At 42.0% G+C, this 130,214-nt stretch overlaps 6 protein-coding genes across 12 annotated transcripts; 3 read left to right on the forward strand and 3 right to left on the reverse strand.

Moving 5' to 3' along the window:
• Window positions 1–5,420: 5,420 nt before the first annotated feature.
• On the reverse strand, window positions 5,421–69,782 carry LOC118772586 (guanine nucleotide exchange factor VAV3). Of its 3 annotated transcripts, none has more exons than XM_036521050.1 (28): window positions 69,294–69,782; window positions 55,600–55,716; window positions 39,330–39,388; window positions 38,975–39,040; window positions 36,397–36,505; window positions 35,861–35,953; window positions 34,687–34,755; window positions 33,843–33,946; window positions 33,633–33,732; window positions 33,016–33,111; window positions 31,002–31,070; window positions 28,385–28,471; window positions 27,946–28,031; window positions 27,684–27,816; window positions 26,416–26,525; window positions 24,822–24,923; window positions 23,902–23,999; window positions 22,461–22,483; window positions 21,654–21,687; window positions 18,613–18,743; window positions 16,347–16,412; window positions 15,590–15,624; window positions 15,064–15,180; window positions 13,639–13,726; window positions 12,690–12,819; window positions 8,576–8,656; window positions 7,185–7,336; window positions 5,421–6,129 (listed from the first exon to the last, which is right to left on the reverse strand). In XM_036521050.1, exons 1-28 carry the CDS (start codon window positions 69,495–69,497, stop codon window positions 6,085–6,087), a joined length of 2,604 nt encoding a protein of 867 aa, XP_036376943.1. In that variant the 5' UTR covers window positions 69,498–69,782; the 3' UTR covers window positions 5,421–6,084. The 3 variants fall into 3 exon arrangements, with proteins under 3 accessions (XP_036376943.1, XP_036376942.1, XP_036376944.1); XM_036521049.1 differs by having other exon boundaries at window positions 8,570–8,656; XM_036521051.1 differs by lacking the exon at window positions 8,576–8,656.
• Window positions 69,783–75,018: 5,236 nt separating this feature from the next.
• Window positions 75,019–80,507, forward strand: LOC118773331 (crystallin J1A-like). 2 transcript variants are annotated; one of them, XM_036522216.1, is made up of 10 exons: window positions 75,019–75,041; window positions 75,676–75,742; window positions 76,271–76,450; window positions 76,748–76,846; window positions 77,303–77,395; window positions 77,852–78,008; window positions 78,511–78,626; window positions 79,038–79,115; window positions 79,600–79,739; window positions 80,080–80,507. In XM_036522216.1, the coding sequence occupies exons 2-10, from the start codon at window positions 75,676–75,678 to the stop codon at window positions 80,179–80,181; spliced, it is 1,032 nt and encodes a 343-aa protein (XP_036378109.1). In that variant the 5' UTR covers window positions 75,019–75,041; the 3' UTR covers window positions 80,182–80,507. The 2 variants fall into 2 exon arrangements, with proteins under 2 accessions (XP_036378109.1, XP_036378110.1); XM_036522217.1 differs by lacking the exons at window positions 79,600–79,739; window positions 80,080–80,507 and having other exon boundaries at window positions 78,511–78,622; window positions 79,038–79,095.
• Window positions 80,508–88,869: 8,362 nt separating this feature from the next.
• Window positions 88,870–102,739, forward strand: sh3glb1a (SH3-domain GRB2-like endophilin B1a). Its single transcript, XM_036521015.1, has 9 exons — window positions 88,870–89,206; window positions 90,298–90,439; window positions 93,825–93,953; window positions 94,396–94,529; window positions 96,149–96,241; window positions 98,679–98,768; window positions 98,912–99,012; window positions 100,428–100,653; window positions 101,354–102,739. The coding sequence occupies exons 1-9, from the start codon at window positions 89,144–89,146 to the stop codon at window positions 101,459–101,461; spliced, it is 1,086 nt and encodes a 361-aa protein (XP_036376908.1). The 5' UTR covers window positions 88,870–89,143; the 3' UTR covers window positions 101,462–102,739.
• A 3,809-nt stretch (window positions 102,740–106,548) lies between these two features.
• nrros (negative regulator of reactive oxygen species) lies at window positions 106,549–116,401 on the reverse strand. The gene is made up of 3 exons (XM_036522351.1): window positions 116,139–116,401; window positions 109,933–110,053; window positions 106,549–108,519 (listed from the first exon to the last, which is right to left on the reverse strand). The coding sequence occupies exons 2-3, from the start codon at window positions 110,038–110,040 to the stop codon at window positions 106,567–106,569; spliced, it is 2,061 nt and encodes a 686-aa protein (XP_036378244.1). The 5' UTR covers window positions 110,041–110,053; window positions 116,139–116,401; the 3' UTR covers window positions 106,549–106,566.
• Window positions 116,402–119,871: 3,470 nt separating this feature from the next.
• Window positions 119,872–122,860, reverse strand: fbxo45 (F-box protein 45). The gene is made up of 3 exons (XM_036522039.1): window positions 122,338–122,860; window positions 121,229–121,585; window positions 119,872–120,957 (listed from the first exon to the last, which is right to left on the reverse strand). The coding sequence occupies exons 1-3, from the start codon at window positions 122,653–122,655 to the stop codon at window positions 120,772–120,774; spliced, it is 861 nt and encodes a 286-aa protein (XP_036377932.1). The 5' UTR covers window positions 122,656–122,860; the 3' UTR covers window positions 119,872–120,771.
• Window positions 122,861–123,094: 234 nt separating this feature from the next.
• fam168b (family with sequence similarity 168 member B) lies at window positions 123,095–129,796 on the forward strand. Of its 4 annotated transcripts, none has more exons than XM_036522408.1 (7): window positions 123,095–123,234; window positions 126,647–126,735; window positions 126,962–127,045; window positions 128,121–128,263; window positions 128,740–128,920; window positions 129,019–129,143; window positions 129,663–129,796. In XM_036522408.1, exons 2-6 carry the CDS (start codon window positions 126,666–126,668, stop codon window positions 129,129–129,131), a joined length of 591 nt encoding a protein of 196 aa, XP_036378301.1. In that variant the 5' UTR covers window positions 123,095–123,234; window positions 126,647–126,665; the 3' UTR covers window positions 129,132–129,143; window positions 129,663–129,796. The 4 variants fall into 4 exon arrangements, with proteins under 4 accessions (XP_036378301.1, XP_036378304.1, XP_036378300.1 ...); XM_036522411.1 differs by lacking the exon at window positions 123,095–123,234 and adding an exon at window positions 123,980–124,269 and having other exon boundaries at window positions 126,965–127,045; XM_036522407.1 differs by lacking the exon at window positions 123,095–123,234 and adding an exon at window positions 124,112–124,269.
• Window positions 129,797–130,214: the final 418 nt, after the last annotated feature.

Consider the following 130,214-nt stretch of genomic DNA (forward strand, 5'->3'; position numbering starts at 1 on the left):
GGCAGCTGTAAGCTCACCCACACTGCTCTTCACAGTGCGTAGTGGTAGCCAGCTCAGCGATGCCACGCAGCACTGAAAGCCAGGAGAAGCGCCTCCATCACATTTCTCCTAGCTGTCCTTTTTTTTCAGACAGCAATCAAAGCCTTAGACATCCGGCAGAAGATGGCATCCTACAGTCCCATCATAATGACATTTTTTTTTTTTACATTTCATTGTGACAGTGCTGTTCTCAAGAACCTCCTGTTCCCCGTCCTTTAGAGTAAACTTTTACTGAGAGATAAATTGGACCACAGTCCAAGTGTTCCTTGCCCCTGCTGAGCATCATCTTCGCCAACAGTAAAAAGTACTAAAGTACCGGTAAAGTGAATCAACATCCTGTCATTGTTATCTGTTGTCTGTCTGAGTTTGCTGCTACTGGGAGTACAGCAGTGTGTGTGTGGCAGGCGGTCTCTGCCAAGGCCATGGACAGAGAGCCAGGCTTTCGTTCCCTTCCTCGTGTAATAGCGGGTCTCCCTGCCTCAGCGGCCGGCCCCGTCATCCTTACATAACCGGTGGCAGATGGCTGAAGCTTCTTGCCACCACACACAAGCATGCTCTCTGACTGGAACGTGCATGCAAACGTCTCCGCCTCCCCCCCCCAGGAAGCATGTAATACGCGAGCGCCAGGAACCTGGGACCAACGCTCAGTTTCCATCTGAACTTTCAGCTGGAGCCGCGGCGCCAGGCAAGAACAGACAGGCCAAGCAGCAAGGGAAATGTGGAAATGTGGCTAAGGAGGAGATGTGGCCTGAGAGTGGCTCGGGTGTTTGGGGTCAGAGCCGCCAGCACAATGGCAAAAACAAAAACGAAGACTGAACCAAGCACAGGCACCAATATGGCTGACTACTAAAGCACTACTCTGTATGAACAACTATGCCCACCTTCCAACAATGTTGGCCCATAAATACCCAACCACAGATGCACTGAAAATCACTGCTTTACCATAACAACATAATATATATATGTAAGCCATCTATAGCCATTGAGTGTTTGTGACAAGTCTATAATGTTTATAAGTACCGTATATAAATAATATATTTTGACATGCTACATACGTTGTATGTATTACAACATATATATAAAATTTAAATTGTTGTATAATAATTTATAATTTACAGTATAATCTGTAATAAATGTATAAAAAAATGCACAAAATAACATAAACAAACAAGTCTCACATTTTATATTTGTATGACATATATTTGACATCCTGTAGCTATATACTGAGGATAGATTCCATATTGTTACCAAAAAATGACATGCTGCATATGTATGCTTAACACCCAGACATAGCAGTCAGACCTTTAGTTTCTACTATGTACCCATTCTCATTTCTACCACAAGCATGGCTGGACACCTGTCTTAATTTACTGTATTCTCATGCATGCCAATCAGCAAATTATCCCTCTAAAACAAAGAAGTCTAGCAACTGCAATTAAAGGATTTAACCAAATAAGCATGCTTAAAACCACAGGAACTGAAAAGGTGGTGCATATGCATTTGCTTATTAAATTCAAATCGATTCATTGTTAATTTGTGAATGAAAAACAAGAACCCAACATGAACTCTGTTACAAAAAAGCAATATACATTTTATTATGTGATATATACATATTTACAGTACAGTATGATACAGCACTGTGGTAATAGACTCAGACTGAACAGCTACATGTTAGGCCACTCTGGCAGGTTTCCATGGTGTTTGAGCTCTCCGTCAAGTAAACACATATCTTTGGCTTCGGAGCAGAATACATACTTTTGATGATGCAATGGTCAGTACATCTGAAAAGTTACAACACGGCTGGTCTTTGTTTATGCAGGGCTAATACATAATTAAGGACTGAATGTGGTTGTACCACTTTACAGAAGGTTTTCAGTTGCTTGTTAATGCCGACAAAGTAATCATTTCTTCATGCCAGAATTTTTTTTTTCATATAAGAAATGTTTTACCACTTGTCTAAGAACTGAACAAAATATCGCATACTGCGTCACCCCCACACCCCCAAAGCAACGTCTGTCTTTCTGCAAAAGCTGCAAGGTGGTAACCTCGGGTGCCCGACTCCGCCGCGCCAGAGTGCGCGGAGAGAGCAGGCGTTCAGTGGGGGTAAGAGATCACACGATGATTAAAGCAGCAGCGCTCGGCAGTGGGGATGTTCCTCATATATATAGAGGCTGTCAAATCCCTGTTGTCGGAGTTCATCTCCCCGGGAAGAGGAGAGTTGAGCAGATTACCGGAGTGAAAGCTTAGAAAACCAATTCTTGTGCCTCTCATCTGAGAGAGTGAGAGAGAGCGGCAGTGCGGCAGGCATCAGTGATAATCTCCGGTCCGAACGACCGCCCTCCACATCTGAGCGAACGGCCGCAACTGCACATGGTTTGCGTGTGGCGGACTAACTAAAAAACCATATCTTGTAATTGGTGGCTAGAAAGGAACTAGATTTACCTGATTGTGGGACAATTATTGGAAAACCGTGTTTTTCAAAGACCCCTCTGATCTGAGGTGTGAACAAGGGTTAAGTGCTATGTCTGACACCTGCCCGGTGAACAGACAGTCCGTCTCCAAAGCTTTTTAGAGAAGTAAAAGGCAACTTGTATTTTATGAAGCTGCATAGTAATACAGTGTAATACATTTATAGCTGTTTAAGGTATTTAAAAATCACCAGCCCAAATATTTCTCAGATAAGACCATGGAAACAACCCTATTCCATACAGGCTAAGGTGGATGGGCGTAACGCTTCTGGTCAGCTTCCACGCATTCAATAAAGCAAACAAACAGAATTGTTTTCAATGCTGACATCTAGTGGCCATTGTGTTGCATTGCAGGTAAGGACAAAATCTGAGGGGAAGCCTCACAAGACAGCCTGTAATAATACTTCATTAACATGAACAGATTAACATTGTTTTAACCCACTTGAAAAAATAATACATGTCCAGTCAACTCCACATCAACTGTACAAAACAGAAAAAAATGTACAAAATAACAGCTCATATACAAACTGAACACAGTTCACAATATGGTATATCAAGTAAAAAACGGTTCCTTCAATGTACTTCTTGCAACATTTCAATAAATGAATTTCCCTGAACACGTATGGCAAACAACAACATCAGACACCATGTTCAGAATATTTTAGTAAGTGCATATATATAGTATTGTTCAGCTTTAGCTATGCAGAAGACCACTTTGTGGGAGACAAGGCTGTTACTTACACATAACACTTTGTTCACATTAGCAAGGACACTGGTTTATATAAAAAAGGGAAAGCAACCTGACCAATTATTTCAATTCAATGCTTTATAGAGAATATTTTTTTCATAAAGTTCTAGTTTAACTAAATTAGCCAACTTTGACAATTGTACACTTTAGTCCTCGTTTAACCCTTTCTATTCAATTTCTGTATAGGGGTCAAATAGTACCAAAATGGAAACATGACTGTTTTGCCATGAGTAGGAGCGAGAAAGCAGAGGACATCTGGATGGCGTGTCCACCGCTGATGTACAAATGGTGAGACTCATCCATGCATGTGTAGGTACCGCGTAATGCACTCTCGCCTGACTCACAGTCATTACTGCGAGATGCCTACAGTAAAGAGACCTCTCTGCCGCTGCTAGGATGAGCCCACAGTCTCATCGCAGACGGGGGAATGAAGTACTGTTTCACGGGCACTCCAACAGCTCTCTCTAGTGTCAATCGTGGCATGTTGGCCGTGGAGGTTTCGTCTGCCAGTTCAGAGCCCAAGCACACTAGCATACGCACATCGTTAATACCTTATACATGTTGTCTTCCACATGTGGTTTTAAATATCAATACCGATCACTGCAGCACGCTGATCATTAGCGCAATAAAGCGCCGTTTGATCAGGGAGAGAGTCATCGTGGCCCTTTATTTGAACCTCCAAGGCCCCATATGGCATATACGCACACCTTCCGCAGCAACAGTACTGAATGGTACATAATCTACTCAATCAGGAGGTTATACATCATATGAAGGCCTTCGGTATCCGTTGTCTCGGGGGTTATTAAACGCGGCTCCTCATGGGAACATGACCTTCTCGAGAACTGAGGGACGCAGAAAAATTCCCGCTGAAGTGTGGGACAGCTGGATATCTATTTGCATCAGCCCATGGAAAAATCACAGTGATTAACAATTTTTATGGTTTTTAAGCAGATCTGCAACGGGGTTTTGTTTCACAGAGGGTTTTGTGTAGCTTCATCATACTATTTTCCAGTGAGTACATGTGTGTGTATACATATAAATATATGGCTCTGGTTGGAGGCACTTCCACAGGTGACAGGTGACAGCTAGTGCTCTCATCCTGAATGTGGCTTGAGGATCTGTGGACGCAACGGGCATGCTAATTCTCTGGGGTGACCACAAATGGTTGCGTTGTAAGTCTTCCCCCATATTTTGGAATCTGTGTCTCCTCTATCTTTCAAATTCCCCATTGTATTTAATCAAAGGCCAAAACCGAAAATTAATTTTAAGACGAAAATCTATGGATCATCTCACATAAGACGGTTTGATGACTGTGAGACGTACCTGTTAACGTATAAGTAATTTCAAACTGTGTTTGGAGGCTCACTGGTGCATATGTGCACATTTGTCCAATGTAGGTTTCAAGTTTTTATACCTATTTTTAATAGCCGCAGTAAACACAGGAAGGCCTAATGCAACACTACTCCTTGGCGCCACCTATAATGACTGTTAACATGTCAAACTCTGCTTCCCCAAGTTCACATACTTGTCAATCACAGACAGCAGCGAAACAGACAGGATCTCATCGAACAACTTTGTGGCTGAATGCTACATTTAACTCCAGTAAATCACTGGTGTTTTTTTTTTTTTTTTAATCCACCCGTTAATTACTACATTTTATCATTCTGATGACAGCATTTTGTAACCGTTCAGTTTAAAGTAATTATTCTGTCAAAATGTGTGCAAATCCTACTCATTATTGGATTAGGAAGGTGCTGGCTGTAATATCTAATGAGATCCTTTCTGAGTGGGAAGCCACAATCTTCTCAGAGCTGCAGGCACTGCATAAAATTGTTTACAAGGCTGTCGGAGTGATCTCCTTTGTTTCCTGTCAACAGCATGCTCGGTGTCATAGCGATATCGCCCGTTCCCTGACATTACAGTAATCTGACGAAATCAGATAAACACAACGCGACAGCTAACAATGTGTCTTTTAAGATAAGCAAAGAAACGAAGGCAAGGAGCGCTTTCCTTTGAGCTGAAGAAAATGGGTAGCAGAGAAAAAAAAAAAAACAACAAAATAAAACAACAGCAATCAATTACTCAGGTGATGGCGGCGAGTCTCCTGGTCGCTTTAGGTGTGTCTCTGCACGGCGTTTCCAGACGGCCGAATCGGGAGGGGGGGGGGGGGTAGTGATTGCGACATGTGCTGCGAGGGGCTTAGGTGATGGAGAGCCCGCGGCCTCATGGCCTCCGCTCAGAGAGCAGGAGGGGGAGGGAGGGAGGGAGGGAGGGAAGGAGGGATGAAGTCATCAATAATAGCACAGGTAAGAGGGACATGGGCAAGGTCAGCACAGGAGGAACTATCTGGCTGAGCTCAAATGAAACAGTTCAGGGCTTTTTTTTTTTTTTTTTATTCCAGCTCATCACGGAAGACTCTTAGCCAGGGATGGAGATGTATTTAAATATTTACCAGCAACAGGACCGCCACCGCGAGCGGACGCAGGGAGTGACAGGGGGCTAAAGCTGTCTGGATGCGTGAGTCTCTTCCTGGGAGGGCGGGGGGGTGGTTGTGGGGGGGAGGTTCCAGCTCCGAGCGGGTCCGCACTGACAGCCCGACTGGCAGCCTCTCGCCGCCGAAGCCCGAGAGCCAGCCATTAAGGTGTCAGCGCAGGCTTGCGGAGAATCCCCGGCTCCAGCGAGCTACGTGGAGGCAGCGGAGGCGGCGGTGTGATTCCAGTTCTGCGCCGTTCCGTTTTTTTGGTTTTCCTGTGCTCCCGCCCTCCTTTCCCAGCGAAGACGGAAGCAGAGGTGGATGGAGATGTTCCCCGGGCCTGCCTCCGGTCCCCGTCACTCCTCGCCTTCCTCGACGTACGTGGAGGGGAACCAGCCCACCTGCGATTCAGACAGGAGATGATCAGGAAACTACAGCGAGCTGGAGGGGGAGAGAACGTGTTACGGCGGCTTGCATCACGCCGGCGAGCATCTATCAATAACCTTGAGGAGAGGAGGGAACCGGAGGCTGTGGCAGTGGGGGGTGGGGGGCCAATGGGACATGCTTCACAGTACATTAGGCAGAACAGTTACCGTGTTGGGTTACTGGCACTGAGGGCTGCAGCTGGGCTGGGATAATATAATCCAGCAGCAGTCCATCACGGGGTCTACTTGGTGCGCTCCCCCCCATTATCCGATTCACTGGCAGAGTCTGATTCCTGTCCGTGCGCTCAAAATGGGCGCAATGTCAGTTATCGCCTAAAGACACCACCCCCCCCACTCTCCTCCCTCTCTCCAACCCCCCTCGGCCCCCATTCCCATCTATTTTACCTCTAACCAGCGAGCTCGAGTTCCAGCAGAGACCCGGGGGTCTGGCCACAGACCTTTCGGTGACCACGGGGCTGGCGACTCCACAGGGGCTCAATCTGCGGCTGCTGTGAAAACCACTCAACCCCCTCCGCTCTCAGCTCCCTCCCGCCCACTGTCACAGCAGGCTATAAAGCCAGCGCTGCCCACTGATCCACAAAACTATTAATGACACCCATAAAAGAAAAACAAGCACCTCGACATTTTGAGTAAAAAAAAAAACGCCAGCCCCCGTGTCTCCGACGGCACGACAAGTTCGAGTCAAGCCAGAGAGCGGCGGAAATGCGGCATGACACTCCGCACGACCCCGTGCCCGACTGCGCATTTTCTGTTATGCGCTGACAAAAAAAGATGACATTTGGTTCTATTTTTTTCCCCCATCCCAGCGGGGTGAAAATAAGCCTAAATCCGCATCTCTCCATGCACTTTTTAATGCTCTGATTCATTTCCTTCACGAACTCATCGGGACTGCACTCGGAATCAGTGTGATGACGGGACGCAGCGTGGCCATGGGAACAGTAACTAATGCATCACCGTGGAGGTGACGCTGTCTGCGTGTCCCCTGGTGCAGGGGTCACTCCCTCACTCACCCTGCCGTTGACCTCGCCTCTCCACCACCCGTTGGCGCCCGTCTTGGTGAAGATCTTCACCACGTCTCCCTCCTGCAGAGGCAGCTCGCGGGTGTCTCTGGGGCTGAAGTCGTACCGCGCGATGGCCACGCCCATCACTTTGGGAGTGAACACTGGAAGACAGAAGGCAAAGTATAAGCTTGACTGCACTGTGTATGTGTGTGTGTGTGTGTGTGTGTGTGTGTGTGTGTGTGCGCGTGCGTGTGTGCGTGCGTACGTGCGTGCGTGTGTGTGCCCGTGTGTGCGTATTTTTGTGGTTTGGGGGAGGTGGGTGGAGAGGGAGGAGGAGGACACAAAACTTTCCAAAAGAGTAGAGAACAATGAGTGTTCTCCCCACGTTTTATACAAGTGACTCACAGTGGAATTCCTTGATCCAGCACAAACACTTTAATTCGCTCCACTTGTTTGCCTGTCTCAGCAAATCCAATTAAAAAATAAATGATTTTTTTCTTGGAATCAGGGCAGATCCAATCAAATTGAAGTGGCTTGTCTGATTTTGTCTTGAGATGTGTCAACAGTGTAATCCACACTCATTTTGTTCTTTAAAACCACCCATGGCTTGTTCATAGCATCCAGGGGCAAAGAAAAAAAACAAGGAGAATGATAAAACGAAATTCTACAACGTTCGGTGTTGACTTGGACATGCTTGACAAACACAATGGTATACTTCCTTAAATGATTATATTTTGTTTGCATGCGTGTCAGATAAAGCAATCTTTTCTTTCTCTTTCACAGAGAGCTCTGAATCCCAGCCAAATAAGCTGTGCCGAAGGGTATGTGTTGACACGTGCTTGTTGAATGCCAGAAATGAACATGTTTTTCTGTCTCGGACTGGCTGGTGCAGACAGACAACAAGGAGGCGGTGAGCTGCATACACACAGCTAGGTGAAGTCAGAGTCTGAGTTTGGAGAGCTGAGGAGGAAGAGCAATTTGAGTCTGCCAGCTTCCTTTAACCTGACCCGTTCGGCTATGCCAATGACAGGGAGGCCCGTTTGGTTTGGTTGGCTCTGAGAGACGTTTGATTGGCAGGGCAAGGCGGGTGGGACAGCCCGAGGATGGACGATGAGCCAGGAGCCAGAGCCAAGCCCGGCTCCATTAATGGCTGCATCCTTGCCCCATACCATCGCTCTGAGGAAGACTACATCGCACACCCGCACAGTCACACATACATACAAACGCTCACGTGAACACAGACAGATGGGAAGCCTCGGATGATGTAAAGGGAATGATAAGGCCGATCTATGCGAGGCGAGGCGAGGCGAGGAGAGAGAGACGAGGCAGGGCGAGGTGAGGCAAGCCTGCGCAGACTGCAAAGAAGCCAAATGAAGAGGAATAGAAAGCAGTACCTGTACCTGACCAGAAAGGAGCGGAGGAGGGAGGAACAAAGCTGTAGCCGGCAGCCGTTACAAAAGAAAGCCCACAGAGCAATGGGGCTGGGGGGGGGGGGGGGGGGGGGGGGGGGGGGAGGAGGGGGGGGGGCGGAGAGAGGAGAGAAGCAAAGAAAAAATATGTTTAATATCAACTAAAAGCTGAAAGGCAAACAAAGGCTGGTAACAGCAGTCGAGGAAAAATAAATAGCAGCAACAGACAGTCACAAGAAAAAAGCCAAACTCCAGCTTCGAGTTAGTATTTGCCAGTGTGGATTTGCCTTGTGCAATGGACATGCTGGTGATTCCTGTGCGACGCCTTGACTGGGTTTACCTGAGAAGGGCATTAGGGGGGACTCTGGAGGGCTCTGAAAAACTCCTGCTCGGATACAATCGGTTCCCCATTCCGCTTGCTGAACATAACCAGCACATAGCTTTCCCTCACAAGCACATTATTATCCAGCAGTAAGACCCCCTTCTTCTACCATCTGATGCCCCATCTGACTAGCTAAGCCAATATGTTCAAAACCAGCTAGTGTCAACCCTGCAATATGTTTACTGGCCTCCTCTTCCTTGCAGACGCTAGGGCAATATGGTGCCCAACATGGCCAAAATGCCTGATGTTACGTGAACAGCAAGCAAAAAGAGGGGCGTTTTTAGTCAGCTGTGCTACCTCCACCTCCATGGAGTCACTTTGCTCACCACATAAAAGATGGACCACGCCATGTATCGGCCATTCTGCTCACTTTCTCCATGTACAGAGCAAGTTTTTTTGTTCCACCCTTATCAAGTGAGGCCCAGCTGGCTTTGTGGGAACGGGGTATTGGGGAGAGAGTGGAGTGACGGAAATCTTCCCGCAGCTGCCATGGAGACAAGGACAAGTAGCAGACCCGGCTACAAAGCCTCCACGGCCACGCAGATCTGTGTGCGTGGGCCCTTGTGTAGGCTGAAGTGGACAGTGGACACAGAAGGCCACCGCAGCCCCATATACCCAGATCCACCCCCAGCGAGTGTCAGGCAGGAGCAAACATCTCGCACACACGGGGCCTTCGTGTGCAGCACTGAGGGAGATCCGCACGTCATCAGGATGTGAAGACCACATCCAAGATTAAGGATTTACCGTTTTTGTACTTTGAGTCATTGCATTCTCTGTGTCCGCTGTTTCGTGCTCAATGAAATTCAGTTTTGTCATGCATTTATTTTCAGCCACTGCAGTGAATTAATGTTCCGGTTTCATGTGTGTATAAATCCTTTTTACGGACAATGTATATGATATAGGGTAAGTACCCTATACAGTACGTATAATATACAAACATATATGTGCCAGAATATATCTGGATTGTGATCATATCATGAAGATTTGGTAACATGTCGGCTATTTTTAGTATTTTGTAAGTCTCTTTTTATCATATGCAATTTAAAATAAACTCGAGGTGGTGCCAGGCGATTGTTCTGAGCACAAGCTGAGCCCTGTGACCCAGATTCACAATTAGCCATGTCAAATGCCAAATGACTGCGATCCCTCTACAGCAGAATACATTGGTTTGGATAGGGATGGATAATTCGGCCAGGGCTTCCTTGTCTCACCACTCACAGGTACCCTGTGGTTTGTCTGGCACCTGCAGGTTGCTCAGATGAAGCACCTCAGTAGCACCTATCCTCCAATGGGTGCTCACTGCACTGTAGGGAGCTGTGTGATTATAATGCAAAAAATGGCCACTGGCTGCATGCAAATGTATTGAAGGATGGTGGTTCAGCCCTCATGCATGAACAAAAGTTTAAAATAAAAAAAGGAAATCCGATTTGGTATCTGGAGCACATTTTGCAGAATTCACAAGTAAAATGCATCTGCCTAGAATCCTCATCATGGCTGGTGGTAAGGGTTAAATAACCATAGTTTGCCTGAATGGTTGTGATTCCTGCAGTCTTTTTTTTTTTCAGAACATCTGTTCATATATTTAGAGAGCGATACCTGCCTGAGCCTGGATAGCGGGATATATTTATGCATGAATGCACGGCGCTTTCCAGAAAGGTCTACTCTCACTGTTCTTTCCACTCTGCCCGTCTGTGATATCAAACTGTCTGAGGGGCATCAAACAGACATTTCTGATTCCGTCCACATCACTTCCACAAAACGAAGAATTCAAACACCCAGCGCCAATGCCTTCCATTTTTTCCCCCTCAAAATGTTGTTATTCAAAATACAGCCATTGAAGGTTACAGTTTGACCAGCCGCAGCTGGAGAGTACATCACCTTCACTGTAAAATATGCCGAACACTGAATACATCACAAAACAAGACACCGCAGGCACTTCCACTGGACTCTTGAAGCTAAAATCCATGCTTGGGGAGGGGGATTTTTATTTTTGAAAATCTGTATCCGAAAACTCACTGTACAGTCTAATTGGAGTAGTCTGCTAGCATGTCTAATGAGATGTGAAAACGGTGCTTAACCAAACATGGATTGACATTTCAATCAGGAGAAGAGATGGTGGAAAGGGGCTGCAAGACATCTGTAATATTTGCAGATATTTGCATGTCTGATTACATTTTCTCCAACGGTTATGCTGCATAGCTGATTGGCTGGATTCTGCTCGACAAAGGTGGTGTCAGTTTGTCAATGGGATACAGTTGTGAACTGGATTTATTTGCTGGTGTTGCGGCCTGCATAGATTGCATAGAGTGATTATATATGTATCACATGCAAAAAAGGGCAGCTTTCTTAAAAATGAACGCCATTGGGTCACGATTAAGAAAACAAACATTTGCATTCATTGCTGTTGCGCAGGAAAAACAACCGGGCAAATAATAATCTGAAAACGCCATAGTATCATGAGAGCAGACCTTCGAGAGAACGAGCATTCAGTCAGGAAAAACATTCCTGCCTGAATTCGCTTTCTTCAGTCGGGGGGCTCTTGTGGTTCTTTCCCCCTTTGTTTGTTTGTTTAAAGAGTGAAAAAAACTTGACTGACGAGCTCTTCAAAATGAGAGCACAGCTTTGCAATCTGCTGATATTTCCCACATGCAACACGACCTTCAGCAATCCTGGGACTTTCTTTCTCGCTTTTTGCACGGTGACATATGGCGCTACAATGAAATCTCATCTAAGCACTGATTGCAGTGCGTCATAAACTCTCGATCAACCCAGAGCGCAGCTCTAGCCAGGGGTGTGCTGCCGGCGAAAGCAATGATTTTAACCCTTTCATCTCCTCAGAGGACTAAACGCAAGCTGTCTCTCCATGCCACTATGCATCTCCAGCTCCTCTCAGACCTATGGCTGCAAGAATACAGATCCAAAGCTATTGTGTTGCACACATATAAGGCTCATTACAGCAGTTAGAAACTTTGTTTTATTCACACAGTCACACAGTAGTCAGTACACATAACGAGAGAAAGCACACCCAAGTCATTACTTCCATTAAAGAAAACCATCTATGCTCCTTATTCCTCTCTACAATACATATAACCTTGGTGCTGCAGTGCTGTCTGTTGCATAAACAAATTGCTCTTGTATAAGTGCTGTCTATTGAGTCTATTGAACTGACACTATTTTCCCATGCAAACTCTCTAACGTGAAAACACACTAGTCATTGAACCTCCAGCAATGGCTGCTAACAAAGATGTTGTTATGAACAAAGCAACCACAATGTCTGTGGAAATCGATGGACCTTGGTTAGGGTATGCTAAATTTGCTACAGATGATGGCTTTCCTTCAGCTGAACTGTTACAATAGGGATAGTTTGGCTCTAGAGTGAAACAAGTGAAAAATAGTAATAATAGAACAATGGGCCCTAAACAAGCATTTACCCCGCAATCATTTCAGGAGTCAATAGTCCAGCTGTTACATCTGCACAGAACACAAGATCTAAAGAATATATGCAAATAAACCTAAAAGAAAAACATTTTTTGGCTTTTTAATTGTGTATGTGGGTGCATACATCTGTATATGATACAGAAATCTGTGTGTGTGTGTGTGTGTGTGTGTGTGTGTGTGTGTGTATGTGTACCTATTAATTGTTCTTCCCAACCTATGCGCACAAAGTTTTACAAAAGACCAACAAAAAAGTAAAAACCTCCGGCTGAGCCTTTTTGTACTCACTGTTTCCACCTAGCCTGTTGGTTCGCTGCATGGCTGCATTCTCTGTCTCCTTATAGGGAAACTGCAGCGTGGTGTCCAGGCTCCGGAAGCCCTCTTTCAGGGAGTGATGCTTGTAGTACTCTATGAGCTCCTGTTCGTTACGGATAAAGCAAACGTCACCACACCTTGCTCGTTCGGGCCTAGCACTCAAGACTCAAGCCCAAAAACTATGAGCAAAACCACTGGACCCGAAACCTTGTGTTCTGTACTGCTGCTTCTATACACTGTTGCCATAAACAAAACTTCTTTCTGTGCCTTGGCCTTTCTGTGTTTCTGGTTGTAAAGCTCATGCAATCCTACCATGATCCAATTTACTGCCTTGCACTTATAAGAAATCCTGGACTTGAAATGACATGAAAACCTTCATGTCAAGGTGCCATAGAGTAGTTATTTGGCAGTGAGACAGTTCTCTAACTTTTTTTTGTCTCTGCCAAGACAGCCTCACATGTCAAGGTGCTCATGATGATGGTCGTCAAGATAACAGGCAGCTCCAAAAAGATATGTGTTGCTACAGTAGCTAGACTGCTAAACAATATAGATATGTATGTTTATTATACAGTAAGGTGTGTTTCTGGAGTCATCTGACAAGCCAGATATTGTTACAAGGTCTGTGGTTCATCAGCAAATGAAAATAAGTAACAGCAAAACACCAAAAGAGTACATTACCTTACATTACCAGATCAAATTCAAAATGGAGAGAACAAATCAGAAATGTGATATGAATTGGAATGTTCTACTCTTTAGTACACCTTAGGTTTTCAGACTGATAAATGTTCCTAAACTCTATTCAGTTTTTATGGGCCTGAAATAAGATTCATTTCTTTATACTTAATTAGACAAAGAAAGGCATGCACTGTTATTAATTCAGGAAATACAGTAGTTTGTAAAGAAAAAAAGTCTGACAACTTACTAAAATACTTCTGAACTTCTTATTCTCGGCAATGTAGAAACAGCCCTCCTTGGTTAAGATCTTGATGTGCTTCACATCGTTGTTATACCTGTGGGCAATGAATAAGTTATGAGTGTAATTTTCTGGTGATCACTGCGGTCGATACTGACCCCAAGGGTGAACTGCCATGATAATGCATGGGGCAAAGCTCCTGACACAAAATGTACAGAGACGTCAATAGAGGGGCCTGGCTTCTCATTACCAAACTGTATTTACGGGATAGAGGTGCTGATGTGAATCTATGAGCTCTTTTCGGCGCTGGATCAGTCTTCGCGCTCCTGACTGCGTCCGCATGTGCTACGCTGGCAAAACAGCACGGCAATCACATTAGCCTTTGTGTCTGAGTGTGCAGGCCCTCTCTCCCCCTCTCTCTCTCCCTCTCTGATCTTCATTACTTTCCAGAATGAGCTTCTTATCGCCTGACTGCCGAGTAAGCCTCCTAATAATATGCCTAATCCATATTGTATGCAAAAAAAAAAAATCCAATGACGTGCCTATTATAAATTGAAATGCCAAAGCTTAATTTAGAATTCCGGGGCTTCTTATTTCGACTGGCTCCGCCTATGGAAGGATGCATAGTGCTCTTCAGAGAGGGCGAGAGAAGGTATTGTCTGTTTCAAGCAGTTCGTGCTGTTTCCGCAAACATGTCGAACCCTCTGTCTTTTTTCCATTAGGCTAAATAACCTTGGGCTGTCATCAAATGGCCTTTATGTACTCAAACATGCTGCAAACTAGGCAATTAAGATGTCCGCTCTCGTCCGATTATAAGCTGTGCGAATGCTCCTTCTCCCTACGAAAGCTTGGTTTATTAACCAACACCGGAGAAACCATGAAGAACATTTTAAGCTTTAGAGCCCCCACACACACACACAGACACACACACACACAGACAAACAAACAATTTCACCCCCTGCCTGCTCTGCATGGCATGGCTGTAGCAAGGTGAGGTGACTAGCTATTGAAAAGAAAACCCACACATTCTACAGAGCAAATAAGCACCATGGACTCCACTATACTGCTTCTAATATTGTTGACTCCCTATATGGATTTTTGCTTGTGTTGTACTCTACCTCACTTGTAAGTTGCTTTCGATAAAAGCATCCGCCAAATGAATAAATGTAAATGTAAATGTAAATAACACCATGAGAACACCACCTTTTAGGGAAGTCTTCCTCTGTATGACGAAAACCAGCTAAATGCAAAAAATAAAGGCTCCCTAAATATGGTGCAACTGCACATCCAGTGTGAGTACGACGCTGTGGCAGCACTCCACTGCAGACAATAGCTTGTGACATGTTTATGAGGAAGAGATGGGGGCCATAATCGCAATGGGCTCTAGTGAGTCTGTATTATAGAGGGTGTTAAAAAAAGACTCCCCTGACTTACTTTATACTGATGGCGTACTCGGTGCACTCCTTACTCCTGTGTCTCACCAGGTAGGTGCTGTTGCCGCGGTTTATGAGCTCTGCTTCGGCCTGGAGCCTCTCCATTGGCCCGGCAAACCTGTAATTGGGCCAATCAGAAGGGAAAGAGCTCTTCACAGCGCTAATAATTCCTGTTGCAGTTGCATTGACATGAAAGATTCAAGATTTGCAATACCAGCGCTGCTAGCACATACCATTCTCATATTTTCTCTTTGATGTAACAGGCTGACACTGCTCCAAGATTACAGCAATACACTATGCAACATCTGTAATACCTCATACATGTCACACAAGGAGTTACTGAGTTACATAAGTGTTCCCCAAGCACACGTTACACATGACCTATACATGGAAATTACACTCAAAGACAACATTGTTCAACATACAACATGTATGATTTGTTTGTGCTTAATGGACATTACAGTGCCTCATAGTCACAATTGATACAGAATGTTTATGTGTGTGTAGCATAATATTTAGACACATACCAGGGTTGTGCTGAGTAATCCACTGGTTTTGGAACCTGTGGGAGAGAAGTGTACACACATTGGCTTTTATTCTGCAAGTCTCCCCAAAGATGAATCAAAATTTTAACACTGGGTTAGACTTCATGGCTGAAAGCAGCATATCTGAAGGACGCTCCGTGGCACCTGGTAGCTACCTGACTCTTGCTGCACAATATTTAACATGTGTTTGGTAACAACAGGTGGGTTTATCTTGACTCCTGATAACCCTACCTAACGTCTTGCTTATCTCTCCAATTACACATCGTAACAAGGGTTGATCATTAACCACATTTAACAGCAGACCTCAGACAGTCAGGTGACTAAGTCAAGATACAGAAATGGATTTCATATTGCACACATTTTATGTTTAGAAATATGTTGTGCTAAAGTTCTGATGAAACAGTGACACATGGTAAAGATATATTATAAGACCTCTACTTTGCTGACAGTCTGGAAATCTGGAAATGCTGACAAATAGAAATCATAGGGACCATTTCTCCATTTGCAGTTGAGAAACCAGTAAATTGAGAAACCGGTGAATCAATCGCTTTTAGTTTAAAATGGGTCTAAATTAAGAGATTCAACATGTATAGAGGCAAGATGATCAAACATTAGCAACCGGTAAGGGCTGCTGGCAAACATAAAACTGTTGAGTCACCCTAAAAAACGTGCTCATTTCCGTATTTGAGCAAAAGCTATTATTGCAGCTCATGTAAAAGAATTAAGAGTTTATGCTTACACATGGGCAAGGCTTCACAGCATCGCTTGGAAAGTAGCCAGTTTCTCTCGTCGTCAGGATCCTGCCCTGAAACCATTGCGGATAATTGCATTACATTCGGCTGGGAGACTCCCCCTCAATAATTCATGAACAATTAGCACGGTGCTACAAATTTATAGCTGGAGTTAATTATTGTTCTGATTCCGCTTATGGATAGATTTGAACAGCATTGTGATGAGGGCCCTGGTTCCGAAACGATAATGACTCCTTCGTATAGCTGTGAATACCAGAGCAAGGCAATGGCTGATTTGTCATGGAAAACAATCACCAAAAATAAACCACTGTTTGCATCTGTCATTTAAAACAAAGGTTGACTCCAGAATAAATCTGCTGTGAATTTTCACCTCACAAAATCAAGAGCTTTTGTCGTTCTTCACAGAGGCGTAATTTGCTCTCAAAGAAGGGAGCTGTGACTCAGTGGAATGTCAAGTGTGCTGCCTAGGTTTGTGCATTCACACAACATAACTGCATGTCAGACAACCAAGGAAAAATGCATATCTGTTTTAAAATAATGAACTGACACAATCCGGCAAGTGCGTGTTCACAGATACTGTCACCCCTCTCATTAAAAAGCAGTCAGTCCCCCTAGTGAACACGTTTTCTAGCTATTTCTATTGGCTTTGAAGTAATTGGTATCAATGCATACATCTTCCAATACAATCTAATCAATGCTTTTGTATGTTACATTTCTATTTGATGTCACTAGAATAAATTGCCACAAAGGTAGCAGACTATCTATCCTTTCCTTCATATTGTCTTTTGATTACAGCGCAAAGTGCATCTCAGCTAATCCACCCCCCCCCCACCCCCCACCCCCACACAAATCAGATTTGAAACCCAATCCTAAAACGTCCATGATACATTTAGCGTAATAACATTTTATCAGTGCTCTTAAAAACCTCTTCTATTTGTTATGGCACAGATAAGCGCATGATAAAGATTAAACTTATAACCCTGTTAGAGTAAACAGATGGCAGCCAAAGGGTAAAATGAAATTACAGTGATTGATTGTATTTGTCTGGCACCAGTACAGGAATAATTGTCTCTGGGTTATGCAGAAGACGAATGCTCAGCGTTCTGTAATTCCGCCCAGTGTCGCCACAGGGCTGTGAAGATTAAGTAGCCTCATGAAGTGTGAAGTGTAATTTTGCATGAAATAAAATAAATAAATAATCTACATTTTTGTCTTGCAGCTGAGCTTTTTCCCGCCGTCCCCCACCCTTGCCGACAATTGACCCCCCCCCACCCCTCACCCCCGACCACGCATGCCTCCTTCCCTAAATAATAATTAAAAAAATATCTGCAAGAATATAGCAAGCACACACATCCTTAAGCAGGCTGCCAGCCTGAGCCAGTGTCTGAAGCTTCGCCCATTTACTGGGTCTCTGGGTGTTCATTTCTGCTTTCCTGTGTGCCATCAAAAAATGACAGCGCACAAAGTCCAAGAAATCACACGAAATGCCTTTTCCCACCCCGCTCGTTTGCAGAGCGGCAATCTGGATGGAGCCCAGCAAGGGGGAGGGGGGGATAGGGGGGGTTGGAGATGTTATTTTAGTGCCACAATAAGGCCTGGGCCCTCTTTAAAAATAGCAACGATGATTCGAGCTGAAAAACAAATAAACATTGGGCGCCAAAGTGCCCACATGGAGGTGTGGTGTCATTTTACCGTCCACACCTGTTTACTCAGAAAGCTCTTTCACAATAAGGAAAGCCATTCACCCACGTGACTGGCGTGTGACTTCTTTATTGTTTTTGGAGAAACTTCCAGAACCTGACTCTGTGCTATGTGTACGCACTGAACATTTTCTATTTTCTCTGCAACATGGCCACAGCGTAAAAAATAAGAAAACAATTCGATATTCAAGGTTATGTCCAAACTAGCAGTTGTGTCCTGCGTGCTCTTGTGTCTCGTAACGTGTCTCCACACTTTTCGGGGCGCACGAATGTGCATGTAGACGTTCGCGCTGAAACTTGCCGCTTGTGTCAACAGTTTTCACGGTTGATAAGACAGCGGACACAGTGGAACGTCATGAGCAATCTGCCGTGAGATAGCATGACAAAGCTGGAAGGTAAAAAAAAAAAAAACTTGCCAGGGACACACGAGCAGGTGTTCTGCTGTATGAAGGTCTTTAAAGGCTTCAAAAACAATGGAGTCAAAGCAGACACTTAACCGTCCTGTTTTCAGTTGCTGCGGGGTGGAGTGTCCAGTGACTGCGAAGCCTCTCACCTGCCACCAAGAGCTGTGCAGATCTGCGCATATCAGCTCTATGATGTCACCGGCTTGGATGTTCAGCGGAGGCCCACACATAGGGCTGGGGACCCCGTAATAGTTTCGGATCACCAGCATCTTAGGCAGACCTGTGAAAAAGCATTCCAAAACACAGTGTTGATGACTTAGTGGCTGTTCAAAGAATCACTGTTGTAATGAACACATGTTGTTATCGTGAGCACATTGCCATTCATTACAGTGTATGAAAATGTTGCCCATCACTGCTGCAAGTTACGTGGTTGTGCCACAATAAGCACTACGTTAAGTCTACTTAAAACTTGGAACAGAAGTCTGAACATCAACAGCAGCAGAATTCCACATTATCCACATCACCCCAACTCCTGGAATGTGTATGGCGTTCTGTCATCTCCAATCTCTCTTTCCAAGCTGATTTCATCATAATTAAAATGGGCACTGTTCTTAATGAGCTGGTTACACGGCATACAACGCCAGTAATTTTCATTCAGTGTGATTCCGATCCATGAACATGTATTTATTTTTTGGTTTATTTATTTATTTATTTTACAGAGACGGTCCCAAAGCAGATAAACGCTGAATCGCAGCTATGGCAGATTGTATTTGTTTTCATTATTCGCCCTGGTTTCCGTGGGCAGGGTTTGGCTGTGATCTTCTTATAGATTGGAGTGATGATTTTTTTCTAATTAGCATAACTGTTCTGAAAAGGGCTCCCCCTGCTGGCTGAACTCTGCAGAACACACCTGTATTCTGAGTGTCACAATGTTTACCAGAAATTGGTTCTGAACAGTAACTGGGAATCAACATGGAAGCAAAGGGGTAAAATCATATCTTATAGACTGACTGCAGTGCATTATTTCTGGAATCTATGTTGTTTCATTCATGATGAGCAATATAATGAGCTGTAATTAAACTTGCTGCTTGACCCTCTTGGAAAGCTTAGAAAAATCTGTAAAACTGGTAGTGAAGTAGCACATACTGGATGGATGGAATCCGTTTTTTACAGTCCAGGTTAAGACTTGGAAAGTCAACCAACCTGGCAGCCTCACAGAGAGGACAGTTGCACACAAGCCCAGTGCTTCCTGGAGAAAATGGACAAGGCCTTCTTCTCTTCAGTTAATTTACAAAGATACATTCCACAAGAATAATTTACTCTGAGGGCAAGCAGACTTGTCTCTTTGATAAACCAGTAATACTAACATTTTGCAGTGAAGGAGCATGGAACCATGCTATCATGAATTACATGCACAAGATGCTGTGGAAAAAAAGGCATTCTCTGACAGAGTGGTTTAACAAATCCCTGATGCCGATTTATCTCCTACCACCATTCCTACACTTTCCATACGACAACGAATGGGGGGGGGGGGGGGGGGGGGGGTCTCAAGAGTTTTAAAAAACATGTTTGCATTTGAGCGCTTTCTCCATTTGCTTGAAATATTCATGATCCCATTAGAGCGGGCACCGTGGGCGTCTCTCCCGCCACTGCTGCCACGGATATGATTCTCCTCGTTGGCTTTTCATCGGCGTCCAACTGCGGCTTTGGCGCTCGGGAGGAACAATTTCCGTGGCTGGGTTCTCCAAACTTCACATGCACTGATCCCGCCCACCCTTCTCGCCTAAAAAAAAAGCCTCCTTGTTTCTCGTGGGCCAGGGAGAGCATGGTTCATTAACACATGCACAGGAGCTCATTATGGCTCCATAACATTTTGAAGAGGTGCTGCCCTGAAAAAAAAAAAAAAACGGTTCTACGCTGTATGTCAATGTTCAACAGCGCTAACACCCCTCTTTTTCAGCGGAGTTCACTGTCCCACAACTCCCACATCCTGTGAATTTCTCAAGGATTGTGAGTTAAAAAGTCAGGTGGGAACACTGACGCTGTGCTCTTGAGCAAGCTGCTTTGCCTCAACTATGGTACTGACAAGCTAACACTACTAAGAGACTTGGGACTAAGACTGCGCAACATTGTTAATGGTTCTAAACCACTGCAAATGAGGCCTAACCAAATAAATAATATGATTAAAATAACAGGGAACTATCAGATAAATAACTGGAAACTGTCTGGAAACAACTGGAACACAGCTCTCAGCTTTGTTGACCCCAGCAAGCCTGTGCCTGCGTGGCGCTGCACCGCCTGGGCGTGCTCCTTCTCAGATCCCAACACCAATGCAAGGCATCGTATTTCAGGTGTGAAACAGTTAATGCAATGATTTTTCACGAAAGTGGAAAAAAAAGTCACATTACAGTAACAGCTTGGGACAAGTCGGTACGCGTTCGAGAAGATTATCAGACCATCTGACACCTGGATTTGTCAGAATTCCCTCTCACTATTTGGCATGGCCCACAGCGATTGCACTAAGTATATGAGGCAATAGACACTTGAGCCGTGCAGTCCAAAGCACTGCTAAAACCCGATACCCTACCACTTAGTTACCATGGGAAGGGTTGCTCTAAACAGACCACTGCATGATAGATACGATACATTGACATTGACTTCACAACCCCCAAGACTGTGAAGTTTTTTTTTTTTTCTGGATTACTAATTGCAGACAGTTATCTAATTACAGACAGATAAGTGCAGGGAACATGCAATAGGCTGCCCGGTTAGGCAAGAGCAACAGTCAGTTATTATACAGGTGCTCCAGGGCTCAGAGCGTGAAATACACTGCATCAAGACTAAAAAGGCTGCGACCCAACATTTTTATTTACTCCCCAACTATGCGAACATGCTGAATTAAAAAACAATCACCACCAAAGCAATCTAATGCATATCGATTTCGGCACGCCGTGGACGGGGGCAGATTTTCTGCACCCTAAACAGAAAAGGCATAAACAAAAGCCAGTTCCACGTCTGCGGGAAAATTCAGAGAAGAAACCCGCCAGAGCTGTGCGTTCTGTCAAGCAAGAGCTCAAAGCATTTCATGCCATGTTAAATGAGTGGGAGGGGACAGGCGGGGGGGTGACGGAACGGACACCAAGCTCTACAAGGGCCCCTGACTAATCCGACACATTCAAAGCGTACCAACCTGGATCGGGTCTTCGTCCGTGATCTGCTCTCTTCTGTTGGGGGGGGGGGAGAAAAACAAACGTGATCTGCCCCGTTGTGTAAACACCATTCTCAACATGCAAACAGAGAACTGGCCAGAATGCAAAGTTTAATGGAAAAATAAACATGGGCAACCGTTTCTGCAACTTAAACACATAGCAAATGTAATTTGTGCAATTGTCCATCAGATCTGCCCCAAGCATTCAGTAAACAGGTAGTAATGAGAAAGAGATCCTGAGTCTGATGCAAGCCTAACTTTATTGCGCATATTACATCAAATGCCATGTATTCATGACATTTTCCAAATGTACATTATTGCATCTTATGGAAATGTAATCATATCTTTCCTGCTCAGTACACACCGAGCACAATGTCATGAATTTATTATTGTAGTGAGGCAAGCATGGAATGGCTTGTCAACAATGCTAAGAACATGTGCACTGGAAGAAGTAATAGGCATTTTAATCATATCTCGGTACTCAAACTTACTGAAGTGAGCCTGATATATTTACGAATATGCATTTTTATTTGCCCGACTCATTTATAACGTCCTAATCAAACACAAAAACAAGCTTAAAATATGGCACGTTTCTCTACGTCATTTGTTTGTGAGCCGCTGCAAAATAACAAAAAAAAACAAAAAAAAAAAAACACGTTGCAAATGAATTATGAAACATTCACTACACATATTTTAATAGAGAAAAAAGAATCAGCAGCTTCTCGGCAAAGATGATATTAAGAGTAGAAGTTCTTCTGAGCAGCAATCTCAAAGTCGTGCATGTCTTACCTGCGGTCTCAGCGTTCCCGAATCTGAAATCAATTTGAAAACAGGCATGGTGAGTGCATGTCAAGGAACAGGCAGCCTGGCTGCGGCGTTTGTTAGCGCAGGTTCTGTCTGTTTTGTTTTGCTCTGTTGCAGTTACCTGACAGGAGCCTAGCGTATATGGCTAAGGGCAGGACTACGGACTGTTTTGTTAGCAGAGTTAGTCTCATTGGCTCCCTCGGGGAACGACTGCCTCCTCGCAGGCTCTGTGTACCACCCTGAACTTTGGCCCAGCGCGCACAAGGCTCCAGATAACGCCGAGGAAGACGGAGGCAGTAAACTTGAGGGAATGCGCGTCTGACGCAAACGTCAAACCCTCCGGCCAAACTCAGAAAAGCCAGACACGGCTCTAAAACTTTATCGAGTGCTGTCATGTTCTCACTTGCACAATGTGACTTATGAGATAATGATTTGCCCATGATTTTTGTGGTCTTTCTGTTGTTTGTTTGTGCGTGTGTGTGTGTGTATGTCTGCATGTGTGCATGTGTGTGTGTGTGTGTGTGTGTGTGTGTATGTCTGCATGTGTGCATGTGTGTGTGTGTGTGTGTGTGCATGTGTGTGTGTGTGTGTGTGCGTGTGTGTGTGTGTGTGTGTGTGTGCATTTGTTGTTTTCTGCATAGGGTGTTCTTTGTTACTTTTAATTATCATTACTCACTGCCACAGAGTTCTGTATCAGGCAGGCATATACCAATGAATCATGTACTATGCACTGAGAAAAGGACTGTAAACATGTGCACTAATCTGCACTTGTTTCCTCATTGCTAAAGCTACTACATTGGAGGTGTGCATCATCTATTTACCACAGGCAGTTCAAACAAAATCTCTGACAAATATAATTTTGCAAAAACATTTCTGGTTCTGGCACTTCTCCAGCTTCTTTCTGGGTGGCACTAATCACATTAGGGCAGAAGGTGCCCAGGTGTGGCTGGCAGCGAGCTTATTGTGCCGGTGCCATGATTTCAAATAAGCCGTGCCAAGACCAACACGATCAGGCAATGCAAAGTCACCACAGTCAAAACGCTGGCTGGGTTCATTATACGAGAAACACGCCAACACGTCCTGCTGTTTTTCCTCAAAGATATTTGTCACAATTATCTGATTTGTTAAGAGTTATACATAGCGTCAAGTAACGCATTCATTTCGTTTTTCTCCTGTGGTGCTACATGTAACAACAAGCTTAACAGCTCAGATTTTTGTTGTTTTTTTCTTCTCGAAAGACACATAACCTGTGATGCACATATATGAATTCATTTTTCAACGTGGCATACTTGCAATGGAGGCAGTCTGGCATCGGTGGTGCCTCTGGTGTTGACGCCATGACGGCATTGCTATCCTATTCTCAGTCATGTCAGCAAGAGTCACATGACACAGAGAGAGCATGCTGGGGCAGGGGAATGATTCTTACCTGGGCTTATTTTCCCACAGTTACCCAGCCTCCCGAGACACTCCTTGTGCGCGCCCACTCCACATTTGGAGCAGAGGTAACCCTGATTGAAGATCCCCCTGCCAGGCATAGAGATTTGACATTCTTACAAATTGAATCCAGTGTTCATCTGCTCCTGGTGGGTGCCTGATTAGACGCAGAGTTTGGATTCTAAGAGAGCTGAAGGTTTGAGGTCAGAAGTGTCACTCGCTGCTGCCTCTCACCGGTAAAAAATAAAAGTAGCCTGAGGTGATTTTTTTTTTTTTTTTACTTTGGAGGAACTGCTAAAAAGGCAGTCATTTAATTAATGTAAAAACTCTGCCCCGGCTGGCCTCTTCTCCTTCTCTCCCGTGCTTTGAGGACGTGCCGCGAAAGAGCCGTCTGGTTCCTGACCTTGAGCGCCAGTCATGTTTAATATGTCAGAACCGACCTGATTCACTCTAGCCCCAGCTACCTCTCACACACACCACAGGGTAATCATAACAATGATCAGCCTCGGCCACAGATTCCTCTATTGACCTCAACCACAGGAGAGGAAAAATAAAACACGCTCCAGGCCGGGCCTCTGCCCTATCACTACCACACAACCCTGTAGAACATTGTCCAGCAGACAGTATGCTTGACAAAACAGTTAATTGGATGTATGCATCTTGTATAGACTGGTGCAGATTGCTCACTTTTAATTGGTTCAACCTCTTGTAAAACCAGTAACTCGGACTTAAGCTACAACATGTCGAATGTTGGGGGATAATGATGTTTAACATGGCTGCTGGAGCAGATCCATCGGCCCATCGAATGAAGTCATGAGGGATGACGGAGCGTGTGATTGGTCCGTATGTGGCCAGAGTCAGAGGCTTTCCGAGGAGCCAGGTCAAAGGCCTGAATGCTCGCGTCAGCCTCACCTCAGCAGCATGTTGCAGGCCCCGCAGGAAGTGATGCGATCGAAGGTGTGCATCTTGAACTCGTGGAAGTTGCTGCGGGCGTTCTCGGGCCGGAGGTTGGATCTACACGGTGAGTGAGATAATGAAGGGACAGACGTAAGAGGGCGTGTCTTGGGTCACCCCTCTCTTCAGGTGTTACCATCATTCATAGCATTACAGCACTCCCTCATTATAACACTAGCTTTTCAATGCAAAAAACACTGTGGTAAAGGGAACTTCAAAGGTTTATGACAGAGTAATAGGACCCGCAAGTTAACAAGCTTATTACATCATCCTGTTACAAACAGCTGGGTTATAAACATTTTTTTGGACTATAAAACCACCAGCATTATTGTCCTTCTTGCGTAGGTTTTAAGGGTCTTAAAAAATAGAATGCAAAGCTATTTACGGAACATTTTTCCATGATTGATTCTCAGGTCGAGAACCCCTGTGCCATTTGTAGTCTAAATGCATTTCACCACAGCGTTCCAGTCAACCCACGTAGGCAGGTAACATGCAATAGAGCAAATGAGAAAACATCATTACTGGCTCTCACCAGGGAGTCCAATGACTCACTAATTGTGTTTCAAAATGAATGAACGCTCCTCTTTAACGTGGGTCCAATCTCATTCATTTCCAAATTAATCATCTGGCTTTTATCGCATCGTTTTCGCATTTAGCCGTTGTTGTTGTGCTCCTTTTTCAATTCCAGAGCTCCCGGATGCCGGGCCGGTGTCGGCGAAACACCGCTCAAAGCGCGCTGCCCCCTCGAATCTTTCTCAGAAAAACAAATCAGCGAAATTAATTTGGCTTTTCTACGGCACACGCTGCACCCCCTGCTGAGAACCAACTGTAGCTGTTTTCATTTATTATCAACAAACCATTTTTAAAAATCGCAGATCCCTCCAAATCCTCTCACGAAAACAAACAAAGCATAACGTGTGAGCCAACAAATATTTCCTTGTGTGGATTTGTTTATATGCCATGGTTCTGTGTGCCGTGCCATCACTCTTATCAGAGGCGTGTGTTTGATCAGACAAACTGACCGTGCCAGTTTTAACGAGTGGGAGAATGAACACACTCCCCTTCAGAAGCACAGCTGTTTTTGAGCCACTCCTGACTAGAGTACACCAGGGCTACTGCGTTAACTCCCGAGGACTTTGAGGGTTGAGATGCAGTTCCTTAAATTGCAACTGGCCAAATTTCCCCCAAAACATACATTCTTATTTCCATCCACGATACCATTTTTTCTCACGGATTTTCTTGTAGGAAAATTATTTTCTCAGCTTAGCAAGATTTATTTCTTCATTTCCAGAATTATTACCTGCATGAAGATATGCTTAGATAAAAGTATTTTTTCTGTATCTTCTTACGGTAAAGAAACCCTTATGTATTATTTTTACCGCAAGGTAAAAACCCATGCAATGAAAGTATTTTCCTTCTACTTTTATCCCGTAAAAAAAAATCTGAGCACCAAAGCGGTGCTCACAAATCAAGTGACTTAAAACCTGAAAAACTGGTGGGGCCAGCATATAGCTCCGCCCACACCACAGTCCCCAGCCCCCCCGTCGCTCACATCGCCATGCCAAACTGCTCCAGCCACTTCTTCTTCATCTCCTTGGTTTTGAAGAAGAACTCGAACCCACTCTGGCCCTGGTTATGGGTGAGGTAGAATCCATACGACCACTGTAGGGGAAGGAACGAGAGAGACGCACACGCGATGAACACCAAAGTTCTCGCAGACCACATAACCGCTGCATTCAGCCAGTTACATACATCAGCGGCAACAGGCAACCAGATTGTCCCCTGCAAAGGCGTTTCTGTGCTATCCTTCAAGAGAGGGCTGCAAGGGTGCTGCATGCATCCAGCATTGTACAGTACACTATCAGGGTGATAAACAGCCATTAGCAACCTTAAGCAACATGCACATTTATCATGTGCTGGAACTACCAGCAGCGGAACATCTGCAGCGGTGAACAGACCGGGTACGGCTGGCCAGGAGAGGCCTGAGGGAAGGCCGTCGGGTCGCGATGACCGTGCCGGCTAATTGTTCAGAGAGTGAGGCGGGCAGGTGGGGGCTGGGGGGGGAGGGAGGGGGAGGCTCCTGAGTCAGGCCGCTTTGCTCCTGGAGCTGCCTCGCGCAGACATCTCTCTTCGGAGGCCGCAGACAGGAGAGTAATCTCCTCGCCATTATGAGGCGACCGGGTGGAACCAGCTCGTTGGGAAAGAGACAAGCCGAGCAGCTGGACAATTCATCAGCGCTCCTGTGTTGGTGGCACGTTAAAAGAGCAGAGAGCCTTGTGCAGGGCTGAGTGAGCCGAGCGAAGGACACGTTTCCCGTCTGAAAAGGAGGCTCGTGCGCAGTTATAGCCCAAACAATGCTGATGCTCTCGCAACGTTTCACGTCAGCACAGTGCTGCACAGGAAGTGTATTTGCAGTGTGTCAGAGGGCACAAATAGGCGTGAGAGCATGAGGTCTTGAGACAGGTGGTTCAGTGGGCAAACTTGCCGAATTATACATCATCACTTTTTAGCACACTAGTATTTCCTGGTAGCAACATTATGTCAGTAAGCAGTGAGCCATAAGCCTGTGTCAATAAGCAGCAGGGGGTGTTTAAAAATAATAATAATGACACATTCGGGAAATCACAAACTGTTTTGCTGGTGACAAAAAGCCTGCATCGTTTGTCTGTGTCATTCAGTGATGTACTGTCGCTATACTTGCTGTATGCACTTTTGTAAGTCGCTTTGGATAAAAGCGTCTGCTAAATAAATAAATGTAAATGTAAAATGTAAATGATGTTGATTTGCACACACGGGACGGGCTTTTGCAGACAAACAGACCTTTTTGTTCTCTTTATCAGTCGTCGGGTTGTTGGTGATTTTAAAGTGGTGGAGGTCGATCACCTCCTTCATTTCGTAGTTGTCCCCTCGTCTCTTGCAGACGATGACAGCCACATCGAACAGAAAGATATGCCTGCATCATCAGGGAACAGGACACATGTGAGCGGCTCCTCCCAGATCCTGAATCTAAAAAAAGACTTGTGTTTGTCCTCCGTACAGTACATGGTGAGGGGGGGGGGGGGACTCCACGCAACAATCTCACCTATCTTGTTTTGCACGTTTATCGACCGTAGCTACTCGAACCTCGCCGTCGCCTTTTGGTCTCCCGTAGTTTCGCAGGGACTGATTCTGCAGAAAAAGAATATGTGCTCACAATGAACAGCTCACACGCGATGTCCTCAGAATGTTTCAGTATATAACAGATGTCGAGCAACGTCCTCATAGCCTTTAAGTGACAATAAAACAACTTCATCAGGATCATGCACCACCACAGCAGCTTTGTAAAAACGCTACAGCATCAGTAACATTAAACTTGAAAAAGGGTTCTGTTCCTCTCTTCCTTCTGTTGCTACTGTTTTTAAACTTATATAGCAATGCATTCAATGCTTTGCGCATTACGTCGTACAGTAAGTACAATAACATAATTGAAACATTTTTTGCAATAACAGTAACAATGTTATTCCTTCACTTTGATGACTGACCAGGTTTTCAATGGATTTCTGATACTGGTCAATCTCCCTCAGGGTCTCGTTGTCTCTCTTCACTTCATTGACATACTGAGCAAGGTCCTGCAAAACAGAGAATGCAGCGTTTTGCACGCTTATTGTGTCACATGCGGAGGATCCCTAAGGTACACTCCAAAATCGGGCTTATTACCAGTTTCTGCTGATGCGGTGGCAAGAAGAATCAGGGAGACGAGTTTCTTTGGCTTTCATACTGGTTTGTCATATTAATGGGGATGGCTCCAACAGAGATGAAGCGATAAGAGATAATGATACGAGCTAATGTTCCTGAATGGGGGATAATGCCTTTTGATATGCCAAACCGGTTTGCTAACCTACAGGCCAACTCTGGTGGAGCCTTGGCTCTAGGCCAGATCACCTGAGGCAACAAGACTTTTTTTTTTTTTTGCATTCACACTTGAACCTTGGACCTTGACCCAGACCAAGGCCTATCAGACTAGCATTAATTTGTCAGTGTGATAGACACCTCATTTTACATTCTTGACATCTTGACATCTTACTCTGGCCAACAATGCAGAATACTCATCCAGGCAAAACGCCACAAAAATATAAAAATACAAAAAAAATCCCCCGAAAATATCAAAAATAATAATCTGGGTTTTCTGACTTGAGCTGCTTGAAGGACCTGATTCAAACAGAAATCCCTTGTGATTTTGGAACGTATCCTCTCCATTTTTTCCTGATCACTGCATGTTTAAATGCCTAAGAAAGGGTAATAAATCTCAGTCAGGAACGTGGTTCCTGGTTCAATGAGGGCGGCTTAAGCAGCATCCATCATTAGCTGTGAAACAATCAACACTAAGAAGCCCGGAAAAAATATCCTTATTGCTCAGCTGCAAAGACCCCATGTGGTGGCAGACAGCAAAACACTTCTGGAGTTAACTGCATTAGCCTGATACCCCCCAATCAATGTTAAGTGGATAATTTAACCAAATGAAACCATCAAAGCCTTCTGCACAATTTGCAATTTCGTCTCCAAGTGATTTTCCCCAATTAAAGAAACGCAACCTGTGAAACTATATTGCCTGCTGTCTTAATCATGAGCCAAACTCTTTCAATCAGAGATGCAGGTGATTTAGGTTTTAAAAACAGGGATTTCAGAAGAAATAGCTGCATAAAAAATCCACCTTGTAAAATTCTTAAGAAGTTTTGCAGATATGATATAAATACAGTAGAGTCATTCTGATGGTGTCATGGAGGTTCAACCATACAGACAACATTTTATTCTTAACCAACTGAACAAAATTAATGAATTATTATGGAATAAAATTTTTAAAATTAAAAAGAGACTCATAAATATACCATTCCATAGCAATGAGATGCAGCAGAAGATATTTTCTTATAAAAAGGAATACAATACATGCTAACATATCAAATTCTCATTGCTAGGCCTTAACACAGAAACAGTTTGTGTACAAAAAGAAACAATAGCAAGATAACTTAAATGTTAGGGGACACATAATGTTCAATGGCAAAGACCCCAAATAAAAGGAGGACTCACACAGTCTGATTTCTCAGACTCACTCTCCTTCTGATTATTCAGAATCTCACTAATTATGATAAATCAAACTCACACCCAATCTGATTAATCAGACTCTTACTTCTTCTAATTAATCAGACTCAAGTTTAATCCGATTCATCCGACTCAGAATCAATCTGATTAATCAGACTCAGACTCAATCTGATTAACTCACATTGACTGATGAATCAGTCTCTTTCTGATTAACTGACACACAAGTCGCTCTTATGAATTAAGGACAAGCATACAAAGGAATATGTATTTCCAGCAAGGACACTTGCTTATCTTAGCTTTTATTACTATGTTGAGCAATGCAGTCAGGTGCTTTATAATGATATCTAGCAACAAATTGCTGAAGTGAAATTGTTTGGATATTTTTCCTCTGCACTGCATCTTTTTCTTGTGTTCTGTATTGCCTGCAAAACCAACTGCCATTACAAGTTGTGCACAGCCTTTCTCCAGAGTCAGGCTGTGCATCTGAAGGGATGCAGACAAGCCACGGCCTGTATGTAGTCATTTCGTGGTGTTTAACATATGTGATGTATGAGTGGTGACATCAGAATGTGTGCGCCATAGGACAATCTGACAATTCCTAAGGTCCCTCTGGCAACACCAAATGAGAAAAACATGGCGGCACTGATTTCCAGGAACATTACAGCAACAGAAGTTTAAGTACGAGAAAAGAAAGTTTATCCCAGGTAAGCTCCTCTTTTTACCATAGTGCATCTACTACAGCATTGAGCCTGGCCTTACAAACTTGAATCCTGGTTAGCTACTACATGCTTAATAAACCCCTTTCAGAAAATACTTCCTTAAGTTGGTGCAAAATACCTTTAGCTACTTTTCAGCAATGCCATTTTGTTCTGCACACAGAACTCTTTGTGAATTATTATGGAATGATTATAGAAGCTTGTGTTAGCCCATTGGTAGGTTAACTGGGAAGGCAGGGAAGGAGTCTTTTTGTGAGGAGAGAAGTGGTACATTCGGTCAAAAAAGTCCAACTACACAAACAAATGGAAGTCTGTGTTTACACCTCTACATGAAAGGCCCGCTTACCTTCATGGCATCGAGCGCCGTTCGTAAATTACTCTTGTCGGTTGCATCGTGAGTGTGTTTGACTAATTCCTGTTGGGATCAAAACAAAGCAAAAAAGAATGAGAAATGAACTGACAGAGCAAGTGGCTGCCTTGCCTGTGGCTTTCATTCCCGCTCTCAACAGCTAATTAGTGCTGAACAAAGTAGGACCTTGTCAAAACAGGGAAACAAAAATGCCACGTTCAAACTGGGGCATCACTCTGTCTGTTCAGCCACTTAACACCCAGTTCAATACAATGCAAACTGGTTACTATAGCTGTCAAATGCAAAATCTCTGTTATTATGCCGGCCCCCCTTTTTGTAACAATCAAAAAAATATGTCAACAAAGCAAATGTAAAAATACTATAAACATGCCAAGCACAAACACACAAATACAATACAAAATTCAGTGCAGTGCCTGAGAATTGCAAATGCTAGCGTTCTTAAAATAATGATTGGCTCAGGTAAAAATTTAAGTCTTTTGTGGAATTTTTACCTGTTTTATTTATTTCTCTCACTTACTTCTTGATCTGTTTATTTTGTTTTTGGTTGTTGTTTATTGCAAAGCTGTTTTATTGCTCTCAGACAATTTGAAATGGACAAGGAAGGTTAGTAGGCAGGTTCTTCACAAAAGCTCTGATAACTCTGTCCCCTGCCCTTCCTGCCTGCCCTGTGTCCTGCGAGGTGCATGCACATGAAATGAAGCTGAAATCCCCTGTGCCAGTCAAGCTGAACCTGCACATCATTATCACGGGCAGGGGACAGCATGGCTCTATTCCTCGACCCCACGCTATGCCCACGCAGCCAAGAGAGAGGGAGAGAAAGCGAGAGAGACAGGGTGCTCTGGATGGTGTCAGCTCACAGATGGATGCCAGCTTAAGTGAGTCTGGGCCTGCAGAAATCAGCTTAGCATAATGGGGAGAAAGGAGAGTCCAAACTGTCCACTGCTGGTGGAGGTCTGTACCCTGGTGGCAGAGCAGATACCACCCCCAGTTCCACCACCCTCACCACCCCCTTCCTTCTCACTCCCCGGACCATGACGTTTTCTCCAAATCAGCCATCCTTACTGTGTAATGTAGTTGGGAGCTTCCCCATAGATTTTTTGTCATCAGTTCTGCTGTGCCCACCCCCTTTTCCACTGATCCCCCAAGCCCTCCCTCTTCCCCCCTCCAAGAAGACCCCCCGGGCCCCCCTCTGGCACGTGTTTACTTCAGCAGAACAAAGTGAGCGGCTGTCACAGAGCGGCCCGGTCTCCAGGGCGACGAGGGGGTCCGCCTGCCGCTTCGGCGGTGCCACCTCCTGCCTGTCCGTGTGGAATGAACCGACAGGTGAGCAGATGGGCAGCCGGGAGGGCGTGCCTCTGCCCGGCCCCGCGGTCACGCACGGTCGCCCGCCAGGGCCGCCTCACGGGACCCGCGTGCCAAACCATGGGGCTACCCGCAGCAGTGGCATTCAGCTCTGTGTGTGTGTGTGTGTGTGTGTGTGTGTGAGGGAGGGCGGGGGCATCACAACATATTTTGCCTTTCTTTCATTGGCCACTAAGGGAGTGGAGGTACCAGAGATTCTGTTAAATATTTACAGCAGTATGTATCTTTAAGGAGGATGACAAGTCAACCAACAAAATGAAAATGTTCACCATATATTTCCTTGTGGATGAAAGGGTTAAAACCACACAGCAAGCGAAAACACAGACATGTGCGCCCCTAGTGGTGAGCATGAGAATGGCACCTGTTTCTCTTAATGGAAGGACATATAATACTAACCCTGCGTGCTAAATTTTGCCCTCGGTTTATGCATAAAGATGCACCCTTATTCAAGGCAAGTAATCTGAAACCATCTGCTTAGGACCAAAAATCAAGTCTGACTTTGTAATTAATCTACTGGGAAAAGAAATATTTAGGAGCACACATACATTAAGCATCTGTTTCAAATAATCAGATAAAAACATATCCTTTTTGGCACACTGCTGTATGCCCACATTTGCAAATAGCTTACCTGAAGGAGCAAATGGTACTTTAATACTCTCTGCATTGGGACAACCAGGAGATCTCTTAAGGTAAATTTCCCATTGTTTGCTCTCTTTGAACATTCCTGTAAACATAAAGACAGCCAAACGAAGATGTAAAATAGCCTTAACTTAAAATACCAACTCAAAACATTTTAAACACATTGGAAGAAGTGACACAGCCTTTGTACATTATTTTGTGCAATGAGCCACAGCATTACTTTTGAGAAAATATATTAACTGCAATTCTTGCTTTTGGCCAGTAGAGGTGAGTGTCTGACCATGTGTCTAAAACCAACATTTCTAAAACCAGAGGTGTCAGAACCGCTTGAAAGTCTTTACCTTTTAATTGATTTGCATATATATATCTACATATCTGTATCTATTTAAATGTAAGGAATAGAAAAAAATCATGACAACCCCACCCCCTTACTCACACTCAAGGAAAATGACTGTTAAACACAAAGGGATAGCATTTCCCCTTAGCATGTTAGTTCCATGTCATCAGTTTTGCTTATTTTGCATAACAACCTATTTTGTGCCTTCTTGGTGCGGAAAGGGGGAGGGGGATATTTTCAGAATGGTAATGCATGTCACAGACTTTTACCTCCAGCTTCAATCGCACATCCTCCTTCTCTTTGCAGATATCATCCAAAATCGCGATGGCAGTTTCAACTTGACTGCAGTACTTTCCATAAATAAGTAGCCTACATTAGAGCACAGTATCAAAAACATAGATGAGTGGAAACACGCAGAAAGAAAGTGAAATGAAGAGATGAATCTCTGAGATTAGAGAACTGAGATTCAGAAAATGTACCTTTCTTTGTAGTTGATGAAAATTTGGTACAGGTTATGGGCGTTCTTGTTGAGGATGGAGTCTTGAACCTCAAGCATTAGGCTTCGGTGGACTTTGACTAGGTCCTACAACATAAAAGGTATCAAAGGCATTGGCAATGGTATCAGACTTTGGGGCCAAGTGAAAAATTCCCTCATTTCTCACCACCCTTCCCATTTATCCTACATATCCTACAACTGTATGTATTCTATTAATGAACAGACATTTCATCTTATAGATTCTCCTTCCACAGGTGTTGTGGCATTTCCTTATGGCCTGATGCAATCACTGGATAACTATCATTACTATTATAACATTACTATTAGAGAAACTGCAGTCAACCTAAACCATACAGTACATGTGTGATGAAGCAATGATGCGCATTGATTCCTACAGCTCAGAGTTAATGGCTAAATGATCATTGAATGAATAGAAATATGAATATTTAATGTGGACCATCGTTCGGGTTTCTAGACACATTTCTCCTCAGCAATATGGTCTTCAGTCACCCCTCCTGTGAGTCTCTCTCTCTCTCTCTCTCTCTCTCTCTCTCTCTCTCTCTCTCTCTCTCAAGCATTCCACACCTTCAACCCCCAATCACCACACCGCATTCAACTGCACACTCTCACGCACCAAAAACACAGCCTCTGCAGAGCAGTGTGCACAGCAAGACAGAGCAGAATGGAACCTGGCTCTGATTGCTGGCTTCCATGACAGGCGTGATCAACGCAGCTCCATTTCAGGTGACTCTAGAACCCTCAAACAAACCCCTCACGGGGACAGCTCTGTGGCTGTGGAGAGGGATAGGCCTTATGTGTTTCCTTACCGGTATGTTAACAAACACTTTCTCTACTTCCACTGAAGACAAGAATTTCCTAAGGGGGACCATGAAGAACTGCAAAGAGAAGAAAGAAAAAAAGCCATGTTCCACAAAGCTATGGCGAAGCACTTACAGTCATAAGAGTTTCCATGAAATGGTTTTACACTTACAATAAATCTAAAGCACTAAAAATAGATTTTAGATAGATTTCTTTTGCAGACGTGCACTAGATTTCTAAAATTATCTTTGTGATGATGACTTACAATATTATTCATAAACCTTGCTACCAATAATTGAGTGACTTTGTCCCATTTTAATATTTCCATTTACCTGAAATTGGTTTATTGTTGTAAATATTGCAAATACTCTTGAGTCAACAGCTTTTGTAATTCGAACTATGTCCATTCAATGAAGTGAAATCAGGATGATACAAAAACACTTAATTACTGCATATGAAAAGGGGTTTTTTAACAGGCAGTGTTGTAACTGGAATTTGGCGTAATGATCACATAACTTATCATGTGACACACAGGACATGATCTGATAGGACAGGAGTGTTAAAAAGTGTTTTGGTTGGCTGGGTGATTAATGATTTGTAATTCCACCCAGGGGTGTACATGTTTAAAATGTGTCCAATCAGTCAGCTGTGTGTGCAAACAATAACAGCATTGCAGCTGCAGCTTATGTGGTGCATCTGGGCCTGCTAGAGGAGGAGCAAATCTCATTAGAAGGCCCTGCAATTTCTAACTTCTGCAATAAATGACTATCGCCAGTGGATCATATATAGTCAACAGTGCAATTTTTGCAGTTTGTATTAGTTGCCCTGAAGTAGTAGTTATTTTTCATATTGATCAGTAATTGAGCCTTCATCATTTTGACGGCATATGAGAGGTTAATGGCTGCATATATGAATACCCAAGACAGAGTTCTACAGGTGACATCAATCCAAAGAACAGAGACAATCATACAGCATATGGGCATATACAGCAATCATTCAGAATATGGGCATATACAGCAATCATTCAGAATATGGGCAGTAGCTAGATGAGGAAACTGAGGGGACTGCCAGGGAGATGGCAGGTGTTCCAGGGCGATGAGGGAGAGTCTTACGTTGTGCTCATGTTATTATATAAGAAGCACATAAAATCACGTTTTACAACAACCATACAACAGCCCTCACTTTCTCTATGGAATCCAGGGTTTCTGTGTATTTCTCCTCCGTCTGCTTGATCTCGGCGAGGCAGCAGCTGCGGATGTCCATCTCGGCCTGTTTCTGCAACGACAGGAGAACGTCAACTCCGACTACGGCCGCGTACAATAACACGCTGCACACCGTCACCTCTCTGGCAAAGACCTTGTGCAGAACAAGAATCACGCAATGCCTGAGCAGCAGGCTAAATGGCTGTTTGTTGGTAGATGTAAATGCTGAAGTGCACATCTGGAGTGAGAGGTTATTTTGTTCCAGGAGCTCTGTTTGTGCAGACCTTTTTTTTTTAGATCTCCGAGCAGAAGAAGTGAATCGTTATTCCTGTCTAAGTAGAAATGCAGATCAACAAGGATCCTCAAATGGACTGCTACCTAAAATAAATTTAAAGTGCATTTTGGGTTTGTTAGTAATCAGTGCATGTGGGTGGACGGTTTGGCTTGCTTGGGAATATCCTGCGCTCTCTCTTCTCTACGGTGGAAAGGAAATGGGACGAGATCAGAGAAACGTACCGGCGGAGGCACCGCTTCCGGCCTCATCAGGTCTTCGTAGACTTCTCCCCCTTCATCGTCGTCGTACACGCAGTCATAAAGGTCCTCCTCGTCTTCCACTCCATTCTCACTGCCACACAGAAGACGTTACTTTAACATTGCAACAACGTCAGCCCAACCTGTACTGGAGGCACGTGGAGGTATACGGACTGAATTGCATCAGAATTACAAGGTGAGTCCTCCTTGATATTGTCTTTTCCTGTCTGTGTAGGTTGCCGAGGATACTCCTTACAAAAGGAAAGATACACTAACACAGAAACGCAGTGAATCTAGGAATGAGGGATTGGTTCAGATGCCCTTTGGCATGTCTGCGGAAAACGCCGCTCAGATTACACAGGCACAAATCTGAGCTTGCCACGCTGTGGGCGATCGATGTGACAAGGTGAGACGGTGAGTGAGACCTGGGAGTGTGATTCAGCCCGTAGCCGTGCGCTGTGGGCCACTTTTGATTTGATAACAGCGACGTGTCAGACTCTGCAAGACTGGGCATGGGAAAAGACAGAGGACTGGAGCAGCTGCGAACTCCTCGGCTGTCCGGGAGGAGAGCAGGGATGACAATACTCCACAGGGGACCGGGGGGGGGGGGGATGCAGTGAGGACTGGTGTGCGAGATCATCTCCGTGCTTATGCATGTGCCCGTTTTGGCCCGGGCCTGCTTCCTGCTTGGTGGAGACCACACGCTTGGCAGTGCAGAAAGGGACTAAGTTAAACCGCATGCCATCCATGACAGCTCACGTCACCATCGATTAGCTTAGCAGATGCGCAATTTGCATCAGGTAAAAAAAGACTGAACGAGACCACTGCGTTACCCTCACAGCGGAAACCAGGCAAGTGCTGAAATCTGACTGAGAAATTAAAGCGAAACTCGCCCCGTCAGACTAAAAACTGATAAAAAAAAATCAAGGTCTATATTCAGTACATTAAAAATAGAGGTAGTTTTTGATATTCAATATTTTATCTGTGCGTGTGGGTGTGTGTGTGTGTGGGTGGAAGTGTATATGAATTCATGTCAATGAATCCTATCAACACACACATTCACATTTGTTAACATGCGCATGTTTGTCAGTATGCAATCACTGTGCACTGTGTGTGTGTGTGTGTGTGTGTGTGTGTGTGTGTGTGTGTGTGCGCGCGATCTTGTGTCTGTGTGTCGTGAATGTACGTGCCTAAGCGTGTGTGTGACTATGTGCGTTTGTGTGTTTGTGTGTGTGTGTGTGTGTGTGTGTGTGTGTGTGTGTGTGTGTGCGTGTGTGTGTGCGTGTGTGTGTGTGTGTGTGAGACTATGTGCGTTTGTGTGTGTGTGTGTGTGTGTGTGCGTGTGTGTGAGACTATGTGCGTGTGTGTGTGTGTGTGTGTGCGTGTGTGTGTGCACGCGCGCGTGTGTGTGTGTGCGCGCGTGTGTGTGTGTGTGTGTGTGTGTGTGTAGTATGCGTGTGGTGAATACGCCTGCCTGAGCGTGTGCGCTCTGTGTCCTTTTTTGCAGCTTATCTCTGCAGCATGCTGTAATCCACTGGGCCCCGCACAGACGTGATGGGAATGATAGCGCAGTAAGACTCCAGGCAGGGTGAGCCTGCTTGTCAGCAGCACAGACAGCAATGGGCACCTGGCTGCTATCACAGTGGATCTGAAACCTGTTTCCTGTAACAGTCGGAGAGAAAAAAAAAAAAAAAAAACCCTTGCTTCCTGTCTGAGTGGATCTGAACCATGCTTCCTGTCTGACTGGGTCAGAACCCTGTTTCCTGTCACTGGGGATCAGACCATGGCAGGGTGGTGTAGAGATGAAGAAGTCGAGCCTGTAATACAAAGGCTGAGGGTTTGACTGCCAGGTGCAGCGCTGCCGTCATGCCTTTGAACAAAATAGCTCATCTGAATTACGTCAGTAAATGCCCGGCTGTAGAAATGGATCCTGTAAAAAATTTGTTGTGTGAGGTGCCCTGTATAAGTGAGTAACTAAACAGCCTAATCCTGCCCCCTGTAACACCAGATCATAACTCTATTTCCTGTCACAGGAGTTAACGGCCCCGTTTCCTCTGACAGCAGAACCAGACTGTTACATCGGACCAGAACCTGGCTTCCTGTCTCAGATGATAAGAGCCCTGTCTTTTCAAACAGCAGGCCTGAAATATGTTTCCTGCCACGGCCGTTTACAACCCTGTTTCCAGTCCCAGTGGATCAGAACCCAGCCTTCTCACAGGGGACCAGAGCAATGTGCCACGTCACCTTAGATTCAGGAAAGAGCTGATGAGCCCTAACTACTCTCAGGAGACCAGAACTGGTTCTTCTCAGTGTGGTTCATGACCCCTACTCTATCTCCTTTCTCACCAACAGACATTGGAGGTAGTCAGCATGTTTTCACTAAGTGTGCCCCCACATGGATCCGTCACCGCTATTCATCTTTACTACTATGTTCAAACACAGATCAAAACCTAGAACAGCATAACTTGTTAACGTCTCATCTTTTCCAGTCTGAAGGTTTCCATGAGCACATCCAGATGGCCACTATAAGATGACGTCCGATTGAGATAAACGGTATACTTACTCTATTAAGTCCTCTAGATGATTATAGATGTCCTCATCTTCCACACTCTCTTCTGTTGGAAATGGCCTGGTGAGAAAAATTAGAAAGGGTTAAAATTCACAATTTCTCCACCAGACTCTGTGAAATCATGACATTTTTTTCAAAATCCCTCAGTCTGCAAGTTGGGTGTTTTAGTATGCTTTGATTTTGATTATCGGTATCCTGTCAATATATTCACATTTGTTTGATAACATATAATAGTATGGTTTGACAAGGAACATGTAACAGGCCCAAAAATCTGTTTAAATGTTTCCTTTGGTATTTTATAATCTTCAAATGGTATTCTTTTTGAAACTATCAAAATCTAAACGTTTACCTTATTCCAGTTTGCTGCGCAATCAATGTATGTGAGAGCTTGGATAGTGTGTCAATGACCTAGAAACAAACAAAAAAAAATAAATAATTCATGCCTAAAATTGGATATATCAACATCAGTCTAAACATTTTTATTTCTTACATTCATTCAGTCAAACTACTGAAATAGACTCTTTTCAGACATCCTCAATACAATGTCAGCATAACTTACCACCCTGGTCCCTTATTTGTGTATTACTACTGCGGGGTGCATTGTAATCTTACTGTAGGTTATGTTATACTGAGCATATGTATCAAACACACTTATGCATGTATAGAGTATTTATCACAACACTGTAAGAGGCTGACACTTGTTTAAACATAATCAGTTGTGACCTGTATGTGCCATTTTTATACTGTGTTTCAAAGCACTTTATTCTCTTTCTTTGTAAATTGATTCTTGCTAAACTGATAAACAAAAATGTTACATAACGTAATGGTAAATATAACAGTACCTATACTGAGATAGGCTTAGAGAGAGAAATGAATCAAAAGGAATGATACCTACATACCATCTGCTCCCTAGATGATTTTAGCAATGCACATTAAAAGATAGTATTTTCATCCAAGAAGGGAATTCCAGTGTATATTGAAATATTGTCCTTTATTCTACTTTAAAACTTAAAACTACTGCAGTACACCTAATATGAAATGTAAATATTTTAAATCTGTGATGCATCAACTGGAACTGATACAACAGAAGGACAAATAACTCCAGATAATAATTAAATTATAAAGATTCACTGCCACACTGCATTAGTCTAATTCACAAGCACACTAACTGTGCTGTCAGAGGCTTTTCCTAAGCGTGAGAAGATATCTAGGGTAAAAGCTAAAAACGGTGAGAAGTCTCGTGTCCTCTCTTCAAATGTGGCTGGTTACGACTTTATCTGATGTTGAGGTTTGATCTACTATCAAAGGTGAGCCAAAGCATGGCACCGAGCTTGTTGTGCTGTGCGTCTCTGGAGGAAGGCCGTTCTGGTATTCCTGAGCCCAGCATACTGCCACAGGAAGCGGTGCTTGAGTGGCAGAGGGTGCCAGAGAAGATGGAGGTGATAGATAGATAGATCAGAACCTGGTAGCGGTTTAAAGGCCTTGCTCTTGAGAGAGCTTGCCTGCATATGCATCCTGTGCGTGTTCATCGACAGATTATACACGAACACTGCAACAGGTACCAGCACCAACCGACTTTCATTTCATTTCAACCTACTTTCAGACTATAGACACTGTCAAAATTACTGTCAGTTGCTGAAATGACTGTTTGAGGGAGTAACCTGTCCAACAGAAAAAAATGCTGTATATATCGGAGTAGTCGTGTATGATTCTGTTGAAGACACACCGGATAATAAATGTGAGACATGTATTTGTGTTGCATTTTTTTCTGAGTTTTGGAAAAGTGCAAGAGTATTAGACTTCAGAATATCGTTTGGTGTCAGCAGGGGGCAGAGTTTTTCACAGTGAAATGTCTCTTACAGAATTGGTTTATTGTACCGCAGTTTAAAACTTTGGATAAAAAAAGTCTAGATTCTCTTCATGACATAAATTATTAAAAAGTTTTTACAGTAAGTTTCAGAGTTGCCGTGTATACTGTGCTGAACAATCCACTATGGTGTAACACAGTAACAAATTTAAGACAGCATTCAATTTTTAGATTCTTGCATGTCATAAATAGCTTGCGTATCACAAAATTAATCAAAACTATTGTGAATGAAGTTGTTTTCCCTTAGCATATGATTTAAATAAATAGTCTTATATCTAACAACTACTGACAATAAAACATAAAGGTGGTATTTGGGTAAAAGTACAAATACAAAATACAAATAAATACAAATTACAAATAAATAATCAGATGTGTGCACTAACAAAACAAATTCCATTAATTTGCTAAACTAGCTACCACTGTATCATGACTTTTCAGTTATGCTCCAATGGTTTACAAACCTTCACACATATGCACACACAAACACGCACACACATACACACTCACACACACACACACACCCCACATGCCTGAGGCCATTGTTTCTCCAGATCGATACTGATCATGCCTGTATATTTAACCTTCACCAGCGAATTTGCTCCATAGATTAAAAAACACAAGGTCACAACAGCTGCAATCAGTCTTTGCTCTCCTGCCTGCCTTTAGTATAGATTTCTGCAGATGAGGAAGTGATCATTTCTATCCGAGGCAACGCAATGCCCACATCAGTGTCTACAGAAAGCGTCAGCGTAAGATGACAGCGTGACACCCCACTGCAGGCATACAGAGAGAATAAATACTGTCATAGATGTTTATTTTTATGCCCCAGATCGCGAAACTGTGCAGCTACCCCCTTTTTGAATAGAGAGGCACGAAAAGGAAGTGAGAGACCTGCTTCGGAAGCCTCTTGAGTTTAGCTGCTGCAGATCGCTGCACCTCCTACTGCATGTCTGTGGTTCACGTGCATGTGACACAGTGGTGTGGCACCGCAGGGCTTGTAACCCAAAGGCTGCTGGTTCGTAGCATGTAAACATTGTGCGCTGGGTGAGTTGCTCAGGGTAAAAGCATGTCTTTGGCAGTTGTAACGTAAATGTAAAATGAGCCTCCTGTGTCTCCGTGTTGCCTTCATTACATTACATTACATTCACTTAGCAGACGCTCTTATCCAGAGCAACTTCCAGTACAATAGAACATAAGGGTATCCATTCAAGTTGAATGAGCAACAGTGTCAGACCAGGCTAACAACACTCCAAGACCAGTGATTGTGAGCATAAAACAATTCAAGCTCTACCACAAGTTAACTTGTGCAACCTGACTAGACAAGGGAAACCAAGTATACTACCATACATCACTCACGAGATCACAGAATCCAAAACACATCGCAATACTACACATAAAATAAACAGCATAAGCACAAAAAGCCTTCATATGCCTGCACTATGATGAGGACACTCCTTTTTGCCCCTCTGGACAGGGGTTTGTTTCACATATTCAGTCAATTACAGAAGAGCATTGTCACCCCCTTGAGTCCCTGCTTATTCTTTCAGAGACAGCTGGGGCTTGTGAGCTCAAAATTCCTTATCAGAGAAGGCGTACTCCAGGTCCACATTTGGCTGGGTCAGGGTACACACTACACCAACTGCACTGACTCCAACCTTAAAAGAAGCTCTACAAAACCTTCTACCCTCCTATGGGTAGCTCTGTAAATGTGCTGGGTCCTGAAGCACAGTAATGAGTGACCATCAAGTGGCTTGTGCCATGTAAGAGAGGCTGCTTGTTGTTGAGTTCTGCTTCACTTTGCATCCTAACCTACAGCATGCCACCAGACAGAGACATCACTGGTTGAGCAGGTTATTGCAGGTACAGGATGTAGCAGGAAGACTTTCTCTAATGCAAATCTATGACTTATCTCATTGAATTTAAACTAATTTGACTCCCACGTAATGGATTACAATAATGTGGGCGATGTGAAATGAGATACCGGTATGGAAAGGCCATTCTTCAGTGCAGCATAGTGTTCGGCTAGGTCCCTAATGGGAGTGACTGCAGGCTGCAACAATGACTTCAACTATTTGTCATGATGCTGTTTATTTCTTTTCTGTCCTTTGCCCTTGTTCAGTTCGTCCTGGGTTGACTGTGTGTCAGTCACAGAGGTTTAACTCTGAGTATATAAATCAAGACAGACACAGTAAGACATAAAACAGGGATTACCATGGGAGTACATACAAAAAGCTAAAACAAGAGACGGCTACTTTTAAATAGATTAAACAATATTAAGATGTTCCTGGAACAGAAGATTAATTAGTATCCATAACTCAGCATTCACTGAGAAATTTGAATGTTTTCCCCCCATAAAAAATAGGTTTTATATGGAAAACACGTCTTCTTTATTTTATAGTTAACCCAACCCAACTGCACATCTATTGTTATGTGGCCAGTGTTACAGGGCAAATAATTTGAGATCAAATGAAGCAGTCTTCCAGAGGCTCCCAAAATTATTACATTTGTCTATGAAAAGGACACTTTGGTCCCAATATTTCTTTACTGACAAGCACCCCTAGGGATTGAAACATTGCCATTTTTTACATGGAAATAAATGTAGTTATTTTTGGGAGTATTAGAGCAGTGTGTGAACTGTGAAAGCCCCTGATAAAACTTCATATGGTTGTGAAAATGAAGTTTAATATGTGCAACACATTTTAGCATTTAAAAGGCAAAATATGCCTCCGGCCTTTCATTTCAATTTGTCTCCCTCTTTTTCCATATAAACTGGAATAAATTCTGTAAATTTTCTTCTAATGAAAAATTAGCATGAGACCAAAGCACAGCCCATCTCTTGGCATTTAGCAGGGCAGTCAGTCTCCCATCCGCTTATTTTAATTACATAACTTCACTGTAGGCACAAAAACACAAATCCCCATGAAAATTATGCAAGTTTTATGATGCATGTTTTTTTTCTTGATGGCAACATAATTGCCATATGAGAAATTATTAATGGTCAGGATTCTGCAGTGCTTATGCGATGTAAGAAGTGGCCAGCCACAAGTATTTTAGGCTTTGTGCTCCACACTTCCTAGAGCACCTTCTTCCCGACATACCCGCTTTCATATCTATACTAGGAAAAATATTCAATACTGCTATATATTGCTTTAGTAAAGGGAAAAAACTCGCAATGAAATAACCTGTAGTTTTGACTCCAGAGTGGTAAATGAAAGTTCTGGCAATCCCACTTCTGTAAACCCCGCTCTGGTATAGAGTATATGAATTTAAGAGCACTGGATGTATAAGCATGAGCAAAATTAATGACTGCATTAAAACACTGTTTTAAAAACGTTACCGATTTGCGTCATCACAGCTCACTGCAGCCATTAAAAGTGAATTAGTGAGCGTGGATGTTTTGGAAACGCACAGATTGCACTTGTGTCTCTCGGAGCGGGCCCCCGGTGCCAGGCGCGCTGTCTTTCCCAGAGGAGCCGCTTGTGATAAGCCAATAACCCACTCCCCTCTGACACCTAAAGGTCACCCTGCAAGGGCACGGCCAAGGTGCATTGAAACATTCCCCCGCAGATCCCTGCCCGCCGGGAGGATTAGAACCTGGCTCTGTTTCACAGCCTTTCCGCAAACACCCTCACGCGGTGTCACTGCGGCGCACCCGTCACTCTGACAGCTCACACCGACTGAGCACCCTCACCACAGTCCCAGCACAACCAACACTTCCTGACTGATACTACACAAGTGACACTACAGCTAGCTACTACAACTAGCAACACACCAACGCAGTGATCTTAGATTGTTACATTGATACAATAATAGCATATATGCTATTATTATGTTATGTAGTTACATGATTATACAGAATGTTTCTGCAGCTCTGTATTCATTCAGTTATGGTCTTTCAACTCACTGATTATTCAACAAAGATGCCAAAAATAAGAGGGAATCAGACACAAAACCAATCAGTCATCTTCAATCATTTTCGATTAATCAATGATGCTTTCACGTTTAGGCAGAAAATGTGACACCTTGCTATATGTGGCACATCAACTGCCCAGCACAGGCCAAATGTCAATTTAGACACATTATAGCAGTTCTAATTAGTGACTGAAAAAACCACCAAAAGCTCACCGTGACACAGATACTAGCATTTTACAAAAAGCCATAGCTGTGAAAGCGGTTATGTGTGGCTGTTAGTGACAAAGGAAAGACATGCTTGATGTGTCTGTGCTTTAAAATCTAACTTCACTGATGGTGTGAAAGTGCCCCACCCCAAATGCAAAACTGTCCACAAAAAACTGAACCATTGAAGGACAAATATTCTCACCAGAATAACCTCACAAGCAAAACATACACTGTCTCTGGTATGTACAGTAACACTCGAAGTATTTCATAGCTGCAGAAGTACTTCACGGTGGTTTCGGAAACTGGATGTTTAATAAGTAGAGGTTTGGACAACTGAACATCATAGCACTGCTGTTCTGTAAGCAAGCTTGAGTTGCCAATGTAAAGATCCATCTGCATATACGAAGAAGTCACCCTCATATGACTGTAGAGTGGAGAACTGCAATTGTTTTAGCATAATAATCAGGGGTGTACTTGAAGTAAGGCTGGTATTTTCCGGACAGCAATGTTGTGTAAATTGAAATGCAAGGACTGCACACCACATCTGAAGCTAATGGTTGACAAATCAATATTTTGGTAATCTATGCTTATTATAGATGATGTGATCAATAATTCCAATAACCAAAGATACCAATCATCATGGGACATAATGATATTTTGTGCTTCTATACTGTGCTGTTCAATACATTCTGTTTACTCAGACAAAATTTTCATTAGAACCTACAACACAAGTCCTATGGCAGTTTATTTATGACAGACGTTAACTAAAACAAAGTAGCAGCTAGTTGTCCCATCTTCCATTCAAGGAAGATGCACCTACTCTAAAATTTAATATTATTCCAAATTTTACTCATATTTCCGCATTTAAGTTTTAATGTTGTTTATAAAATGCACCCAATCACAAAATGCAAGTTGCCAGTTCAGTTGAGGTCATTTGGAATAAATACTGTAAAATTACTGTATGTTACTGTTAAGATCAAACTGGAAGTGACATTTATATAAATTAATGCTGTATTTTCTTCTGTCTAAATGGTTAATAACTGATAAAAAAGCAAATTTTGTGCATCCGTAGTCACTGTGCATGTGTAACTTAGTTTCCTCTCAGGTTAACTTTATGAAACTGCCCTCATAGATTAAGTAGATTTTCTCTTAAGTTTTATCATTGGTTGCCACTAGGGGAATGAGGGATTTATATTGTTAATATAGTATATATAACACCGTTATCATGCAATATCATATCAAAGTTGGTTCTGTTTGACTGAGCCGATTGTTTATATGAAAAGTGATCTGTGAAGTGTTCTAAGACCATTCTCTTTTGTGCTACACCAAATAAAAAGTGATTGATCGATTGCACTTAATAGCCTGAGAGATCTATTATAGTGTCCTGTGGAAGCAGCTTGCCTCTGTACGTTCAAATATCTCCTCTTGTCTCTAAGGTACTTTTCATCCTTCAGTAGAAGACAGAGCTCAGATATATCTGTTAGAACAGAGTCCCATCATTCAGCCTGTTTCTTCACTTACTGCCATTCATTATTTAACAAGGCCCAGCTGCAGTTATTCATTACTCAGTCCAGAGAAGTGAGTGCTGTACCGCGATCGTTCAGCGTCTGGTTCAAGTTAAACTGGCCTCGTGTGCAATTTAGCAAACAGTGTCAAAGATGTTATGGGAAAAAGCATGGAGTAATCATTGTGAGACATCAACTCATGAGGCAAATGGAGCAAAGCAGTGGAAAACAAAATGGTGACAGTATGTCACAATAAACTGGGATACAGTGCAACCAGGGTGAGCAACAAGCACTGATAACAACGAGTCCACCATTTACAACTGTTTTCAGACATAGCATTGACATTTTTAGGGTTAAAGACTGAACTAGGTTTACTGCTGTCCAGCTTGCAAGACCAATCCAATCACTCTGAGGCGGGGCCTCAAGGGTTAAAGGATCCCTTCCTGTCAGAGAAGCTCCTGCTGGGTGTTCCCATGAGATCTGCATTGACCACAACAGCACCCAGGTCCTTTTTCACACTTCAGCAAGAGTGTTTAACCACACGTCCATGTCAGCAAGTCTCCGAGCAGTAATGCACAATTCACCTGAATGAAAGAATGCCGAATTGAGCACAATGAAGTTAAAGGCTTTATTTATTAACATTAAAATGAATTAACTGCCAGATTAGTAATTCTGCCGTGGGATTTTTCAGATGTAAAATTTCCAGGAAATTGTGTCACCTCCATGACGTACACTCATCACTCACACTAATCGTTATCAGTCTGTCAGCTAATCCTGGGAAACATGCATATCACAGTGCTGATAAATTATGAAATCAAAATGTTGCTCATTTGGCATTTACACGTATGCTTGGCAGAATACCTTTTTAGAGATTCTGGGTAAACACTTCACCAACATGTTTTTTTTTTTTCCACACAAACTGAGCAAAAACAGGATCTGACCCTCAACCTCAACTGTTAAACAGTGAAAATACTTGCACTATATATGGTCTTTTCATCTTACCATGATTGCCCCTCTTTCAAGGTGAGAAAATGATTTTTACCAATGCCATAAACAGATACAGTGATAAAACATGTCACTGTGTAAGCAGATATGAAGGTTTTCTACAAAGTATGTCCATCTTCCTATGAATGGCAGGACATTTAGCATGAGACAGAATCACCCATCCATAAGCATGGCTCCATGAATTCCTGGTACACTAAAGGGCTGCTACCTTAATATGGAGGGATAATGCCAATGAATATAATTCTGAAGCACAGAGGGTCATGGGAAAAAAGTCACGGCCACATAACGACAGAGCCATTTACAGCAATGATAACAGAACTGTTCCACGTGAATAGCAAACCTTTTTAATGACTTTACATAAGGCAAGAATGTGCATATAACATCACACAGGCCTTTTTCAGAAAGGCAAAAGCAGAGCAAGCCTCAACAAAGTAGATTTTACATACTTTACACAGCATACAGAGTTGTGGTGTGTTGTGTCATTGTCATTAGAAAGATTGCTCAAAATAAAGCAAAACCTATTTTAGTACAGCAAAGCACTACATTTTTGCTGACGCCAAAACCATTTAAAACTGGTGACCAAAATTGCCTCACATTTTATATGAGTCATGCGCTCACAGTTTCATTGGACTTCACGGCTAATTTGAAACAAGGAGACACAGAAATCAAAGCGGTCTGTGTGCTTGTTAAACCCTTATTGAACCTGATCTCCTAGTGCATAAATCTTCACTGCTAAACCACAAATTAACATATATACATAACATGTCTTAGGCCACTTTTTTTTCTGATTGATGAAATACAAAGTTATGAATTATTTTATTGTTTTGCGGGATCAGGAAAACCAATGATATGCAACACAAATTTTACATGACATTCTGGGTCACAGTGACCACATGCAGACATGAATAACTGTTTAAAACGATGATGATTTAAAAAGTCCAACTCAATTGACTTAACTAGCAAATGTGAAGTTCACAAAACTGGTAACACAAGCCGGAAAGTGTACATGTGAGCCACCGTGCATGGTCTGTTATTTCAGGCTGGGGGTTTGCGCATTCAGGGAGCGAACAGCCTCCCTTTCCGAGCCCTCTTCTCTGATCTCATCATTAGTAATAGATTCCAACAACATGACAGGCTTCTGCACATGCGTCCAACCCTGACCTTTCTGTCCACCTGAAAAGGACAGACGGGGCGAGCGTAATGCTGAGATTACCATGGACGCCAGCAGCCCACCCGCAACAGGCCTAGGTGAAAACAAAGCCCTCCTCCACCCTGACTGGAAATCAATACAACAGCTCCCTTCCTTAAAATGGGTCACAAGGAAGGCGCACAGGGAAGACAAACAGCTTAAGACAGACAACTATCTTAAAGGAAAAAATGTCTGCATAATATTGTGACTTATCTCTGAAAAAAAATGTTTTTGTGTGTGTCTTCTTGAATGCCTGGAGTGTTTGAGTCGGATATGGCGAGTAAGGCAAAGGTGTCCCGCACTAGAGGGGGACAGGGAGTTTGTCTGGGACGCTGTTGAGAACAGCAGAAACTCAGCCGCCTTTGCAGCACACTGTGGTTAGAATCAAATGGCCTGTGTCGACCCACAAGCCCCTTCTGCTCTATTTTCAGAAAATCCTCCCCTTCCGACAGTGCACACTACAGCAATCAGTTACAAAAGCACGTAGAGATCAGCAGCATGGTCTGCTATGCCTATGAAAGATGACCCCCATGCTAAGTTTTTGGTTTTTACATAACCAAAACCAAAACCATGTTTTACTTATGATAATAAACACATGGATCGTTGAGAAAAATGACCCATGAAGAGTGATGTAAGGCTTTTGGTGATGTTAAAACAGACTTTACAGGTTTAATTTAGGATATAAGCAATGAAGAAAAATAACATAATTAAAAACCTGCGTTTCTAGGTTTGCAAACTTCACATCCAAGGAATAACAGCCGTTGTTCTACGGTTTGCAAACGCGTAACTAGGTTTGGAAACTAAGGAAATGAACTGACATTATTGCTAACGGTGCCCCTAAATCATCCATTTATTTAAGTTGAGCATTAAATGCCTCTGTGGCCCACAAGCAGCTGAGGTGCGATAAGGAAATGACTGCCCTTCCCACTTGGCCTGGCCCCCCCACCCCCCCCCCCTTACTCTCACAGCGCAGCCACAGGAAGCATGAGTAAGAGGCATGCAGCACTCAGCAAACGCCACGCAGCAGAGGTCAGGAGGGCCAGGAAAAGGAAGAGAAAATGCTCTCTCCGTGCCTAAATCCTGCTCCGTCGCCTCCACGGCTCCAAACACACGGGGAGAGACAGGAGGCCAGCGTGCTCTGTGCTCATGGAGTGGAAGTAAGCTGAGGGGACGAGGGGAAGCGGGCTGTGGCTGTGGTATACTCAGTACACACAGTTGCATGTATACATGCGCACACACACACACAGAGACACACACACACACAGGCGCGTGTGCACACACACACACACACACACACACAGACACACACAAACACACACAAACTCACAGACAGACACATCAAAGTCAAAGTCAAAGTCTACTTTATTGTCATTCCAACCATACAACAAGTAGTGTACAGCAGAACGAAATTGCATTTCTCCGAGCCCAATGCTCAATGTGCACAGACACATACACACAAACTCTGTCTCTCTCACACCCACTCACACACAAACACACACACAAACTCACAGGCAGACACACATATACACATACGTAGACAGTTGAAAGTGACACAGCGGTCTCTGGCCACAATATAGTACCAGAGCTTAGGGTTTCTACAAGGGGAAGCTAGAGGGTTTCTTTGTAACTTCTAAAATGAGACAATGGCAAACCGATTCTGAGAGCTGCCCATTTCCTGTTTCATATTACTTCACACACTGGCAGTTCCTTGGGACTTGAATCTTGTCTGGGTCTCAGAACCTTGCTGAACAACTCCACTTCCTTGTGTACAGTTAAACAGGATCAACGTCCTGTCACCGGCTCCATATAAGCAAGTACTGGTGCTTCAGCTGGTACTATGCGTAACAACTGCCCACCCAACGTCTGCTATAAAGTGACACCAGGAACAGAGATGAGGCAACTCTGTGTTCCAAGTTATCACATTTTAACAGGCTACGATACTGTCACGGCAAAGTTACGCGTTATAGCCGGGATATGGACAGCAGACCATCTCAAAAGGACATAAAGGGAAATGAGACTGTACCATGTATCATTTTTCTTAGAACCACCACATATAGTAGAACCTTTTTTTAGAACTTAACACTTGGAACCAGATTGACCCAGGAGCAGACAACGCCACTTTGGAAGAGAAGTAAGATATATATATATTTTAATATATAATATTATAATATATATATATTTTTTTTTTGTGGAGAGAGTCTTCACACAAATGTTGTGGTTTTGGAACATTGAAATGGAAAAAACAACAACATGTGCTTATTAAAAAAACACACAAACAAATCCATATGTTATTGATAGCAGCCCTCTGGAAACAATGAAGGCCTTTGGCACATCTGTTTGACAAGCGTCACTTATTCGGGTGAGGCCTCCTGTGTGCATGAGCCTGGAGTTCACCACCCTGCACAATTTTCTGCACAGCTGCGGACGCAACCCCCGGTGAAATCTCAGACAGTACCTCAGCTCATCACAGCCTCCAACGAGCTGCCCCCCCCCCCCCCCCATCCCCACCTCACCCCCACCGCCAAGGTATCCATTACCCATCATTCGTTATATGATATCTAGACAGCAGAGGGCAAATAACCGGCATCCGCTTAAAATGGCACTCTGAAGGGCACTCGGCCGCCACTGCCGAAGAGGCCATATTGATTTTTGTCTCTGTCTTGGCTAAATGCGTTATATTTAAACTGTGGAAAATCCAATGGGTTATCGGATGTGTCTGCTAATTTAACCCGTGGCTGCCACATAGTGAACCCTCTACCAGCGCAGCACTCTCAAATGTTCCGTTCTACAGAAAATATCCCCCTCTTGTCAAACCAAACATATATGTTTTGAACATGATGCTTGTGTCTATTCATGTGACATAATGTCTCAGTCAACCACAGTCGTAGACAATTGGCGCTGTTTGTGTACTGTCAAATATAAACTCAGACTAAGGTTTACATGCTTTCCATGTAAATTCAATGAATTCACTTTGCCATCAGAACGAGCCCAGGAAATAAGATTTTCCCTTTCATTCATTACAGAATCAGCAGATCAACACCCTGGAGGAAGATCCCAAACAATCCAATAGTATTTGAGATTTAGACTGTTACCTGACAGTCATATACTGTACATGTATCATATATTATACATCATACTGTATATCATATACACAAGAGAACTGAAATGACCAGAAACAAAGGATACCTTAACACTGATATTTCACTGTGCCATTTGTGAATGTAAAGTTTATTTTTTCTATTTTTCTACACTTTGCTGCATCTCAGGCCACCTTGTTGTGTACAAATGTACATTTTAATTGTAAAATACCTTGGTTTTAGAGTTCAAAAACCAAGGTCCTTGGGTCTACAGTCTACTAAATTTCCACTCTATCCTGCTGCCTTAAAACTCGATTCGAATAGCTTAACTATTCCATACTCACTCTGTGTACCTTTCAGTTCTGTAGGTTAGGCTGGTTTTGCACCACTATAGTTATTTTCGTGTGCAAAGGCTTACTTTTCTTTCCACCTCAGCATTTCATTTCAGCTGATTACAGGGCATTAAGTGATGACTCTGCATGCTGTAATTTTCCCTTATAGAGGCAAATGATTTCTGTCATTGACTAGAGCAACAGGCTTCTAGGCATGGAAATAATGGCATTGTTTCCTATTGTCGAAACATATTCAGAATGACCCTAATGATGAAGCGGAAAGACAGTTTGTCCACTGCTCAGGGATATTAGTAGATGACTCCAATTTTGCTTAGATGGCTCTGAAATTTTGATAAACTGACATAGAAATGAACCTCATTCTCTCTCTTTTCTATTAAGCAATCTTCATGGAACTCTGTATCAATGTCACTGGAAAGTGTGCCACATCAGCAAAAGTGTGATTGGTCGATTGACTGGTCAGATGAATGATGGTCTACTACAAATGCAGAGCAGTGCACCGGATGAAAGATCGACAATGATTAAACCAGCCGTTTTTCTGTGACTCAAAAACATGGGGAAAATGCTGATAATGCTTCACTATTGGCATGATCGTCATACTCTGTCCTGCCCTCAGACCAAATAAAGTGTTGTTTATCAACTGAAAAATTTTGGACACATAATGTGTAGAATAACTATTTATACATTTATTTGACGTGTGTATTGAAAATGCCTAGTTGCTCCCCTGTCTTGGCAATGCACCAAGCAGATGTTTTTTTTATTATGAAGTGCAAAATGAAGATGTTGGTGGTCTATTTTTGAAATGTCCAGTAAATAAATGAGTTACAGTACCATGTTAATATTAACTATGTTCAATTTATATTAGATGGAAGTAAACATTTCTGCAGATGTAAAAACATCTGTGGCAATTGGTACGCAACACAGAGAAGGTAACAGAAAGCCTGAAGATTCTAGCTAGCAGCTAGCCGTCAATGAAAATAGCTGTGGTTAGAGAAGGTGGCCTCAGAGTTTTATTCAAAAGATTACAGGAAGATGGTAAACCATCTCCCACAGAAAACCTCCAATAGGACAGGGTGATTTAGTGTAGGACAGGGACACGTTACTACGTTTTAAGACTTTCAGAGCATTTTATGAGGGAGCCGATGACTAAAACAGCATTGTTTCTTCTATCATTCTGATCATCTTCAGTTCTAGTTATGTCCAGGTCAAAGGCATGAAACTATGACCCGAATCCAGCTTGAGCCCTGCTTTTAAGTACCGCTCCTCTAATATGGACCATATGACAGGCTGTTATAGATCTAAAGCACCAAAGGTTTCACAAAAACCAAAGGCCAAATGTTGAGACTTGAATCAGTTCCAGTAAGAAAGATGGCCTGTCATTTCGCTTTCTCAGTTTTGATTAGCGTGATCACATTATGTAGCCGCAAATGCCGTGAGAAACACACGAAAAAATTGTAAAGGACAGCCTTTCCTCCCTCAGGTCTTGACTAGCATAATTTTGTATTTCACAAGATCCATTTATATTCAATTTCTACTGAGGGAATTCATGTTAAGGATATGGCTCAAAGACAGCAGCCCTTCAGGTTCCTTTCACTATCACAGCACACTGCCAAACCATTTACATATAAAACACTTCATATAAAATGCGATGCAGACTGCATAAGAATGACAGCCCCACCGATTTGGTCTCCTTAATGCTCCATTACTGCTCATGGACCTGGTCCACCAGACATCATTTTGGGGGGGGGGGGGGGGGGGGGGCGATAACCCGCTAACGTCAAAGCATTTCGCAATGAAGCTGACATCTTAGCCCCATCAACATGGTGCGAGATTCAGTCATGTGCACGTGGCAGCAACTAATCAGATAAGACTCTGCATCAAAATCAGAGAGCATCTGTGAGGGAAGAGAGAGAGAGAGAGGAGAATATTGGGAGGAGAGTCAAGAAGACCTATCTTATTACACGATCCTGAAGGAAGCCTCTCGCCATTGGTCAACATCTTCCAACAGCGGACAGTAGTGGGGGTGGGCGAGCCACACGAGCAAGCAAGCTATTGATCACAGGCGACCTTGAAAGGGCAGACGTCGATCGCTTCATGAGACGCAGGGAAAATGAGTCTCTCCTGGTAGTAAATATCACCTTCGCCGCGGTGAGCACAGAAGGGCATTTTCGCACATGCATATTCAAGATGTAACAGAGCACGCTAATGTGGAAAATTCCACAGGGATGTACTCTCCGCCTCAGAGAGAAGACAGCCTCTTGTCAGCAATCCAGCCGGGCTTTAATCACAGATGATCATATGCAGAGCTCCACTGCACCAGGGAACGGGAAGGAACCATGTTTAACCGGGGCAAGGAATGTGTCACACTTCATAGATTTTGTCATAAATATTGGATACCTGTGGAGACTTTGCTGGCAACAACCTAACAATAACCACCAACGCATTCCTTCCCTAATGGACATGCATTTTAGATACGTTCATGGGTTATCTGTAGAGGCTCCCTCTTTCACGTTTTGAGGCAAGTGCCACACCTCCATGACATAAGGGAAAGCATAAGGGGTATGCAGTGTAAGGCAGCAGGAAGCGGCTCCCATTGACTATTGGTGGACCCGTAGCTTGGGGTCAGCGTTAATCACAACAGCATCCAGGGCCATTATACCCAAGGCCCAAAAGACGCTCAAATTCACAGGTCACCACACCAATCACCACTACCATCACATACACGCTCGCCCACACAAACAAACACACACACACCCTCATAATGACCGACCGATATCCTCATTGAGGCGATCCCCTTCCACCCGAGTGGCCTGCCCCGCCCCCACCCCGCCCGCGCAGGGGGCAGTCCGGTGGCCCCGCCGATCGGCAGCGATCTTTAATTAAAGCTCGCTGGAGAATTTATTAAATTGCCGGCGGGGGTTGTTAGAGCTGTAAATGTTTGCGCGCAGCAGCAAGCGCACACAGTTCTCCCATCATGGCTGAAAAAATAATGAACCCAGGCGGGGCTTTTAACCCCATAAAAAAGGCAACATCTTAGGGTTTTTCCAGTTTTAATGAGTGGAAATTTGAGCACCACTCGGCCCTCGTTTTCCAGGCTTCAGACTGTCAGCTCAGAAACAGAAAGCATGCACCATATGGAGCGAGCAGTGTAAATCTCTGTCCACGTATGCAGAGTGAGGAGCAGATGTCACCAGGGATACTGACCTTGCATTTCACTGACAATCTAATTAAATCAAGTACTTTCGCAATAAAGCTGAATATTTAAACTGAAAACCATCATATTCACCATATTCATAATCATCATATTGTGATTATGCTGTTGTAGCCTTGAATAAAGCACAATATCGTATTTTAAATTAACATGTCAGCTGTAGGAATTTGTTAAAGACTGTGCTAAATGTCAAAGTAAAAGAGCTGTGTATCATGCTGTCTAAGGGTATCAGCTTAACAAATGGCAAACCACCATGCTCAGGAAACAGTGAGGACTGTATGAAATTCTTATCCTACCTTTCCAAAATCCCGAACGTCGAACAGGTCAAAGGCCTCAAAGAGTTCACTCTTCTTCATGGCAAATATCTCACAACATGCACACAGGAAGGTTCTGATGTTCTTCAGGCAGAGGAACTACAGGGGGAAAATTAGAGAAACACTCAATCAGTTGGCATTATCACAGCTCATAAAATGTTAGTCATATCTGAAATGGTCAAGTCAAGACACGACATTGTGATCATGTCCAGAACCAGACTCAGTCCATGGTTCTTTGACCTTAACTCTGAGTAACAAATTTAAGCAAGTGTAACTTTTTCTATATTTATACGACGCAATGTTTAGTGGTAGATGATAACAACAAAAAAACACTGTGTAAGTATACAATATCATAATGCATACATAAATTTGTTGCTAGAAGTTAAAGGTAAATTCCAATGTAAGGCTGAATTGAACCTTCTGGATTCAGAGCGTGAAAGACATTAGAAAGACATTAGACATGTTAGGAAAGTTTGGATACAGGCCTTGACCAAACCTCAGTTCTGAAAAACAAACAAGTCGCAATCAGAAACATGTCTCTCCAAGCACGGAATATGGATCTTACTGTCTAATTTACTGGGTGGGTCAAAGTTATGATTTAGTCTAGACTGAAATTTCAGCAGATACAAAATGTTTTTCTTTAAAGTACATAATCATAACGTATGTAGTCCAATTCACAATGAGGTAATCATGCAGCTTGCTCAGAATCAGCCAGCATTCTTATGATTGCACAAGCCTTGCTCTGTTTACCAAAAAGTTGCTGGAAGATTTTAACAATATGTGATTGGCTTTTGGTGCAAAAAGACAAATGGGTTCATGTCTGGTTCACAATTAAACTTGGCTGCCACACCAAACAAAACATTAGTCCGCTCAAGTGTGAAGATACAACTGTTATACATTTAAAGCTGTTCAAACCCAGTTTTTTGTGGCAATGAGAGACGGTTCTTTTGAGAAATTAGCCATCACTGTTATAACTCTGCTGATTTGTGAACCTTTTACAGATTTGGCAAATATTTCTGCAAACGTCTCTGTGTGAAAATTTTGCTGGTGAGATTAATTAACATGCAGTGGATGAGGCTGTATGTAGTGCTTCCAACAGCAAAATGGTCGGGAACAAAGTCAAAATAACACAGAGCAACTGGGTGGTCACTAAACAAAATGCAGTGATTTACTGACCACAAAATGCTGATTCCCCACTGTATTTGATCTGGGGGGGCAGTTCTGCACTTTTTATCTAAGTGCCTCTCCTACGACAGAGATTAACTGATGCTCATGTAGGGTAATTAGCTAACATAAAGACAACTGATGGATGCCAGTTTGGAATACTGCAGTTAACAATGGGAGGAAATAGACATAACCTCTCCTCTCTGTGCCTGTTATCAGATATATGCATGCAAAAACTGCTTCACATCATTGTAGAACACCTTAGCAAATCGGACTGCAAAACTCCACCACAATACATCAGTGATAAAATAATTCTGTGCTCAGATGTATTCTTATGTATTTTTCATTTTATTTTATCTTAAAACAACACCACTGCAAGAGGGCCTTATTAAAACTGCATACTTTTTATAGCACAAAAAAAAAACAGGAAGAGGATGAGGAATTTTTTCCTGTTAACATTAACGGGGCATTTCAAGGGAATTAGCCAGCAAGTGTGACTATAGCTGTGGAACTGCTTAGTGACAGACACAATACAGAAATCAACACTGAACAAGCATAAAGATCCACACAACTGATAAGGATCTTAAGTGAACAATCCCCTTACAGTCTGGACAAGCTCGACTTTTTTGCAACACCAGCAGTTACATTTATTTCATTTATTCTTCAGTTGCATTTATTTTTTTGCTTGTGTTGTACTCTACCTCACTTGTAAGTTGCTTTGGATAAAAAGTGTCTGCCAAATGAATAAATGTAGTTACACCAACCCTCAAAAACCTGTTGTCTAGAGACTATTCTGTTCTCTATTCTCTTGGACTCTAGAGACATTTATTACCTCTGTAGTTCCATGTAAACTTTTCGGCTTGAGTAACAGTAAGTAAGGGGAGACTTTTATCATTGAGATTAAAAAACTCTTTGGTTTGGTATATCCTGTTACATCTATATTAAGAATATTACATTCTGAACCCCCATGCATATCCTGAAAATTGACGCCTTTAAATTCAGTCCTTAATAGCGTAGTTTCAAACTCACTGCAATGCACTGTGAAAGCAACGTTTCAATCATCAATGTGTCAATTATAAGTTTGAATAAAAAAGCATAAATATTGTTCTTGACATTTCAGGACAAAGTGCAATCCAGGGCCTTACTCACACAGTAAAACAACCAGCTTGACTATCAAATGTGAAACATGCTATATCTCTACCTTTATGCACTTGTGGGAGGATAAATGGGATCAGACAAGCAAACAGAGCCCTACAGAACTTCAAAATACATATGATGTTTACAGCTGTATGTGCTCGCTATTTTATCGAGAAAGCACATCTTGCAGACGCCCAGGCATCTTTCCTAGTCCCAGGGGGCTCGGTATCTGAAGGAAGCAGGCTAGAGATACTTTGAAAGCTTCTGTGGAACTCTGAAGTGCTGCACATGAGCATGAATACCAACCACTCAGAGACGTGCTGCCAGAATGAGAGAAATCCCCCATTTGCAGGGGATATTTCAGTTGATGGGAGGGAAAAGTATGGTAGGAACTCATGGGGACATTCATTAGAGAACAGATTTCTCCAATGGCGGCCTTCCATAAAAACTCAGAGAAAAAAATTTCCTCAAGTTAGACAGTTGAAAAAGAGACTGTTGAGATATGAGCAGGTGCCAAAACACGTCACACCCCTAACACTCCAAACTCACAGAGCAAGAAATGAGCCCACACGAAACCATGAACACTCACTCCTGCCTCCCTTGTAGCCACTCATATTCTTGCAATGAAAACAAACTTGCCATTTCCAAATTATGCCGTTTTGTAATCTCTTATCCCTTGGACTAAAATCAGTACTTTTCAATCATATCAGTGCTAACCAATCCCGATATGTATCTTGCAACGACAACCTTGTAAAACAACATCTGTGAAATAAAATAATAAAGAAAAAATAGTAAATATCCACACAGCTGTGACACACCCCTTCTCCTAGTCTGTGTCCCTGTCCGTGCCTGCTCTGTGACTTATGGAGCAGTTTGAATCTTAAAGAGGAAAAAAGCAGTTGTCAGATCGTGGCTGATACAGGCGTCTGGCCAAACCTCCTATCATATCTGGGGTTTGCGACATACTGTCAGCCAGAGCAAGTTTTCTGCGGAAATTCCTCTAGCTCACCTCTGGTTCCCCAATTCACTCTGGTTCACCTCAGGCTCAGCTGACTTACTAATACAGGTCAGTGGAAACACAGCTACAGGTTACATCAAGAAAGGTCTATACAGCATTTTAGTTAGTTACCAGGTGAGCTGTGTGCAAACTACGTCAAGACATAATGGTTTAGATGTACTTCATTTTCATGAGGTAACTGTACATATATGATATGGTTCATAATTTCATATCACATGTGTGTAGCATGGAGTATTTTTTTTCTTTTAGTTTGCTTTGTGTTTTGACTTGCCTCAGGCAGCTCATACATTTGTGCCAGTTGAGATAAAATGTATTGTGTGTCTTGAAAACCAATGCCCACCATTATGTGTATCTTTAGTGGTATGGAACCTGAACTGAACCACTGGGGGAATGGAGCAAATGACAAATGGAAGAAAGGATTATTTAACACGGCAGAGGCAATCATTCATTCACATTCATTCATTTACTTGTCCCCAAAAAAAGGTGTTGCCATTTGAAAATGAAAGTAATGTATTGTAAAAGATTTAATCATTCCAGATGATTCCATCTTGCAAATACGTTGTGTTACCCCATGTCAGTTACTTGATTCTTACTTTGATGATGGATGGAGACAAACAGGGTAAAATCCATGAAAATGACCTTAACTGGGGGATTTTTAGATCAATGATGTTTTGGGAGAGTTGCCTAGCAACCCCGGTTGAAGATCATTTCAGTAAGCTGTTTCCTGAAATTTAGCAAGGTGAAATGGATACCAATGGATGTCCTTAAGATCCTTTTTGCACTCCTCCAACTGATTGCTTTTCCAAATGGTGACACAATGCCACAGCATCATATTCCATCTGTGTGGGAATTGGTGATATCAGTGGAGGCTCAGTAGGTCACCCGAAACCCAATTTGGATGAGACAATTTGTAAGTCACAAGAAGTCACTGCACAACACACTGCAGCTCATATTACATTACAGTGCCGTGGAAAAACATCTGTAAAACAAAGTATAAGCCTTCTGAAATTCACATTCTGCTCTCATTTTTTAAAAAAGTCTGCTCAGACTGTGTAACTGTGTTTCTCTTCCAAAATCAAAAGGTCTGAGCTTTGCTTTAGCATTTTTCAACAGGCACCGAAGCCAACCAACTGACTGCTTGCACCATGGCAACCCTCGGAAGGAGTCAATATCAGTGCAGTGTGTCAGGACGCCTAATCAGGTCCCATCAATTCAATTATAGATCAGTGCAATTCCAGACAATCTCACTTAGGCTTTCCTATCTCTCATTTGCCTATTACTGCATAAATGTGGATGAATTGAAGAGGTCGCTTACTGTGCTGCTGAAGAGAGTCAGTACTGCAGGATGTACACAGAATTCAATCATAGCCCTGCAAGACTCGTTCAGTTAAATTGATGAGAGGCACATACAGCCAGCCCAAGGATGGAAACTGACTGTCTGCATATCACAGCTTAACGACCGTATTGCAATTTTCAATGAGCGAGACTTTCGGTGACGAGCCAAAATAACCATAACAACAATAATCAATTTTCCATTTTCCAAGAATCAAATGATCATGCAATATTAATTTTACAATCGTATGGCATCAGCTTGCTTCATCAAGGCACCACTACAGACTACATATCACAGGTATTACTGGAGACTGCTATTTGAAGTGAACTAGGCAAGCCTACATTATGGCACAGAGCAATACACTTGGTGGGAGTCAGGTGTTTAAACAGAAATTGATTAAGTCCCACTCAGTTCTCATCCACTGGTGCACTCAAACAATCAGCTCTAATAGCCGTGCTGCCCAAAAGGGCACCTCAGGCAAAAAATAAATAAATAAATAAATAAATAAAGCACCCTTGTGAAATTCAAATGGTATTGATGTATCAATAATTCACACTCAGAGATCAATGCTTTTTTTTCAGTAAAAAATCCACAACTGTTACGAGTGCTTTCAGCTGAGATTTTACTGAAGCAAATTCTTTTTTCTTCCATCAAGAAAGCCAGAATATTTACTTCCAATGATGTCTTCATAGGTTATGCCTATATAAACACAGGGCGCTGTGTTTTAATGTGTACCTAATTTAAACATGCCCTCCAAAATGTATAGATTACAATAAAAAATGTTCTACAGAATAATGAAAATGTCAAACATTCAAATCATGTAAAGGGTACAGATATAAGACAAAAATGGACACAAAATTCATGTGTACAGGTACAGCCACCAGGTTGTGATGTAAAAACAGGGGTATACATTTCCTAATGGAAAGCTGTGGAGAGAAATGATATGTGAGCAAACCTTGTGAGTATGTGAGTATGACATGTGAGATACTGTTTATCAATAATATAGGGTCCTTCCACCCCCACTCATCTCTTTCCTTTAAGGGGACGCCCAAAAGGGTCTCTCAATGGAGCGTGAAGTCAGTGTATCCAGCCCCACCCCCTTCTCTCCCTCTGAGATGGTCCAGTGCATAATTACAATATCTGAGCTCAGCTGCAGTGGGTATTGTGAATTGTGCGTATGTCTGTGTGCATGTTAGTATGTGTGTGTGTGTGTGTGTGTGTGTGTGTGTGTGTGTGTGTGTGTGTGTGTGTGTGTGTGTGTGTGTGTGTGTGCATGCAAATGTGTGTTAGTTTGTCTGTGTGTGTGTACACTCTTGCATGCATGATCATATGTGTGTGAGGATGCCTATATGTATGTGCCTACACTCGGAGCATTACTTTACTTTCTGCGGTGCTGAAAGGTTATTAAAGATCCCCAGATCATCAAATCAGGGCAGGTTATTTGAGTACTCAAGACCAAATGGAAACACCAGCTCAAAACCGAAGCAAATGTTCTCACATCCTTCGCAACTCACTAATCTAGGTTTTTATTAATAGCTTGCTTTGCTAGATTGAAATGCATTTTAGGCATTTGTATCTACAGTCCAGGGTAAATCAGCTTGCAAAGATACCATTTCTTTCATCCGGCAGCAGTGTTGGTATTAGCACTCTATTTTTGCCTAGAATCATACAATGAAACCGCGTTTCATTTAGGAAGTGCTCAGGGGTACATTATTTTCCTAATGGTCCAATGAAAGCCTTTGGAGTAAAGGCTGCTCTGTTGCTGCAGGCAATATGGAGTCTAAATAATATAAAGTTAGATTACTCACTCAGCATACAGGCTGAAGTGACATGATCTAGGCCAATTTCTGCAGGACAGTGACCCGATGATTCATTTCACATTAGCACATTACTAAAACAGCCATTGTTTTGCAAAATTGACTTAAGTATATTTTCATGGAACTCAACTGACCAGATGGCTGCATTTAACTGGGATAATATTTTACTTAAACCAATTTTAGGCAGCATGTTCTACTTGAGAAGGATAAAAAGGCTTTCACAAAGAACTAAATACAATCAAATTGCAGTGACCAAGCAGCAAAACGTAATACCTAACTGTTATTAAATTGTGTAGGACACAAAATCATTTCACAATTCTCTGTGCCTACAAAACCATGCTATGGATATGAAAATTTATTTACAAATGATTCTGTTCTTACAATGCCTAGTAAGTGTTTTTGGCTTTGAAGTGGAAGGAAATTGTTGTGTCACTCGATATTTTTAAATGAAAAAACTTGAAAAAACTGACCCAGTATACATAATTGACATACAAATTAAATCTTAAATCTTTTTTGTAATTTGTGATTTTATCTGTCTTTCATTTCATGTATATATAAGAAAACAAATAGAAATAATTGTTGTCATAGATAATAATAATCTGTGTTGACATACATAATTGAAACGCATATTTATGTAAATTGAATAAGAATAATATTTTAATATAAAGACCAGGAATAAAAGCTAAAGGTCTTGGTCCCACTTGAACTATTGAAAGAATTGTAAATATTTAATCTATACCCTCTCTAATTGGGAAAATAACATCCGCTACTCTGTTGCACAGCCCCTTATCCATCCCACTCCCTGGTGGATGGGGAGCCAGTTACCTTGGCGACAGAATGAAAGGTCAGTGCTGGTATGTGTGTGCGCGTGTGCAAGCGTGTGTGTCTGGTGGGCAGGGATTTACTCGACCGTGCAAAGACTTACAAATCTGATCATGACAGCGGCATGAAAATGCAAACCATGTTAATACTATCGTTGTCACACAAATACACTATACAAAGGACTCAGCTAAACACCATGATAATTTGCATTAACATGTGCACTAATTGATCTCTGAAAAATACAAATATATAATTTATAATCTTACACATTACACAGTAGTACTTTAATAAGGTCGCCATTAATAAGGTGATTGTTTCAAGGTCATTGTTTGTGTAATTGATACATTTTGTTATTCATTAGTACTTGAAAAAAAGGTATACACCACACCGGAATCCACCTCAGAGGGTTGACACTGGCTTTTGATTGGTCTGTCTATGGCACCCTCAGTAAATCTGTGGGATTTAGGCCCAAGAAGTGAAAAAGCCAGGCCTGCATAGTCTCTGTAATACATCATTAGTGACCACTGGGGCTCCACAAATGAAAATGCCCTCTGTGGACCAAGAAGCTTTACTGACAGGAAGCAGTACCTCTCCACTTAAATCCTATCCCTAATTCTCCAAGGTCTCATGTGCTTTAAACATACCCAATGAAAACCTGAAAACATGAATCTTGGAACACAGCATGAAAGGAGGCAAACAGCCATGAAATACAGTCTCCTTTTAAGACATTATGTGTTTATTTGTAGACATCTGAGCTATATAAAAACCTTTGGTTCCGGTTTCTCATTTTCAACTTTCCTCAGCAAAGGTTCGTATTACGATAAATGAAAACGTACTGAACGAGGCGATTGGGTGCACTGAGCAGTACATCAAGAGCAAGAGTACTGGTTTTCTTTAAAAATCACCAGCTTTTCGTATCATGATTCACTGTTGCCAGGTCTGAAAAGCCTGTTCACCCGAATCCTGTACTGCATGATCAAAACAACCCTCAAAACAGTATACTGTTTGCCTGTCACAGTTTATTTCTTTAATAAGCATGTTTGATGGAATAATATTCCTATTTCTACCCATTTATACAGCCGAACTTCTGGAGAAAATCAGACTAAGTATCAAGAACTGACTGACCAAGACTGGCTGAGACTGGAAGTCATAATCATATCATTTAAAGTCCCACTCTCTGAATAAATGAATAACTAGTATAGCTATGTTTTGGAAAGATTTTATGATCAAACCACAGATAAATAACTGTGTGCATTAGATGTGCATTAACTGCCTTCACAATCTGTAAAGAAGGGGAAGGGTTACACATTTTTGCTCATCACAGTCATCGTAGTTGCTCATCACAATTATCTCTTGATTCAAATTAAATTTGTCCTTAAATATGACTCAGACGCATATGCATTTTGTCAATTAAACCGTAAAGTTTTACAATCTTCACCCTCCACCCTCCTTTTAAATGGATCTGCTTTCAGCTTTTCAGTTTAAAACCAGTCAGCAGTAATGCATATCTTTTTTCCTGATATTCAATGGTACGTAAAAGATACGGAGCAGTATGAATAGAAAAGTCACATGTCCAAATTTGAATTATTAAGAGGGTTAATGTCTAAATCAAGCTCTTAACTTCCAGGCAGTTTTACATTTGGAGTAACTGTGCAAAGATGTCCCTTTCTTGATAAAGTGGTAAAAGCACAGACTTCAGAACTGATCCCTCTGATTTTGAAAGGTTGATCCCTTGAGGTAGGTAAAGGTACACTACCCCCAAATGTACCCATAAAAAATCTGTATTAAGGGCTAACAGTATATGCAAGGATTAAACTATCAGCAGTGTACTGTCCATCACCCTGAACTGGGTTGTTTGCTAAGGCAATAAATCATACAGCAAGTTGTCTGAACAGACCCAAAGCTACATTATCATTCTTTCAATGCCCACAGACGATGCCATGGCTCCCTGTGCGAGTCCCTCCTTAACAGCGAAAGCGGAAATGCAGACTTGCTGCAATCCTGCGTGCTGCGGCCGAGCAGAGAAAACAGAGGATTACAGTTTTGCAACACAGCGCAATGAAGCGCTTTCACATTTACATTACAGTCATCCGGCAGATGCCCTTATCCAGATCAACTTATCGAGCAAAGTGGCATAAGTGCATAATACACAGTATGGCCATATGAACAAAAATACATACGAGTCTTTCCAGTCAGTCAGATTAGGCAACGTCAGAGGAGACTTCACGGCCGCTCCTACCGGACACAGGGCCACAGCCTGTCAGGAGTCCAACCCACTACAGAGCAGTACTCCACTATGACTGTAACCAGCATTTCAGGGCCTTTTAGCTTTTCCTCTACTCCAGGCTACAGGGCAACCTCCTCACTGATCCTCAGGCACTACATTAGCAGACCTACAGCAAAACTCTTAACTTAACTCCAGCACCCGCTCACCTGTTCTTAAGCACAATTCATTTAGATTTAGATTTAAGTGTCATTTGTTAACCAATAGCCGTCCGTCTCTTACACAAGCGATTACAATTGCCTAGCTGCAGATGAGGTCAATGGAACAGATCTGTCATAAGATGATTAGTGAATACAGTTCAGTTCAGGTTCCTCATTTTACCAGTCATTTACAGTCACGTCATTTAAAATACCAACAAGTTCCCAACTATTTTAACATACGTTTTAAAGTCTGCTCTGTGTGGGGACAGGTGAAGGTTAATGCTTCACACAGACAAACTGTAAGAATCACGAGCTCAAGAGGCGTTTGCTTTTCCACTTCCCAAACATGACATCATTACAAAGCCTCTACATCCTTCCTCTTGGTTACGTTGCATAATTTCCATCTTTTCTCCTCTTTAGCATGAGAAATCATACTCTGAAGCTCATATAGTGGGGTTCACTGGAGAAAGCAAGGCACAAGCAGCCAGTTATATGGATGCTGGTACAAGCTTTTGTATCTCTGCATAGGGTTATGGGTCAAATATCTGTGTTCCGTAGCTTTTACCATCTGCTGGGTGGGGCTCTGGACAGTAATGGCTTGAATGCTTTTTACCATGTTCTGCTTTCGATAAAACTAGAGTATAAAAATTTTAGTCCAGCTGAGATGGACACCTGGCTAACCCGCAGGCTGTGACAGCTAGCTGTCCGCACATTTTGCTGTTAATGGAGGTGCAACCCCAAGCATTTGACTTGTCTTAGAGGACACTGGCGTGCTTAACAGCACTTGACTTCATCAGGGTGAATTACAGTGTGGGTTCACTTCTCCCCCTCACAGAAGCACTCTGCTGCAGATTTTAAACCAGGACCTTGTGCAATGAAAGAAACATGCAGCAGTCATTCCAGGAAAAAGAACATTCACAAGCATGTGGAGGTAGATGTGCCTACAGTCCCCATACAAAATGATCTTGTGCGTCACTCGTGAGAACAAGATGCCACAGAGTTGCAGCTATGGAGTACGATGTCAGAGCAAATGTTTAGTACTACATATACTGCATTCCGTAGTACAAAATCGGTGTCAGCTTAGTCTGATCTCTGCCATTTGCCTCTTAGGACCAACCTGGAGATGTGCTTTTTCTCAAACGAGATTAGTCATTTGTCACATTGCCCTGTGGCTTGGAGCATCTGAAGATAACTTGCACAACTTCTGTTTTTTTGGTTTTTTGGGTTTTTTTTTTTTTTTTGAAAGGAAGGTTTTGACTCATTACTGCACCTGTTGCCGCTTCCTCTCTCTCTCCGAGTTCCAGAGGAAAAAAAAGGCTGCCCGCTCTCCTCTCTACCTTCTCAAAAAGTAATCTGTGCTGGATTGATCTTGAAGGGTGCCCTCTTTCTACCTTTCCAACCTCTGTAAGCATATCATCCATTCTGTGAACGCAAATGGCTCCGAGCCCAGATTATGAAAGGTGACGAGTACCGCGAACCCACTCCATTGGGTCATTTCATCCCCTTTTTTCCCCTTCAAAAGACGTAAACACACCGTGGGCACTTGGGCTGTGGTTGCCGACCTTACTGACGAGGCTGCTAATAGAACGCTGTAAATCACCAAAGGGGGGGGGTGTATTGTGTATTAATTATACAGCTAATGCAGTGAAGGAGCCTTGCTGCTTTGGGAGCGCATTAAATCCTTTGAGGTGAGCCAAATGAGGTCCAGACAGTATCTTTGTGGCAGGCCTCTTCGGGCCTTTTGTCTTGCTCTTGTCCCCTGGGTGAGGCTGTCCTGCGTCCCATGTGTTGTAATGGGCAGATGATAAAATAGCCGTCTCTGCCATCATGAATAATTCACCCTGGAATTCGCATTTCACCCTGCAGTTATGTAAATTTCACCTCAATACTGAAAGCTGAAAGGGGCTTTTTTTTCTTCGTTGCTGTGGTGATTCAAAACTCAGCAGCGCTCATCTACAGGGTATCATTCTTTTTGAATTCACCTACTGTAGTCTTCTACCACTGTAAATAGTTTACACAAAGTACTACACCATTTACTGTATATTGTGAACTATTTTCATTTTCACTTTAATAAGGGTGTTGTTCTAATTGTGAATTTGCTAAATGTATTTCTTCCATCTGCAACGTCCAGTTTGTTATCATTGTTAATCTGAAAATAAAATTTTCTGGAAAAATTGTAGTGAGCGATTTTTAAGATCAGGAAAGTGAATTACCACAAAGAGAGTCCTGTATCTACAATGGGTGTCCTTCACCATCATGATGATGCCAAATACTGGCTTTCATGCTTAGTGATGTTTATCATTTCTTTGAGCAAGAACCCCATGGCCCCTGTGCTTTTCATATATAGGCAACTTCTCCCCTGCCATATGCCATTCTTATTCTCCCAGATGTCACCAGCCATCAGAGCCAAAGAACAATTTAAAATGTTGTTTAGGACATAAAAGCAATAAAGATGCCAATAACAATAACCGTTCTGGGAAACACTGCTGGGTTCTGTACCAGACCTGGACCACTCTAAACCTTAAAAACAGTAAATTAGAATAGCAAAATCCTATACTATTGACAGTGGGCACCCAGAACTGGTACCATGAGTGCTTTTATTGGAAAACTGTTCTCGCCCGCCTTGTTAAACACACTCTGACAAAGTGGACCCGTATTGCTTATTCATGGGCTGTGTCTGATCCATTCCAGTTGTCACAGTACATCACAGAGCATGCCATAAAGAGCAAGCTGAGGGATATGTTCGTACCGCTGGGTTTTGTGTGGTCTGAATGCCTGTCTCATGTGGGCTGTGAGTGGGCCACAGAACCACGCAGATGTATAATGTACTGCAAAACAGCACAGCATGGGATGTCCCTGTTGAGTGGTTCTGACATAATCTGCAGTCTGGGACATCTCTAGGTAGGGTCTTGCCCCCTGTGATATATGACCTCACAATATCAATCAAAAAACTGCAGGAAGTGTGGCATGACCAGACTGCTGGTCACTCGAAAGGAAGGGTGCCGTTCTTTTTTTTTTTTTTTTTTTGTTTTGTATTTTCAAGGGTTTCTTCGCCAAGTGAAGTGCTGTATTTTGGTATGTCAGACAGCACATAGCCAGATACGGAAGTCCGCAAGTTACAATGGTGAAGCTTCCCCTCTTAATGTTAACCCTTTTTGGTGATGTTGGGAAACACCCTTTGGAAACAGTTACACCGGTCCGGGAAGGAGGGTATGTCCGACAGTAATATTTGTAATGTGAAATATTTGTCACAGAAGAGGTCAATCATGCTGTAACAACTTCTTACACTAGCAGTTCCCACAGCTTTACATTTTAAACTGAAACGGAGCGGCAAGGGAAGATGCAGTGCGCTCAACAAACATTTCGCTTACTGTGGGAGCAAAAAAAAAAAAATGTTGAAGTCATTTACATTTATTCAACAATATATTTAATTTGCTTTACTGACAACAGAACTAACTGGTTGGCCTATGGTTGTACGCCTCACCATAATTTGTTGGAGAAAATTACAAAGAACTTCTTTGGAAGTTTCACTAAGAAATGTTAAAAAGCAGGAAAATATGTAAAGTAACAATAAGCGTATTATACGGAAAAAGAAAAAAATCTAAACTGTAGCAGGTTTGTTGTCGGGTATTGTTTTAGATATCTTGGCATCACACCTGACGTTGTGGTTCCTCTTACCTATAGAGGGCAGAAGTGCTTGAACTAAGATAACGGTACATTTTTGGCAGAGAATAATACAACTTCCTTGATTGAAAAAAAACGGACGCTGATGCTGTCTTTAGGTTTTTATGAATATGCAGGTTAGTCCTTCGTTATAGTTGTCATACTTCCCCCTTTTAAAGACTTCAGCTTGAAAGACGAGGTGAAATTCAAACTGCGAGGAATTATTTACTGGAAGCGTGTTACGCTAGTAAATTAGCCAATATCAGCTGCTTCAGCCAACAATACATGATCCCCTTACCTGTGACATCTGTGGCCTCAGGTTGATCTCCTTCAGATTGATGGACTGGGGTCTCAAATTGTTGAGAAGCTGGCACAGTAGAACGCCATCCCGAAGCGTCTGTGCTAAATCGAATACTTGGGCTGACTCCCATGTTACCCGATGGGTCGGTGGAAGCACCTTACAGTTGATCAGCCACAACGCGCACTGCCTCCAGTACTCCATCGTGTCCGAGCCAGGCTAGATGAAGCGAACGTGTGCTGTTGTTCGGGTTTATAAATTATCACTTCACGAACGGACCGAATCCGAGCTGTCTCCTGTTACATCTAATCCGTGCTCTACAAGCCACCTATGTTGAAAGTGAAACTCAGAGGCGAGAATCGATTGCACTTCCCACTTTTGCATCGCAGAACTATACGCGTAGGCAATACATCGATGAAGGGTTCGCACAGTCTACGGGTTATTACAGAGCAGTACTGCTATGACAGCTCGCGCTGCTCTTTCTCTCCCCCTCTCTGTCTCTCTCTCGCTCGCTAGCTCCCTCCCTCCGTCCCTCTAATGCCGTGCTCTCTTCCGCCTGCTACTCATATGTTCCGCACAGACCGACACCGCCTCCTTTGAAGTGCATATCCATGAGAGCGCGAACGAAGAATGTCACGATTTTCTCGTGGAACAGTTATTGAGTAAATTTATATTCCGTGTTTGCTTCTGTGCGGAAATAAAATAGAAAACTGTTGAGTTTCAGTTTAGCGAGGCACGAACTTCATTGTAACGTTACTCTCCGTGGATGCTGTCAGTTAGGTTACTTTATCTTACGGAAAACAAAAATATTTTCCTTTACATCTCTTTCTTTTTCATTTTCTACACACTGTACTGGTCGATGATTTTCAAACTAATTCGGAGGGTTGATAATTAATCAACTCATAGGAATACGAGATGCCTGACAATCAGCTGTGTTTGAAGACAGCAGCATTTGAAAGGCGACAAAGGCTTATAGTGGGTCTTGTAACAAGTAAATAGGTGTATGGATAGTATAGGCCTCTGTGTGTGTGTGTGTGTGTGTGTGTGTGTGCGTGTGTGTGTGTGTGTGTGTGTGTGTGTGTGTGTGTGTGTGTGTGTGTGTGTGTGTGTGTGTGCGTGTGTGTGTGTGTGTGTGTGTGTGTGTGTGTGGAGTGTAGAAACCAATCTATCCCCAGTTAGGGTGTACTTGTTAATACAAATGTGTGCACAGGGACGAAATGAAGGTTGTTCATCACACTCCTTAATGAAGTGATAAATGTTTAAGGACCGGATGGCTGCTCATCTGTTTATTTGTGTTAACAGCCGTGCTTTCAATAACACATTTGGAAACGTTTCACAGAATGCAAATGAGTATGTGATGGTTATGCAGTACATTTACCCTCACCATTAAACAAACCTTTAAGGATCTCATCAGTATGGAACCAAACCCAATTTTTGTAGATGCTTCCCACCATGTAATGACAGAGACTGTGCTCATGGTTCACGCTCTTCAAATAGGGGTGGAATCACAGAACACAGTTCCATGAAAAATTCTGTTCTGGTTCCTGTCATCATATTGTGGACAAAAGGAAGTCCTTTCTTCCCCTCATTAACATATCAGTTGCTCTGTGCTGAATCATTTAGTGAAAAGCCACTATTGAGTGGGCTGAATAAACATCATAAAATATTGGCACAACATTTAGTGACATCCTTTGGGATGAAGACAGTGACAAGGATATTGACATCTGCCCAATGACAAGCTCTATTTTACTCAGAGGTGTATAAAATCAAAATTAAAAACTGAGTTCATTGTAGTAAAAATGATGAAGTAATTAGCAATTTGCAGATATGAACACTCCCGGTGTCGAATTAAAAATAAAAATGGTTGTATAGAAACTTGGATCAAGTGAGAGAGAGGAGTCTCGTGCCCTTCCTTGCAAGGTACCACTTTCCATAATGCTATCATTGCTGGAAGACTAAACTGGCCCCTACCAGAGGCCAGCTGGACAGAAGAAGAGACACACAAATGAAGAGCCCCACATATTAAGGGAAAATTCTGTGAGTCTCCTCATGGAGACCTTCATGCACCTGTGTCAGTGGTTTTTTTTTAAATATATTCTTCTGCTTATTTAGTCCATACGTCATGGGTTTGCTCTCGAATGATAATTTTGCAGAAGCGCAAAACCTTACTTTCTAAAGCCAATCATATTCCTGTAATTTAGTCTGATGTATGAGATTGCATTGAGCTACACCCTCCAGAAACCAGCCAAGCATGTAATGGGTTAAATTATGAATGGGGAATGCTCCTAAATCCCTGTAATCTGAAGCATTCTTTACCCTATCAGGTATGGAGTCGAGTATTGCAGGGAATGCCTGCGCTGTCAACACAGTTAAACATGAAAGAAAAAAGAATATACACAGCCAATTAGAAAAATTCTAATTATACTGAGATCCATGAGCTGGGTTTAACTTACTTGTATGGAAAATGACAGTATCTAGGATGTGTCTTGCTTGAGGGGAAATTACACAACGAACAACCATCTAAAATTAGAAGCTGCTTCAAAATTTTAGTGAAATACACTGAAGCATTGCATTGCATTTTCGGTGTGGAGAGCTTCCTTTTTGTCATCACTGTTGTGACAAATTTATATTTCTCCCACTGACTGAATGCATTAATTATTGCTCCTTTATTTTATCATAAGCGACAACACAAATAATGATCGGTTCTTAACCTTCAGTTCATTGCTAAAACAAGGAGATGTCTCTTGTCGAATATGTTGCATTCTTGATGATGTTTCATCTGAAAACCTATCCATCAATTTACTTGTGCATCAGCTATTACTGTAACCTTGAAGCTGAACATGAGGGGCATTAACTTCAGATGATATTTCATGATATCATAGGTTGTATAAACAATTACTGTGCAATGACTAGACCACTGGATTTTAATAGCTCTGTATGGTATTTGTGACGTTCATACTTGGAATAGGAAACCTATCGTGGACACACTGGTGTTCTGTTAACTACACTTCCTCTTCCTGAAACGGGTGTATTTTGAAATATTTTATTTCGCAGAGGTCCAAGTGACCCTAACCTCCTTGGAGATAATGGCATTTAGAAAAGAAAAAGGAGAGGCAAATAGCTTGACAGTGGGCAGCTGGCTTGCTGTAGTGCTGGAAGGCGATGCGGCCGCTGAGCAGATGAAGGGTGATCTGGCCAGCGTCCAAGCTCTGCTTCTCCTCTCTCAGCTCCCATTTCTCTTATCTGGCCGAGCCCGGCGAGGATGAGAGGGCCAATGAAGCCTGTGCTTCTGCTCAATTATTCCCACTCTTTTAATGTACAGATACGAACTCTGACAGATAGGGCCACTTAGGGTCGGTAAAACTCGAATGCGTATGTGCAGATGATTTAATTATGCGTGCAGTAGCCCGTCTCTCTGGAAGTATGTGGCACTGCAAACAATTTCATGTAATTCACATCACTATAATAATATTAACAGTATTACTGTTAGTAATGGTAGTAGTGGTTGTTGCATTGGCAGAAGTAATAGAAATAATGTTGATGTCAACAATGACATAATTCATTCATATTATTTATGTTATTTTTTTTTTATTTAGGCTGTCAGACATCCATTCAGAGTGACATGAAGTGGATGTTATGGTGACGATGATTGTATTATTTTTGTATTATTAGTAATGAGGGCTAAAATAAAAGCATTAGCCTCTCTCTTATTCATTAAACAGTTTTTTTTTTTACAAAAAAAAAAAACAGTTGATTGGGGATTAGTACATGCAGCTATTGCCTAGGGAGGGGGGAGTTACAGTTACCCATTTGGAAAGCCTCTCTGGATTTGTGATTTATCAGAGGGGAAGATGGAGGAGACCTGACGAGGCGGGCCAGCACAGGAAGGAAGGGAAGAGCGCAATGTGTTCGAGGTCAGTGTCTATCTCCACTTCCCCCCGTCGCTATTTTAAAGCCTTGGCATAAGCTGGCATGCCCCCACTGTGCTGCCAGATGATCAAAGGCTCAAAGTGGAGCTCTTTGCCCAGAGTATATGAGCCTGGCGACATCGCTCAGCATTCCGTGGATCCGATCGCCTTTTGTGCAGCACATTGTGCCGGTGATTTATGGCTGCACCTACACCAGGGGTGACACTCCATCTTGTGACAACAGCTGATGTCTTTGCACTTCTGCAGAACATTTCTGCATCACCTGTCAGGCAGTGTACCAGCAGCATTTTCACAAGCTAATATTGGTTTTCAGGAAGAAAGTACTTATTTTCTGAGGTCTGTATGTGTAGTATATACAGTATGTGGTCAATTTTATATTCTAGGAATGTGAATGATCTTCTTGTTACAATGTAAGAAAACATGCACGGAGCTTAGGTTATTTGGCTATTCATTTCTTTGCCAACACAAGTGACATAATGTTTCATAAACATGCACACTTTCAGCCTAGTGGAAAAATTGATAGCGTGAGATGCCTAGGAGAGGTTTCTTTTGAGAGGGGCTAACATGCCGCTCTGTGATAGGGGTTTGTGACTGGGGGAAAGTCTGGAGAGATAGTTCTGTATGCTGCACTATGTGATCAGAGGGGTGTGACAGAGAGCACAAAGCTAACAGAGGAAGTTAAATGGAGTGGCAGTACAACTCAGTGGCAGAGCAACTTGTAGGGCTTGTAGGCTCCACATACAAAGCCTGTGTAGGGCGTTGCTGTTGTACTTTGGAGGTGCAAAACTGGAATTGCTTCAGTAATCATATCCGACTGTGTAAACACACGGTATTTCAAACTGTAAGATACAGTACGAAGGTCACCCTGGATAAAGGCATCAGTTAAAGAAAAAAGTAAAGAATGGGATGGAAAAAATAATAATAATACAATCATCGTCACCATAACATTCACTTCATGTCACTCTGAATGGAAAAATAGTCACATTATGAACCCAGGTATCCAGGGAGCACATGAATTTTTAGTACTCACCCAATCAAAAATGCAAGACAAGTGACAAGTTGTTTAAATCATCAGGGTCATCAACAGGGTCATTTGTAAAAACCTAAAGGAATATTTTAAACTATCAACATACAATAATGTTATGCAAAAAGCTATTATTTTAAAGTGAAAACAATGGCACTGTAAGTAATCCAGTGTTGCACCATGAACACAAAGGAAACATGTGGTTTTCATGGCAACCTCAGCTACCCAAAGTTGCTGCGAGTTTTATTTATTTATTTATTTATTTTTTGCAAGTATTTGAATCTTTTGTAGAAATTTCACCAGTACATGTAAAACAGGTTTTCTTGTTCCAGGTTTTTAAATTTTTTTTTCAATATTTATTTTGTCAACTTCATTATTATATGATGATGATATTAGAAAGAAATGCATAATTAACAACGGGTCGTGTAAAAAATGTATGTGAATATGTATGTACATAACTTACTGTTACCTGAGTTAGGATGTTACTACGTGATGCAACTATGACACAGGTTACACCTGCTGTAAGAATGACACATCAGTTAAATACCTGCATTTGAACAAAACAACCACGTACTTGCCGACGGTCTGGCTCGCTTACTGACACGGCCGAAGTCTATCTGCAGTGTAGAAGAGGGCGTGTACCTTGCCAGTTACTCGTTTCAGAGTTCCTTGTGGAGAGCGTGTACATAGTTACACTTCATATTTCGGTGAATACAAGTTCAGTTTGCGTAATATCCAGCAACAGTCCCTGTATCTTTATACTGGGAAGAGTGTTCAACTTGGCGAGGATGCAAGGTGGGCATGTTGCTTTTGAATATCCTATTGTATTCATTTATTAAAGACAGGATAGCCTACTTTTGCATTTACATACACAGCTTGATCTGTGTGTATGTGCGTGTGTTTTTTTTGTTGTACCCAATGATAAACTGGCTATCTTGACTAAGTGTAGCGGACTTGGAAAGACACCAGCCTACATGAGTGGACTATTTACGTAAACTACCTTGCTTGCTGGAAATGTATGTGCAGTATAATGCATAGTTGCTTATATCATGGTGATGGATAAAGAAATGTGGCGCAATTGCGATCAAGTTTGTGAGGATATATATACTATTGCGTCTACTCAATTGTAACGCAAGTGTGCGAGTATGGCAGTGCGTTCTCTTTTTGCTCTATGTATTAAAGTAGCTGTATGAGCTTCCAAATACTATGCAATATTGATATAAGATTTCAATAATATATGTATTCTGTGTAGCTGCCCTGTTTAAGCAATATAATAACTGATCTTATTTTTCGCACGTCATTTTTATTTCATGTGTTTCACATTCAAGCGGATAACTACGAAATGTTTTCTGTGTGGTTTGATAGAATGCACAGATGCTGTAATGTGGAATTGTATATAAATTGTTTACTCTGATTATGAACACTTCAGATGGCCCTGACTCTTGCTGACAGAATTGTCGGGGCGATTATAGGAGCAGCTGTGGCTGACGCCGCAGGTAAGCTACAGTACCAATACTGCCAGTACTATTAATACACATTTGATCATGTTTGAATTACCTGCAAAAACTGTTTATCCTCTTAAGGCTTAAATTCTGAATTGCAATAATATCCTCGTGCAGTTTATCAGCTGGACGTCTGCACGTGTGGAACAAATGATAAGTAAGGAAAAGTGGGTGTGGTTTAGTACTTGCACAACTAGCTTTTAGTTACATAACAGTTTGTCAGTCTGTTTGTGAATGTATTTTATGCATTATATCTTTTTTCTGCAGAGACAGAGAGCCGTTGTATTCTGTATATAATTAGTAACAGGTTATCACTGTAGGTGTGATTTAAACATTAAACATCTTAATAACAAACAAACTCTGTTGCCTCTGTTGACATAACACTCTACATCCTTACCGCATATAGCAACTCTGGCAATGATCCACACTGTCTGGGGCACACATATACAGTATGTGTAATAAGCCCATTTTAGCATTTTCAGACAAGTCAGATCTCTTCCTTGCCTTGCACTGCACTTGCAGCACAGCCCCTACATTGGATATATGACCCTCAGAAGCTCAGAGCCATCCTGTCAGAAGAAGAGCCCTGTCCAGAATTTCGCCCGCAGTCTGCTAACCCTTTTTACCGGCGAGAGACGGGTCAGCAGACATGCTATGGTGACCAGGCATATGTGCTCCTGGAGTCTCTGTGTGAGTGCGGAGGTACGGAAATGACCATTCTACTATACATGCTCATGGCATGGAATCAACCTCCTGATGCGAAGTGGTCTACAAAAAAACTACCCACAACATTAAGGAAATACTATGCAAACATTGTGTTTAATTTTCTCATACAAGGAAGTATAGCCAGAGATCGTGGTGATTTTTGTCCTTCCAGTGCAAATGCATACATGTAAAGATGTCCATTTGTCTTTGTTAATTTTTTTAATGATGAGAAGAGTAATTGCCATGTGTTGTACATTCTGAAGGTTTCCATTAACCCACTGTGTTGTGCATCAGGTCTGAACTTGGACGATCTGAAGCAGCGTACCTACAAATTCTTTGGCCCAGGATCAGAATATGACACTCCTGTGAATGACCCTTACAGGCCTAAAGGAGGTAAGGTGGTACTCTTTAATCCTATTGTCTGTGAAAGTGAAAATCCTGTATGTGTACTTTAATGAAACACCAGAAAGTGGCACAAGCAAGAAAACAGAAACAGAAACTGCAGTTTGTGCACAAACAATCCAAGAGGGTGGGTGCTACTACATTCATTGCATTTATGATTTGACTCATAAATCAGATCAAGGTTGAAAGCCAAAAACAGCAATCAAGTACGTGACTGCTGGCACTGTCGTAGTCATGTGATCATCCTTGGAAACAGGTAGCTAAATATGAGTTTGCCAACTGGTCATTGTACTTTGGATTTGGGTTGGGTTCAACTATTGGTAGTACCTGAGGGTTATTATTATTATTATTATTATTATTAAAACGATTAAAACTATTATTAGTAGTAGTATTAGTATTATTATTTACTACATAATTTACCTTTGTGTATATGTTTGTAACCTGAAGGTCCAAGAGCTCAGCTGCCCATCGAGGGACCTTGGAGACATGCCAGCCTCAAGAGCTTCTTGAAAAATGTGGACGCGGGCAAGACAGAAACTGGTAACAGAGCAGCTAGGCATGAGAAGAGCATGAGAAGTAGCTTGAGTGTAATGCCACAGAAACTGTGTTTTAACCACCACTCTACACTGTTGATGTGCAGCAGAGGCTTTCTGCTAGTTAATGTAATGTAAGGTTTTTACCCAGGGCTACTTCAAAGGCTTCTAAGCAGTACTTATGATCAAGCTAAAGCATTGATAATAATAAAACTAAATCAAACTTCATAATGAATACTGGGGTAAAAATGTACAGTAAAGGGTACAATTGCAGAATAACTTTGCAAACTATATGGTGTACATTCAGCAAAATAATGATATGCAATGTAATGGTTTGTGCTGTTATTTTACTGAAAATACTACATTAACACCTGTGTTATTTGCATATTATTGGTTTCATTTGAAAGGACTTCGGTGTTTTTATTATGTATGTAAAAGTGAATGGTGTGCTTTTCCTCATTAGGATGTGACATAGACAATCAGATAGACGGGATTACAAAGCTGGCTCCGATCGTGGCCCTGTATGCTGGGAAGCCCGAGATGCTGAAGAAAGTTGAGGATGCCATCCGTGTCACCCAGAACAATGACATGTGTGTAACAGAGACGCTGGCTGCAGCCCGGTAAGCAGTGCCATGTAAATGCCGTCTCTCACTTTGGAGCTATTATATGGGGGAATCTACACCAATAGTAATGCACCTGAACAAATGACTCTACTAAAATCTGAAAAGGGCTGGATCATCCACCAAGTTTATGATCTTGCAGTTAAAAAACAGGAATATCTTGTGCTTTCCATGCCATGTTGTGCCATGTTAGTTTTTTTTTCCACAGAAAATTGCAGGTTTTAACTGCTAGCTGCTACAATGTACAGCATGCACAGCTAAAACAATGTATTCTGTATAAAATGTAAACTACACAAATTTTAGTGCATGTAGGTCTCTGATTGGAAATACACAAAGCCATGTCACAGTGACAGCTTATTCACAACTGATTATATAGTCTCATTCTAAAGGGGAGCAAAGGGTACATTGCACAATCCAGCTTAATAAGCACAGTTTAGCTGTTGCCATTTTAGCCATTAGCTGTACTGTAAGTGTACTGTAACCGACCCCTGTTGCCATCCAGGTTCCTGGAGCGTTACATCCTGAATGGTCCCGATCCAAATGCCCTGGACACAGTGCTGGAACAGCTCAATGACCCAAACAGAAAGAACCCCCAAGACCTGGACAGAGCTGTGGTGGGTATGTGACACACTGACCAGATTTGCTTCGTTGCACCTGCATTATAATTCAACCATGCAATGGCAGGCCTGCCACATAAGCAGTTTCCTGCAGGCGATGTTAGCCTGGTGATATATGGCTCAGCTCAGGACAGTGCTGTCCGAGTCTCCTCTTCATAGTGCCAGACTGCATTGAGAACTCAATAAAATGGGATGAAGGGTATATTGAAAAAGTGTTTAAAAAGCAGTTAAAAGGTGAAGGCAAGAGATGAGTCTCGCAAATCTTGAACATTGATTTTGAAATTGTATTTAACAGCAGGACAACACACTGGAAATACAATAGTGTCATGCAGGAAAACACTTGGCTTTTGATTAATATTCATGGCGATTGATGTCTCAAAGGGAACATTTGGTTCTCTCTCTTTTGTTGCAGGCCACATTCACCAAGTAAAGCAGAATTTATCCAAAACTCCCCAAGAGCTGATTCCCAGTGTGTTCACGAACACATGAGGTAGGCCCTACACCTCCTTGGAAAAAAATGGCAGAATAAAGGCGGATTGCATCACAGAATATCATTATCAACAGTGAACCTGCTAGAACCAATCAGGAAAGCTGTTCTGGCCTTTGATCCCTGCACATAATTCATCTTGTTTTCTGACTGTGCTTCATACAGTACATGTTCAGAATGCCTTTCAGTGTGGATGTACAGAAGCCTGAGCAATGGCAATGTAAATGTGCAATTTACTCAGCCAAAAAATTGAAAGCCTAGGGTACACATACACACACACACACACATACACAGTTTATTGTCAATGTATTTCTGCAGTAAAACATGGAAAACCAGGCAAGACAGACACATTAGTGCAAACGTATGACAGACAGTACACACGTTGACAGACAGACAGTCAACGGCTGGTGACTGCAGTGGAATGCATATAACCTTTATGCATTGTGGCCCCCCTCTGTACAGTTGCTGTACTCTGGTTCCTCCCCAGGTTTGCCTGGTGCATTCCAGGCAGCGCTGCACGGGGTCCTGACAGCGAGTGGGTTTGATCAGGCTGTCCGAGACACCATGCGCTGCGGGGGCTGCACCAGTAGCAGAGGTTCCTTCATCGGGGCCTGTTTGGGGGCTCAGGTACGGAATGCCAAACCTTTCAACTTTAATTTATAACAGTAACAACAAACTCCCTATACCACCGATTACTTCCTTTAGCTAGATCACTGGCTGATATCCAATGACTCATATTTACCTTGTGTTCTTGTTTCAAATATGTTAGTTTACTGAAGGGTTTCCTTTGTGAAAAAAAGGTGGTGATGGATTTATAGTGGAATATTAATAACACTTATGGACGTTTTTATTGCCACTTCACTTTCCCCATGCAGTGTTTTGCCCTGTTTAATCTGTTTGACCCTGCATGCTAAGCGTTTTAGTGCTGAACGTTTTTCCTGGCAAAGTGTCATCTTTGTCTTCACAGATCGGTCTTCAGGGAATTCCTGATTCTTGGAAGAGCAGGACCCTCAGATATCCCACTTTGCTTGAGCTTGCAAAGCAAGTTGCCAACTTACGCAAAGCCTAAATTCCTTACCACGCATACACACAGACATACACAAACACACGCACACACACACACACACACACACACACACACACACACCCATTTCGACTACCTAGTGTTTGACGAAAATCTTTGAGGACAGTATTTTTGTTTTGTTTTTCAGTTTAAACCTGCTTGTTTCCAGAACATCGTGTGGCACGTTTCCTTTGACAAAACCGTAAATGAAAGTTCCATCTTAAAGACAGAAGGGTTGGAACTTGATGTATCCTGTTCTGTTAAAAGCTTCAGTGTTCCATTAGAGATGTGTCTGGTTGTTCAATGTACCCTGGACCTTAAATTAAAATAAAATGGACAAAAACATAATGTGTTTCTTTTGTAAAAGGAAAAGAAAATCTGAAAACAAATTGCAACCCCTGCAAATGCAGTACACATACAGGTATCTGTAGTATTAAATTACATTACATTACATTTATTTATTTAGTAGATGCTCTTATGCAGAGTGACTTCAATCTCAAGAGAATAGAAGTGTGTCCATTCAAGCTGAATGAGCAACCATGTCAGACCAGGCTAACAACACTCCTAAACCTGTCAGTGTAAGCATAACACTATTCAAGCCCTACCACAAGTTAACTTGTGCAACCTGACTAGACAAGGCAAGCCAAGTATACTACCATACATCACAACAGGATAAAACAGCAGGAAAATTAATAATATATATTTCTACATTTAAATCACGCTACGCATTGATTTCAGTCTGCCCTTGTGTTACATTTACAGTCATAAATCATCTGTAGTTTTAAGGGTCAAGTGTAAATCACATGGCATGTCTAAAAAACTTCTGGTCAAGTCAATGAAACTGCAAACTCACAGTAATTTAGGGAACAAGAACATATTTTGCATAAAAAGGAAGTGAATTTCAGCATGTAACAAAGTTTTGCCTCCTTGTTGTACGAAAAGGTGAAATAGCAGAAGCGTGATGATTTAGCGTGCGGTAGCAACTGGAGAGGACATAACTTATCTTTTCCTCTGAGGAGCTGTACTGTTGTTATAAAACTGTACTGACTTCCAAACTTACTGTCATACTTCAAATGAATCAACAGACAGCTTTGATTACATGGGTAACCACAAAAATTTTCAAAGGAGGCTCTGTAGAATTGGACCAGCACCTTCCAACACGGAGCTTCGTCCCAGCGGCCCCTGAAGTATTTCACAGTTAAGTCACAGAGGGGCACTTGTGGAGCTATGAAAACACGTTCATGAGATTAACAGGCTCCCCAGCCCTGGGCACCTGTACTCTGTAACTTATTTACTGAAGCATTTCAGGTGAAGTATTTTGCTCAAAGGCCCCACTGCGGTCCTGTCCAGGATTCAAACCTGTAACTTCCTGGGTTATGCCGGTGAAATGAACACCAGGTGCATTCCTGTGATTCAGTTCAAACTGGCAAAGGCCTCCCTTGTGGGGTAGCATGAGAAATTGATGTTACATAGGTATCATATATTTGAGCTGTCTAAAGAGAAAAAAGGATATTAGCATGAAATTGTCCTTTTGGGATATGTGTAAACTTGGAATGAAAGGAATTCCTTGATTCCTTATGGTAATGGGTTCACACACAACAAGGTAACGCTGCGGTTTTGGTAACTGCAAACTGACATTAAAGGCAATATGTATTTGAGACATATTTACTATGTGCCCTATGCTATAATATAAGGATTTTATTGAGGAGGGGAATGTTAGAATCACAAATGGTGTTCTGAACAGTGTTTTTTAATACAAGTCAATTCTTTGCAGATGCTTTTTCCTACTCTTTCCTACTCTACATTTGAACTGGCAGATTGAGTCCCTTTACATGTTGTAGCAGTGCTATTTAGCTTCAGAATAACCTAACAATATTATTAATATGTCAAGTAGAGTAATAGATAATTTGTCAAGGCCTAACAATTCAGAGCCTTCTGAACAAATATTCTTTTTCTCCATTAGGTTCAGAGTGAGTTTGTGGAGCCGGAATATTGGAACAATTCAAAGCTACTTGAAAGGAAAGTTTATTTAAAAATCAGCCAGTACAGACTGTGCCTCTTGCTGGAAGATGCAGAGTCATGCACTCTTTGGTCACACTGCCAATGCTGAAAGAGAAAAGAAAACACAATCATGAATATGGGGAGAGTGCCTATTTGGCCAAAGATGACTTTTTCAACAGTCCTCCTCACTATTCATTTTGTGTTCCATTATCCCAATGTTCTGTTATTTTATAGTCTAGAGTTTGTGATGTCCATTGCAAAAGATGTTGACCAACCAGGCAACTTTTAGCTTCTGAGCTGGAACAAAGAGAAAGAAGTCCAGTTTTCAGGGAGAACATCTCCAAACGCATGTGACTAGTGTGATCTGTGTTTGCTTAAGCACTCAGATGCCTGTGCATTGAGCCTTTTGGGAGGCGTACAAAATGGCAAAATGGACGCAATTTTATGGGCAGCTGACTAGATTCCAAGCAACAAACTCAAAAAGCTAAACTGTCAGTGGATATGTTGTCCAGTGATGTAATGAAGAATTGAGACTTTCTGGAGTTATGTAATATCAATAAATGCTATTTTATTTCCTGTTATGTTCAGTCACCTTGGTTCATAACACCCAATTCCTGCTTTTACACTGTAAGATTTTATGGGTAAAAATCAAACAAACTGATGTAGAGGCTCATGTTTCACTGGGTCCTTATGGTATTCATTACAAAAGAGTGGAAAAAGAAATATAATGCTTTGTATGGCAGGACAATAAGATGTTTTGTCTTGGGCAGATGAATTGTGTTTCTGGAGTCTCACTGATACTGATACAACAAATGCAGTGTTTCTCCAGCTGATGCAGAATATCATGAGAACTAATCAGTACTAATGGCCAAGCACAAACATGCCTAAACAGAATCACGCCATTTGGAAAAGAGGTTCACAGAGCTCAGTGTGAATCTAAAAGAATGAATCAGGTGACAGCTCACTCCTGACACTGGTGGACTCACACAGACCACAATGAAGAAGGGATGAGAGGATGCGCCCTGAAACTTGGACCTAAATGCAACCTGGTTCCTGCCTCCATTGAGTCTTGCCCTCCCAAGACGGAAGCCATGCCCTGTTGGGGAAGCTCAGAGCTCTCTTGCTGTAATGAGGATTTACAAAACTCTACAATGAGGCCCACCGCATGACAGAGGATGTTCTCTCAGTGATGTGGCAACATTGTAACACTGCAGCAATACAATACTGGAACTTCACAGATATGTTAAGACACTAGGAATCCGCGAGATGTCACACTGAATCTGTTTGGCTCGTAAAAGGTTAACAAATGTGGATCGGTAATGGTTAATCAGCAAGTTGTGAAAACCACTGCATTTTCTGTACATGTTGACACTAAAAATGAAAATTTTCTCCAATCCACATGAGAGTAAACTTTTTATGTTCCGATAAGAGTGGATTTGTGCCTTGTCTGATTTGAGCCAGTTTTCCTACCTGCATATGGGCCATAAACTTTACAGCAGTCTTGGGTATGATCTTGTCCTAAACACACACCTCCTCGTTATCCTCTGCTTAAAGCCACCCACTTGACTCTTTATGCCAGACACAAGCAAAAACTCACATCTGCAATACCAATCAAACCGACAGATTATTTTCTCTATACATTCATCTTACTGATTTGCATCCCTTAACTTCTGATATGTTGCCCCAGTTCTCCAATGAATGCAGAACATTTTAACAAATATTAATTGCCACTATCATCTGCCATCATTGTACTAAGGACTAAAAACATAACGAGGAAGTAATGACTATGTCTGTGCAGTGTGATAGTGTCTGCTCACTAGAAGGCTAATTATGTGTAAAGGATGCTCATTTCCTCCTGATCCCTGCTGAGGACACATCTTTTATCCTTGATGATTTACTTTCCATTTTATTTGGCGGATCTTCCACAAAACAATGAGACAAAGCCAGAGATGAAAATTAGGTTTACAGTCCTGCAGGCCTCACTAGGTTAATCACATGGTTAAAGTCTGGGTCTATATCTGACCACTCGGGTTGTGTAATGTTATATGTATCTATCTGTTACATGGATCACTGTTTCCTATTCTCTTGCCTGGTGATCTGCTGTGTATTCTGGTTTGTGCTAACTGGTCTTAATTGAGTTGATTGAGTAATTAATTAAACATTAATCTAGATTTTGTGCCATTTGACAGTTGTCTGCTGTAAATTCTTTGTGGGAAAAATGTGTAGTTGGATGTGTCTGTGCTACTGTGCGAGCTTAGCTGGGCCGAATGGCCTGCTCTCGTCATAATATGTTCTTATATTCCTATGTTCTTACTGAAATTACATGATAGATGAAAACATATTTTACAAGTCATTTTGTTCATCTGTGATTCATGCAAATTTCTGACATAGATTATATTCAAGGGCATGCATTTAAGCTCAGCTAATCACTAAATACAGAGCCCAGGCAATACACAAAACAACAAATTTAAGAAACAAGCTTTACTTTTACCTTTGTAAAAGTAAAAAAAAAAAAAATCAAGTGCAATAAAAACATCAATATTGAACTAACAGCTCGATCAAAGTAAATTGATCAAAGGTCATTCAGAAAAAAACTGTTCACCACAGGTCACCAGGACCACTACTGAGAATTACTGTTACAGAAAACATGTAAACTACAACTTCAGGCATAAGACAGGAGGTTAAATATAAATCTTATTGTATGCAAACACAAATAATGGAAATTATGTTAGGTTTCTCACTATACAATACATTGAAGGAGCATGTTCACTAGTAAACTCAAAGTCTCTTTGCTGCTCTGCAGAGACAAATGGTTTCATTATAATGCTGAGCGTGCATCTGAGATGAGGAAACCAATAGAATCTAAATTAAAATTCATATTACAGAGATTTCCAAATGTGCTGAGAAGGCCCAAATAGTTATTGTCTGTTAAGCCATGAAGAGGACTTCCTCTTTCCCCTGAATGAGGCCTGTCCTTTGCACTATCAGCTGTGCTGCAGATGAGAAGTGCAGAGGCAGCATGTGACTGCTGGGTGGCCTCCACCCAAAACGCTCAACAAAACTACATAAAACTAAAAAAGCCCAACTCCCCGGCGCAGCTTAAAATGAGAAACAGCAGTCTCTCTGGACACCATTACAGAGTGAATTTTTATAATGTACTTATGTAGTTGTATATAAAGGTCAGTAAATAAATAAAAATAAATGTATAATGTGAAGGCAGTGATAATAACAGTTACTTTCTTAAATTAAACAATATGGGGGAAATTACCCTTTGATTGCCTGTCATGTATTGTGTTTATGGAATGGGAAGTATATGCTCATAACATTTGTTTCACAGAACAGGGATACAGTAGAATGCAGAGAGTATATTTCTCATCTCTTCAGTGTAAGACAGTTCCTTCACAAGCTTCTTTAGAAGTGTGAGGAACCCTTTGAAAAACTCTTTGAACTTTTTATCATGTCTCTGGCTGTAAATAGTTTCTTTTGAAGAAAAAAAAACAGTATAGTGTCCTTTCACTGCAATATGATTGCAATAGAGACTCTTATGACCTTTTACACAAGGAAAACAAATAGAAATTAGCTATGTTATAGTGTATTATCATTGTATATTAAATGGATGTCGTTTTCAAAGGACACAAGTGTGGGAAAAAATGCATTTGCAGATTAGTATTTACGAATAGCGTCATAAGTAACAGCCGCCGTCTAATCAGGACAAACTCTCAGTGCTGTAATGCTGGAAAAAAAAAAAAAAGTTAAACTGGAAACTGGAAATTGTCTCCATTTTTCCACTCAGCTTGTTGTTTCAAGATCTGATATCCTATAATGCTGGAAAAGCTGTGAAATTATTTTCAAACTGTAACTGCTTATTTTCAAATTGCGTTTCTATATAGACGAGCTTGAGTGGAAACGGTTTAATATTTTTGAAGAGAAACTTAAAACGCGCTCAATATTCGAATTGTTCGACATATGCTGCCACCTAGTGTTACAATTGCAGTGACTTCACTAAATCCAATTTATTGAATTTCTTGTATTCAGTTGAGGAAACCATTAGTAATACAAATCATAACACATTTTACCTTGAAATTTACATTACAAAATAGGTACATTTTTATGAGGCTACATTAAGTAAATAATATAACCAGGTCATGAGTTCATTTCAGAATTGCACCTGCTACTGGAAGCTATACGGTTTTGTTCTTGGTCAAAGAACAAAATCGATCAATAATAATTTTCTTCTTTATCTCATATGTTTAATGAGCTTGTTTCTGATAAAGATGTTATATGGTCTTATCGGCAAATGTTCTACCCTCCTGCGAACTTTGGAATGTCTTCTGGGTAGGTAGAGGAGCAAATTGACCAATAACAGCGCAAGCAATACCTATTGACTACCACCACACTCTTAGGAAAGAGAAAACTTGCGTTGATGGACTCAACAGTTCACTCTGTAGCAGTCCAATGGGAAAAAAATTGCTAAAAAAAGTGTTACATACATGTGCAGAGGAGGGGAACATACCAAGGAAATATGCTACCCTACACAATGTGGAGAGGACAAAGACAGGTTTAATCCAGCCAAGGAAACCTGAGGAACGTTACACGTGTTACAAAGGCAAACACAATCAAACAGCATATCTTCAACACCCAGTTTCCACGGCGTCTTTTCTTAATTCTCATCAGGCACTACATTGCAGTGCATCAGCTAGATTTCCTCAGGAAGTTCAAGTCTCGGTTACATTGTTAACCTCAACCCATTCCTTAATAAAGCAGAATTAACTCTTTGCCATGTATTGTTGGCTCAGGCTGGGTTTCCAGACCTTTACTTGGATGTACTGAACAGTAATTCTGTCTATGTAGGCGTCCTCTTCTCATGTTGTATATTAATATCTAAATATATTTGATCCTTAATGCTTAACTGTTGGTAACATATCTTACCCTCTCTTTTTCAAAAGAATCCATTATTTCCCAAATATTGTCATTATAACCATTTGCTGAATGTTTTTTTTCTTCTTCCATGTACTTGTGACAACAAAAACCAAACATACTGTATGTTGATAGATGGATAAAACAGTTTCAATTACTGCATTTTGACTTCATCTGATCAAGTCCTCCTATGTGTACCTTTGTGAAGGAAAAGTCTGTCTGGGATTGACTGCTAGACATTTTCTTCAGATTTATTTTCACAACACATCTTACTATTACTTACTGCACCGTGGTTTTCATTGTGTTTTCTGTGATTGTATAGATCTCTTATTTAGTACAGTAGCCAAGCAAAAAGTTTCTCCCTTACCCACTAGCATTTTCAAGGACTAATCAGATGGGTTTTTCACGTACAGTATGTAAAACAAACGAGCAAAGCAATGAATAAATTAAGTACTAGTTGTGCACTATACATGTTTTACTATTTTGTATGTTTTCTCTCTCCTGATCTCTGCAAATGGAAGGGGAGAGAGAGCAAAGCTGATCATAAAGATTCATCCAGGAGGATGTTTAATCCTGGGTGGTTCTTAGTGTTTCCCATGAGGTATCTAAGCTCACTAGTACATTTTTTTCATGATCTACATCCAAAACATTGTCAAACTCAATACAAAAACAACATATGTGCACGTTACCGCGTTTTATAATAGATTAAAAACCATAAAAATCAATGACATAAGGAAAATCCTTTGTTCAAACCACCATTTTAATATTACATCATTACACAAGGCTGACTGCCATTCAAGAATCTGACAACCATTTCAACAATTAGTCCTAGCTATGACCTTGTTCACTTTTCAGCAGACTGACTTGTTTATTTGCCTATTTTGGGGGACAAGGTAAATAATCATAATTTCTCACTGTTGATCTCTAAGTAAGAGTATGAGAGATAAGAAAGCTTTATTGTCATTGTTCAGGACAACGAAATTACAGTTGCTGCCCCATGTCAGTGCCATGACAACATATAACAAGAACTTAAAACAAGAATATAAAGTGTATGAATGTATAAAATATGAGGAGTGTATGAAAATAAATAAATAAAAAATAATTAAGTGTCTGTGCATTGACAGGAACAGTCACCAACAGTATGTACAAGTATCCATGTAACACACTTTAAGTTGTGGTATAGTAGTAATATGCTCATGTAATTTCCCCAGTCTGTTAATTGAACAAAGCTGATGAACTGGAATCCGTCACATTTCAAGTATATTACAAAATGTGCTTTACTTAATTTTATATGTGTTGCATCAATTAGTCTACATTACGTTTCTACGTTGGATAGGGATAATTCGTCGGCACATTCTCTCTAGAATTTATTCCATTGTTGAACACAATCTGTAAAAACTGTAAATGACTCACATGTACAATATTCTCTAAACGCTGATCAATGGAGTCCCTACCTCGGCTTTGGTCTTAAAGCGGAAAATTGCAACTAATCGAAGTAATTACGAGTCGTTATTTGTTACTGCTAACTGTTACACCTAGTTCATTCTGTCATAAACAATCTGGCAACAGTTAATTCACTGGCTGGATAGATCTAGCTATACATTTAAAAACGGGCGCATGACAATATTTTTAAAGATAACCCATTCATACTGAGAACAATTTAGAAAAGCCTTGAATCGACGGTGAGGCAACAACCTAACCACTGCTTTCGTGGCAGAGGATTAGCACGAAAATAACGTTACGCACTTCCCATAAACTATAATTCATGCACTTGTGTGAACTCGTGTAGCCCTGGACCCAAGTTACCTCCTCTTCCTCTTCTGTTACGGCGAAAAAGCGGACGAGCTTTGTAGTACTGTACACTCCCCTGCCAGTCAATCAGACGACTGGCTGACAAAAAAAATCAGGGACTTTTTTGCAGAACATTGGGAGCTGGCTAGCTAACGATTGCTAGCTAAATTCTCACATCGCCACCCTTTCTGCTTGTATGGATTACTAGCCGAAACCAGCCAACTAAGCAACTCATCTTGTATTTTTCAACGAAACAACTATGGACTTCAACGTTAAAAGATTAGCAGCAGACGCCGGTACTTTCCTCAGCCGTGCTGTACAGGTAAAGTACGGACAACGGGAGTTTGTTCAACCACTTGTTTTTGTAAAAATGACGGGATATGAAGCCATCATATTTATCATGTCAGCCTTTCATACTTGTACATAGCTAACTAGCTAGTTAGGTGGTGCAACAGGAAAACTCGGTGCTCTGCGCCAGGCCTGTTTAGCTAAGCTAACTCGATACTTGAAAAGTAGTGTCACGGGATTTTGTCAGTTGGAGGAAGCGGGCCGTTGGGGCGTTGGTTTTTTCTGTTTTATTTTAATTTACCTACCTAAGTAAATGATAGTTAAAACAAGCTGTATTCACATCATTTGGATGTTCAACTGGTGTCGGAACCAGTCGTGTCGCCGTACGAAGTAAAGAAAAGCACACTGGGTGACATCCGGTTTCACTTTTGTGGCTAGCCTGTGATTGAGCTGGTGATATGGCTAGGTAGCTAGCTGACTTACAGCTAACGTTAGCTAGCTGGAGAGAGTAACGTAAGATAAAAGCGCTACCAGCAGTTGAAATGTTGCTGGAGTTTATGTCGTGCTAATGTTTGTACATTGGCAACTTAAGAATGTGAAATTTGTAAAAAATAAAATAAAAGTAAAAATCTTGGTCTGAACTGTCTCAAAGCTAGATAACTGTAGCTTGGTATTAGTCTATGTAAGGTTATGGGACATGCCTATTTTTCCATGGTCTTACTACTCTAGCTCTGTCTAGCGCAACTAAATAGTTGAGGCGGCATTACAAGTAATAACTAGTTTGTAATGAAGCCTTCTGTAAACTGTACATCATGATACATGCAGACTGGCTGTGTGTGAATACGCATGTAGTGTGAAGGCGTGTGTGCGAGGTTCAGCCGCTTGAATAGGATACAGTCCGTATAATTAAACAAACCTTAGATCGCTAACAGTTTCGCTGTTGTGAGCCCATTACTTAGCTAGCTGGCTGGAGTACAAAATTATGAATTTATGCATTTTTGTCAGCAAAACCTGTCACGAGTTAAAATGGACAAATCCCTGAAGGTTTATTTTATTCAGAAGAGCAACGGATAACAGTTAGTAAACATAACTGCAGACTAATGTTTCATTTCATGTCAAAATTAGTTTACAGAGGAGAAACTTGGCCAGGCTGAAAAAACCGAGTTGGACGCCCATTTGGAGAACCTTCTTGCCAGAGCAGAATGCACCAAACACTGGACGGAGAAGATTATGAAGCAGACAGAGGTTTTGCTACAACCCAACCCAAGTAAGAGGCAATTACTGCTAGATCATGCTGCGAATACTTGCAGATAGAATGTCTTTGATCCCATCCTGTGACACCATTATTTCACTATTTATGTAAACGAATCTTACATAAACTTCGCAGTCTTGATATGAGTCTTATAGATACTAATTGGCTGGAGCCCTCCTTTCAGCGCTGCTTGAATGATGTTAGTAGAATACTGTAGTAGTGGATCTGTTGCACGCCAATCACTGAGAAGTGGACGTTATCAGAGCACAACAGGGAATTAATTAGTGCATTAGGCTAAGAGAAAACAATCACTTTAAGCAGTAACGTGATAAAACTAAACCACGAAGCCTGAGAACCTGGAAGGAATTCTCTGACCGGATGGACTGCTACAACCTTTTTTTTTAACCTAGAGGTCGAGTCATTACCACAACATTTGATGTCTGTCTGATTGAGGGGAGATGTTGATTTCTCCTTTTACTTTTCAGTTAGAGTTCAAAGAGTCAATTTCTCTTCATTTGTGCAAGTGCTGTTGTGTCTACTACACACATGCCTAAAACTCTTCTGTCTTGTCTTCAGTGTTGTCACTGAAATACTGTCATAACTGTCGGTAAAGGAAATACTTGGCTAAGATTATAGGGAAATGCTGATGGGAGAAGCCACCTCTTGGGTTTTCACTGCTTGTCTGGCATCAGACCTTGATGTACCAGAAATTTGAAACTGAAGAAAAGAAAATGGGTTGTAAATTGTTTTCACACCTCAGCCTTATTCTACACAAAGCTTGAAATGTTTTTTTTTTCTTGCCGGATGTTAACACTGCATCCCGCAGATGAGCTGTTTTAAACATAATAAATTCTTCACCAGAGGGTGTAAATGTATTTACCTGTAGTTGCAGATACAGTGCTTGCCCCTTAAATCCTCAGGCAGCTGCATCATATTATTTAGTGCAGTGGGGGGTATGTCCACATACCATGCTGTGAGTAACAGGTGGTCAGAGGCTCAAACCCCAAAGCAACTGTTTCTTCTGCTCTTCATTTTATTTTTAGATGTATTTCAGCTTGTGTTTCTGTGTTTAATATATATTTAGCTAGTGTTTTATGTATATGACTGAGTGGTTTTAACTTCTTTATTGGATGTTGAAGAAGGGAGGTGGTAGATATTTCACACCTAGTAAAATGAACTAACTAAAATGAATTATTTTTAATTTTAGAAGATATCTGAAAAAATGTGCATTTGTAGCAGGAATGTTCTTATTTCAGGATATTGCATAACAGAAGCTCTGCAATGAAATTGCAACACAAGTTGAAGGCATTAAGTGCATATTATTCTCAATTCAGAAAATATGTTTACAGATCAGAATTCAGTTAGACTAGCATTCAGTCCTTCAAAAATATTTTGACGGCACACTAAATTTAATAGATAACCCTGTCAGCTTAAGGCATGTGCTCTCGTAGCTGATTAAGAGTAGCATTCTCATGCTGGGTTTTTGATGCTGTTGTTGTGGTACAACCTTTAACTGACAGTCTGTCTGCCGTCTGAAATCTTCAGGTCTGAGACATTTACACAACAGTAATTATCACTGCCTCGCCTTTGCATCTGCTGTCTGTGCCGGTCACAAGGCATGCAACACCAGGACAGTAATAAGCTGCACTGCCTCTGTCAGATCATTTCAAGACAAGAACTCTAGCAGCAACTTGTGTGTATTTTCACAACATGGCTCACCACACAAACCCCACCACATATTGTGGGTGCAAATATTTTCTGAAAAGCGAAGAAGATCGTAGATATTTTGGGGAAAAATAGGCTTGTGTATTAAAAGTGGACTGTCAAAAGGACCACGGTTTAAGTAGTGGTTGCAGGCACCCATAAGGTTCTGTATCTGAGTGTTGTGTGGCAGTGCTTTTAGAGATGGTGTTTGAGAAATGTGGAAGATACTAGATGAATCAGAGAGTGCCGCTTAAAAAATTACTCCTGAAGTGTGTATTCTGTGTTGTATTGACCATAGACTAAGAAGTAAGACATATCAAACAAGTGATGTACCTCTAAAAGCAGTTCCCAATGTGTGTGTGAAGCATTAGAGGAATGAGTGAATTCTGTGAGAGGGTGTGCATATGTGGGATAATATTTGCGGCCATATTGGTTGAGGCCGACAGTACATTCAGGACAATGTTTGTGAACATTTAGACAATAAAAAGAAGACGTGCCAAAATAGGTCAGGCAGCGCTGTGGAAACTCGCACAGAAATTGTGTTTTGCAGCCATATTGAGCTTGGCCAGAAAGTTAGAGCCATGGCAACCATTTTGCACACATCTACAGTCCATATCTGATGAATGTGCCAAATGTGAGATGAATAAGTGAGCAGTGTGCCAAATTAGTGATGTGTGGAAAAGGAACTTGGTGGTTGTTTTGGGGGTGGCCTAGGACTTAAATCAAATTGATTTGATTTGAAATTGAATTGAGTTTTTACATGCATCTACAGACTTTATCCAATAATTATGCAAAATTTGAGTGAAATGGGGCAATGTAGAGTAAAGCCACTTTTATGCCTGAAGCTGAGTCTGTTTTAAACAGTTGGACTTAAGAGAGCACTTGTATCCCCACAGCTTTAAGCTGTAGAGTAGGAAGTTGATTTCCAGAAACAATGCCAGACATTTGTGCTCATTGACATGCTCAGGTCCAAAGGCACCCCGAGTAAAACGCTTGTTGCAGTGTCAATGTAAATAGTAGAAACAGTGGAGATATGCTAGGAGCAGCAAGTCTAATTGCAAAGCTGTTATTAATATCCAGATGTTTTGTATTCCTATATAACTCTACTCACAAATGCCTGCCTGTTCAACCTATCATAAACAGGTTTGTTATTTTTGTTTCTATATATGGCTGTCCATATATGTATTTGCATCAGAAACTGAGATGTCAATCATGTATTAATGTGTGGAATCTCAGTCGGGATATCTCAGGATATCTGAAGTGCACCCTGGACTCCGTCCTAATGACACATTTATGGTTTCTCGTGCTTAAGAGGCTAAGAACTTGAAAGTCGGGTTTGATTCCGGCCTTTGTAGCCTGTAGCAAGGTATGTACTCTGGACAGCTTCACTAAGAAAAACATCAAATGTGAGCTACACGTCATGCTAGAGAAGACCAAAGTCATGTTTAATATGTATCATACTGCAGGGTAAATTATCAGTAGTTACTAAAATTGATTTAAAAGGGTGCATTAGCCCTATGTCCCTAGTCCTTGTATCAATCATCCAGTTATCACTAAGTAGAGAAGTAAGTCTCTGTACCAAGTAAATTAGCTTGCTGCTGTCTCATTTCCAATGGGTCACATTGTAACAGGGCACAGGGGTTGTCTTATGACTCTCCTTCTGTTCCTAATTGAATTTCCCTTGTTCAATTTGCAGATGTCAGAATAGAGGAATTTTTGTACGAGAAGCTGGAGAAAAAAGCTCCAACGCGGATGAACAACCATGAGCTGCTGGGCCAGTCCATGATCGACTCTGGGAACGAGTTTGGTCCAGGAACCGCGTATGGTGAGCGCTTCGTCACATAGGATGCATTTCACAATGCAGCCTGAAGTTCGTCGTGCCATCTCTCTTTCTTGTCATTCTACAAGACCCTGTATCATCGTGGGTGGCAGTGTAGCATAGTGGTTAAGGAGCAGGACTCGTAACTGAAAGGTTGCTGCTGGGGTCTTGCTGCTGTACCCTTGGGTAAGGTACTTAACCCACAATTGCCTCTGTAAATATCTAGCTGTATAAATGAGTAACATGGATTAACAAAAAAAAAAAAAAACTAACCAATGTAAGTCACTCTGGATGAGAGCATCTGCTAAATGCCACTAACGTAATAATGTAATGTAACATAAGGTCAAAAAAACAACTCTGGAGTCATTTGTTGTTTGAGAGAACTAAATGTTTCAGCCACTTTATCAACAATGGAACTGATTGAAAACTCTTATTCTCTTCATTGTAGGCAATGCACTCATAAAATGTGGAGAGACAGAGAAACAGATTGGAGGTGCAGAGAGAGAGTTCATTCAGAGCTCAGCCATCAACTTCCTCACACCATTTCGCAACTTTCTTGAAGGAGACTTCAAGACTATCTTAGTAAGTTGAAAAATTAGCTACTGCTACAAAAAAAAACAGAAAATAATATTCAAGTTGACCCCCAGCATTCATTTTAGTTGTGACATCAACAAAATATGAATATACTTGCGTATCTGAATACCAGATATTACCATTTGTAAGACTGAAGTAATTGCGTTTGTGTCTCTGGCTCAAAGGGGAAACCTTCACAAAAGTGATGGACAGACACAGGAAATGTGCGGTAAATATAGGCGCATCCTACATCAAGTTAGTAGTCCATATGTTCTTTGTGTGTCAGCACACTATTATTGATGCACAAACAATGTCTGTTGTAGTTATGACACCCACAGCTTGACCCACCTTTAACATCATTGGTTAAGTGCTACTTTCTCTGTCTTCTGGTCTTCTGCACCAATGGCACAGTTTGCATTGGTCAATTGAACAGTTAGACTTTTCTGAATGGGCACTGGTATCAATCCTTGAACCTCAGCTATTGGATCTTTTAATTTTGCTGTGAAAAATAAGTATAAAATGCAAAACGGACAAATGTGCAACATATGAATTTAAATGCTAGTGTGCAATCCATAGATCCAACCCCCAGGTTGGCCTCTGAATTGAATACCTGACATTGCCACTCAAAAAGAGATTCTTTCAATGGGTACATGGCCTGGCATAGGAAATGTTATTGTGAAAAACCACAATTCCTTTCAGGCATTTCAGAACCTGGATGAATTCTGTTTTGCCTGTGTGAACTTAATATGCTTATCTAATCTGAAGTAGATACCTGTTTCAACTTGAAACCCTTGCTCAGCACTTCATGTCTTGTTAGGGCAGGACCATACTCAGGAATAACCCTACACTGAATATCTCAAACACCTTCACGTTTTCTCCTTTGAAAAAAGCACTTGCAATACTCCATAAGTCACATAAACCTTTTAAGATTACATTGTCATTATCTCTTGTGGCACTGTTAAAGCTTCTGAGGTATGATTTAAATGACAAAGCTGTTTTTCAATTGAGTCACCTCAAGTCACCACAAATTTTATTTATGTTAAATGTGTTTGTCACCCTTGCTCTTGTCATGGGTCTTTTATGCTTCGTAAGTTATTTTGTGTACTCCTATTATAAGAGTTTACATTTTGCAGATAACTAATAGAAAAAAACAGATTGCTAATGTTTTGCATGTTACTGCAAATAATGTGAAGTAGCATTAAGTGTTAATGTATAATCAGGGCAGGACTGTAATAAAACATATGCAGAAATCCACTATGGTTAGTGGTTTCCCTGAAAGATGTATAAAAATGCCTGAATGTGAGCACATAGGAAAATGTTATGCTTGGTTAATATTTCCTGCTTATTTTCGTCAGTTTGTCATGCATGGCATAGGCTATTATGCAGGTTACACTGTTATTACATCTCTGCCGGGCTCTCTTCTCTGAGGTAAAATGTACACCAAATTATTATACATTAGCCTAGCTGGCACCTTCTATATCCTGTAACTCATTCTGGTAGACGTGTTCTTACCAAGGCGATTGAGACGATGGAGAGCAGTATCGCAGCCTGTTAGCTGTCGCGGTCTGTCCAGCTTTCATCGAGCTTCTGTGAATTGTTTTATATGTTTCATCCGCATGTTTCTCCAGAAAGAGCGGAAGCTTCTGCAGAATAAGCGCCTGGACCTGGATGCTGCCAAGACTAGACTGAAGAAAGCCAGAGTGGCCGATGCCAGGGCAGTGGTGGGTATTTCAACAAACACACACACACACACACACACACACACACACACACACACACACTGGCACACATGTACACTCACACGCACATGCATGCACGCACTCTCACGCTCCCACCTACATGCCTTCTCATTAATATGCAGTGAGTTGTTGCCCAAATAATGCAAAAACCATTACCTGATGGTCAACAACTCCACTTTTAGTGCTCGCTGTTACACAACACAGGGGTGAGCTCTCTTCCCCTGCAGTCAAAAGGCACACGAGCTACCGGAACACTTGTTGAAGCATGCAGTCTCCTTGTGATGTGGGAATTTGCCCCCCCTTCCTCAGCCATACTCTCTGGATAACCCCCTTTTGTAGCTCTTGCTCACCTAACACTTGCTAACATTTCTGCATTGTGTGCCTTCTGTGTTACAAACCTTTTGTGTCTGTGTCCTGTCACTTTCTCTTCTACTTTCTTCCCTGTCTCCTAACGCTCCAGCAACTAAACACATGTCCTCCGCCGGGAGATGTTGACTATGCGGTACATTTCAATTACATGCTGAACTTCTTGCATGTAAAATGGATGAAGGTTTGTCGCATTTTGCTCAGTTCTCACCTCAGTGGTCAGATGGCCTGCCTTCTCTCACTGTCGCGTTCATCAGCAGCTTGCTAGGAGGAGCAAAGGGTGTGCCGTTAGCTTGTTCGCTACAGTGTTTCCAGTGAGAATGACAGTGCCAATGACAAGGCCTTGTGGTTTCACACATTTTTATCTTTGCCTGTTGAGTCTTAGGAGTTATCCTGTTGTTCTCACTCGACCCACTACATGTCTGCCAGAATGTTACAAAACTGCATTACGGTCTTTTCAAAGTCATTCAGACAAGTAATAATGCTGAAACTGGTGTCTTCAATTTCAGCATAGTGTATCTGTGCTTGGTTAAGCCAAGTACGAGGCCCTATCAAGCTGTCCAGCACAAAGGCTGAATGGAGAGAGTTGTTTTCCTGTGATGACGGGCTGCTCAGCATGTACAGAGATGCGTGCATTCTTACCCATTCTCTCTCTGTCTGCATCCCGCATTGTCTCTCCAGCTGTAAGCGGCCTTTTCGAAATGGGAGCCTTTCTGCAATTGTGGCTGTGTTAGTTCCGGTCTCTTAACCATAGCTGTAACCATAGAAGTTGAGCCATTTTCTCTCGCAGACAGCAAGAGAAGGCGTCTTCATGATACTGTTTTATGTCATTGTCAGTAGACATGTGGTGTTCTGTGATCTGTTCGTGAATGGTTAGCTGTCATCCTAGACAGACAGACAGACAGACAGACAGACAGACACACACACACACACACACACACACACACACACTGTAGTGACAGGGGGTGTGGCAATGTTTTGGTGGAACATGGCTGGTGTTTCAAAATCCAGACATGTGGGTGTGGTAGCATGTGGTAAGTTCACTAAGCTCTTTTTGAGAAGAACTCCACCACGTTACTCATGTATAACAGTCCTTCGCCAAAACATGCTGTACTGTTGTGCAAAGGAAAGGGGTGTAACCCTTAATATGTCAACACTTTGATTGGCTACTAAAGTTTGAGAACAAAACAGTTTCATGAACATATGCACAAAGGCCGTCAAACTTCAAATAGACACAAAAGCCAAGATTTTCCCCTCAGATCATTTTGATGTAAATATCATACTATGGATGCACAGAGAGGACACCCTTTCTTTTTACTCTTTACAAAAAAAAAAACGTGTACACCAACAGCATTGTCAAGACCAGCGTCTGAAAAGCCCCCTGAGCCAACTGAATTAGTCTGTGTCAGTTTGTGTGTCACACACTGACTGTGACGGCATGACGAGTGACCTTTTGTGGAGCGTGTTTATTGTGGAGGGCGAAAAAGGCGATTGTTTTGTCTGTGCTCGCCCGCCGTGCCATCTGTCATCCTAATCACTCTGTCACGCTTTTTAAATGCTTACCAGATGTGGGCGGAGGAAGTGACAAAGGTAAGAGGAATTTTGGAGCCGGGCAGGGGGAATTTTGCATCTTGATGTGAGTCGCTGCTGTAGGGAACACCAGAGGCCTCTCCGGTGTAGCTGTGGCATGTGTCATGTGAACGGAAACACAGTAGTGTTGGTGTGCCAGCGGCTGTCACAATCACACTTGCCATCAGTAATTACTTGGAGCCATTTTCCTATTATCTCCTTTGGCATTTGCCTATGCGCTTAAAAGGAAATTTGTCATTTATGAAGAGCCAGTATCTGTGAGAGGACTGAGAAGTCAATCATACAGCGTAAGCTTAATTTGGTCATTCTTGGGGTTATCTCAGACACAGCGGTTGATAATTTTTATGTCTTGCAAAATGAAGCACGATCACTTTCACGCACTCTCAGCGGTGGCGTTCTGTGTGTGTCCGGTGTGGCGGTGCCGTCAGCGTGCTCAGCGTTCTGCCCTCTGTCGTCCACGCAGGCGGAGCAGGAGCTGAGGATGACGCAGAGCGAGTTCGACCGGCAGGCGGAGATCACCAGGCTCCTGTTGGAGGGCGTCAGCAGCACTCACGTACGTAGCGCTGCCGCCCTCGCGCCACCGTGCGCGCAGACGCCCGCAGCGGACCGCAGCTGTGCGAGCAGGCGCCCCGCGGTGCCGTTTTCCCAAAGCCGTTTTCACTGCGGCGCGCTCATCCTCTTTTATCTCCCTTGCAGGCCCACCACCTGCGCTGCTTGACTGACTTTGTGGAGGCCCAGACCACATACTACGCACAGTGTTATCAGTACATGGTGGACCTCCAGAAACAGCTGGGAAGGTACCGCCAGCCTCACATTTGCTGCTGTTTATTGAACAGAACAAAATCATTTCCATACGTGTCTGCAGAAATGACTGTTACATGCATTTATCTGTAGTTTACTGCGACAGTCTGCCAGGATTTACAGCTAAGAGAGGATTTTCTATTGATTCTGTTCTCTTAGAAGCAATTCCAGTAGGCTTTTGATATAATACAGTATTTGTTTGACAACAGATATGTTGTTTGTTTGTAGCTCAACTAAAACAGGGGTGGGTTGACCTTAATTACCTCCCAAATGACCTACATCCTGCAAAGTGAGCTGAAAATATAAACATGCCCATTTAAAGTGCAACAAAGGAGGACAAATGCGTAATTAGAAAACATCTTTCTCGGCTGCTGTAAAATGGTAATATATAATTACAGAATTAATTGAAATGTGAGGGTGCAGTCTATTTTGAAAGACAATTGAGTATTTAACAACTTATGAAGCTGCATTGCTTCAGCTTGCAATGGCCATACCCCTCAATAACTGGGTTGTTACTGCAAATCCTAAAGCTATTCTTTCCCATGAACCTACTCTTTAATACACCGGTTAAACATTAGCTGGAATAAATAATTAAAGAAAGGCCTCTCAGACCTGGGAATGAAGACGGCAATATCAGTCTACTTGCAGTGAAAAGGGAACTGATTGCTTGTTGGTCTTTGTCCCCCCCTTCTGTTTCAGTATGGACTGTTTTGGCTTTGTTTGTTGACAGCGCATACTCTCTGTACTATTAGTATTAGTTTGTATTAATTTGATAGTGTTTCTACAATGGCGGTATATAGACCTAGTGAAACCCAGGCACATATCTGTATTTACAAAAAGTGAAACGTGTACCCAAATGTCACATTCATTTATGACTGATTAGAAGGTGTAGTACTCATACCATGAGTTCACCTGTTGCAGTGCTTCAGTGAGAGAATTAAATCGAGTATCACAATGATTTTCATTTTAAACAGTGGAAGCTGGCTGTCTACTCTATGAATAACAACAGGCCATTATAAATGGCAGTTATGATAAGTACTCAGGTTCCATCATTCAGAGCTAGGGGTGTCTGATGCAGTTGATGTAATTAGGAAGATCTTGCATCCAAAGAAAGTCATGTAATATTTTTTGTCTCCTCTAGAGGGCAGTAAGAAATCAAAAAACCATTGCACGCAGCTGCCTGTTTTTCATAGGATTTCAAGTGACAAAAACTTGGCAAACATTCATTGCAATTGGTATCACCCCTTGGCAACATTAATAGGAAATAACCTGCAGAACCCACTGTAAACCACAACAAAGGCAAGATGAAAGGGTCACTGCAATACACCCTATGAAAGATTATTTTGAGAAGAAGTCCACAGCGTGAAACCACCTCACTAACCATTGGCTCCTGTGGAAATCTCTCCCTCAGCTTCCCTTCCACCTTCTCCTCCAACAACAACCAGTCGTCGGTGAACGCGGCGGCCAGCATCTCTGTACCCACCATCCCTCTGACGGCCTCCCTGCCCACCCCGTTCACCGGGCGGGCCTCCTCTGGCTTCACCGAGCTGCGAAATTCCAGTGGCAGCCGCAAGGCTCGGGTCCTGTACGACTACGACGCAGCCGGGAGCAGCGAGCTGTCCTTGCTGGCGGATGAGGTAGGCCGCTGTCAGGACGTCCTCACGGGCTGCACTCCCGCTGTGTTTCAAAGCCAGGAAAGCTCCGGCTGTAGCAACTGCTCAAAACTGCTCAACCTTTGACAAGAGTCTTTGAGTTTTAAAGATGTCATTTTGTATCAATGTATTTACATTACATTTTGTCAGATTGCACAAGTTAACTTGTGGTAGGGCTTGAATAATGTTATGCTCACACTCACTGGTCTGGGAGTGTTATTGGCCTGGTCTCACACTGTTGCTTGTTTAAATTTGAATGGATGCACTTATTTTCTGTTGTCATAGAAGTCACTCTGGATAAGCGTGTCTGCTAAATGCTGAAATGTACATTATTGTCATTCAACAGACACTCTTATCCAGAGTTACTTACACAGGTTACAGTTTTAACTTTATCTATTAATACAGCTGGATATTTACTGAAGCAATTCTGGGTTATGCACCTTGCCCAAGGGTACAGCTGCAGTGCCCCAGTAGGGAATCGAACCAACAACCTTTTTTGGTTATAAGCCCTCCTTCTCACCACTATGCTACACTGCCGCCCCATATGATATTTGTACAGTATGTAACCTCTTTCATAATGGAAGTAGTTATCTGGGGGTAGTGTTTGATTAAATGTGGCTCAGAAGCCTGAAGCGAATATTTAGTGGAGGTGTGACACTTTTGGTGTTTCTCTTTTTCCCACCAGGTTATCATGGTGTCTAGCGTGCCAGGTATGGACTCGGATTGGTTGATGGGTGAACGGGGGAACCAGAAGGGAAAGGTCCCTATCACCTATCTGGAGCTGCTAAATTGAGTGTTTAGTGTGGGTTTTGGGAAAAAAAGTATATTCCAGCTGTGATTTTTTTTTTTTCATATTTATACTGTTATGCAATTAACTTCCTATGAAGTGCTTCCCAGCCTTCTGCTCTACCATGTCTTACGGATGCTCGGCCGCCAGCCCTGGTGATGAGCTGCAATACTGACGACCACAGTAACTTGCAAAAAGTCTTTCAACTTTCAAACCTTCAACCTTTGTCTTCTCACGAATTTGGGTATTTTGTTCTTTTTTTTTTTTTTTTTTTGGTTTACATAATATGTAACTAACTCCGATTCTGGCCATTGTATGCTTTAATTACATTTGTCACTGCCAATTGCTTCTGTTTATATCACCGAAAAGCATTATTTTTGCCGTTTTATTTTTTTACAGCCTTTTTAATCTGTGCAAAAAAAGCACTCAAACATTGACTGAAAAGTTGAGGAATACTTGTTCCATTTCCTTTTTATGCAATGCTGTAGATATTTCAATCTCCTTGCCAGGATGTAAAAGCTTGTCTTTCATAGTGCCACAAGGTCCTGATTCATACTTCAAAGAGGATAATGATTTCAGAGTCACATGACTTATCACATGGCCCTCCCTTTGGTGTTTCTCCCCAGAGGAACTGTGAGCATAACTAAATCAGGTTAAGAACATTCCAGAGAATTAAATTAGATCAAGATGAAACGAAGAAAGGTTGTCAACTGAATGTCGGGCCGTCTGGTACAAGTGCTTCAGGTATTGTCCATGTTGTAGCAGCATTTACCATTCGATTCATCTGGGGTTAAATGGTAAATGCTTTCAAATAAGTGTTTCAGGCAAAGGATATATGCCAAATGAGCTTTTTCATGAATACGTTCAGGAAAAAAGTAAGGGTAGCCCCTAACACTGACTGTACTCTCAATTACTATAGACTGAAAATTAAGAAGCGATGCTTTCACCATTAGCCTTATCTACAGAAAGCACATTATTCCTCTGAATACGATTTTAAGATGTTTTACTTACAGTTGACTTGTAAACAGTTAAACTAATTGTTAGTTTACCACTTTAGGAGTTCTTTATGCAATATAATCCAATTGTTGATGTGTAACAGTGCCTTAAAATAAGTATGTAGAGCAAAAGGAGGTTGGAAACTGAACTGAGTGGCTGTAGTTTCAGGATGAACATTAAACCAATGTTTTCGGTTCACTGCTCCTCTGTGAACAGGAGCTAAATGGATCGCAGACAGGTTAATGATGCCTTCCTTTCACCTGTTCAGTTATTATAAACGTGTAAAGAATGTATGCATTTTGATGTATTAAAAGAAAAGATGCATCTCACTTGTGTTGTTTTAAAGCAAAGTACTGTATAGCATGTTGTGTTTTGTACTTTGTCCTGTCTTGAGTTAACTTTAATGCTTTTTAGGCCTGATTTCAGACCCAGATAACATAAGATTCAGAAGATAAGAATGTTTTTTTGTGAAATGGTTTTTGCGGAATATCTTTGTGTACTTTGAAGATTTTATTAGGCTAGAGCTGTACTGCTTTTGTAGTATATATGACTGTTTGAAGCACTCGTGAAACAAATGCTGTTCCTATATAGTTAGAGCACAGTTCACAGCATTGTCCTTTTCTGTATTTGACAGCAATTTAATTGTAACTCCATTGTTACCTCAGGTTTGCTTTCCTCCCTAAGCGAAGCAGTGTTGCTTAATCATCGTAAGAAGTGCAGAACCATGATTTTTCACGTTTTTGTCATTGCAAGTTCCTTGTTTGCCAGCAGGTGTCAGGGTTAATCAGGAGGTAAAGAATGAGATGTATTACATATGTCTATAAGGACTGTCCATCAGGTTTATGGAACATTTATGGAGGGAATGTTGATTCTCGAGGATGAACATGGCCAGCTGCTGAAAACTCTTAAAGGAACAAAAGTCTTTTTCATGTAAAAACTTGTGTGAAACTGTAAGATACTGTAAGATTAGGTGGTTTATATTTAGCCCTGAATTTTCACTATAGATCTCTATCAGACTTGTACTCTCACCTCAAAGAAAGGCAGCACACCTACTCTATATTTTCAGTTTACTGGTTGGAATATACTGTCTCTCTTTAGTGTTATCTCTGGAGTGTATATAATAGTCATGAGGAATGCACTTTATCTAATGGGTAGCTATAATCATTGTGAGAGACATATAGAAAAAAAATGTGGTATATAGGTTGTAACCCCTTGTTAAGGTCACACAGATTGGGCCTGCCACTAAGCAGTGAGTAAAGGGTTAAGTGGAAGTGGAGCTGTTGGGCCTGCTGACTTCCTGTGTTGTGGGTGGGAGGCCACTGCTGCCCGTTACTCAGCCTCACATGCTGACACCCAGTTCCTTCCCAAAAAGAACCATGGAGAAACGCAGACCCCAAGCAGCTTCCGCCTGATAACAGCCCACACACACACACACACACACACACACACACACACACACACACACACACTCCTGCCACATCTCTGCTTATTTACATGGGGGACTGGTATTTGGCAGCACTGGCAAGTTTTCATGACGTTTGTTGCTTACTTACGCATTTTGACTTGCATTACAGTCTGTCAGTGCCTCAGGGCTTAATTTCAAGTAAACTTTCATTACCCTTCTCACTGAATCTCACTGTCAGAATTTCACCTCACAAAGTGTGTGGGCTGCTTTTTACCACTTCTTACTCAGTATGCATTGTTTAAAGTGGAAACGATTGTGAAGTATTCTTTGAAAATAAAGGGGTAATAATGACTTTGCAGATTGACTGTGAAGATTCTGGAACTGGTCTAGAAGACTCATGCCATCCTCTACTTGGTCTCAGCCCGCCAAGATGTCATAAGAACGCTGGCAACTCAAAAGAATCAGGCGACCTTGTTATCTATAAAGTTATGAATAACAGAACAGGTGGCAATATACGGAACAGTTTATCCTGATCTGAATCAGGCTTTCCCACCAATGCAGCTTTTAAGTGTGGATTAAAACATGTCTCTTCTGCTTCTCTAGACATATGACCTCTGGTTCTTGAAATGGCTGAGTTGTCTTTCATTCAGCATGAAGCCCATGGTTCTGACAGAACCAAGGGAGAAAGTTTAAGGTAGGTGTTCAGCTGTGTGTGTGTGTGGGGGGGGGGGGGGGGGGTAGTTATTTTTGAAATCATCTTTTGGCTCTAGATTACTGGGTTTGAAGTGAGACATGATTAATGAGTTGTTTTAAGAGTACTTACTGTTAGTATGGAACAGCATGTTTTTTTTTTTTATCTCTGTGGAGTTCCTCTTTAAAATGGGGTCCACTGTCTTTATTATAGATACATCGTAGAAATACCATGTGTAGAGCAGTACCATTCCAACCAAGTCCCTCTGGAATAGGTTTAAATTTTCATCAGATATTCATTGTAAGCATATCAGATGCTCTTAGCTGGTGTGATTTGCACCTTTTTTTCGCATATCATGCATATAGACTAGACATATGCATAGACATCTGCTGGATCAATCCAGGCCATGAGTTTAGCCTAAAGGCACAACAACAGTGTTTATGCGGGAGAATCCATCTCTGAAAGTAATATAAAGGGGTATCTCACCCTTGGGAGGTTCCCCGCTCCTGACTGTACTTTTGAACTTGGCCTCCAGTGTTAAAAATGAGAGAAAAACTAAAGAAAGAGCGCCACGCTACTGTGGCTCGGGGTAAGAAGCCTTTCAAAGTGCTCCCCTGTTTCTTTCTCTGTTCCAACCACCATGACCCAGTGCACTACCACAGCGGTATTCTGGTTACGCTCTGGTTTTTGCCTGCGCACTTGACACTCTGCATGGCGTGCAAAACTCCAAGCGCACTCTTTACCTGCACGGCACTCTGACACCCCCTACAACTGCCCTCCCCCTGGCCCCCCCATGCCCCTCAGGCCCCCACAAGAAAGGATTCAGCGGCTGTGACGGGAAGCAGAGTTCCCATGGAAACACTGGCCTCGCTGCTGCTCCACACTTCAGCCTCAGATTGGTCACTGTGGAAGCTGACGTTGGCCACATTGGACTACCTTGTGTGGCACACCACTGGGGGTTTATGGTCTTTTCCCTTCTTTCATCTCAAGAATTGCTTCACTTTGAATCAGAATTATTCCTTTCCCTTTTCCCAAGTGTTTAATTATGTGCACGTCCAGTTTGGTTCTAGGATTGACTTTTCTGTTAAGGATTGCAGCTGACAGGTGCGTGATCCATAGCTGACTGCTGCGGATCGTGCAACAGGAAGTGTGTGCTGCTTGGTGTGACTACGCCCTGCTCTTATTCAGCCTGACGCAAGCACTGAAAAATCTCATTTTAAAGCTACAGTGACAGATTTCGATGAAAGTCTCTCTGTAGAGTTACTGAAGTTGCAATCATGGCCAAAGTGCAGCTGTGACTGAATTTGACTTGAGGGAAAACCTCGTACCCGCGTTTCTGAGACGCGAACATGGGCAGTTGCTGCAGAACAGCAAAACAGGAAATTTCATGTTTCCTTTGCTGCTTTTAGCAACAGCTTGCATCACAAGTCTTCTGCAAAACGCACACACGCTCTCACACGCACACGCTAATGTGCCGCAATACACACATCTAGCCACATGCTCACCAACCTCTCTAGGGAACAGCGTGGTGTGAACCACACACTGCTCAATCAGATTAAGAAAAGAAGAAAAACACAAGACACACCCAGCAAGTAAATATGGTCCCTGAATACCATTAGGGACTGTGTGTTTAGGTCCTTGATGAATATATACTTAGCTCTGTGCTTTATTTCATTCTGATGAAAAAAGGTATGGTGCACTGGGGAAAACCCAGAGTCTGCATGATGCTCCCCAACAGCAAGCAAATATATGAAAAACTTGTACTGAGCAACCATCCTTACAATCTACATGTGTTGGTTATTTTTCACTAAACCCCATTTTAGTTTGCTCATGCAATTTTCAACAATCACTATTGAAAATATGTCAGATTTGAGCAAAGTCTTCAGCACCATGATCAGTGAGCGATGATTATGGAAAGAAGAGCATGATATTCTCAGACAAATATTAAAATGGGTACAAACTTCTGTTTGTAGCTTTATTTAACCTCTTGTACAGCCAGGATGAGGACAGGTGACAGCGTTAATACGATGTGGGCCTCCAGCATTTCTTTTTGATGGCCTTGGGCAGCAGTCTGGGCCTGAACGTGAGCATGAATATGGCGGCGATGCCCACCAGAGAGAGACACGCAGACAGGAGGAGCACTATATATAACCAGCTGAGCTCGGCGCTATCATCTCCACAAACCGGCCCACGCAGAAGCTCCACCCTGTGTCTCCCGTGTGTGAAATGCAGACACGTCACGTCTGCCTGATCTTCGATATTTACCGTCTTTGCCTCCTCTAACGTCCGATACCACTCCAACTGGCAGCAGTTGAAAGGATTTCCTCCTAGGAAAAGAGTCTGGACCGTTTGAGCTAGCGTGCTAGACTGTTGAGATGGGATGGTGGTCAGCCTGTTGTCCCTCAAGTCCAGCAACGTGAGATCAAGGCTCAGCAGGGACTGTGGGAGACGGGTAATGCTGTTGCTAGAAAAGTATAAAGATTTCAAATGGCGGAAGGGGGTGAAGTCAAAGTCTTGCAGACCTGTCCTTCCCAGGCCTAGATGCTGCAAAGTTCTGCTGAGATCTGTCAGTGCACCCTGTCCTATGCGGATTTCTGGGTTGTTTGACAGGTCCAGGTGCGTTATGGATGTCCTCTCGAAGGCAGAGGGTGGCAGGTGTGTCAGGTTGCACCCTGCCAGGTAGAGCTGTCTCAGAGAGGCTATGTTTCTCCACACAACACAGTCAGAAAGGCTGGGGGCAAAACTGTCCCCCGCAGAGCAGATCCCCACACTGTTGTAGCTGAGATCCACTGTGTTAAGGCTGGGCAGATTAGAAAACAGCCTGGGAGGGAGGCTTTGCAAGCTATTGAGGCTCAGGTTGAGATTTGTTAGGTTGCTCAACTCACGGAGAGAGCTTAGGTTAGCTTGGAGCTCGGTCAGCCTGTTGTTGCTCACGTCCAGCTCGTACAGAGATGTAGGGAGCTCCTCTGGGGATATCTCCAGGGATTCCAAACAGTTTGTTCTCAGTTTCAGCCTTGACAGAGATGGCATTTTATTTAGGAAACCCTGGGGGAGGTATCCTACCTGGTTCCCTGTCAGGTCCAACAGGTTCAGGGTGGAGATGCCCCCATGAAGGGTCTCATCCCACAGTTTGGCCGTCACGTTAGTCACATTGCCCATTAGGTTAAAAAACTGAACACTCGTGGTCCAGTTTGGAGAGGTATTGTCCGCAAGGTGCTCATAAAAGCTCATCCTGTTATTGGACAGCAGCAACTTCTGAATGCGGCTGCGGGTGGGCAGGAAGGGAAAGAAGAGGAGGTTGTTGTTGGAGAGATCGAGAGTCTCCAGGTTGAAGGTTTCCTCCACGTCCTGGTTGGAGATGAACCACTCGATCATGTTGTTACTGGCATTCAGCTCCACCAGCTGAGTGAGCTGGAAACCGACCAGGCAGGGCAGGCCATTGTAGGCCAGGTTGAGCCTCTGGAGCTTCTGCAAGTTGTCGAAGGCCCCGTCTATCTCAAACAGCAAGTTTCTCTCCAGGTTTAGCTCCTTGAGCTGGCAAAGGTCTCGAAAGGTGGCCTCGTCCAATCTGAGCAGGATGTTCCTGGAGAGAGAGAGGCTTTCCAGGGACGTCATGTTCTCCAGAAGGACAGAAACCATGTCCTCAGTCAGCCCGTTCGCCGAAAGATCCAACGTCCTCAGTCGGGACAATGTCTGCAGAGCCTGGCCAGTCTGCTGGTATCCAGCATGAAGGTTATTTTCAGCCAAATTGAGGATCTCTATGTGACAAGAGCCGAGGAAAACGTCCGACTCTATTGTGTCCAACAGACTGCTAGCGCACCTCAGAACGCGGAGGACAGGGTAGCCGGAGAGACAGTTGTTCTGCAATATTCTGATGTGATTGTTACTCAGCTGAAGCTCCTCAATGTTCCCTGGAAGGTCCTTGGGCACAGCAGAGAGCTGACAGCCATTGCAAAGAGCAGTCTTCGAAGCCTGAGGGAAGAGCAGGGAGCTACTGTAAAATCTGTCAACACATTTCTATATTCACAATCATTTCATATTCACTCTGACAGTCAGTGACAGTGCAGTCACTAGAATAGATTCACAGTGAAATTGGTCTGCAAAAACAATTAGTTCACACCTATGCTACTGTCAACGACATGCAACTACTTTCACAAATAACTGACTTCCCATGATATAATCTCCTAAATTCTAAGTATATGTAAGCATATTCTCACTGCTGTCTTTTGTATTGGCTGTGGTTTGCCATGGTTCGCCTCTCTCTCACCGCACTCACAAATGCACTTGAATTTCTGGTAAATGAGTGCACCTCAGAGCGATTTTCACACCCTCCTCACTCTGAGAAGCGTGAGATCAGGCACTTGGTCACAGCTCTGCTCGACCCTTGCCCTTCAGATCACCTTGGTTCAGTTCGCACTTCTGTCAGGCTGTCCTAACCTTAACATCAGCCCCTTTGTTAAGGTCATCTGCAGCTTACTATCATCCCCTATCAGCTTTTTTAATCATTTGTGAAGACCTGCAGCTTGAGTGAGTTTTAGATTTGATGCTCTGGCTCTGGACAGTGTATAGAGTGTGAAATATAGTTAGCAGACAGAATTACAAACCGATGACATACATAAAATAGAACAACAGACTAAGAGAAGAGAGTAAGAATTAACTGTTTCATTGAATGCACCAAGTATAGAGTGTCAAGCCATCTTATGTACTGACCACATCCCACAATTCTTAATACAGCATTAGTAAATCATTAACCAGAGGTTAAGGCCCAAATCAGCATTTGCCCTTATCCTAGACTAACTCAATAAGTTGAACTGGTATGTTTTACGATAGGAGCACATTTTTTTTCATTGATGTTGGTGACCACTGAACTTGCTCAACTGCAGTGAAGATTACCTCTGTGTAATTGTGAATCAAAGTTAAGGCTACAGGTTAATTGAATTTAGGCCATAGAATTAGGCTTGATAATAATTCATCTGAATTCTTTGAGGCAGTATTTTTCTGGTGTGTAAAAATTACACAATGCATTTCTGGCACAAATATCATTTGAAAACACACATTATGATCAAAAATATGCTTTAAAGCTTGACAATGTTTCCCAGGCAAATTGAAAAGAAAAAAGAAATGTCTCACAATCTTTCTATCAAACCCTTGCTTAAATTATTAGAATTTTTTTTGCTCACTGTGTACATGATGGCTCCACCAATTTGTTTGTGTTTTTCAATATATCCAGGTGGGATCATAGCCGGTCCCACAGAAAAATATTCCATTAATGTTCCACTAACATCACCAGGTTGTGAGTGAAGCATTACAAACACTGTATGTCAGACGCGTAGGACATCAGCAGCACTCGATTCGATCCACTGGAAGGTGGTCCGAGACACTTACCAGTCTGCATGTGGAGTGCTGTGGGTGACAGGAAGCTGGCATCAGGAGGTTCCATACTGGCCCCAAGGCGAAGGCAAGCAGGCAGGGGAGCAACCCGAGGATGGGCATCTTAAGACCATCACTGTGAAAGAAAGACAGGAGCATGGTGGTAAGAGACGCAACACCCACCAGAGGGAAGAAGACAGACGGCTACTCCTACAGTCTACCACAGGTGACATCTCGCAGAGAACAATCACCACCGAAATCAAACGCCAACTCCATTTCTCAACACACCTCCCTGTTTCCATGAAACAAGAATAACTGTATGGACAGGAGTTTTCTCATTGGATATCTGTCTCTGAAACAAGTTCCTTCTTTAGCGCATGATTTTCTCTTGTACATGATTCCGCGAGCTACATTCAGCAGAGCACAAATAGCAGACAAATTGCTCTAAGCAGCTGACTGAACAGGCAAATGATTGTTCTTACTAACAGCTATGTGAAATTAAAAAAGCGGTAATTCTAGCTGCCCAAATTTATGTTAATAAAGTATCAATATCACAAAGTAGACAAACTTGGACAAAAATGCATCTATAACACTGGTTTGACACTGGTTTTACATTGGCAAAGTCCGACATCCAATTCCATCATACATTTTGGCTTGTGAATGTCACTAGCATGATTTTTGCTTAAATAATTAAAATACTGTTGTATGTGTTCTTTATTTATAATGTAAAATTGGTTATATTTAACATTAAGCAAGTATAACAAATAATTTAAAAATGTGTCAACACAGAAACCTTCCTAGACAAACACTAAGCCTAAATTATTTTGATTATTACTATTTTATAATTATATATTCATCTACAAATATACATCCATTTGCCAATTTTGCAAGTTATATCAATACAGGTTATGATACAGTTGATATGATACAGTTATGAACATAGGTATGCTCTCCCCTCAAATATTTTTCTGATATTATATGACTCCAAGAGGGGTTTTGCCTTCCCAGAGCAGAACACAACCCTGATAAGTCTTTTCTTCAAGTCACAAACTACTGAATAAGTCATTCTGAGTGTTACTCTTAAAATACAGCAAAGCTCTACTTCATATCTATCCCATACACAAAAAAAACAACTTTTACATTACTCACTCACAATAGTAAATAACATTCATTTCAAGTTAAAAATCACGTTTCATATTTTCCTTTCCTTAAATGATTTCAATTCGCATCATTATTAATATTCTGTAATTTTTCAGTAACACTAATCCTTGAAAATCTGACCTTATCTGAATACTTTTCACCTTTTCACATTCTTCGTTTGGTGAGTAATTAGATCAAAGATCAACTATCAACAATCAACAAAAGACTAACCATATACATAAAGTGAGTGACTTGTAATGAAAAAAGTAATTAGAATGTCAAGTCTAAACTCCAAAATATTCACATAATACACATTTCAGAAACTATTTCTGTGCCTAAAATAACAAAGAAATGCCAAAGATTACAATATGTATTTAACATTGATCCTACAGAAGACCCAGGCTGAGATATGTGTCATATGTTTCTCAAAAACTTCCATGTAAAGTTTCCGTCTAAAAATCAATGTAACTGAAGGTGTACAGTGAGTTGCATAGGTGGATGTTGCACATTATTTCCAACAAGTCAGACCAAAATGTGTGGGCTTTAGTGTTCGCAAAAGCTGTTAAGATTCTCACTTTTCACATGTGGGAATTCATTTCTGATGTTAATATTACCATTCATCCTTTTCTCTAACTGGACTGGTGATTTTCTTGCTATCAGCACCATTCTTTCATATTTCCTCTGGATTTTCATGTGGGTCAGCATCCTTTACAATTAAACTGCTACAGAGCACATTGCTGAAAGTGGTAAAACTGAAGGGCCCCATTATGCAGCAGCCAATCAGAATTCATCCACAAGTTGATTCATATTTACATACAAAATTGACAGCCCATAGGTTGTTTTTGCAATACTAAAATTTCAGGTAAATACTGCAAAGACGTATGGTAGAAGCTTAGCTTTCATATCACATCAACACATTACATTACATTACTGGCATTTAGCAGACACTCTTATCCAGAGATACTTACTGAGGCAATTCTGTGTTAAGCTCCTTGCCCGAGAGTACAGTAGCAGTGCCCCAGCAAAGAGTCAAACCAGCAACCTTTTGATTAAGAGCCCTGCTTCTTACCACTACGCTACACTGCCATCCAGGCTTTTATATCCTCCTTTGCCGTGTCAAACCTAACGTTAAATGGGTGTTCTGCTTTTAATTGGAAAGCAAATGAAGCAGCCAGTGTTACTTTACACGCATGAGTGACTAATGCTGTACTTTGATATACTGTGTACTTCTTTCTAGCTTGTCTGACACAGCTGCCAATTTCAGTTTAAATCAAGACGTTGCGTTCCCTCAATTATTTATAACTCTTGCTTGTGTGTTGGGACACCAGTCCATGACAGTTTCCCCATAGTGTTGCATTACATGGTTCCCATTTCAACAGCATAGCAGCTACTCGATTACTATGGTTACAGGACTGAACCTGTGCCCATTTTATAAGAGATTGATAATGAACTGATAGTGAAGTCATCTTGTTGAGAGCCTTTACAAAGACATCAGTAAACTTTCAACTTGGTTTCTCTTCTTTGTCTTAAATATCAACATTTTCCATCCAAGGTTTTGGATGATCTGTACAAAGCAATGTTAAACTACAATTTTCTAAATGTATGTGTTACTGTCTCTCACTTTTTCTACAGTAGCAGTGATACTAATAACTTCTCAGATTTGCATAGAAATTTTTTGCACAAACCATTTTTACAGTAATTCCTTGACAATGTTTGTGTATGTGAATGCAATTAAATGTTATATTCCTGTATTGGACTAAGTACTGAATTATTTATATTCTGTTTTATCTGTTCTAATAACAGTAAAATGTTCCCTCGTGAAATTTCCCTCAAGTGTTTTATGGGAATTAATTTTCTAATTCAGCTATGCATAACATTAATGAATGTGTACTGTATTTTTTTCTCTTAAACGCCAACAATGAATCTTTCAACACTCTTTTAAAATCTTACAATGTCCACATAATTTTTAAACATTCCTGTTTGGGTGTCTGTATTTACCATAGAGTATCAGTATATCTTTTAATTCTTTCACAACAGTCTTAAAATTCATTTTCAGCAGTCTTAAAATCAGACCTTGACATATTCTGTTTTGTATTTAACTTCAATGCAGTGTGCTGTATGTGCATGATAAAGGCATTATTTAAAGTTCACATTTATCCTTACATTTAGAACACTTAAGATCACTTAGATCACTATAAAATTCACATGAGCCATTCACTGGCAGAATCACATTATTTTATACAACATTCTGCTGTAGGAACAAGAAGTGATATTCCACCACAGAGTTCCAATTTGAAATTCACAGAGGAAAATAAACTGCAAATACAATGCTAGCTAGCTGGCAAAATTGAGTTGTGTCTATTTTTACAGCTAGGCGGCTAGCTACTGTATCTGTACACCCTCTGTACACATGTGATGAATTATTGTAACGGTTGGATTTGGCATGAACAAATTCACCGAGCCCAATCTCGGTTTTATTTATTTGAACATGTTAATCCTGCATTTTCCTACGCTTCGCGAATCCAACACATTACCCAGCTGGTACACAGAATGAAACACATGCCCCCTGGCTGTGGGAGTGAGAGTGTGCATTCTGTTTAATGTGGTTTGGTCACATCAGATAGATTCAATTGTTAAAACACCTGAAACACAAATTCCACCATACCACATTTAAACGTGTCTGTGTCACAATTTGACTCTCAGTTTATTTTATGATTGCATATATTTTACCCCTTTAAGTAGGACTACACACTGAAGACCCCTTCTTTTAACAATAAATATATTTTTTTGGTTCTACTGTTTTGGTTCTACTGTTTTGATTTCTGTTAAAATGGTCAATGCTAATTCCACATTATAACTATATTATACTGTAAATGACTAATACCAGAAAGTTAGCCGCTGTTAGCTAAGAGGCAGAAATTACGTTTCCCTGGCTTTAAACAAAAGCTGTATTTTAGTCATCTCTGATTGGATGACCAAAACAATCAGAAGCTTAGTCTGCACCTCAGATCCTTGTTAGAGCTGGTATATAATGTGATGTACTCTAAATCACTGCCAGTGACCACTGTTAGATAACACCTAGGAAACCTAACTTCGACCAATTATTTCCATGGACTGTGAAGGATATTATCGTTATAGGGCTCAGAGAAGTAAAATTTCCGATATTAATTTATACCATTTGTGTATTTCATCAAGTCATTTATGCTGGGTTGCCAGTATGGGAGAAATTTCCATCATCATACAGCATAATGTATGAGCTAGTAGGTTAGTAGAAAAACACTGTTTTGATGAAAGGACATTAATCATATTAATGCATACAAGAAAGTGCAGTCAGGAATATTAATTCAAGTCTAATCTACAGTCTGTATAGCTGGGGGAGAACTGCTAAACTCATATTGCTAACTGCTATTGGTATATACGTTTACATTTACATTTATTCATTTGACAGACCCTTGTATGCAAAGCGACTTAAAGGACGCAGCATAAACCTTGCATACCTTCCAACTGCCACAATGATGTCTAAGAGTCAAGGACATTTGAAATATAGCTACAGAGGGCAATTTTGAATATGCTTCAAACACCATGTTCCATTGATGAAGCCGCCTTTTAAAGGTTTGTTTAGCTGGCTAGTGGCACAGGAGCGTGGCGGTGGCATTAGAAGTAAATATAGCAAATAAGGCAGTCAACGCAAGAGTACTGCAATGACCTCCCCACTGAACACAAAACACCTGAAGAACATTTTTGGGTCAGTCCGTAAAACAAGGCCTTACCTACTAATCATCACTGTAGTACACTGTAGCTGTTCCTCATTTATTTTCACACTTGCAATCTAGGCCTAGTGGATGTTTGCCGCAACACCACAGCGAGGAAAAGCTGTTGCCCCTTTCTCCTGATGTGACTGCTGGCCCAGAAATACACATGAACAAAGCACAGCAGCGTGAAGTGTGCACATTTTCACCGAAGGTCCATTCCACCAACCACATATATCAGTGTCAATCACTCCGCTTGTGCGCTCTAGCTAATAAACGATATTTTGAAGCGTACTAATGTTCCTGGGTGTGTTATGCAGTGACTTGTGTGTCTATGCGTTATTATCTAGACCAGGTCTGTTTTTTAGACAGAGATTATATGATCTCGATTGAACCGTCTGGTTAAATAAATAAAGATATGCCATATCACCCGCTTTGGTTTTGACTCCACACATCTCCAGTTAAAACTTAATGTCGGTAACTGCGCTGTTGACAGTTACCATAATTTTGCCAGTTCATCATTTTAATTATTCTAACGTTACTCGGTTAACTAACGTATTAAGTTTTCTGCATCCTTTTCATTTTTTATAAACCGGATTGAATCAAATAATAAATATTTGCCCAACATTGTAGGTCCACATTTAGACTACCACTCATGCATAGGCGACTGCGCAAACGAGTGTGTCATGTAAAACACAAAACAGAGAAAGTACACATTTCGGTGTGAAAAGCAACAAAACTCTACCTACTTGGTCTATGAAATTTTGGCCATGTTTATTCTGCAGTGCATGGTCCATCACTTGCATTTTATTACATTATTAACCAACCTCGAGGCTGCTGGATCATCGCTGTAGCCCTGATGTTCTCACGTTCAGTTAAGTAGGCTACCTTTGACCACTGGCAGATCTTCCCACGACTCCGCGAAAACCACTCATGAACGCAATATGCCGTTATCAAAGTGGAGTCGGGACAGTGTTTTAGAGATTCATCGGCTGTACGATGGTCTTTTTGGTGTTATGATGTGCGTGTGTGGATGTGACACCTGGGTTTTCTGCAACCAACGTTAAATTCAGGTTCTTCTGTGACTGCAATTATCCCATGTTATCACGGACTTTACCTCACTACGCTTTACTAAAAACAAAACTTGTCATTCATGTGAGGCAAACTTTCGTTTTATCATCTCTTTCTTTCTGTCTTTTGTTTTGGTTATGGGTTACCGGGACGTATGCAAGAGATAAATTTGCTGCTTTACTATAGGTAGTGCTCCTTATTATAGCATTGGAGGTGCTGGTGCTTCCATTTATAACCGCTGTAAATCAAAAATGCACTTACGCAGGCGGGTTGGTAAGGATCCTCCACGCCTCCGACGGTTGAACCGGCGACCATGTCTCCACCGTGCAGCGCTGCTCCCCCACAGACCGCCGAGGTAGGGCTGCTCGCTTGACGGTGCATGGAATCGTTCTGTGCCTCTTGTTAGGATTAATTTAGTTATTTGCGGAAGCGAGCAGGCAGCGGAAACCAAGTCACATGAACTGCCAAGAACATATAAGCTTTGAAAGCGAGATCAGAAAAAAAGAAACTGCTTCGCTGTCCTCAACGAGTACAGCCTCATCTGGTGAAGTGGGGGTCACGGTGGGAGCAAAGACCAGTCTTTGGTCTAAACACACCCCATTAACTCCCGGGAGGCGCTATATGACAGGATATGACGGACGTTGTCAACCGTTTCTATATTAAAAACCACAATTTAGCAAATCGGCTTCAGGAGATTTGATCTCTTCCTTATTTCCTAATCGGTGTCAGTTCATGTTTGACTAAAAAACTTCATTTGCGCAACTATACAGGCAGTGAAAATGTCCCCCCCCCTCTCTCTCAAAAAAAAATTAGCACCCTCAGAGGGAACCGTTCAGATGTGCCAGTGTGCAGTTTCAAGCGCTACCAAGGACCACAAAAACCTGCCTGGTACACACACCCTCTGCACCCACCCTCCACTGCTGGTTTTGATCAACAGATACTACTACAGAGGAAACCACTCAGGACTCACACCCTTCCTGTCATGCTCCACTCACACTTCTGCAACAAGCTGCTGCTCTCTTCTGCCTTATCGCCAAGCAATAAATAGTACCTGCTCAGCAACCGACTTCACTTTCACATATTCAGAGCACACAAGCGGGAGATGGAAATCACACTGTCTACAGCGGCCTGGGTAATCATTGTGCACGGCATGCCCTGTGGTCCCACTTCTTTTCTCAAAGCAGTTTTTTTTAGCACTGCATCACAAAATGAAATATTCCATTGTGTTTCTGCCATCAAAACTAGCTGCTTTAAAATGCAACATAAAAAAACATCAGTGCCACTCTGCTTTGTAATGTGCATGTAGCTACTAAGCCTCAAACATTTTAATACCAGCGCTCATATGCACTACGAACCCATGTGCATCCCCTGACTGGAGCACACTTGGTTAGAAACCAAAGCACAAATAAGGACAAACTGTATTATCTGCCACGATAAGTCAATTTCCTTTTGCCTGAATGCATTTTTATACAACAAGTAATGTAACCTTTTGCAGCACTTTTTTTCACCTTGGAGACTGAGAATAAGGAAGCAAGAGAGCTGCTGTCAGAAGGAAAGCACTATGCTGCTCTTGACTTCCTGTGCTCTTGTGACTTCTGCCTCTTGAGCACTGAGATCAGCTAGGGCCTAGTGACTGACCACAGCCCTTTGACCTAGACTACCCAGGTCTCACGTATTTCAAGGTACAACACATGCTGTACAGTACAATGCAACGGAGTAGGTCTGCTTTGTATCACATTTTATTGTGACAAATGGGTGTCACAATAAATACCTGAAATACCTAACTAAAATGTTTGCCTTGTCAAGAATCCCTTTCCGCATTACTACAGCAATCACTGTTCTCTAGTAAGTTAACAATGTAACATGGTTTTGTTTAGCATATTTTATTTTGGTGCCTGGTGATGTGGACTGATTGTTGGTGATGCATTACCACTGTGGACAAAAAAGAACCAGAAACAAATTTTGCTCCACACCACAGAGGCACCTCATCAAACTCCTCAAAAAGGTTAAGATAGACATCTATGGTCAATATAACCTGGAATACTACCATTTCTTTCCCAACAAAATTCTAGCCATTGGTTGATAACAACTTAATTCTTTGTAAAATGGGAAGTCATGGTGTCAGTTTTTTCTTTCTGTTTAATTTTGTCCCCATAAGAGCTTAGCTTTCTGCCTGATGCTGATGTATCTGTTTTGTACATAAGCAGTTTCATTTTCCTGTTTTGTAAGTTTGCAACGTACGCTGACTCATTAAGGGTTTCATAAAGTGTAACTGACCAAAGTAAATCGTGTTTTAAGGGTGCAAGGGGCAAAAGGTTAAACTAGGTGAATTTAGCGGTAAACCATCAGTTAAGCTATGGTAACTGGATGACAACACTACCAGAACAAAGTCTTTTAAATACATACAGTAAGCATTAGACAGCCTTTTCAAGTGCAAATGGGAAGCACATTCAAAACAGTTCAGTGGTTGTATTGACCACAATTCAAAAGTTGTTTTAATTGGAGAAATAAAAAATACATTTTTATAGCTCACTTGTCAGTTACAAGGTCATTTCCACATTCACTTCCTTACACACACAAGGAAAGTGAACTGTGTTAGTCTGACATGTGTGGGGCAGAACCTCACAATCCATCCATAATGGGACGGAACATCAAGTGCTGCGATTGCTGGATCATACTCAGCCCAACAGACCAGGTCTTTCTGTGCTAACTGTTCAATCGCCAATAGTTGTTCTTGCCATTTCTTGCCACACTCAAGAGTGAGAAGAGTGGGAATTACTGGCTACACCTGGGCTGAAACCGCTCTGTGAGGTCAGGGAGGAGTGGCAGGTGTGCAGTGACTTTTATTCATCTTTGTGACTTTCTTGTGGTTCTCCAGCTGCCACAGGAAGCCCCTCAAGCTGGCAGAGTGGCACAATGAGCCAAGAGTTGTCAAGGTGGGTGCGAGCGCTACAGTTCACAGCCTTCAGCTGGCATACACCTGCACAGCATTGTCTCAGATTTGATGCCGGTGGCTAATATTACAGTGTAACCAAAGTGTAATATTTATTTCCTTTTTTTCCTCCTCAAACCTGCACAAAAGTACCAGGCCCAAAAACTATGAAACTAGGTTGTTACTAAGAGGTGGGGCTGAACTGTTAAGATTTGTCTGTACCGTAGTGTTGTAAAAATGCTGTTTTTGGCAATCCTTCAAAATACAGATTAAGGTGGGCTATATTACCAGTAAACTTGGGACCAAACCTTCAGCCCATTTAATTCGGGTACACGTTTTAGAGGGAATTTTGCACTTTGAGGATTAAATCACTCAACTAGACAAGGCGATTTGTCTTTTTTGTATTTGCACTGAGCAAAAAAGGCTGAAAAGGAATATGAACATATTTCTACATAATACTGAAGGAAACTCAGTGGAGGGTGCAAACAGACTCAAAAATTAACTGTGACTTCAGGACTTCAGCCATGAATGTCAAAATCAACAGCACCCTCCTGTGGTGACATTGTGAACTGCTCCTTGAACGAAAGATGTTTGGAGGTGCTCTTCAACAGAACCACTTTACAGCAGTGGTGGGAGAGAGCCTTCATAACTGGTGGAATTCCCATATAGGGTCAGTCACTAACTTGCAAGAGCAAAACAAAATTAACTTGTCTCTACACCAAAGCATAATTAATCTGAATCAGTTAGTCACAGATAACACATCTGCACCCATTTTCGGTTTCACCCACCCCTACTTCTCAGCACAGGAAGCCATTAAATTGACCTCACATCTCCTGTCTACATAGCAACATAACACATGGATGTAAAAACATCCTAAATCTGCATATGTTAGGTTCTTGACTTCTGTTTGTTCAGCAGTGATTCGTGACTAACACTGACACCTTGCTGACCTTTGAATCTGTTTTTGGCAAGTGATTGTCTTAGCAGGGATCAATTTCTGTGTTACTTACCAATCAGTAGTAAGAGAGTAACAACAGACTAATTTCAGTATTTACGTAAAAGAGCAGAACAGACCAAATATCCTAATGTCTTGTGTATGATGGATTAATACATCTTTATAACTAATCAAGAGTGTTGTTTGTTTTTACAGACAGACTGATCTGACATCTCATTGGCTGCTACTCATGTAGACTTTATTTGAAGGCTTTGTGATCTCACCGATACCGAGGATAAAATCTAACGAACACAATTCATGAAATTCTACAAGACCACGAGACAATAAATGCTCAGTCACATTGTACAGAAGGTAGTCTCTCCGATTCTTGTCGTTCCATATGCACAGGTTAAGAGAGTTTAAAGTAACTGCATGCACAAGACTAGACCCCCTAAAGGAGGAGCCTAGACATTTACTGTGTCTCTACGTGGCCACGAGCAGTCTTTAGGAATATGATCATAGGGTGCACAACTTTGTGTTTTGGCTTCAATGCATCCCATATCCTTTTCCCTCGTCAGTTTCATTTGTGCTATCGACATGAAGTTTACTTCGTCACAACTATTCCGGTCATTGCAACGGTAACAATTATTAAGCACGTAAATAATTATGCATTCCTCTCGATACATTTGATACATTTGCCACAAGTGCCTTTTAGTTTGGCATCATATGAACAAACATAAAACATCCTCTAGGGACTTTAGCAGTGTGACTTCATAAAAGACAGTAAAAAGTCATTTCAGACTGTATATAAGTTAAAACAGCCCAGCAGCTGAGTTCATTAGTCCTCACTGTGACCAATGTACGGAGACATGCCCTGACCAAGTCCCCCGTCACGCCGAACAGGAATTCTCCACTGGGCATAGGTTGCACTCCCGTACTGGAATGTTAGAGGAGTACTCTCTGTGCCAACAAACAGTCTCCTTGGCACACGTCTGCCCACCAAAGTGACCCCCCCCCCCGGAAAGGTATCAGCCATCCAGCGGCTTCCCCAGATACACCATTGTCACTTCGGTGTTCCCGTACACGGCCGACACCGCGGGGAAGAGGCAGGCTTTGGGAAGCCCTCGGAAGGCCACCCCGAGAAACTCGAACCCTCTCTCGAAGGCCAGCGTCTTGTCCTCCATGTCCAGGATGACGCGGATCCTCTCTCCAATCTGAAACGACATCACAAGTATCATAAGTCCACTTCTATAATGACTCCATGGAGTTATAACTCTGCAAAGATTTACCAATTACCAAACAATAGTAGGCAAAAATCTGCTCTTTGTGGGGCATTTTTTCAGTATTGACTGGAGGGGTTTGCTTCATATTAGGGTTTTGATTACTAAAAGCTGTCATGAAGATTCCAACAATTTGAAGACACTCATTTACTTCTCAGTCAATGAGGAAACCCATGATATGCATGGCACCTACATGTGCACTGACCTGGTACTTGGGTGCATTGTTGCACTGAGGGAAATTGCCGTTGACCTCCCCATTATGAAGGAGGTTGTTGTCCACCAAGTTCCATCCCCAGCTCTGATCATCGCTGCCCAGGAGTGCCACATAGCCCTGGCACTGCATGGGTGCCCGCTTAGTGGCTATGCCAATGACGGCCACTGTTCCCAGGGGACCTTCCCACCAAATCTCCCACGCGTGGCGCCCCTCGGAAAAGCCGATCTTCCCGCGGGCGCCGTCTGTGCTTTGGGCGATGGGGTTGCGGTGTAATGTGAAGCCGTTTTTCTTGACGTACACATTGCGGGAGCAGTCGTGGGAGCTCAGGGCATGCTGGAAGGACTTCAGCTGGGAGGGAAAACATAGAAAAGCCACACTTTACCTAAACCTATCAATAACCTTCCATGGATCTACATTAATGAAATTCTGTTACAAAGTGAGATCCATTTTTACAAGTTAGTAAAAATAAATCCACGAGCAGGGAATGGCTGGATGGACATGCATAATTCTTTAGTGAGGTTTCTACTGTAATACTGTGATTAAATAACATATTAAGTGGCTACTACGACAGCTCGTCAATACCTTAAAATTTCACAGCTGTATTTACCATCAATTAATGCCTGTTAAATTTAAACCTCGCATGCAAATACCTGGGTAGTAACAGGGCCGTTAGTACAAATTGAGGTTTATTCAAATAACAAGTTACCCAGGAGGCTATTTTAGTGTGCGATTTGCGAAGTGCTCAGCCTGCTACGTGAGCTTCAGGTATTACACAGAGCAGTCAAAAGGGTACAGGTTTATGAAGAAATAGCACAAGATATGGTCAGATAGGTATCTAGGTAAAATAACCTGTCCATCAAAATAAAAACCGCGAGCCAAATATTTCGAATCAGTGTTCAGTCCCATTAACTAGCTAACGTTAGCTGCCCAACAGAAAAAAAACAAAGTCATCGCTGCGTACGATTTTATTCATGTAGGTTTAGCTAGCTAATCCTACAGTAGCTAGCTAGCGAGACGATAAATACAATGACGAGACAGAGAATAAGGGCCGTGATTTATCTAATCAGACAAGGTAATTCAATTGCACGCTCGGTAGCTACCTTTCCCTTGTAGGTGGGCAGGTTGCAGAGAATGTCGGAGCGCAGCGCCTCTTCGCTTAGTGTTCGGTTGGAAAGGCTTCGCCAGACTTCGCTGTTTTCATCAGCGAGACAGCTGTTCCAGTGCCAGCAGACCAAAGCGCATCGCATCAGGTCGGGCAGCTCCAGGTAGGAAAAGATGTGCTCCAAAACCCTACTGGGTAGCCTACCGGCCACCCCTCCACCTCCGCCGCCTCCAATTGCTGAAGATCCGGCGGCACTTCCACTGGCGGTCCCTGCTCCAATGCATGAAGACGCCCCACCAGCGGCCGCTCCAGACATTCTCGGAAAGTGCGTAGCTAGCTGGCTAGAGAGAAACTGACAAGCGACGAACGGATAAATATAAACTTACTCCTGGAGGGACTGGACATATATTGCTCAAAGAAACGGCGTAAGATCGGGTCGGAACCAGGATACTGCATATGTGTCAGGAGAGACCAAGCTAGCTCGCTTCAGCACAAGAGGAACGGATCAAAAAAGGACCGACTAAAAGTAAGGTCCTGGAAATAAAGAGATATACATATAACGTGACTACTTTCACACAAATACGCAGCTACTGTGCGTTTTATTTAGCCATACATATTCTATGTTTTATGTTGTTTGAATGAGGGCGACCATACGTTTTGAAACGTGATATTGTTTAAAAAATATTTCCTTTTTATTGCCCTGTTAGGACCTGATGGAAGGCTGCCCAGTTAGCGTAAAAACATGGGTGGGACAAAGGGGTGGGGTTGTTCCTGACTGACAATCGGTTATCTGCTGAAATGATGCACTGTCTTTTCCCGGTCTGACCACGTCACATCAGGAACAGATAAAAACCACAGACAGCTCACAAAACCCAGAAGGGCAAGGGATATCCACGTACGTAGATTTTAGCGTGCACTCTGCCGATAACACAGGAAGAAAAGGAATTTAAAGTTTCTGATCCAAAGTGCATTCCGATGTTCCCACTCAAGTTGTAATAAGAATCAATCGTCGAACAATCGTCATACGTATTATTATTTGCGTTATTATTACTGTTTTGTTACTGTTATCGTTATTATTCTGCTACTCGGTTAGCTGTTTCTTGGTACACGCACACTTTCTCATGGGGGATTTTTGCTGTCGAGCCAAGCATCTTGCCCATATTCTACAGTCGTCGAATCGACAAAAGTTCATAAACATTCTTAAATTAGGAATACATATTTGTCACGCTCACAATGAGAAAGCAACATTATCTTCTTCGTGTTTCCAGTGTGTGGTAAATTATTTAGATCAATTCATATCAATCGATAAACCTCAAGCACGTCGTTTACCTTTAGTATTGACACCGTGGATCAACGCAGCTCGCACATAAGTTGTTGCGCTCAGAGCTTGTCTGCAGCACGTAGCTAGCTCTCCACCGTTTAAAGCACAGGGCCCTCAATGGGACATGGCAAAAGGAGTTCATAAATTTTGTCAAAGTTCACGATGACCTGCTGCGAAACCAGAATCAGTGCAACAGCGCACTTAGTTTCACTTTGAGTGTGAATTCTGTTGATAATAATAAGGATATATAAGTATCTTAAACAGTTCGTTTTAGTGCCTGTATCTGCTAGTCTTGTACCGATAGGCAATTCTTACAGACGATTTTTCTTGTTTAGCAAAGTCGCAGTGGTCACAACCGCACTCAAGGTCCGCACCTCACCATTCCAGACATCTCAGAAAGCCATTCACCCCCGTCACATGATAGAGGTCTCACTAACACAGGGGAGCCTCAATGGCCCCAATACTCGGAAGTGACGCTTGTAGGTGTAGGTTTGGTTGGTGCGCAGTAATCGCATAGGAGAGGAGACAGTGAAGAAGAATATCAAAAATCACAAAGGAGAATTTCCAATAAAGATAAGGACCGTGTTCGGTAAGAAAGGGCAGAAAAACGTAAGTAACACTTCTCCCAGGTTAATACTGACAAGACTGTGTGCGTCGGCATGGTTTACCTGTTGCAAATGGTACTTCAAGCCAGGGTGGGTTTGAAGGTTGAATGGGATAGCCAGGCAGCTAACTGTCGGGATGAGAGATGCTGAAGCTGCCTGATAGCCGCTTCTTGCGGCCTGTGTTGTTATGGGATGGACTTCTGAATGGTACTACGATGTTCGTTATAGCAAACTGGACGCTAGCGAACATTACGAGCCCATCTATTCTGAATATCTGAGATGGTTAGTTGAACGAATGCAGCCTAGTTATCGGAAATTAGCTCTCGCGTTTAGCCAGTCAAACAAACACTAGAGTCAGGTGTGTGAGAAACTCGAGCCTAATCAAACCCGAATGAAGCGTTGTTAGCTAGCTAACTCTGTTGAAGCAATTCTGATGCTTCACGAAATTAAGTCAGTGCTCGTTAACGGATATTTAATGTTGATAATACTAGCTTGACCAGCAACACACAGAATATCGAAGTGCGCCATACGATAGCTAGATACAGTAGAACGCTAGGCACACATTTCTACTCGTAGCAGCTCATAGATAGCTAGAACTGAGCAACCTCGGTTGCCCGCTGTCATTCTTGGTGAATTTAAAGTTGTAAGCATTACAGAACAGGCCAAGATTTTGCAGACTATATAACGTTAGTGATTGCAGTGTTGTCGTTGAAATTCATTAAAAATGCAGGTGGCCAGCTTCATAAGCATAAATTGAATTGAGAAGTAGTCTGATAGCTAACCTGCTAGCTGCCTGTCCAGACAAAGGTCCATTAGCTCCTGCTTGTGAGGTGCCATAAAATGCATGCACCCTGTTTTGTTTTGATGTCGACCGTCGTATAATCTGTAGAGTATCATGATGTGTACTCGTTTTACGACGTCATTGTAGTGAAATGGTGAGACGCTTGTGGCTGGAGAGGTTGCTGGCTAACTCACTTGTCCAAGTAGACACCTTCCTAACCTGACAGACGTCGACCGTCATGCCCCGTTAGCATACTCCTGGCTGAGTAGCTCATTGCATTGAAACATTACGTAATCAAGTTAAAACTTTACGGAAACAATGAACATGTTTTACTTTCTGTCATCTTTCAAATCTTAATGTTGATGACAGCCGGGCTGGGTAGCTGATCAGCATTTCGATATCACGTGGCTTCACAGTTGTACTGCCACTTCCACACTTGGGCGAAGGTTAACGAATTCGGGTAATAGATGTCTGTCTGGCTGAACATGTTGTCTTAATCCTGCAGACTGCCCACTTGCCGATTGATCATTCTCCATAGTTTATCTAATATCTAAGACACTCATCCTAATCTCGGAGAGTTAGTTTTGAATTTCCAGGTGTCATGGTTTCTGAGTATTTAGTTTTGATTTAGTTAAATCCTGTGCCAGAGTTGGACTTACAGACAGTAAAAAGAGTGTGTGTGGGGGGGGAGCAAACAGGGGTCTTGTACTGTAGCTTTATTTCCTGCTTCGGTCAGCCGCATGGACTTAATTTCAAGGACATCTCTTATTTTCTAGTCAAATAACCCGAGGGAAGGGCAGGCCCAGTTTATGCCTAGTGTTGCTGCATAAGTAAGGTTTCTTTGAATCTATGTACTGTCATAGTGTGCAAAAGGAAAAGAGCAGACGTAATTCTTCCTTAAACAGTTAGTGCTATCGAACAGATTTGGCCTACTTTGTCAAGTTTTCGGTCACCTGGGACTCTTCTCTCAGTCTCTCTTTGTGTTCTTTGAAGTTTATCTCTGTGGAAGCCTGAGTGAAATTTCGGTGGGAGGTGAATCATTTTGTGGGAGTGTATGTGTATACAAAGCTTCTTATGAAGACTGTGGTTCACCCACAGGCAGGAAAGGTAGGAGTGGTGGTAACCTTATCTTTGCAGGCCCCAGAATGACCTCTCCAGATGTTACAAAATTGCATAGTATTGCAGAGAAATGTGCTCACTTAAAAAGAGGAACATTTATGGTTTATTTAAGAATTATCAGTCTGTCATCTTGTGTCTCCTTTATCTGTTCATGATCAGGTAGTGGTGTTCAGGGCCTGCAGATGAATCTCAGTGATCAGGTATAATTCATTAAGCTAAATATGGTGTGACAGAAATAGCACATTGTTGTTTGTGAAAGTGGCTTGTAAGTTAGCTTCTGGACAGGTTGTCACAGCAACAAAGGGAATTAAAAAAAACTCAAACTCATGGTGGTCTTGGGTGCTCCTCCTGCGTGGTACATGTATCATGTGAAACACAATAAAACACAACTCGTTTTTAAAACTGAAACGTCAGTCACCCTTATTCATAACTGATAGTTTAATAATATGAATTGCTTAATTGTTTGTTTCTTTCTCTACAGGTACAGAAAGATCTGCAGCATGAACCCTGTTTATAGCCCTGCACCATCAGGGGTCCCTTATGCAAACCCAAAGGGAATAGCCTACCCTGGTAAGAATGGAAGGCCTTAACTCAACCAGCCCTGTAAGCTTTTCTTTGTCTAATGGATCTGCAATGTGAACTCTTCAGTCTTGCACATAGCTGTAACCTTGTATGATAGGACTCATTTTTCCCTTTCTCTTGGCTGTGACATAGCATTGTTCAAAGGAGCCTGACTGTTCATGCAGCCACTGTGTACTTTACCGAACTATATCACTTGTGTGATGTGTGTCTGCAGCAGGTTTTCCTGTTGGCTATGCAGCTGCTGCACCTGCGTACTCACCCAACATGTACCCCGGGGCCAACACTGCCTTCCCCACAGGTAAGGGCACCTAGCTTCACCACATCACCCAGATCCTTTGAATTCTCTTACATTCTGGCGAGACCAAGTTTGGCTTCCAGTTGCAAAGAGCCATGGTGTTTTTGAGGTCCTGTATGTCTAGGCACTCATTGCATATGTTGCAGATTAAAGGACTGGTGAAGGATATGACTGAATTTAATGAATCAAGTGGAGCCGTCAGAATAGAATGCCTGGCTGGAATTGCGTTTCTCTTCCAGCAATTCATATTTTGGGTACCTCCCTCTTTTGTGCTGAATAGGGCTGCTCGATTTTGGCAAAAATCATAATCACAATTATTTTGGTCAATATTGAGATCACGATTATTTGGCACAAATACTCATTGACTTTGGAAACATCATGCATTTATTGAACTTAAAAAAAAAAAAAAACTTGTCTTTTTAACCCTTTTGTGTGTACAGTCACACCGGTGTGATTTGCTGTTTAGCATGTATGCTAAAACCGGTGCGATTAGAACACTAGATTGGAAAAATTCTAGCTAATTTTAGCTTTGAGGAAACAGCAATTTTACGTTATAAAATACAGCAAATGCTAACTGAAAACTATGAGAAGCTTAATATCGCTAAGGAAAGCATAACGAACCATGTATTGTAACACGCGCACTACATAGCATAAAAATAAGGTGCGTGCAAAACAGTTAAGTGGATTTTCTTGAACTTTAAATATAATTCAACTGAAAAACAAATAAAAAAATGTAAAAAAAAACCCAAATAAGTAAATAATAAATTATATACACACACACACATTTTAATAAATAATGCGGAACAATATTCGTTATCTTGATTGTCTTGTTTTCATAATCGTTGGAAGCCAAAATTGTAATTGAAAAGAAACTTTGATTAATCGTCCAGCCCTAGTACTGAACTGGGAAGACAATGTTATACTCTTGGACAAATCTCTTGAGGGTGAGGCTTTGCTGCAGATCAGATCTTTGTGATTGTTGTGATTTTTTCCCCCCAAGATTAAAGATTAAAGATTAATTCCTGAATGAATACAGTAATTCACCTTTCATGAATTTCTCCCTCTTTCTTTGTTTCAGGTTATACCCCAGGCACACCATACAAAATGTCATGCTCCCCGACCACTGGCACTGTCCCACCTTACTCCTCATCACCCAACCCATACCCGACAGCTGTGTACCCTGTGAGAAGCTCCTACCCCCAGCAGAACCCCTACGCCCAGGTGAGCCCATTACTGCAGCACACAGAACCGTAACAACACATCAGGTGTCCAGTTACGGATTCTGTGCCACTCTGAACACCTGGAAAAAACCTAAACCTAACTGTGAACTCACTGTAATGGAGCAGACTGGAATGGAACATGTAATGGAATTATGCAGAGATTTGGACTCTTCTTGATGTATAGTGGGGCAGCAGTGTAGCATAGTGGTTAAGGAGCAGGACTCCTAACCAAAACATTGCCGGTTTGATTCTCCATGGGGGCACTGCTGCTGTACCCTTGGGCAAGGTACTTAACCCACAATTGCCTCATTAAATATCCAGCTGTATAAATAGATAACATTGTAAATACCTGTAATTGATGTAAGCTGCTCTGGATAAGAGCATTTGCTAAATGTCAGTAATGTAATGTAAAGTAAAAGGATTCTCTTAGCTTGTTTACTCTGCCACTGGTTTAACTTGTCCTTCTGTCCCTCTCAGCAGCAAGGCACTTACTACACACAGCCACTATACGCTGCGCCTCCACATGTCATCCATCACACCACAGTGGTCCAGCCCAACGGGATGCCAGCTGCCATGTACGCGCCCCCGATGCCCCCTCCCCGTGGCAACGGCGTCGCCATGGGAATGGTAGCAGGGACCACTATGGCAATGTCAGCAGGTAAGACCTTCACCACGCCAAAATGTCTGTCTTGTGATTACACCTATTTTGTGTCATCCTATAGAGTGTCTCAACAGTTTCCTATACCCTTTCCCCAGGGACTTTGTTGACGACCCACTCTCCGACCCCAGTAGCGCCCCACCCAGTCACGATGCCCACATACCGGCCACCTGGCACGCCGGCCTATAGCTACGTGCCCCCGCAGTGGTGAACAGCTGGCAGTGTAAGTAAATACTACAGCTTTTTAAAAAGGTGTATTTTTAAGTGCTTATTTTTTATGATAGTTAAATTGAAAAATATAAATGTGGCTATAAAATATATCTTTTTGTACAAAATGGTTAGAAATGCACTACATTAAAGGATGGTAGGAGAGAGCTGGACAGCTGGAACGGGTAGAAGTCACTCTGTGGGTATGCCATGAATTTGACTCATTCAGGAATTTTAGGAAGTGACATTGTTGGGACCGAATAAAGAAACTGCTGGGTTGGCTCAAAGCCAAACCTTTCCTAGTGCTGGAATGTCATGCATCGTATGTAGTGCCTTTTCATAGTGTTTGCCTCTTCAACAGCAACAAAACGTTGACCTTGATAAAACTGAAATACCATTAAAAATGTTGCTCACCTTGGCCACTCCCCATTTTAGCATTCCCTGAACGTGCTTAGATTTGTTTACCATTGTCATTTATGGAAAGGAATCAACAACCACTCTCCTTTGTTCAATCTCTCCCTTCTCTGCTCATTAGGTTGAAGATGGTAGATATGCATTCATTTTCAGTCCAGTATTGTAAGATTGGTGCTGAAGCCCTGATGTCTCCAACCAGGATTTCATTCTTCCAAAAATAAAAAGTTTCTGAATCAGTCATGGGGAAAAAAAAAAGAAGTGAAAGGAGGATCTTCCCAGTCTGGGATCCCACTTGGAAACGCTAGCCAGCACCTCCTCTTGCTGTCCGCTGCATATCTCACCTCACATAACAAGGTCTTCATGCAAACTCGTGTTTTGTGGACTGTCTTGCAATTTTATAGCTAACTCATCAGTGATGAAAAGGGAGTTTGAACTGATTTTATTTGGGATTCATATCGAGTTGAATGCATGTTTATATTCAATGACGTGGAAAAAAAAAATGCTTGCTCAAATCTACCTACAGCGACTGATGCAAAATCGTCCGAAGCAAAATCCAAAGGAACTCGGTGCAGTTCGTCAAAAAAAAGTATTCTGCAACTCGTTCTCACTAATGCAATGTCTTAATGTTTAAACTTTAAACAAATATTTCCTTCAAACACAGCAGATATGTAAA

Source organism: Megalops cyprinoides, chromosome 2 (genome assembly GCF_013368585.1).
Source record: "Megalops cyprinoides isolate fMegCyp1 chromosome 2, fMegCyp1.pri, whole genome shotgun sequence".
NCBI classification, from domain to species: Eukaryota; Metazoa; Chordata; class Actinopteri; order Elopiformes; family Megalopidae; genus Megalops; species Megalops cyprinoides.

Bases quoted from the DNA above. Each gene is read 5' to 3' on its own strand.
- sh3glb1a (XM_036521015.1), top strand. From the start codon at position 89,144: ATGGACTTCAACGTTAAAAGATTAGCAGCAGACGCCGGTACTTTCCTC. The intron at 89,207-90,297 runs GTAAAGTACGGA...TGTCAAAATTAG, and splicing joins TCCTCAGCCGTGCTGTACAG to TTTACAGAGGAGAAACTTGG. The intron at 94,530-96,148 runs GTAAGTTGAAAA...ATGTTTCTCCAG, and splicing joins GAGACTTCAAGACTATCTTA to AAAGAGCGGAAGCTTCTGCA.
- fam168b (XM_036522408.1), top strand. From the start codon at position 126,666: ATGAACCCTGTTTATAGCCCTGCACCATCAGGGGTCCCTTATGCAAAC. The intron at 126,736-126,961 runs GTAAGAATGGAA...GTGTGTCTGCAG, and splicing joins AAAGGGAATAGCCTACCCTG to CAGGTTTTCCTGTTGGCTAT. The intron at 128,264-128,739 runs GTGAGCCCATTA...TGTCCCTCTCAG, and splicing joins AGCAGAACCCCTACGCCCAG to CAGCAAGGCACTTACTACAC.
- LOC118772586 (XM_036521049.1), bottom strand. From the start codon at position 69,497: ATGGAGTACTGGAGGCAGTGCGCGTTGTGGCTGATCAACTGTAAGGTG. The intron at 39,389-55,599 runs GTAGGATAAGAA...GTTTGTTTCTAG, and splicing joins ACGTTCGGGATTTTGGAAAG to GTCATTGACACACTATCCAA. The intron at 36,506-38,974 runs GTAAGTATACCG...TCTGTGTGGCAG, and splicing joins CATCTAGAGGACTTAATAGA to TGAGAATGGAGTGGAAGACG.
- LOC118773331 (XM_036522217.1), top strand. From the start codon at position 75,676: ATGGCCCTGACTCTTGCTGACAGAATTGTCGGGGCGATTATAGGAGCA. The intron at 76,847-77,302 runs GTAAGGTGGTAC...TGTAACCTGAAG, and splicing joins CCCTTACAGGCCTAAAGGAG to GTCCAAGAGCTCAGCTGCCC. The intron at 78,009-78,510 runs GTAAGCAGTGCC...GTTGCCATCCAG, and splicing joins GAGACGCTGGCTGCAGCCCG to GTTCCTGGAGCGTTACATCC.
- nrros (XM_036522351.1), bottom strand. From the start codon at position 110,040: ATGCCCATCCTCGGGTTGCTCCCCTGCCTGCTTGCCTTCGCCTTGGGG. The intron at 108,520-109,932 runs GTAAGTGTCTCG...CTCTTCCCTCAG, and splicing joins AGCACTCCACATGCAGACTG to GCTTCGAAGACTGCTCTTTG.
- fbxo45 (XM_036522039.1), bottom strand. From the start codon at position 122,655: ATGTCTGGAGCGGCCGCTGGTGGGGCGTCTTCATGCATTGGAGCAGGG. The intron at 121,586-122,337 runs GTAGCTACCGAG...TTTCCCTCCCAG, and splicing joins TGCCCACCTACAAGGGAAAG to CTGAAGTCCTTCCAGCATGC. The intron at 120,958-121,228 runs GTCAGTGCACAT...ATGTCGTTTCAG, and splicing joins ACAATGCACCCAAGTACCAG to ATTGGAGAGAGGATCCGCGT.